General features: G+C 56.5%; 3 protein-coding genes and 4 non-coding genes across 11 annotated transcripts; 2 read left to right on the forward strand and 5 right to left on the reverse strand.

Annotated features, from left to right (window-relative positions):
• Positions 1–37778: 37778 nt before the first annotated feature.
• On the reverse strand, positions 37779–44345 carry RPL3 (ribosomal protein L3). Its single transcript, XM_037068294.1, has 10 exons — positions 44245–44345; positions 43090–43282; positions 42205–42373; positions 41521–41656; positions 40247–40433; positions 39657–39817; positions 39027–39128; positions 38522–38617; positions 38073–38192; positions 37779–37879 (listed from the first exon to the last, which is right to left on the reverse strand). The coding sequence occupies exons 1-10, from the start codon at positions 44245–44247 to the stop codon at positions 37835–37837; spliced, it is 1212 nt and encodes a 403-aa protein (XP_036924189.1). The 5' UTR covers positions 44248–44345; the 3' UTR covers positions 37779–37834.
• LOC119002589 (small nucleolar RNA U83B) lies at positions 38733–38825 on the reverse strand. The gene has a single exon (XR_005069782.1). It is a non-coding gene; the product is annotated as a small nucleolar RNA U83B (small nucleolar RNA).
• Positions 40090–40184, reverse strand: LOC119002588 (small nucleolar RNA U83B). Its single transcript, XR_005069781.1, has one exon. It is a non-coding gene; the product is annotated as a small nucleolar RNA U83B (small nucleolar RNA).
• LOC119002591 (small nucleolar RNA U82P) lies at positions 41657–41712 on the reverse strand. The gene has a single exon (XR_005069784.1). It is a non-coding gene; the product is annotated as a small nucleolar RNA U82P (small nucleolar RNA).
• LOC119002583 (small nucleolar RNA SNORD43) lies at positions 43687–43750 on the reverse strand. The gene has a single exon (XR_005069776.1). It is a non-coding gene; the product is annotated as a small nucleolar RNA SNORD43 (small nucleolar RNA).
• A 9235-nt stretch (positions 44346–53580) lies between the features above and the next one.
• Positions 53581–79502, forward strand: SYNGR1 (synaptogyrin 1). 3 transcript variants are annotated; one of them, XM_037068296.1, is made up of 4 exons: positions 53581–53739; positions 69307–69544; positions 70787–70932; positions 75758–79502. In XM_037068296.1, the coding sequence occupies exons 1-4, from the start codon at positions 53641–53643 to the stop codon at positions 75977–75979; spliced, it is 705 nt and encodes a 234-aa protein (XP_036924191.1). In that variant the 5' UTR covers positions 53581–53640; the 3' UTR covers positions 75980–79502. The 3 variants fall into 3 exon arrangements, with proteins under 3 accessions (XP_036924191.1, XP_036924190.1, XP_036924192.1); XM_037068295.1 differs by having other exon boundaries at positions 75762–79502; XM_037068297.1 differs by lacking the exon at positions 75758–79502 and adding an exon at positions 72661–73402.
• An 18652-nt stretch (positions 79503–98154) lies between these two features.
• Positions 98155–121261, forward strand: TAB1 (TGF-beta activated kinase 1 (MAP3K7) binding protein 1). 3 transcript variants are annotated; one of them, XM_037068292.1, is made up of 11 exons: positions 98155–98229; positions 108936–109072; positions 109426–109579; positions 110542–110628; positions 111129–111267; positions 112210–112323; positions 112873–112984; positions 114736–114880; positions 116371–116662; positions 117690–117852; positions 119478–121261. In XM_037068292.1, the coding sequence occupies exons 1-11, from the start codon at positions 98197–98199 to the stop codon at positions 119683–119685; spliced, it is 1584 nt and encodes a 527-aa protein (XP_036924187.1). In that variant the 5' UTR covers positions 98155–98196; the 3' UTR covers positions 119686–121261. The 3 variants fall into 3 exon arrangements, with proteins under 3 accessions (XP_036924187.1, XP_036924186.1, XP_036924188.1); XM_037068291.1 differs by having other exon boundaries at positions 98185–98229; positions 108924–109072; XM_037068293.1 differs by having other exon boundaries at positions 98185–98229; positions 108924–109072; positions 116440–116662.
• Positions 121262–121896: the final 635 nt, after the last annotated feature.

Consider the following 121896-nt stretch of genomic DNA (forward strand, 5'->3'; position numbering starts at 1 on the left):
GCAGGAGAAGCTGAGGTGCTGGGGATCCTCTGGGGACCCCCCCCCACTCCCAGCTATGCCGGTGGTGGCACTGGGTGAGGCCTCCTCTTGCAGCCAGATGCCCTTCAGCCTGGGGCCCGGCGGCCCCCTCCTCCACTCTGCCAGCAGGGTGCGGGCCAAGATGCCTTTATTTTTAAACCTGAGAACAATGCCTGGCTGCACAGCCTCCCGCAGAGGACGGGAGGATGGAGGACAGGCAGGGAGCTGCACTTCCTGAGCCAGCACGCCTCACCTTCAGACGGGCCGAGGGGACACGGAGCCAGCTCTCCCCCCATCCCCGGGAGTCTGCATTCTAGGGTCCTCCCGGGGCCCTGTCCCCCTGGCTGGGACACACCGCCCCCATCACAGGCGTGGATGAGGCACGCCCGCTGCGCTCAGGCCCCAGCAGCGGCCAGGCCCAGGAGCAGCTTCAGAACCCAGGACACCTGCCCCTCAGACTCTTCCTTCACCCTCACAGCCTCCTAAGACCAGGCCGAACCTCGAGCCTGCTTGGGAAGGCTCCCCGCCCCACCCAGTGCCCGTGATGCGCTATTGCCCACTCACACCTCTCCCGGTTCACAGCTCTCCAGAAGGGGCCTGAGTCTGCAGAGGACGGCACACCTGGCGGAGACCAGCAGCTCAACCCTTCCAAAGGGCGGGCAAGGCGGATGGAGCAGGTGGCAGGGGCATCCGTCTAGTCCCTGTTTGGCTGTCAGCCCCAGCTTGACCTTGAGCAAGGCCCTTACCATCTTTTCTCCCTCAAGTTCCTCTTCTGCAAAATGGAGGTAGCGACCTGCCCTGCTCCCATCTCAGGGCGGGAGAGGACTCCATGATCTCTGGGGTGCTGGGCGCACACAGGGCACAGGGTCTCTGGGTGGGCCAGAGACACTGGAGATGAGTGTCCCCAACACAAGGTGGTGTTTATGGGGAGCCACAGACACCAGACCCCAGGGCCAGACAGCCTGGCTTCAGACCCCGGCTCCCCACTGTCAGGCTCAGACTCTGGGCACCCCCTTCCCCAGCGCCTCAGTTTCCCCATCTGTACCGTGGGACCGTGAGAGCGCCTGCCTTGCAGGGCTGTTGGGCAGATGCCGTAGAATGTGTAAACAGTAAGTGCTCCATAGCCTTAGCTCCTCCCGTGTGTGCAGCAGAGCCGGGGTGAGCCCGTGAGCGTGCGTGTGCACCAGCCCGTATGTGCTTGTGCCCACAGAGAGTGTGGAGGCCATAGGGTGTGTTTGAAAAAGGACGGGCACCAAAACTGGGGTATGGGTGTGTACTCGGGCCAGAGTCCAGTGTTGGTGTGTGTGCCCTGGTGGCCTAGGAGAACCTGTGTGCCCAGGGCACGTTCACAAGGACCTGAACCCACTGGAGTCCCCTCGCCCTGACCTTGAGGTGGGAGCGGAGGAGCACCTGTGGGTCCCCTCCCTCTGGCGTCTCCTCCTGCTGGCACAGGCTGCAGGGGAACCGCTTCGAGGGGACACGTCTGGGAGAAAGCCGGTCACCCGAGACCTTGAAATGAGCTTGGCCTCTGCTGTCTCCCCGGCTGCTTTGATGTTCTGCGTAGCACCCCTGCCTGCTACACGGAGTGATGGTGTCTGCTGCCTCCAGCCGCTCCCGTGAGGACCGGGACTCTGTCCGTTCTGCCTACTGCTGTGCCGGGCGCAGGACGGCTGGGGAGCCCGGGGGTGGGGTTGCTGTTGTCGTCTTTATGGAGGTGCGACGTACACCCAGCGGAAGTCGCCAGTTGTCAAACCTCAGTGCACAGTCGAGTAACCTCCTCCTCAATCAGGACATAGAACATTTTGTCTCTCTAAAAGTGCCTTCATGCCCCTCCAGCCCAGCTGCTGACAGCCACTGGCCTGCCTTCTGATGGGTAGTGTTGCCCTTTAGAAAACTGCACGCCTGTGTCCATGGGGAGGGGGGACAGCTCAGGCCACTGTGTGGGCCCTAGGGAGGAGGACCAGGAGGATGGAGGCCCCTGAAGCCTGGAGGCGGCAGTGACAGGTCTGGCCCAGGGAAGGTAGAAGAGGGCCGCCGGAGGACTGGGCTTGAGAGGAACCCTCGGGGCCAGGTAGACATCCGGTCCTGGAGGATGTGGCCAGGTGTCCTGAACGAGCAGCTGGCTAGTGGCTTGGCTGGGAGAGAGCACATGAGTTCATGGGCGTGCACACACAAGCACCCCTGTTGCACACGCGTGGCTACAGGCATGCACATGCACACACACACACAAAGGAGGGCAGCCCAGGCCCAGCCAGGTGGCGCAGAGGGGGCGGACTCCTCGAGGCACAGCCACCCAACACCTGTTGCCAGTTTCTCTGTGGAAGCGGCCTCTCCCGCTGCTTGGGGGGGAGAGGACACAGGGCTGGTGGGAAGCGGGGAAGGGACGCTCCAGTTCACTGAGCCCACCCCGGTCGGCAGGAGGGTCATGTGAAACCCCTACCTTAGGGTGTAGCTCCCGCTTACAAAGGAGGAAATGGAGGCTTGAGGAGGTGCTGCACTGTGGTCCTGTCCCAGTGACTGCCCTCCAACTGGCGTCCCCAGCCTGTGGCAGGTGGCATTTCCCAGAGGAGACCGCAGCCATGTTTTCCACCCCATGCGTTCTCACAGTGGGACGCTGTTGCTCCCCTCACGGAGACACACTTCGGCAGTTTCCTCTCCTCGAATCTGCGTAGACTTGAACTTGCAAAAGCAATGCCCTGGCTTTTGCGTCTCGTCACAAAATGCAGTGCAGCTTCTTCTGCGTGGTTCTCCTGGGGTGCCAGCCTGGGCAGCTGTGGGCCTCCATGCCGTGTGGAAGCCCCACCAGCCTGCACGGAGAGGCCGGTGGAGAGGCCCTGAGAGTACAGAAGTGGAGAGAGACGCCCCACCAGCACCCACTGCTCCCTGCCCTGCTATTCCAGCTACAGCCACTGACTGCAACTGTGTGAGAGGCCCCGAGCCAGAGCACCCAGCCGAGTCCATCCCAGACCACTGAGACTACAAGAAATAATAAAAAGGTTCTTGTAGTTTAAAGCTACTAAGTTTTGGGTTGGTTTATTACACGTCAGTAGTTAACTGGGACCCGACCCATTACAAACCCTGTCTGGCCAATGTTCAAAACTAACCCAGAGTCCAACTGCTTCTCACGTCCCCCCCACCTCCCCAGTCTGAACTGCCAACACCCCTCGCCGAGACAAATGCAGTGGGCTCCTGACCGCTGTCCCTTCGTCTGCCCTCCACCGGCAGCCAGGGTGAGCCTGCGGAGCAGAGATGCCCCTGCTCAGAGCCCTCCAGGGGTTATCATCTTCCTCGAATCCTGACAGCAACCTGCAGGCCCCACACGGTCTGCACCCACAAACCCTTCGACCTCAGCCCCCTTCACCACACTCCAGCTGTTTCCCCAAACCCATGAAGCCCATCCCTTCCTCGGAGCCATTGACCTTGCCATTCCTTCTGCCTCAGATGTCTTCTCCCACAGATGCCTGCCTGGCTCACAGCTCTCCCCATCAGCTCTCAGGTCAGACATCACCTGTTCAGTGAGGCCTCCCTGACCACCCTGCCCCTGCCAAGCCCCCATTCCCACCTGCTTTGTTTTTCTCTATTGAGTCCCCCTCCCGATGATGAGGACAAGCTGTATCTCAGTTTTTTGTTGTTGCCTTCTCCCCTCATCAAATGAGCTCCCCGCCAGCAGCGACTTTGTCTTTACGGCCTTGCCCTCTGTGCCTAGCGCAGGACCTGGCCCATAGCAGAGCTGCAGATGGCCATCGGACAGGGGTGGGGGGTGTGGGTGGAGGATGACTTCAGAACCCTTCCAGTCAAATGAAACCCCTGAGGGCAACAGGGTGAGAGAGAGGGCGTTGAGACTCTCAAAGTGGGCCGCCCTCCTGCCTGCTCAGGGAGCATCCTCAGGCTCCAAATGAGGAAACTGAGGCCTGAAGAAGGTTAAGTCATTGGCAAAGGCACAGGCCATCGACATACACAGAGGAAAAGGCTGTAGAGCATCCAAACCTCCCGGCGTCTTTGGATTCGGATTTCCTGACCTCAGATACCGAGGCTGCCGCTTGAAAGCCAGGAAGTTACTGACGCTCTCTGTGCCTCAGCTTCCTCACACCCAACGGGGGTAGGCGCCCACTCAAGGCACCGTTCCTAGTTAACAAGTCTATGTGCGCTTTCCTTAAAGATCCAGAGACTGACTCAGCTGCGGGCCCCACCATTCCAGGACTGGGCCCGGCCTGCTGCATTTTCAGAATTAAATGAGTTGGAGGCCAGTGCCTGCTACACGGCGAGTGCTCAGTGCTGTGCCGCGGGGCCCCACGTGAACCGGACGCTGTGCACGGAGCTGGGGGTCAGTGGTGAGCAGATGGGCCAAGCTGCTGTCCCCGTGGGGCTGGTGTCCTGAGAGGGGGCAGGCAATGGAGGAGTGAGCAAAGGGACCTTCAACAGCAGGCAGTGACAAGGGCAATAGTGAATGCTGGGTTCAGGGAAAATGGACGGGAATGGGGCAGTGCAGTTTAGGGGGCCGGGAGACTTTTCCAAGGAGTGACGTTTGAAAAGGTGAATGACTGAAAGGAGGAAGCCATCTCCGACAGTGGGGACACCAGGTGCAAAGGCCCCGAGGTGGGAGTGAGCTGCACACGTCGGAGAACCACTGACCGGGGCAGTGGGAAGCTGAGCGGAAGTGAGCCGTGGGAGATGAGGTCAGAGCAGCCAGTTGCTGGGTCCACTTCCCTCTGCTCCCCCAGCCTCTGAGGGACTAGCCCATGAAGAACTGTCCCTTCCCCACCCCGGCTTGAACGGATCTGCCTGCCATGGCTCCTGCCTTGTGACATCAGCCCCACCCAGCCCCCACTTCCCCTTCCAGTTGTGACCCAGAAAGACAACAACCCTGTCCTTTTCTCAAAGGCACCTTCCCTCTCTCCACTCCTCCCCAGGGGTGGGCTTCACGCAGAGGTTGAAGCAGCTGACCCTCAGCCTGTGGCTAACACCCTCCCATCGTCCGCCTTTCCACCCCTCACCCGCCCGCTGGCCCTGGCAGAGTCAGATCCCGGCAGCCCCTCTCTTCTTCCACCAATGGGGGCTTCCCCAAACGCATCCGCCATTCCCTAGGCCCAGAACACCCTTTCTTCCCCTCCTCTCTCCAACCAAATCTCAGCTGTCACCTCCTCCCGGAAGTCCCTGGGTTATGAGCAAAAGATGTGTCTTGCTCATCTCTGCACTCACAAGGCCAGGCATAGGGCTTGGCATCAAGAAGAATCTTAGTAAATGAATGAATGAATGAATGAATGAATGCACAGGGAAGTTATTCCAGTCCAATCAGCCCATCATCCACTGGCCTGTGTCCCAAGCACAGTGCTGGGCATAGAAGCCAGGATGACTGGGACAAACTCACTGCCACTCATGTTCAAAGAGCCCATTCCCCTAACCCAGGGTGGGGAGCAGGTCTGGGCTCTGCACTACTTCGCTATGTGACCTTAGGAAGTCACTACCCTGTGCTGAGCTTCTCATTGGCCAGACCAGCAGCTGCAAGAGGCTAAATGGCCTGGGAGCAACACAGTCAATAGTGTGGACTCCAGCCAGACAGCCTGGCTCCAAACCCTGGCCCGCTCCCTTGCTGGAGCTATGTGACCTTGGGCAAGTTCCTTGACCTCTCTGAGCCTCCATTTCACCCTCTGTGGGTGCTGAAGAGCATCAGAGCTTGTCCCACAGGTGGTTCAGAAGAATCACTACCATGGCCCCCACAGAAAGCCCAGCCTTGGGGAAGCACTGGGCGTGCACCCACCCTGTGGTGAATCAGACCATGATGAGGCCTGAGACCCTTGATCTGCACCCGCAGGGCTGAGACAGGTTTGTGCACACACATCTACCACATGGCAGAGCAGGAGGCCGGGAGTGTCCCAGGCTGAGTCTAGGGTTCTTGGTGGCACCAAGGACAGGGGCGATCGTCACCCCCAGGCTGCTCAAGCATGTAGGCTGCTTGTATGCACTGCCTGCCCTGAAGCAGCCTCCACCCTTGTCCCCACTGCTGGACCCTTGGAGGGGTCAAAGGGGACAGACAGTGCTGAGAGGAACTGAGGGCAATCCCACCACAGCAGGCTGGGCTTCCAGAGACCTGCTGGGAAATGCACCCCCCAACCCTCTCCCTCTCTCAGGGAATGAGGGACTAGAGATGAGGACACAGGCCAAGGTGAGAGGTTCTGGACACCCCAACCTACAGCTGGGGTGTCTCTGACTGCCTCTCTGACTACTGAGTCCCTGCCTGGAAGAGCCTGGAGGAGGGGCCTCACCAAACTGAGGCCGTTCAGGAATCTTGGTGATCTCCGCGTCCAGAGCCTGTGGCACGGGGGAAGCTGATGCCAGGAAGGCTGAGTAACTCACCCGAGGTCACACAACAGTGAGGGAAGAGCTGGGACCCGGGATTCTAAACCCCCACATGCTCCTCCCCTACAGGGTGATGTACTTCTGGAAATCACCCCAGTCCTACTTTCCAAAGTGAGTCAGTCACATCTGTACCTCCACGGGGCCAAAAATACCCCCGGGCCACCCTAACAAGGATGCTGACACCTTCCTGAGGTGTCTGATACCAGAACTGGCTTTCCTGGGAACTGATAATAACCACACCATCCACTTCATTCCATCAGAGTTCCCGAAGGCCTTACAAAGCCACTTGCTGGTCCTGATCTTGCTACACCCTGTGAAATAGGGAACCAGGCCCTGTTTGACAGGTGATGCCACAGACACCCAAGGGCGAGTGGGGGGGGGTGAGCTGTCCAGGGCCACACAGGCAGCCCTGATTCTGGCACTCCAAACACCCAAGCCCTGGACCCTCTGGCACCCCGGAGGTGAGTCTGACCTTCCTTCTCAGAGACCTAGGCAGATCTTAGACAAGCAACCACTCCCATCCCCTCATTCTAATTCTTTTTTTGTTTCATGGCTTTACCATCCAAGCAACAATACACGTTCACTTATAAAAATCTGAAAAATGCATAAAAGTCAAAATAAGGAAGAAAAATCGCCCTGCAGCCCCGCCACACAGAGACAATCATTGTTAAGGTTTGATGTATTTCCTTCCATAGTTTTTTGTTTGGGGACTTTTTTCAAAAACATGGCTGAGATCATACTGTATATTAAAAGCAAAACACAAACCGGTGGTATCCTGCCTTTCTGACTTGCCGATCTATCCCAGCCGCATTCGAGATACCCGCTCTCCGTAAGCCCATTCCTTTCCTCTTTCCGGAGCCTCGTTTTTATTGGCTGCCTAGTGCTTTGCCAAAGTGGAAGTTCCATGGTTTATTTAGCCACCTCCTCGGTGTCAGACACCTTCCCTGGTTCCAGTTTTTCGACGTTATAAATAATGTGTTTTGGTAGATCTCTGCGTGGAGAGCTTTCCTTTTTCCACATTCAGGGGCAGCTCCAGGGTTGTGATGGAATGACTGGGCGAGTGAGTCATGTGCAGGGCGGGCAGACTCCAGCGCTTTCTGAAGGGCCTGCACCGTTCCACCGGGGAGCAGAGAGGGGCCCCACGAGGCGCCATGAACTGCACTCAGCCAGGCAGCAGCCCCTGCGATCCTTCCTCTGTACCTCACCTATCTCCAGCATCACGTGTCCCTCCGACCATTCATTCATTCATTCATTCGTTCAGAGGACACAGTGCACCTACTACGTGCCAGGTGCTGGTCTAGGCCCTGGAGATACTGCAGTGCACAAAACAGACAAACCCCTTGCCCTCCAGGTGTTCCAATCCCAAAGAGATTGGAGAGAAGGAGCGAACAGGAATAAGGGCGGGTGCACTCTCCCAGGTCTTTGCATTTGGTCATATGCAAATCAAGGTGTTCCTCTGCATACCAGAGTCCTGGGCCTTATGAAGGCACAGCCTGGTCCTATTGGATATCAGAGCTGAAAAGGCAGGGGGTGACATCTGGTAGCCCCACTTCAGAGTCCAGCCCGGGTTTCCTTGACCCCAAATTATCTTCTAAAAATTGGTCTCTCCTTAAAAATTGGGAGACTTCACAGGAGCCTGGATTTATGGCATCTCCCGAACACCACACACCTGGCCTTGCTGGGCCTGATCTCATCTGGTCCCTGGGGACTAATGCCCAGCTGAGGCACCCCCGCTGCCCAGGCCCTGATGGGCCACCCCGACCCTCTGGCCATCTTTCCCACCCACCTTCAGCCCACAGGCCTTTCTTAAGGTGAGCTGGGCTGGAGGGGCTCAGTGACAAGGACAATAGTGATGATAACACTATGACAAGTAACAAGAAGGTGAGTCCCTCAGGCCAGGTGATGGACTGTGACAGGCAGGATTTGACCTGGGCCATGTGGCTCCTGAGTCTGGGCTTTTGAATGCACCAGGCTGGTAGTGCGGCATGGAAGCTGCCAGGTGCCAGGAGCCCCACAGGGGTGCAGACAGCTCGGCCATGGCCAAAGGAAGGCCCGAGGGGTCCCAAGGTCAGTGCAGGTCCAAGGAGCAGCACTGGGAAAATGAGTCTGGCAGCTGGAAGTGACGAGTCAGATCAGAGATTTCCTGTTTTTTGGACCTGGGGTTCCCTGTGCTCAGAATGCCCTCTCCCTCTTCCTTGACCTGCTTAATGCTTCCTCTTGCTCAACTGATATGCCTCCTCCTCCAAGAAGCCCTCCCTCCCAGGGGAGGTTTATAACTAGCTCTGAGTCCAGAGAGGGCACAGGGCCTGGCCGGGTGAGAGAGATGGGGGCACCAGCAACACCCACATTCTCGAGTTCCCACAACCCACCCCCATGGGAGACCCTCACTCCCCGGCCCCCAACCCCTGATTCCGCTCTGTGTGGGTTAGGAGAGAAAGGGAGCGTGAACAGCAGCCCCAGGGCAGTGGGTGGGGCTGGTGGCCTTGAATCCTGGGTGCGCATCCCAGCTCCAGCATCCCTCCGCCACATTCCTTAGCCTCCCTGTGCCTCAGTGTCCTCCCCAGGCTGCAGTGGCGTGTTTCGCTCCCGTCACGGTGAGATGCAGCTGGCACAGGCCTGGCGTGGATGCCCCAGGGAGTGTTCACTCTGTCACAGCGACTGAACAGGGAGCTTGTGCCCGGGGTTCATAGGCTCCCAGACACCAGGGGCTTAAGAGCTGCAGCCCCGTCTCCCACTGTACAGCTGAGGAACTGAGCCCAGAGGGGGAGGTGGCCAGGCCTATACAAGCCCCTGGCCCCCACCCCACTCACTCTCACCCTCTGCCCTGGGTCCTGGGGTCCTGGGTCCTGGGTCCTGGTCCATCCCCTAGAAGGAGTTTCTTAGAAGAAGAGACTTAGTGACCCAGGGGTGCCCAGCCCCCACCGTGGCCCCTCCTTTAAAGGGCAAGTGTGTCTTCTGTCCTCAGCCCCAGCCTGGTCCCTGAGCCTTCGCCTCTGGAAGGCACTTCCCCCCAGAGACCGCCCGCCCACCTCCCCTGGCCCCAGAGGGAGGGGGTGGCTTCCTGGCCTGAACAATGGGGCCGGGATGTCCCTCTGCCTCTGGCATGCAGGGGTGTGGGACATCTGATGAGGATGCCATTACCACTCAGGGAGCACCGGGAATGTGGAGGCGAAGGCAGCAGGCCGGGGCTGGAGGCAGCGGCGCTGCTGGGGAGCATTCCCCAGCCTAGTTCCTGCAAAACAGGCAACGACAGAACATCTCCCCCCACCCCAGGGTAGCACAATTCACCCTGACCTTCCTGTAAAGGGCCTAACCCACCCAGGTGGGAGCGGAATCCCGCACGTGGTGGGCAGGGCAATGAGGGCAGCGGCCACACGCAGCCAACCTGAGTCAGAACCTGGTTCTGCTGCTTCCCGAGGTATGGCCCTGGGCGGGTCCCTTCCCCTCCCTGTGCCTTCGTTTTTCTCATCTGTGAAATGGGAACAAGCACAGAGCCTCTGCAAAGAGGGGAGTTGAAGGTTAACTGAGTTAACCTACAGAAAGTGCTTCCAAGACCCCTGGGCCTGAGCACCCCCTTACCTTCTGTCTGAGCTCCCTGCGGCTGCTGTAACCAGGGAGCACACACAGGGCGACTCGAGAAGACATTTCTTTATCTCACGGTTTTGGAGATCCAGATGTCAGCAGGGCGGTGCCCCTCCTGGAGGCTCCAGGGGCCAGTCGGCTTCCTGGCCTTTTCTGGCTTCTAGAGGCCCCTGCATCCCATCGTCAAAGCCAGCAGCGCAGCCGATCTGTTTCTGTCACACGTGTCTGCTCTGACTTCGACCCTCTCCCCTCCCTCTTTTTTTCTTTTTATTTAGCACTCACTCTCGCTTTCCAGAGTTGTACAGGTGAACCAGCGTTCACGTGAGCTGACCACCCAGACTCCCTCACGTCGGTATCTGACGTAACTGTGCTATGTTGACCCAAATGAACCCATTAACGCTGATACAGACACCCCTGTGACTAGACTCCAGTCAGACGTCACCGGCTGTGCCAGTGGCCCTCTCCCTGTTCCAGACCCTGTCTGGATCCTACGTGGCGTCTGGTCATCATTGCCGCAGTGAAGCTCCTCACTCTGTCCATAGTAGGTGCTCAATGAGGGAGGGCTGAGTGAGGGCCCCTTGCTCCCCGCCCCATGTCGGGTCCACTCAGACTCGATTCTGTCTCCCTCTGTGGCCTTGGCGCTGTAGCAGTGCCCACCCCCCATTTCCTGGGCGGGGGGGGCAGCGGGCACAAGGTGGGCAGAACAAGAGGGCTTTGAAGCAGCTCTGTCTCCGGAGGGAAGTGGAGGAGATAACCCGGCTTCTCACGTTCCCAGCTTGTCCCAGACCAGAGATAACCCAGGGGAGACAGGGTGCCCGGAGCCCTCCTAGCAGTGGGGCCACCCACCTGCCCCTCGGGTCTCCCACGATCCCCCTTCCACAGACTCCAGGCTGAAACCTGAGGAGCCACTCGGAAGGGCCACCTGAGACAGGCAGATGATAAGCGGGGCCAGAGCTGGTGGGGAGCGGGACCAGTCTCCAGTGTCCTCGGAAAATGACCCATAGGGTGTAGTCACCCTCCCCCAGGAAAGTCATCCTGACCCGGCTTAAGACATGGCCCCTACCCAGATCCCTTGGGAAGCACCCAGTCCAGCCCTCTAGGTGACCAGTGAAGAAGCGAGAACCAGAGAGGCTGGGGGTTCTTGTCCATGTCACACAGCATCTCGATAGTGGAGTGAGGGCTTGAACCCAGACCCTCCCAGCGGCTGCAAATTCCTCTTCAGCACACCAGACGTTTGTCCTCAAATACCAGTCACGTACTTCGAGAAGAGGGGAGGGCAGTGCGGAGCACCAGGTCTGGATTCTAGAAGGTGGGGCGCAGAACTGAGAGGAAGGGGCACGTGGTGTGGGAAGGAACCCAAGGCCGGGAGCAAGATGCCAGGTTTCTGGCCCTTGCTCTGCAACGAGCTCACTGGGGCAGCTCGACCCAGTCCCTGGTGCCCCATCTGTAATGGAGATCAGAACGCCCGGCCCTCTCTGTGTCTCTCCTGCTCCGCTGGGGGCTCCACAAGGGCAGGACTGAGTGTATTCGGTTCTCGGTGCGGGTCCCAGGCTCGTGGCGTCCACCCCTCCGGCAAGTTTCCTGAGATGGCGACCATGCTGTGGTCAGTGCTGGTAGCAAGAAGGCACCAGTCTGGGGAAGGGCAGCACCCAGGGCTGGGTGGATGACCAGCGAATGTGAGGTCATTCGTCAAGTGACTAAGTGAATGAATGAATCAATCAATCCATAGACCAGTCAATGAGTAAATCTGCTTAGTGTCTATACCAGAGGAGGGCCTCTCAGCCTAGCTTCCCCCTCAGCCTGACCCAGCCCCCCCCCCTTTTCAGCTTCCTGCCTCACCCCCGGCCCCAGGTGGAAGCAGCAGGTGGACAGTGGGAAGGACGCGCTCGGCAGGAACAAATGTGCTGCTTCCCACAGACAAGCAGCCCAGGCCGACCCACCTGCTCCCCAGCAGCCTGAGTGGCATCTCCCTGCAGGCTCAGCACCTCCCTGTGTTTGGTGCCCCAGACCAAGGCCCCTGCCCGCAGCCCGCCCTGGCAGGCCGTGACTGCAGGGCGAGAGACCCAGGAGTCTGCAACACGCCCTCATCTTGCCTGCAGTGAGTTCACCTGTAGCACCAAATCTGATTCTCACAGCAGAATAAAGGCTTAGGTAGATGGGCAAACTGAGACTGAGGCCTGGAGCAGGAGGGAGGTATCTTGTGCAAGGTCATGGGGTGAAACAGAGGCAGACAGGAATAAGACTCAGAGCTCAGTTCTTCAGGCTACAGCCCCACAGGGGGCTCCTCGTACCTCCTGCCCACCCTGCCTCCCCCAGTCACCCACACGCTCCACTCCCACAGCTTTGTGATGCTCAGGCCCCTCTCCACCGCACCCCCAGATTCGGTGCCCCAGCATGGAGGCCTGGATCTCGCCAGCCATGCCCCTGACACTTCTGGTTAGCTTTGCTGAACCTCAATTTTCTCATCGTCAATGGTGGAGTCGGTGACGCACAAATCTTGCGATGTTTTGAGAATTGAATGAGATGCTGCCGTTTGAAAAGGCATTTCTCCCATATATAGAAATGGGTAATAAGCACATGAAAAAAAGAACGACGTGATTAGTGGGTGGGGAAATCAAAATCAACACCGTGATGAAATATCGGTCCACACCCACCAGGATCACTGTAAACAAAAAGACACAGAGTAACAAGTGTCGGCGGGGGTGTGGAAGCATTGCAACCCTCGCACATGGCTGGTGGGCATGAAAAGTGATTCAGCCATGCTGGAAACAGTTCCTCAGACTGTGAACTAGTTACCAGATGACCCAGTAATTCCCCACCTAAATATAGACCCAAGAAAAATGAAAACTTTGGTCCACACGGAGACTTGAACAGGAGTGCTCAGGGCGGTATTCTTTGTCACAGACAAAAAGTGGGAACAGCCCCATGCCTGTCCCCGGATGAATGGATAAACCGAATGTGGTGTTGCCACGCGGCGGAACATTACTCAACCAGAAAAAGAACGAGGCACCAACACAGCCACAGCCACAGCTCCATGCTGAGGGAAAGGAGACAGTCACGAAAGACCATATGTTGTATGATCCCACGGGTATCTCGTGTTCAGGGGAGGCAAATCCCCGGAGATTAGGTTGGCAGTCCCACAGGCTGGAGAAGGGGAAATGGTGGGGTCTGCCAACGGGCGTTGGGTTTCTGTTGGGGACAATCTAAAATCAGATTGTGAGGATGGCTGTACAACGGTAACTGTGCCCCAAACCATTGAACCCACACTTTAAATGACTTGGCTCCATGGTATGTGAATTATACGTCGATTAATCTGTTCTAACGAATGAGCTGCCCCCAGCCTGCCTGCCAGGGGTCTAGGTGGAGCTCAGGGGGTGGCAGCGGCTGGGACTGAGTACTTGTTATTTGCATCATCGTCTCTTTTGTTCTTTACACCAAACAGCCCTGTGAGGTGGGCACTTGGCAGGTGTGGCAGAGGCTGAGAGAAGTGGGGTGTCCAACACAGGAAATGAAGGAACCCCAACACGCCCTGGCCTTCTGGACAGGGTGGGGCTGCCCTGGCGGCGTTTCTGGGGGAGGTGCCACGGGCACCATGAGCTGGGTTGGCAAGTGCCAGGCTCTGCAGTAACTGGAGGCGAGGGGCGGCTGTCAGAACCCCCAGGGTCTAACTCTCCCACTGTTCCCAGCTCCAGGCCTCTGTTTTCCCACCTGTCTGGAGGGCTCCAGCAGTGGTTTTCAAACTGTGTTCCAAAGCACCCGGGGCCCAAGAAGAGGTTTCAACCACTTCTTGAAAGGGTGCCCCGGAGGCCCGGGACTCCACCCACATCCCTGCCTCCCAGCATGCCTGACCCGCCCCCGAGGGCAGGATGTGGCTGGTAGGTGGGGAAGAGGAAGGCGTGGGGGTTGTGAGCAGGAATCCGCATCCTGGGGACCAGGAGATGGGATCTCCAGGTGTCTGTAGCCCTGCTTCCGGCTCCAGCCTAGAGAAGAAGCCTCAGCCGCCGCTTCCCAAGATGCAGCCACCTGGCTCAGAGCCCAGAGCACGTCCCGGAAACAGTGCCGGCATTTCCGCTTCCCTTCTGCTGGGGAGACACTCCGGAGCCTCTGGGTCTTGCCCTGGGTCTGCATCCCCAGGCCTGGATTCCTTGTGGCTCCCACTGCCGAGTCCCAGACACTTCAGAGGGTGAAGCTGGGCCTACGCTGGCCACTGGGGACTCTGTCCTTGGGGCATTCACAAAGCCCCCGTTAGGCTGGTGTGACTCCAGCATCGAACCCCAGCATCAGAGGCCCTCCTGTGGAGGAGGCTGACAAATTCAGGCAGGAATGGATGCAAGTGAACAGTGGGGAGGGGTGGGGCCAGGGGCCCAGCCCAGCACCTTTGCCCCATGCAAAGGGCTCTCACCAGCTGTTGCCAGAAAAAGCAGAAATATGAATTTTAATGTGACATCTCCAGATATTGGGAAAACTATGGGCGTGAAACACACCCATGAGCAGAACACAGCCCCAGGGGCCACTGGTTAGCAGCATTACCTCATTGATGGCTACAACCAGCATTGCACATCTGAGAAAAGTGAGGCTAAGAGAAGCAAGACGTGCAAGCCGCCCCATGGGGTGCATCACAGCCTGGGCTCAACCCCAGGTCTCCCACAAGTCACCCCCATACGCAGCCCAGTCAGAAAAGTGCCAGAACACCCACAGGCCACAGGCACCGAACAGAACAAGGAGGTGCTGTATGCACTGAGTCAGGAGCCCCCGAGGGGCAAGAGGGCGTCCGCTGCTTACAGGGTGTGTGTTTAAGGAGGAGAAAAGAATATATCTTTGCATGTATCTGCATAGGCTCATATTCAACCGCGTCTCTGGGAAAAGACTCCGGAACTGGACCAGAGAACAGGGTGGGAGGGAAGCTTTCAGTTTTTAAAATACTTCTATGTATTGTGATGGTTGGACATGTGAGTGGGTTAGCTCTTCAATAAACAAATAGTTTTTTTGTTTGTTTTAATTGTTCCCTCTTCTCCACCCCACCCCCCCTTGTCATTCGTTCTCTGAGCCTGGGACATGAAGGGGAATTTGCAGGTGTCCAAGGGGCTGGGGCCAACAGCTCCTTGGGATCAGAGTTGATGGGGAAGGGGAGCCACCCAGAATGAGGCCAGCTGTGGGCCAAGCCCCTGCACATCAGCCTCTCTGTTCTCACAACAAGTCTGTGAGGTGAGGCAGTTATAACCCCATTTTACAGGTGAGGAAACTGAGTCACACAACTGGAGTTGTGGGAGCTGGCTCAGAGCTCAGGGGCCAGGTTCCCAGGGTGTCCCTGCTCCTCGCCTAGGTTCTCCCCTTTCTCCGCCAAAGATTCTCAGCCTGAGGTCTGTCCCTGGCCAACGCCAGGCCACAGACTCCTTCTCCAGGTTCCTTCCTGAGAGCTGGCGTGGCAGTTCCTAGCTCCCCCAGCCAGACCCTCGCACCCCTGTTCGTCCAGCTGGGCTCAGCCAGCTGGATTCCTTCCGGGAATATCTCAGCCCCAGGTCTAGAGACCATCTGCATTCCAGCCAGAAGCTTTTCCACCCCTGAACCTCCGGTCCAGGTGGGGACTGCACAGCCCCCGGCAGAGCCTGTGACTGGGCTCTGCATCCTCACAGTGCATCCTGCCCAAGGTGGGATGTGCACCTCAAGAATTCATGGTGTCTCCATAGTGACAGGCCCATAGACAACACACAGCATCACCAGGATGAGATTAGTGTCCCATTGATTCCTCTGATAAGGAGACCAGAGAGGTTAAGCCATTAGCCTAAAGTCACACAGCAAGTGGGGACTTTGGGCCAGTTCCAACTCAGCAGGGCCTTGGCGTCCTCCCCTGTAGAGGAGGACGCAATCACACCTCCTGGACTGTGACTGTGGGGAATGCAGGAGTGAAGGACCACAGTGCAAACACAAGGAGGAAAAGACAAACTTCCCCGCCCTTAGAAGCTCCGACTCTCCGGACAAGAAACCAACTGGACTTAGAGTGAGCAGCTGCCACACGGGCAGTGGGGAGTTCCGGGGACGCCCAGCTAGACTGGTAAGTGCCTTCTTTGGGGTGGGCATCAACCCTCCAGGGGCCAAGGCTATGGCCAGTCCAGGGCAGGACGTCCTCAGGGGACTCCAAGAGGGGCTTTCTAGGCAGAAGTAGAGGTGGGTTCCTCAGGGTCAAGTACGAGGAGGTCAGGGCATCCGTCACTCAGAGATGACTCCTCCTGGCCAGTTCCTGCCCTGCCCAGAAGGGTGCCCCTACCCCATCACCGGCCTTGTCTGCCGCCAGCCAGGGGTCAGGCTTGGCTGCTCAGTGCCCCCCATGCTGACTCACGTCCGCTCGGCTGGCCCTAGAGGGAGGGGGCGGACCCCAGTTCATGCTTGACCTTATCAGGCCCTGCTTGTGTCCAGTAGCCTGGTCGTGGGCAGGGCCTCAGCAGGTCCCCACCCTCTCCCTGCCCTGGCTAAGCAGGGCCTGCATGAGCTCATGGGAGCCCCCAGCAGGGAGGGGCTGGCAGGGCAGTGGCCTGAGAAGGGAGGAGGTCAGTAGCTTGGCTCAGGCACCCTGTGGGACTGCCTATCGGCCCCCTGCCTGCTGGGGCAGGGCCGGGCACGGCTATTTTTAGTTCTCAGATGAGGAATGGTGGGACCCGGATGCAGCAGCTGCTACAAGGAGTCTTTTCAGTGCAGCGGCCTGCCCCTGGACATGCGCACGCACACACGTGGACACATCCACACCCACAGCACTGGTGCATATACGTGAGCACATGCATATGAATGCATTCATGCACAGAGGCATGTGCATGTGTGTGCCCCACACATGCACAGAGACATGCCACACGGACCTGCAGGCATGTGCACAGTTTTTCATGTGTTCACAGACAGGCCCACCAAAACACACAGAGGCCCAGGCCCACCCTAGTGTTCACGCAGGGCCCACAGGCTGGGTGAGGGTCACTCAGCTATGCAAGCACCCTGGGGCACCTGCACACACAGCTTGTCTGGACATCCCAAGCACTTGCCAGCCCTTCTGAAGATGCCTTCACCGAGCTCCCCTCGTGGGGCTCTAAACAGGCCCTGACCACACAGTGGAACCCACATCGTGGCAGTGGGTGGGGCGGGGGTTGCAGATGCACCGAGAAAGCAGTGCAGCCCAGGAAGGCCACCTAAAGGAGGAGACCCCTGAAGGGATGAACCATAAGAGATCTGCCTGTTTTACTAAAGCCCAGATTGAGCAATTTTCTAGCACCAATGAAAATAACAATAGCCCTGGTTGGTGTAGCTCAGTGGATTGAGCACCAGCCTGTGAACCAAAGGATTGGGGTTCGATTCCCAATCAGGGCACATGCCTGGGTTGTGGGCCAGGTCCTCAGTAGGGGCAGGCAAGAGGCAACCACACACTGATGTTTCTCTCCCTCTTTCTCTCACCCTTCCCCTCTGTCTAAAAATAAATAAATAAAATCTTAAAAAAAATAACAACAGTAGCAGTCCACAGCCATAACAGCTACCATTTGCCCCGTCCCCTCCACGCATCACCTTCTTTCGCCTCCTCCGCCCAGGTGCTGTCACTATATGCAGAGGAAGAAACTGAAACCGAGAGAGGTCCTGGCACAGAGCTGGTCCAGCTGACCCTGAAGCCGGTGTTCGGGCCCTACAGGTGACCTTCCTGGCCATGGGGTGTCCCGATGCTCCATCGAGCTGTGACACGTGGCCCCAAAGTGCAGCAGCTTATAACCAAAGTGAGCGTTTGCGCGGCTTGCTGATCCCCACATTTGGGAGGGCCAAGGAGGAAAGGTGGGTCCCTGGTCTCGGTGGCATCCGCGGGGGGAACCCCCGGGGGCTGGATGGCCCGTTAGTCTGTGGCCGTGAGAGCGGGGGCCCCTGTTGCTCTTCACACGGCCTTCCAGTGGTGACGGAGTTCCCAGAGCGAGGGTCCTACGAGGGGGACACGGCAGCTGCAGTTTCCCACGCCCCGGTCTGGGCTCCGACCCGCCATCACTACGGCCGTGCTGCTCAAGTGCCCACAGAGCTCTGATTCAAGGGACAGAGACGTGGAGCTCCACCTTCAGTCCGAGGAGCATCAGATCATCAAGAGTGCAGCACGGCCCCAAGGTAGGCCACAGCTGTCTGTCTAGCCCAGGGCCCCCTGAACCCCAGACTCCAGACCTCCTGCCCGGGCTAGCAGATGAGCCCTGGAGAAGTGGCCCATTTCCTCTGCCCCTACCTGGCCCTTCCCGTTCCCATCTTCTCCCGAGCCACACACAGAGGGGCCACTGAGGGGGGCTACAGAAGCACAACTGGCCTGGCACCTCAGCTGCAAAGGGACAGCCTTGTGGAACAGAGGGACTGGGTGCCCAGACCGGGGAGGTGCCTCACCCCCTGCCGGAACTCCCTCGGACCCCTGCCCCGGGTCCCAGGGTCCCCTATCTCCTCTGCTTTCTCTTCACCTACCCCAAGGGGACAGGGACCCAGGCAAGGTTTGGGCCCTGCAGTGAGACCCCAGCACAAATGTCCTTTCCAAGGCTTTTTCCCCCTATGCCCTAAATTTTCGTGATTCTGGGATTGGAAGTATAAACCAAGTGTATTTGCGTGCTTCTCTCAAGAGCCTAAGTTTCCAATTCCTTTTGACTCAATTTGACAAAAAGAATTAAATTGTGAAGGATCTTACCCTTGGACCCAGCGACCCTCCTGAAAAAGCTTCTGTGCTCCAGAAGTCACCAGGCGGGTGCAAAAGGGGCAGAGCAAAGCTGTTCCCTCTGGCATTGGGTGTCACTGAGAGAAGCTGGAAACGACCTCACGTCCATCAACGAGGGCTCCTTAAATAAGGGAGGGTGGGGGCCACAATGGATTCTCTGCGGCCACCCGAGAGGACAAGGTCGGCTATAGGGGTAAGACCAGGAACCTTCTCCTAGATGCACAGGGCGGGGCGAGAGCCATCTACGGAACATTCTGTGAGCTGTGCACCTTTTAAGCTATAAAAGCACACACGTTCTGAGTGTATAACACAGTTATTTGCATGTGGGGAGCAGAGGGGAGGGACAGGCAACAGATTGTGAGGGCCCTGGGGGACCGGGGCGTGTGCCGGTCTCCTGAGGCGGCTGGTAACAGCGTCCCGCAGACCGGGGGCCTCAACAACAGACCCCTATTCTCACGGCTCTGGAGGCTGGAGGCTCTGGGGGAGGACCCTTCCTACTTTTCTGCCACAGCTTCTGGTGAGGCCCTGCCACCCTTGGCTGTGGCTGCGTCGCTCTGGTCACTGCCTCTGTCCCACATGGTGTTTCCTGGGTCTTTGCTCCCACATCGCCCCCTCCTTTCTCTTACAAGGACGTTATTGTTGGATTTGGGGCTCCCCCAACCCCAGTATGATCTTATTTGGAGATCCTTGCTCTCTTATTCTGGGTTTCTGGGTAGACCAGAACCTCTGGGGGGAGCTGCTATTTGACCCTACACGTTGGGCAGGCAAACGCAACTGCCAACTAAGAAAGTATGCTTAGGAATGTAGGCGTTACCTACATTATTTCACTGCCAGCTTTAAAAATTCTAAAATCCCAGAAAACCTGATGCTCCCAAAGACCCCTCACCTCCTAGGCTCAGTGTCTCGGGTTTTCCAGGCTGTTTCCTCAGGGACAACATGAAAACGGGCCAGGTGGGCAGGGCAGCGTTTCTCCCGCCCCTGCCCTGGCGGACCAGGTCTTCCACCTCCAGATAATGGGCCTTCTGTGTCCCTGGAGATGACCGACTGACATTCACAGCCGGCACCTCCCTGGGGGTGAGCTGAGCACCTGGGGTGTGGTGGGGATGGGGGACAGCAGAACGGGGGCTCTGCGTGGCACCAAGAACCCGCTCACCCATGAGGGCCCCCCCCCCCAAGGGCTTGGGCTCTCGCTGGTCCCCATCCTTCCTTTCACAGATGGGGAAACCAAGGCGGAAAGCGGGGAAAGGACGTGGCCAAAGTCACCTCCGCTGTTAGGAGCATTCTCCCTGCCTTGCTGCTTCTCAGTAAGAATCCAGTCCCCAGATCTCCCCGCACCCACCAGTTACAGCTGCAGTGTTTCCACGTGGGAGTCATTTTTCCCAGTTCACCCGGGGAGGCGGGCAGGACAGTGAGGCAGATGAGGGAAACTGAGACTCAGACTGTCCAGTCAGTGGTGCTGGGCTCAAGGACACAGAACTCCCAGAGTGCCCCGCGGGTTCCAGCAGACCCCACGTGACTGAAGCTGGGAAGACAGCACCCTGGTCACCGACTCAAGGTGCACTCAACCAAGCCCCCTGGGTCTTGTAACTGATTAACCATCAGGCTGTTTAAAGATTGACGACAGCGGGCCAGGTGGTGGGGGACAGGATAACCCATGATGGGGGCACAGAGGAGGAGCTGACGCTTTCCCTGGTGGCCCCTGGACCGTGTGACGTGGATGGGAGTATAAAAAGCCCCTGACTCTGCGCCCCCATCCCTCCCTGCCTCAGCCCCTCCCCATCTCCCTCGGGCTCCAGGGGGACTGGGGAGCTACGGATACAAGATGGGGTAAGAACGTTTTTCCAAGGACGAGAATCCCGGCCTAGGTCAGACCTCCATCCACAGGCATGTATCTGGGCAGCGTGACCTTGGGTCGGTCACTCCCCACTCTGAGCCTCAGTTTCCTCATCTGCAAATGAGGGCACTGAGAGCAGGTTGGCCTGCGATTCTCCAAGATAATGAGGCCATCAGCCTGGAGCTTCTTAGGCATTCAATGCCTGCCTTCTAGAGACCTAACTCCCTAAGTCCTGTCACCGTGTCCCTCCTCACCCCCATGGTAGAATAACTCTCTTCTGAGGATAACAGTCAAGTTCAAGTTCTATTCCAACCCCAAGAAAAGAGAAAGTGGGAAAAGTGAATCAGCTTCCTCACCTGGGCTGATTCACACCTGTGCTGGGGCGGGGCAGGGAGGAGCCAGACAGGGACATACTCCTTCACCATGGTGCAGCCCTGTCCAACGTCCCTAGCTGGCCCATTCTATCAGATCCATGCTGGAACAAAGGGGAGGGCTCTAGATGAAGCCCCCAGAGGGGGCCATGTGGTCCCTGAGGCTCAGAGAGGGGCTAGCGTGCCCCTCCACCCAGCACGCCAAGGGCAACACCACGGCTATCCTCTCCCTCCCCCCTCTGGCACCGTTAGGTAACAGAGCCCAGCCCTGCCCACCAGCACTCCTGTGGTCTCCCCTCCCTTCAAAGGTGCCCCAGGGGTCAGGGAGTGAGGCACAAGTGACTCACGAGTGGGAAAGGCCCGTGAAGTCACCAGCAGCCCAGGCTACCTCAGGAGTTCGGGAGCCTGTCTGGCCCCTGACCTCGCCAGCTGGGGATTTCCCCCAGAACGGGCCCGTCTGCTGCCCTGGCTGCAGGATGGTGACAGACGGCTGACCCACGGGACCAGCCTCAGAGGCCGCCAGCCCTCCACTCCTGCCCAGACCACTGCCCCCTCGCCCACCTGGACTCCTTCCCCACGGCCCCTGCCGCAGAGAGGAGTGCAGACGCCTCACACAAGCCCTTGGCCCAGGGCCCAGAGCTGTGCCCGAGTGGGCCTGGGACCATGACTGTGGTCGTTTTCATTACTTCCTGGGCATTCCCCTGGAGCACGCTAAGCGTTTAGCACTGTGGTCATCAGAAAAGCTAAAATCAAGTGCTGCCCAGCACCAAAGGCCCCAGACACGGGGGTAAGGAAGTGTGGGTTCAAACCTCGGCATGCCTGGCAGCAAGGCCTAAAGCCATTCACAGTGCTGCTCTGGGCCTCAGGGTTCTTATCTGTGAATGGGGGGATCACGAAAACTCCCTGCCCAGAGGCAAGGTCCTCACCTGGCAAGAGACAGACATCAGGGGCTTTAGGGGAGGAAATCCTCAGGGAGGGACCACTCTGCTTGGTGGGCAGATGGGCGGAAAGCACCTGGCTGGGGAGGAGTGCCTGTGAGGATCCCGGAGCGGAGGGACATGGAGGGGCCGAGGGTCCTGAAAGCCCGGGAGGGAGGAGGTGGGCAGGAGGGCAGCACCCAGAGGGGCTACAGCCATGGAAGCTTAGTATCCGCAGCTGGGACCGAGGAGGGGAGTGGGGGAGAAACACCCCCTTCTGGTCCCAAAGCTCTGGTTCTCCATAAACCAGCCTCTCACCTGTCAGCCAGCCTGAGAAACTGGGGTGCAGGTGTGGACTTAAGGAGACAATGTAAATGAACATTGTCATCAGGGGTGAAAGTCAGACTCAGGCAGTCTTCCTCCCAGGATGGGGGAGTTCAGAACCAGCCTGGTCACAAATGGCAGCAGGAGGACGGAGGCATCCCCCTGGGGACAAGCTGAGGGACCCATGCCATGGCCCCCTGGAGCCCACACAGCGTCAGCATGTCAGGCCCACCGGCATCTCGGGCGTTCTAAAGCAGCACATTGCCGGCCAACTAAGATATAATGTTTTTCATTTTTATTGCCCTTCTGGTTTACCTGAAAAAAGAGAGAAAGAAAGAGATGCCCCCGGCTGTCTCCCCCCACCCTCCCATCTGCCAGGGCCTCTGAGGGCTGAGTCCCACTGGAAGCTGCTGAGGAGAGCCCAGCGCCCCCAGAACCCACTGGTGAAAGCAGCTGACGGGGCGGGATGAGAAGGGCAGCAAGAGCGCCCGAGGGCAGCCGGCAGAAAGCACTCTGAAAGATGGCAAAAAGGCCTTTGTTTGGCAACTGGGTGCTGAGCGCAGGAACTAAGGCCACAACCCGTCTCCACGGGGGGAGGCAGTGAGGGACTGGGCGGAGAGAGACGTTTAACCCAGAGAAGTCTCTCCCTATAGGGTGATCAGAGACCACAGGTGGGGAAACTGAGGCCTAGAGGGAGACAGGGACCCCCCCCCCCGCAAGGTCCCGTAGCAAGTCAGCTGCATGGGGAAGCCTCGTGCACCCACCCCTATCATTTTGTCCCCCAAAGGTCGCTCAGGCTTGCTGGGGTAGGGACTCAGGAATTTCCGGTCTGTGGGCACCTCCCTCGACCATTCCAGGCTCTCGACCACGTGTGACAGGGTGGGCTAGGCCAGTGAGGGAGCCCACTTTGGGGGAGCTGGCCACGAGGGGAGCCATGTGCTCAAATTCCCAGACAGGCCAGCACATTCCAGCAGGGGTGCCACTGTGCCTCCCCCACCCCCACCCTGGGCCCCCACACACTGCGCCCATTGTCTGCCCCAGACACTTTGCATCGCCACGGCCCCCGCCTCCGACATCACTCCACGCCCTCCTGTTCCCAGGTGGGGCTCCACAAACCAAAGCGCCCAGTCCCGGTGCCCAGCCCCCAAAGCAGCTGTGCGTTTATTTTGGAACCAAGCTGGAATCCAAGAGGGGAGGTGACTTGCCCAAGTCACACAGGCCAAAATCCAAATCCCAGAGCCCCCAGTTAATGACTCTTCCCTAAGAACCTCTCCTCTCCCCACCCTCTTCATCCAATGGGCTGCTGGGCACCCCAGCTCACATCGCCTCCCGTGGGCCAGGCCTGTGCTGGCCCTTTCCATCCCCTGCCCATGTGTAACGTCCCCATTCTGCAGCCCAGGAAGCCGACTCAGAGAGGGAAGGAGCTTGCCAAGGCCACCCAGCGAGGAAGTATGGAGCTGAGATTGGGCCCACGCCCCACGCCTCCTGCAAGGAACAGGCTGGCGCAACGCAGGCCTGGTGGGCGGCATGGAGGAGCACCCAGGGGCAGGTGAGGACCTCGCTGTGAGGACATGTGCCCCATTCGCCAAGGCAGGCCGGCCTGTTCCCCTTGGCTCGCTGGTCCGTGACGTGTGTACCAACCCCCCTCCTAGCGAGGCAGGGCCGAAGGCCGAGACTCGGTGAGGAGGACTCGGGGCGGTCAGCTTGGGAAAAGAGAGGCTCGGGTCCAGGCAGATAAGTGTTCTACAGGCAATAAAACCAGCGGCCAGACTGCCAACCGCTAAATACACCAACTTCCAATGTCAGCCCCTAAAATGGCAACTTCTGATTGCCCCACCCCCCGTTTCTCTTCCTCCTTAGTGCGCACCACGACCTGTTCACCAGAATATGCCTGCTCGTATCCCCTCTGTGCCTGTTGTCCCTCCCTGACCCTCATCCTTCACCCGCTGGGCGGTCTGATCTCTGGTTTCGGACAAGTTGACCTGTCTTTCTTACCCACTCACCCCCACTCGCCCCTGCAAAGGTGGAAGGCGTGTGAGGGATGGGATTTCTCTCTCCTGCTGTATGACTTAGAGGGGGGAGGAGAACCTAGGCTGATGATGAGAACATTTTAACCCAGTGCAGCTGCAAAACCGACTCCAAGGTTAAGACACACAGACGCTGTCCGGCCCCCAGAAGTTCCCTCGCCTTCTCTCTGGTCAGTCCCCACCTGCTGTCCAAGAAACGCCCTGCGGTTCTTGACCTTCGCAAACAACTTCGCAAACACGGAGCCGCACGGGTGCTCCTTTNCCTGTTCACCAGAATATGCCTGCTCGTATCCCCTCTGTGCCTGTTGTCCCTCCCTGACCCTCATCCTTCACCCGCTGGGCGGTCTGATCTCTGGTTTCGGACAAGTTGACCTGTCTTTCTTACCCACTCACCCCCACTCGCCCCTGCAAAGGTGGAAGGCGTGTGAGGGATGGGATTTCTCTCTCCTGCTGTATGACTTAGAGGGGGGAGGAGAACCTAGGCTGACGATGAGAACATTTTAACCCAGTGCAGCTGCAAAACCGACTCCAAGGTTAAGACACACAGACGCTGTCCGGCCCCCAGAAGTTCCCTTGCCTTCTCTCTGGTCAGTCCCCACCTGCTGTCCAGGGAAACCATCCTCACGCCCTGCGGTTCTTGACCTTCACAAACAACTTCGCAAACACGGAGCCGCACGGGTGCTCCTTTCACGCCCTGGCTTTTTGTCTGCGTGAGATGCATCCGAGCTGCTGGGCGATGGGGGAGCCTGCTGCTTCGGCAGCTACGTGGGCCATGGTATCATTTACTGGGCTGGGGACAGCCAAACAGGAGAAGAGTTGGGGGGGGGTCCAGAGTTCTATTCTGGGGGCTATAGGTGTGGAGCAGACAGCTGGGCACAGGACTTGGGCTGGTGATGAAAGTCCGGCAACGTAAGTTCCTCAGTGACGTTAAAGCCATGAGAGAAGGGGAGTAGGCAACTTACCTGCCCTACCAGGGAGTCATAGACTCGGGGCTCTTTACCGGGAGGTACCTGATTGGGAAACTTGCCCCTGTTTCAGAAGAGGCATTGAGGCCCTGTGAGGAAGAGTGACTTACCCAAGGTCACATAGCTGGTTAAGGTTGAGTCAGGACCCCTCACTCTGCCCCAAGAAGCTTCCCTGCTCTCTGGGTGCACCAGGTGAGCTTGGAGAGGCCCAACACCCACCCAAAAGAAGATCTAGCCCACAGTGAGGATCTGGGTTAGCTGGGAGGTGGTCAGAGTAGCAGAGTGATCCGCGAGGGCTTCCTGCAGGAAGCAGGCCTGGCACTGGGTCTGGAGCCTGTGGCAAGATAAACCCCACCTGAAGTCACTTTCTCTCCAACAGTGACATCACTGGCAAGTCAGATGGCTCTGGGCCACACAGCTGAAGGACTCGGCATGCTGGGGTGGGGCCATGTGGGCAGATGGAAATACGTTACCCGCCCTGGGGCCAGCCCCCATCAGCAGCCAAAGCCCCTGCTTGGCTTTGGCCTTGGAAAGCAGAGGAAAGGCCATCAAAGGGCCCATCACCTCGGGTTCAAGCCCCTCACTGTACGGACAGGAAAACAGAGGCCCAGTGCCTCTCCCAAGGTCACAGAGCCAGTGAGGGACAGCACAGGGAGGGTCCCAGCCCTCTCATCTGCCAGCAAAGGGCTCCGCCCTCCAAACATGTTCCTTGGGACACAGTGCTCAGCTGCGGGCCCCTTTTCCTGAGTGCCAGAGCACAGGGTGTGTGTTCAAGAGGGGCCCAGAGGCTGCAAGGCCAGGCCGACCGTCCCTGCCCCCAGGAACTCACAGGGTGGGGGGTGCAGCGCAGCCCAGAATCTTACCCACCACTTTCCCCTCCCCAGGGCCCTGAGCAGGTCTGCCTGGGACTCGCAGGTGGTGTGTGGGCTCTTGCCTCCGTGCAGGAAAGATTTCGCAACGGGAGACTTTGAGGGTATGTTTACTAGAGCTGGGGACAGTGAAACGGGGCTGGTTTAGGACAGAGGAAGCATCAGGAGAGCCCGGGTGGGGCTGCGTTAGTTCAGGGGGACGTCAGAAAATGGGGGCAGGTGCAGGAGTGAGCTGCTGCCGCCCGTTGCTCCCCTGGTGGCACGTCTCGGACCCTTAGCGTTGAAGAGATGCTCACTCCCACACGTGCCTGGTCCTTTGTCTTGAGGGTTTTGTCTCTCTCGCAGGCAGGAACCCTAAGGGAGGTCTTCAGAGAGGGTTCAGCAGAATATTCATCAGTTCTCCAAGTGAGCCAGTTCAGGTTCATGGTCTGTTCTGATTGGTCAGTGCCAGATGGGGGGCGTCAGTTATTGCGGCTGGTCCGGAGCTGAACTGCGGCTGAGGCTTGGATGTTATCCATGGGGAGGTGGTCCTCTGTATCCGCCTGCAAACTGCTCGGTTGGTTTGCTCAGCTGTCTCAGCTTTCCCACTCCTCTTGCCAAGGAATTTTCCTAGCTTCCTACTCCCCCGCCTCACACAGAACGTGAGCTCCATGTGAACCACTCTCTCTGTTCCGCTCATGGCTGTGTCCCCAGCACCGAGTGCAATGCCCGGAACGTAGTAGGTGCTCAATAAATACTTGAATCAGTGAGTGAATCCACAGAAGGGTATCGAGGAACTCTGAAACTGTCATCACCTGCGCACGTGATGGGATCGAACACAACGGTTGGGGGACGTGATCAAAACCCACTCTCCACCCTTCCTCTGCCCCCACCAGGCTGTCCTACCATGGGTGTCCCCAGACCCTGGCTCCCTCCCACCCCCAACACAGTCTTGACATCCAGTCTGTTCCCTGCCCCTTCCCACAGCGCCTCCTTTCCCAGGGGCTTTTGGGAGCAATCAGGAGGAATTTCTGGCCCCGAGTCAGGGGAGGTGCCCCGGCAGGCGGGAGGCAGCACGCGCGCATGCCAGGGACCGCTCCAAATTCCAGCTCCCACGAGCCTGCTGGGCGCATGCCAAGCAGGGTCAGGGAGGGGTAGGGAGCCCCTCCTCACGGCCAGAGCACAGGGGAGCCTGGGGAAGGGTTCGGGATGGAAGCAGCAGACAGTCGGAGTGGCCCCGTGAGGCGCCACTCCCGCAGAGCCCGGGAGGCGGTCAGCTCACTGCTTCCCAGAGCCTGATGGGAAGACTGAGGCCCTGGCGTCACACTCTGAGGTTCCGATTCTTCCCCATCGAAGATCCTGGAGAACAGGGGTGTTGTGGGGGCCAGAGGTTGGGGGGAGTCACTCTGTGAACTAGAGACCAAATGCCCGGGAAAAGGGGGTGTCTGAGGCACTAGTTAACATGAGACCCCTGGAAAGAGACCTGAACTGGCAGCAGGCGCAGGAGGGGGTAGGTCTTGAGCGGCCCCTGCCCTTGGTGGGACCTGGAAAGGCCCTCCCCACCTCCGGCTGAGCCTGGAGTCCCCACCGGTTCCCTGGGGGGCCCAGCACCCTCAGCCACTGCTGAGTTCAGTGGGTGACAGGGGAGGGGCCCCAGGGAGAGAAGGAGGTGGCAGACCTTGTGCAGGCCTGTCCGCCTGGCCTCTTCTGGGTCCTCCCCCACTGCCCAGCCACCCCCTCCTGGTCCCGGGTCAGGGCCAAGTGCCAAGAGCTCTGGCAGTGGCCCCTGCTCAGCTGTCAGCACTGGAGCGGCCGCCAACGCCCACACCAGCACACCTGGCCCGCCACTGCGCCACCCCCCGCCACCATGCCCCCCCAGGCCCCCGTCCCAGCCCCCAGCCCCTGTGGCGCCGTGAACCCAAGGCCTGGCATCAGAACTGCGGACGGCTGGATGCAACTTCCCGTGTCACAGTGCCTTTGAAGCAGGAGAGTTTAGAACCATGGGTTCTCACAACCAGAAAATTCCAAGACCATCAAGTATTTGAACATTTATCACACCAGGACCAAGAATGCTTAGAACCGAATAATTTCAGAAATGCAGCGTTTTGGTACAAAAGACCAAAACCATGGAAATGGATTGAGGGAATTCTGGGAGCATGGGCTCCTCGAAGCAGAAAATTCCCAGACAACAATCCCATTGTCCCAGAGGACATGAGCCCTGTGTTCTCCCCCTCTCGAAGGCGGCAGGCATCAAGGGTGGGACCAGCCGGACCCCGGTGGGGGCCAGGCCACGTGGCCCGTGCCTTGGAGCAGCACATGTGGGAAGGGAGTGGGGAAGGGAAGGGGCGCTTCTGAGCTCACAGAAGGAGCTGAAGGCCTCTCTTTGGAACCCTGGGCTGCTACCTTTGCCGAGAGAGGGGAGGAGGAAGAAAAAATGCCATTGATGCCACAGGTTTGGGCGGCGGGTATGTGGTCACAGGGGGTGGCAGGGTCCCCCCTCCCCAGCTGCAGGAGCTTGGAATTTTCTCTTGGCAGGAAGGGCCCACCCTCTCACGCATGGAAACAATCCTTGGCATCCACCCCGGAGGTGTACAGGGCCTTTAACAATCAAGCACTATTATCTTCCCGGTCCCCCTCCCCCGTAGTCCAGGGCAGAGGGGAAACTGAGGCAGGCGGGGGCTCTGTCTAAACGGAGAAGACGAAGTTGCCCTGGTAGATTCCAGTGGTCACCATCCCTGACCGCAGAATGTCAGAGCTGAGGGAGCGACAGGGGAGGGGCCGGGGTTTGCCCTGGAAGGGACCGGATAGGGCAGCAGTCAGCCCCACGTCAGCCAGCACACTGCAGTTGAGTCTCTTTTTGCCTCTGTGAGGACTCACATCCAGGGCCTCTTCCTCCAGGAAGCCTTCATGGATCACGCCCCCCCAAAGGCCCTTTGCCTCTGAAGACTTTACCACTCCCACACAGTGTGCTTTGACTACCCAGGCCTTGCTGTGTATGATATTTTGTGCAAAAATGCCTCATCTGCCCAGCCTAGCTGTCGTGGTGTCTCCCCAGCAGCCTGGGACCAGAAGCCTGGGCTGAAGGCCCCATGCCTCTGTTCAAATACCCACCATGGCTCCCAACTACCCCAGACAAAATCCACACAGCCTGGCACTCAGGTAGGGAGGGTCCTGCGTCTGCACTCCAGCCTCCTCGCTGGACCTCGTGGGGCCTGAGTCTCATGAAGTCCCTTGCACCCCCCACCAGGCCATCTCTCTCTCTCATCACCCACTTCTTGTAGCCCCTTCCCCCCTCCCTCCTGCCTTGGCCAGAACATCCCTAAGACCTCACCCGAGGCCACCTGTGGGGGGGGGGGGCGGTGTTGGCAATGGTGCCTCCTCTGGGCCTCGTTGGACTTCCCTCAGCTGCCCCCACTCCACGGCCATTGGTCTTTGCCTGGGTGCCCATGCCCTGAGGCTGGGCTGGCTCTCACCCAAGCTGGATCTGACACCAACATCGACTGTGCTTCCTGCAGGCCCCCAGCCTCAGCCCCGCACGCCTCCCCTCATCGCGTCCTGGCGGCAACGAGAAGTGGCTTCTTGTCCGATCGCCCTACTTTTTACATTATGGGACTGAAGGGTGTGGTGGCCAAAGCGCTTCCTCCAGGTCACACAGCTGGTCAGTGGCAGAGCTGGGGTCAGGGCCCTGAAAGTCTGGCTCCAGAGCGAGCCCACATGCCACCCCACGAGGCCACACCGTCCAGGGAGCAGAAGGACAGGGCCCCACCGCACCACGGAGTCAGAGCTCCCCAGAGCCAGGGCACGCAGAGCTCAATGCCCCGGTCCTGAGAGGGCATGCCCTCTGCTTCAGAAACCCTCCCCCACACACACCACACACACACACACACACACACACACACGCACAGAGGCCCAGGGACAGACACACGCCCTTGGCCTCTGGGACCGGCTGCAGGAAGCACTTAGCTGCCCAAGCCTTTTTCACTTCAACTTTTCCTAAAAATGCTTTGAGGAAGTTGCTGCTGCCTTGGAGTTTTCCCCGCTCCCTCACGCGCTCCAGACCACATCCCTTCCCTCCCCGATTCTCTGGAAACCTGAAGACCAGTGACGATGAAAGGGGAGTGGGGAAGGGGCAGTAAACAGGTGGAGCAAGGGCATCACACAGATGGTGGGGGGTGGTCCCCATGGTGGAAGAGAGGAGGGGGGCCCAGCGGGTGCCAGCGCCAGGGACGCAGGGCACAGTGGTGAACTCGATGCTTAGGGGAGGCCTCGCAGAGAACGTGGGTCTCTGCACATTTCCAGAGGAGGGACGTTCCAGAAAGAGGGAGAGCCCGTGCGAAGGCCCTGTCGGAGGGACATTTCGGAGAGGAGGACAGGGTGGCTATGGATGAGTGTGGAGAGAGTGAGGGAGGCTGGCCCCCAGCGGGCACACTGGCTCCCTCTCTGCCTCCAGAGGGGACTCGTCATGGTTTAGAGCAGAGGAGAGATGCATTTTTTATTGCTGTGTTATGCATTTCTGCATTTTTGTGTTATGTGTATTTTATTGCTAAAACACGCGTAACACAAAATTTACTGTCTTGCCCTGGCCAGGCAGCTGAGTCAGTTAGAGCATTGTCCGGATGCACCAAGGCTGTGGGTTCAATGCCCAGTCGGGGTACATACAAGAATCAACCAATAAGTGCATCAGTAAGTCAGTTTCTCTCTCTCTGACTCCCTTCCTCTCTCTGTAAAATCAATAAGTTAAAAAATTTTTAAAGTTATCATTTTAACTATTTTTAAGTGTACATTTTAGTGGTGTCAAATCCAACTGTATATACATGCTTATAATTCATCTTGTAAAACCGAAACTCAGTATGGAGGAATGCAAGCTGGCTTGAGTTTGATCAGGATTTCTCTGGTTACAGGCGGAGAACAGACCTGGGCATCCAGAACGGAGGCAGGCGGACCAGACAGAGGTTGGGGGGAGGCACTGCCCCGGAGAAAGGACCCCTGGGTTCCACCAGGGCGGTGCTGCCCCGACCGTCTGGGCGAACTTCAGAAAAATAACTTCATTCATTCTTAAATTCGTTTATGCATGCCCTCAGTCGACTGGTCCTTCAACAAATAGTAGTTGAATACCTACTATGTGCTGGGTGCAGAGGGCACAAAAACAGCACAATGGACACAGACCCCGGCCAGGAAGATAGACATGGAGCCAAAAGCAGCACAAATGACAATGCTGTGACAGTTGTGGTGCAGGCGGTAAGAAACAGAGAGAACAGGTGAGAAGCAGGGTAGGCTTCCAGGAGGAGGTGACATTGGAGCCAAACCCAGAGGGCATGTCGGGGTTACCCACCACAGAGAAGAAGGAAAAGTATTTGGGGCAGGAGGAACATTCTGTGCAGAAGCTCTGAGGCTTCTGTAAATGGCTTCCTCTCCTTCCCCTCCTCCAGGTAAAAGGGCTCAGAGGGGCTGGGGAGTCAAGTCCGGACTCCCCTTTTGCGAGGTGGAGGTCCACTCAGTGCCCACTTCCCTGGGGGAGCAGTGAGTTGGCCAATGCAGGCAAGCACAGGGGCGAAGCCTACCCCCAGAGCACTAACAGGGAGCGGGGGGCACGAGGTCAACCCCCACCCCCATCCCCACCCACCACATCCTGGTCTGGGGATGCAGGTCCCCTGTGATAAAGTGCAAGGGAGGGTCTCAGGGAAGACCTCTCACAACCCACCCTCAACCCCCACACTTGCTTCCTGCCGCACCTGAAATCTCTTGATTACAAACTCATTCCTTTCTATTGTGCTTTACTGCCCTTTCAGAACCATCCATTCCTATTCAGGTTAGCCCCTGTCAGGGTACTGCTCAGCCTTCACAGGTCAGCTCAAGCCCCCCTCTTTCAGGAAGCCTTCTCTGATTGCTGCAGTGCAATCAGTGCACTGAGTCTCTTTCTGTCTCTCCTCACTCTGCACTGGCCTTTGGCCTTCAGAGTCCGCACCTCAGCACTGAAAGGGCCCTGAGAAATTGCCCAACCCATCCCTCCCTGAGCCCTCATCCTTCAATTGAGAAAACAGAGGCCCTTGCACCGAGTTCTCAGGGAAGCTGGGTGGGGGCCAAGCCCACCCCGAAAGCCAAACCAATAGCTGAGGTTTGACAGCTGCTGATCACGGCCTCTGGCTTCGTGGCAGTGGGTACCAGACCAGGCAGAGCCGCCTGCTGGCTGTGTGGGCCTGGGCGAGTCGGCCGCCCTCTCTGAGCCCTGGCCTTGTCATCTGTGACGCGGCAGTAATAGTGCCTTCTCATGCAGCTGCCACCCATTCAGAACTTACTGACGGAGAGTGAGGGCCACACACTGAGTGCGGACCCCAGGCTGGGAGCCTGGCTGGGCACATCCTGTACAGGGGCCCCTTGAACCCCGCCCTGGGTTCAAGCCCCTGCCCTGGGAGTACTGTCACGGCTCTGGAAGCAGACCAAGCTGGGACCCAGCCCCTGCCTGCACTGCCCCCCTCCACATGGCGCCGCCTCGGCTCAGCCATGAGGCCTGGGCAGCACAACTCTGGTAGTCCCAGTGGAGGAGGCATAGTGGCCTGTGATGATGAGCTGCCAGGTATTCGGGGGACAAATTGTGAGAAGCCTTGAATGCCACACCAAGGAGCCTGATGCCTAGTAAGTGCTTAAGCAACATTTTGTGTGCTTGAATCAGTGCATGTGCAATGTGGAGCAGGGAGGGCCTGCCTTTGACTGGGCATTTCTGCAAAGTGCTCGGGACAGTGCCTGGCCCAAGTAGGCAGAGCAAGGTGTGGGGCAAGGCACATGGCCTCAGGGAGAAAGTGGGGCACTGTGTCTCCAGACCCTCAATTCACCCTTCCTCCCCTACTCCGTGCACCCCCAGGATGCCTGCCTCTGGAGACCGCCTCAGCCCACCTACGTTGCCACTGTCTAGTTGGGTTCAGCCAGCAGGTGTGGTGTTACCCGTTTCCCTGATGGAAACACTTCCGCTCAGTGCAGAGGGACACACAGAGGGACTCACAGAGGAATGGGTGATGGCGCAATGTCGTACTGGGCTCCAGTGTTGCTGTGCCGCTGCGTTTAGGGCCCTGGCCGTGATGAGAACAGTGGGTGTGTCCTTGCCGTGCCGAGTCCACAGGCCCTGCTGTGTGAGTGGGCGGGGGTCCCCTTTGCTCAGGCTCCCCACCTCCATAAAGGGAGGTGGTAAGGATGCTCCTGCCCTGGTCAAAGGGATTGCGCTTGCAGGACAAGGCACAGCCTTGCCTGGCCAGGCGCCTGGAGGGTGGTGGGTCTCTACACCATGACCTTCACCTTGGTCCTGGTGTTGTGCCCCTAGGCTGGGTGGCCAGGCTCCATCCTAGAGAAGCCTGACTCGGGGTGGGGGCCTGCTGAAGGAGCCATGGGGACGAGGTGGGGGCCAGCAAGGATGGGGAAGTCGGCGAGCCGGCTATCTTTAGCGCCTTCTCTCACAGCACTTTTCTCTGCCCAGCTCTGTGGGGCTGGGGCTCAGAGGCGCCACTTCTCCAAAGTCACATGAAGGCAGTGACCTGGAGGCCAGCTGTGAGGCCAGGGCGCGAGGAGGGTGGGGCTGGCTGTGGCCCACTCCCCACCCCCACCTGTCTGCTAGCAGCCCCTAGGGCCGCACCCCCTTCCGCCCCATCTATCAAGCAAGTAGGGCCTGTGAGGGACTGGGGCAAAGGAACACAGGGAGGGGCCCTAGTGGCTGCTGTGAAATGGTGTCCCCCCCACTTCACCGGAGCCTCCAGGCCCCCACCGCTGAGGGTGGTGCAGCACAGTCGTTAACGCTGGATTTCCAAGGCGGGGTCTGAATCCCTGCTTCACTGCTCCTGGGAGTCTGGCTGTTGCTCCATGCCTCAGTTTCCTCATTGTGGAGGCAGGGGTGGTTGACAAGGGCACCAGCTCGCAGCCCACAGGGCTGTTCGGACCACTCAGTGAGATGCGGCATCTAAGACGCCTGGCAGGACCTGTTCTGGCTCTGCGGCCTCAGAGGTTCTGTGAATCTCCCTGGGCCCCTCGCTCCCCATCCTCGAGGCAGGACTAGAGCCTGTATGGAGTAGGGACAGGGGCTCTGAAAGGGCTCAGCATACCGTAGGTGCTCGACAAATGAGCACCCTGATCCTTCTCCCTTGTGCTAAAATCTGCTTTTCCGACCCCCAATAGTATCAGGAAGGTCAGAGTGAAGAGATGCCTGGCTCAAAGTCCAGCCCTGCCAGACTGTGCACCCCTGGCAAGCTGCTTACCCTTCCTGAGCCTCAGTTTCTCATCTGTGAAATGGGGCAATAATAAAAGCTGCCTGAAGGGACAGAAGAACAATGTTGCATAGAGGCCAGTACTTAGGACATGCCTGAAAGGGGTAAGGTATTCACCAGCTTGGGCACTGCCCTCCGGGGGCATCAGAGCCATTGGGAGCGCTGGTGATTGTGGGCCGGGGCTGGTGGAGTTGAGCCCTGGGCAGCGTTGTGCTGCTGGGCCCAGGAGGCCGGTGGGTGCCCCGGACATGGTAACAGCCCTGGCATTTTAACAGCTCTGATGGGTTACTAGGCCCTGGAAGTTTCCTGGATGCTGCTTCCCTCACTCCTGGGCTCACGGGCCTTCCTCTCCTGCCTCCAGTGAGGTTTGGGTCAGGCCCCTCTCCGGTCCAGCCAGCCGTCCAGCCCTGCTTCCGAGCCTGCTGCTGACAGGGCGGGAACTCTGTTAGGGCTCCAGGGAGCAGGCCAGCAGTCTGGACCTGGCAGCGGGAGGCATGATTCTGGAGGCCTCGGGTGCTGGCCAGAGCAGGGAGAAGTCGTGTGGAGGCCAGAGGACCCACGGAAGATTCAGACAAGTAGCTGCTTGCTGAGAGCCGATGGGCGGAGGCCAGGCCACTGGGGGTGCGGGGCATGCGGGCAGGACGACAGGGGGCCCAGAGGGCAGCCCGGGCTGTCAAGGCTGTCAGCGGGGATCCAAGGGAAAGCATTTTGGGTGAGCCCACAAGGTGGCAGCCAGCTGCCCAACCCCCCTATGCCCCACGGCCATCCCCAGGTGAGCTCAGCGAAGTCACTGGCTGTCCTGCCTTTTAAGGCGATGGCGGCTCCCACCACCTCCTTGTTCCCACTTGCTCAGACATTCCCAGCAGGTTATTTTTTTCCAGGAGGAATGGAATGAGACTCTTTGTTCAGTCACCACAGGACTCCAGCAGCGAGGTCTGCCTGGGGGTTCCGGTGGCAGGGAGCAGGGAGCGCTCAGAGATGCGCCCTCAGTGACACGCATGGGCACAGGCCCCTGACTGCAGGCCCACAGAAATGCCTGGGGACCCTGGTCTGCGACACCCAGACACCCACACAAGCATGGCTGAGTCCCAGAGACATGGGGAGTAACATTTACTCAGCACCTACTACAGGCCAGCCCCACCTAGGGAGGCAGGAAGGATCCAAGCTCTTCCTTCACTGAGCTGCCTCCCAGGAATCTGAGCCCAGAAGCCTTTTCCCCACCTCAGGGCCTTTGCACCTGCCATTCCTGCTGCTTGGCTTGTTCTCCCCACGGAGCTCCAGCAGACTGGCTCCTTAGCACTCCCAGGTCTCAGAGAGGCCTCCCCTGCCTCTCCACTCTACCCCAGTGGCCTGTTCGATGTCTTCATAGCACTCGTTACTTCTGAAAACGGCCTCTCTTACCAGTGTTTACTGTCTGCCATCCCCAACTGGACTCTAAACTCCCTAGGAGAGCGCTTTGAGAGGGCTTTTGCCCTCACCGCTGCTCCCAGCACCTGGAGGAAGGCTGTGTCCAGGTAGCACTCAGAACGTCTTCAGTGGGCTGCTCTCCCTCTCTCCCTCTCTCTCACACGCACACACACACATGTTGAGCCTTCACACTGCCACCAGTGTTCATCTTAACCACAGTGACTCCAGTCATTCGTGTACCCACTGGGCCTTATTTGGTGCCACAGCCACCACTGAGGTATAACGAGTCACCACCAGATGTGACTGAGGCTTGGAACTGTTCCCGGTGCCCAAGGTCACCCACTGGCCAGGCACAGGGTGGAAATGAGGATGGTGCAAGGGGATGGTCAGCATCCAGGGGCCTAAGCCTCCGGGTCAAGTGAGACTGCCCCTGAAAATGACTCTGTGCATGTGTCCCACGTGGGAACATGAGTGGTGACAGCCCATCCATCACCTGGAGGCGCACCTGCGGTGCTAGATGCATGTACACGCGCCCATGTTCTTGGCTTGGAGCACACACCCTGGGGGTGGAGGGTGGGGGGGTTGTTCTCCGGAACCTGCATCTGCAGAACCACCACCACTATCTATAACTCCAAAGGGACAGAGCCCTGGCTGCCATGTCAGACCAGTAAAGCCCTTCCTACCTGGGCTGGGCTCCAGGACTGGCCTAACTGTGGGAGGCCCACTGGGATGAGCAGGTGGGGCCCGCCCTAGACCTAACCAGGTTAGGTGGGCCCCATGCCTGGCTCTGCCTGTGGACTTCAGTCCCAGGAGTGAGCAGAGGACAGCCTGAGGGGAGGGGACTCTGCCCCCTTTAATGCTGGAAAGCCATCCTACAGGGCACCCACTCTCACCCCCTGGTGGCTCCATCCTGAAGTGCAGCTCCAGCCCCTCCAGGCACTCAGGGTTAGTAGGACACCTTCTGCATTAGCCCAGGGGTCCCAAAGGGGCTTCAGAAACAGACACGTGGGAGTCCCGGGCTGACTGCTGCACACTGCTCTCCAAGCCTCATTCTGCCTCAGGACCCGGATCCAGCTCCTCTGCACCTCACCCTACACTTAGGGCCTTCGTTCACAGGGGTGCCACAATCACTGGGAACCAGAGGGACAACTTGGACCTCCAGTAAATACCTCCAGTACATGGGATCTCGGTCCACCCACCCCCGACTACTCTTTCCAGATTAAAGGTTCAGGGGGAACCAGAACCTACTGGTGACCAGAGGGCAGGGCAGGGCAGCACTGCTCCAGCTGTGGTCTCAGCTTTGCTGGAACAAAACATGCCACAGCCAGGTGTGGGGGCAGCCTCGGGCCACCAGCTGTGCCCCACTGGCTGAGGCCAAACTGACCCCCAACTGAAGTTCTGAGATCATACGCCTGGCTGCTGTGAGCTTAGAGAAGCCGAAACACTCAATTCTGGGGTCAAGCCTGGTTTGTGGCAGGTGCTCAACATGCAAGTCAGCACAACATAGGGTGAGGCCCTTCAGGAGGGGGGTGGGCGGAGCCCAGTCGTGTTCCCCGCCCCCACCCCCACCCCCAGGGCAGACCCAGGCCAGAATGGGTCCAATGACTTCATTCAGCTGGGTGAGCCCATTAAAACCACCAGGCCCTTCCTCTGGGTAAACACCGAGGTGTTGCTTCCCAGTTCCAGGTGCAGCGCAGCCTGTCCCCTCCCAGGGCCAGAACTGGGCTGCAGGTCCCAAGAGAACCCCAACAAGGCTTGACTAGAGCCTGCTCCCTCGTGGGTTAGTGACTGAACAGCGCCAGTGCACACCCAGCAGACCCAGGGTAGGCCCTGCCCCTCAGCTACCAAGAGCATCGGGGACAGCAAGTCCTTGTCACCTCTTCCCCCTCTCCACAGCTGCCACCCAAGCTGTGCAAACACTTCTATAGCCAAGCCCGGCAGCCTCGCCGCAGTGACAACCATTTCGCACAAGGCCTATTTTCCCAGGCTGACCTCCCAAGTCCAGGGGCAGTCCCAGGCTCAGCCTCAGCCTATCCTATGCCCAGCCTGGCTCCAGGTCCAGCAGCTGACAAGGAAAAGGAGACTGAATAGAGCTAAGAAGTCAAGGGCAGCAAGCCTCTGGGTCCACAAGGGCCACGTGGAAGGAACTAAGACAGGGAAAGTCAGCCAAGTCAGAGGCAGGTATCACTGGAAAATAATTTTTATTGAGATCCCACCAGCTGCACAATTTGCTCCTGACATTAGGCTCCTTCTTCCTTTGCAATTCGGTCTTTCTTAAGTGGTCCCTGTGGGAAAAGGTGCAGACAACATGGTTAGTGGAGGAAGGAGGCAGGCTGTCAGTAAGAAAAAGCCACAGCCCCGAGGGATCAGGTTCTGGGCCCGTATCCCCAGCCCCAGAAAAGCAGGAGGGGAGGCTGCCAGGTGACAGCAGCAGGGGGCCGCCCCACCCCAGCCCCAGGCAGCCAGGCAGGTGCTCACCATGAACGCTTTCTTCTCCTCCATCGTCTGGAAGCGGCCGTGGCCAAACTTGGAGGTGGTGTCGATAAACTTCAGATCGATCTTCTCCAGGGCCCGCCGTTTGGTCTGCACCAGCAAGGACTGTGGGCCAAGAGGAAAGGAGAAAAGGTTGGTTCTGAGGAGCAGGGCTTTCTCCCCACCCTGTTATTTCACACTTGAGAAGGCAGAGCATCAGCTCTTATCACCAGTGCCCAAGGAACTGGCCTCCACACGTGAAAACAGAAACAAACAGCCAAGCCAGACTGGAATTTCCTCCTCCGGGACTTCAAAGACCATGCTGAAAGAGCAGCAAGCCCCCTCTCTCCCTTTGAACTCCCCTCGCTCACAACGCTCAGCCCATCTGTGGACCCGTAAACATCTCGCCCCCTCCACAGGTCCCCGGTGCAGCGCCACCCTTGGCCCCATCTCACCTTGCGGAGGGTGAGCACTCGCTTCTTGGTGCCCACCACACAGCCTTTCAGCATGACGAAGTCATTGGTCACCTCGCCGTAGTGGACAAAGCCACCCTGGGAAAAGCAAGGCCATCGGGTCAGGTCAGTGCGGCTCAAGCACAGGGCTGGAAACACGTCAGACATGCAGGACCCCTTCTGGTTCAGGGGTCTGCAGCCGCCCAACCACAGGGCTGTTCTCAGAAGGAAAGCAGCAGGAGCGTTTCTGCAGTCTGACTCCAGTGCTGGACCCAGCGTGCATTCCAGCCCCTCCGTCACCTAACGCTGGGCCAGAGAGCCCACCTCTCACCAGCCAACCCCAACCGGTGGGCGGTGACAGGCCACTACAGAAAGCAGAGAGGGGGCTGCTGGGCACGGACCAGTTAAATGACTGCAAACACAGCCTCACACAGCAGCCAGGACCCAACGGCATGCGGCCCCAGCCCCCTGGCATCAGAGGTTTGAGAAGTCAGCTCCCATTACTTACCAGAGGGTTGATGCTCTTGTCAGACAGGTCGTAATCGGTGGAGGCGTTGTTCTTGATCAGTTTGCCGTCCTTGATGAGGTAGCCCTGGCCGATCTTGTAGATCTGAACAAGGGAACCAGTGTAAACACTTGCAGAAGAGGAAACAGGGCTGGAGACTCACATACATGCTCCTCCCCCTAGACAGAGCAGGCTGGCAAGACCGCCACTAGGGACAAGTAACCCCACTGAGCAGAGGGCTAGCCTGCAAAGGACTCTGGGAGAGCAGCTCTGACCTCAGCCCCAGGCTCAGAAGATACAGCCGAGCTGGCTGGCCCTAAACACGACACTGCTCCCTCAGACAGTGGATGGAGGCCCCTCCAACACTTCGTGGCAAGAAAGGACAAGCTCTTACCACTGGTCACGTCAAGGGTCAGAGGCACCAGAACCACCTTTGAGGGCCACACCCCACCCACCCCGCCACCCAAGAACCAGGGCTATGCCCATCACACCAGCAGCTAAATTCCGGAATGCCCAGAAGCTCCACCTCCAGGAGCGGTGTGACATTGACTGGAACCCCTCAACCCCAGGTACAGGGTCACCTCCCCGGTCCACCAGGGCGGACTCCCGTGGCCCCTCCCCCGAGCACCTCACCTTCTTATTGATCTCAGTGCGGTGGTGGTAGCCCTTCTGCCCAGCCCGTGCCACGGAGAAGGCCACACGGGCAGGATGCCAGGCCCCAATACAGGCCACCTTGCGCAACCCTCGGTGGGTCTTGCGGGGCAGCTTCTTGGTATGCCAGCGACTGGTGACCCCTGGAACAGACACATGTTGTTACTGGGGTGCCCAGCACCTGTGCCACTGGCCCTTTCCTGCTGGGAAGGCCCACTGGAGTACGAGCTACTGGGAAGCTCCATGGACAGAGGTGGGTTCAGTCTGCATGTCACCCTCTAATGGCCACATTATCCCAGGTTGAACACCTGTCTAGATACAAAATCTTCAGTTCTAAATGTCCGAAGGACAGGCCCTGGAGAATTAGCCCTCAACCAGAGGTCACATCCCCAGTCCCTGGCCACCCGACCACAGGGCTGTTCTCAGAAGGAAGGCAGCAAGGAATGTTTCCGCAGTCTGACTCGGGCCGCTGTGCCCAGCGGGCATTCCAGAGCCTCATCACCGAACGAGTGGGTCGGAGAGCCCTGCCCCGAGAGTCGAAGCACAGCGATCGGGGCCACTGCGAAACTCACCTTTGTAGCCTTTGCCCTTGGTCACCCCAATGACATCGATCATCTCGTCCTGTCCAAACACCTGGCTCACAGGGACCTGCTGCTCCAGCCTCTCACGGGCCCAGTCCAGTTTTTCGGCCACCGTGCCTCCATTCACCTGGATCTCCATGAGGTGGGCCTTCTTCTGGCGCAGAGGAAGCAGGCGCATCTAGGAGGAAATGGATGCGCCTTAGGTCCCTGAGCTCCACGCTCTTCCCCGTGTCCTGACTCCCCACTGGGTGCAGTTCCCCTTCCGTCTCTGAGGAGCCAGCCCTGACCAGACGCACAGGGCCCACACCAAGACAGGTCAATTTAGCCAGATCCTGACACCGACTGGCCAAATGCTCCTGTCCTTTGGCCAGCGCTTCTGGGTACTGCCCTCATCCTCCGTGCCCTTCTACTGTGCCCTTCGAGCTGCCCACAAGACACATACTTTGGAAAACAGGATGGCTCTGCAGCCAACAGTATCAACCCCAAGAGTCAGAAAAGGAAGTGAGTTCAAGCCTAAAGCTTTGTTATGAGGTGCCTGGTGTTATCCCACAGAACTTTCTTCAGTGGTGGACAGCTGTAAATCCGGGGTAATGCAGCCATCACCAACTGCACAAGGCCATGAGCACTTAGGAATCAGGGTGTACAGCAGGGCAGTGTTTGCCCAGACCACAAAGGGGCACCCCCTCTACCCAAGCCAGCCGAGGGCTTCTTGGGCCAGGTGTGAAATGCACTTCGCTTTCAGTCAGGCACCTGACAGTGTTCATCGGGAGTCACCAATTCCTTCAACCAGTTCCCCTTAAAATGGGGTGTGGGTTCCTTAATGAAGAGCCAATAGGGATGCAGTGCCCTCTGCTGGCAAGTGAAAGACCAACCCGCCAGTGCAGGGGGCACTGGAGGCCTTGCTCAGACCACCATCCAATGGGCCTTAACCTGGCCCCAGGAACCCAGGCTTTAAGGGCAGACAGTGTCTGGACTGTTTGCTATGTAACTTCACACAACCTCCAGGCTACTCATTGGCCTATCTATCTCCTCCACGAAGAAAGAGTAAGTCTAGGGAACCTGAACCAGTCTAGCCAACCTCTTAAAATCCAAGGCTTGGCGCAGAATCAGCTGGAGCTGAGGGCTGACTCAGAAAATAAGTGAGATTTCCAAATCGATGGCATCTGTCATTCAAAGGCCCACACAATCAAAGGTGCCTCCATGACAAGAGGCAGCAGGGAAGCCGCAGGGAAGCCGAGTACCTGGGCACACCAGCGAGTGCTCACCTGGGTGTGGGCGATGACGCGGATGACCTGGCAGTACTTCTTCATGCTGCTGAAGTCCTTCTCCAGCTGCTTCTTGCCATCGTCGTCCTGCCACTTCTTGCAGTACTTGGTGAAGGCCTTCTTCTTAGATTTATGCCTTCAGGAGCAGAGCAGAGTTGGGGAGGGGGGCCGGGTGCAGGCCTTCATCACCCAAGGGGTGAGAGGAAGGCACACAGGCACCACGTGGGGATGGGGCTCATTGCCGGCTTCTAAGGAGCCTTTTCCACCGGCAAGCGGAGCCTGGATGGAGCTCATCGGGCAAAGCCGAGCGGAGCTGAGCAGAGGTCCACAAGGTTAATGTAAGTCATACACATTAGAACACACACTATTTCTTGCTCTGCCCTAGCCACTGCCCAGGCAGGAGGATGGGGGTGTTTAACACCGCTATCCCTTGGTTCTGCTAGCTCAATACTTTCCAGCAGCCAAGAAAATCCTGAAAACTGAGTCCTTGGCCAGCACCCACTAAGCTGAACCTGAAAAGTCTCGAGGTGCTGCTCTCAGCTTAGTTAACCATGGGTGCTCAAGCTCCATGGGCAACTAACCCGCAGCATCAGAGCACCCTCGAGAACCCTCGAGAACCCCGCACAGGAGAGCCTCTCTCCAGCCCAACCTAGGTAGGATGTGCATGGCATGCCCCTCCCTCACCAGTTCTTATAGAAGCGCCTCTTGCATTCATCACTGATGTGCTCGGCAAAGATGGTTTTGAAGGTGCGGAGGCCTCGAGGGGTCTCCACGTAGCCCACAATGCCCACGATCACCATGGGTGGTGTCTCCACAATGGTCACCGCCTCCACGACTTCCTTCTTGTTCACCTCTGCAAAGAAAGCCTGGGTCAGACTCAAGTGGCTAACCAGGATCCCCAGCCAGGGGTGTTTTGTACAAATGTGAGGTGCTTGTGAGTGAAGAGGGCAACCTGCTTCAGGTGAAAGGGAAGGTCACCGAAGTAGGGTGCCCACCGGCAGCCTGGACTCCCGTGGGCTGCCCTTACTGCACACTTGTCTGCATAGGCTGACATTTTTAACTCAAAAACACAGGACCCTCGAAAAGCAAATTAACATCCTAGCTCCGTTCTTGTCTGTCACTGGGATCTCTGGAGCAGACAGACTCCTCATTACCCAAGTAATACATGAGTACTAAAGCAGCATAATGGAGCGTCATAATAGCCCTGCACTCAGGTAGGTACTAACCACCTAAAGTAACCAGTGCTGTGTCCTCCCACTTGGCGGCTTTTCTACTTTGAACCTCACAAACCAGGGACATGGGCAGTAGTCAAGGTTAGGCTGGCGTATTTCCCCATGCTGTGGCTCCTGACAAATTTACACATGTCGCGCACCTTAACTTCAATACATCCCTCCACCTACAAATAGAAGCCATTTGTAACCAGTCCTCAAATACATTAATCTCCATCCTGCTATCCAAATACCCTGTCAGTCTCTCAGATCTGCCCTCTGACAGCCTGGCCCCAGCTAGTCTGTCCCCACCCTCTAGTCCTCACCCCCGACCAGCTTGGAGGGTACAGCGTGTACGTACTGGATCCTGGCCTATCGACCTCACGAACAATGTGGGTCATGCCAGCCTTGTAACCCAGGAAGGCTGTGAGGTGGACAGGCTTGGAGGAGTCATCCTTGGGGAAGCTCTTCACCTTCCCGCGGTGCCGGCTGCTGCGCTTCCGAGGCAAGAAGCCCAGGGACCCATGCCTGGGAGCGGAGAACTTCCTGTGAGACTAGAAGATCAGCAACGTTAGTACTTGAGCCTGTACCTCACTCCCTGATTCCCAGCTGCCTAGATGGTCCTGAGGAGCCTCAGCAATGCTGAGCCAATCCAGAGACCCAGCAACCCCAGGTAAACGTGGAACTGGGTTTGTTCCATGCAGGGTCACACATCCTGGAGCTGCATTCAGCTCAGTAGGTTGAACTTTCGCGTCAAGTCCTCCTCTTGTAATCCAGCAAGAGGAACCACCCACGTTTTCCCCAAACCAAAAATCCACACCTGATTTTAAAATAGCTTAACAGGTGCCTTTGCGACTGAATCAGGAGTGATCGCAAAAGGGACTTCTGGGACAAATGGCTGGGTAACGAGCACTCCCTTGGCGGCAACGGTACACAGGCCACTAGAACTCGACAGAGCCAAATCAGAACATGACAATCAGCACAGGGCCTCTGTCCGCCCGTCAGTAAGTTCATCATCTGTGGTTTCTGGGAACTCTAGAGGCCTGAGGAGTGGCCTTGCCCACACCGTTCCGGACGATTCGGAATGAGGACTCAACGACCACAGCTGGAAGTCTCCCCTTCTGCCTACTGCTTTGATTTCTGCACCTCCCAGGTTAGCAGGTTAGCACCCCCACTCCGGGGGCTGCGGGCCCAAGTGCTCATGGACTCCAATCTCGACTAGCCCTAAAATGATGAGGTCGAGACCCAGAAATAATCCATTGCTTCCAAACCGTCAGGCCCGGGACCCCGGCCCAGCTTTCTCCGCAAGGCCTTTCGCCGGAGGGCCGGTAGGCCCAAGGCCAAAAACAGGCCTCGGGAACTTCCCGAAAATAGGCCTGACTGCGGGTCGCGCCGAGTACCCTGTGATCGCAGAGCAGGCCCCAGTCGCTGGGCGAGGCGAGATGGCGGCGATACGCCGCAGACTCAGCCACGCCACTACCAGAGAAAAGCAGGAAGGCGCTTTAACACTACGTACCATCCCGCCGCCAAACGCCGCCGGTAGAGGTCGGGCGGTGTGCAAAACGCGATATATAAAGCCCGGCCTGACCCCGCCCCTTCCGGCGTGCGAGCGCGCACCCGCGGCTGACGTAGGGTCGGGGGACGGGCTCCGGGTGCCGTATCCGCGCACGCTCGTCCTCGCCCAACGTTCGTCGCCACCTAGATGGGAGTTTCGCAGGCAGGAGTGAGAGCTCCTTCTGCGAGCGGCTACGATCAAACGTAGTGAAAAGCCCTGGGAAGGCTGGCGAAGGGCCGCACAGTGCAATAAACGTACCGCGGCGGGTGGCGGGTTCTGCAAAACACTCCGTTTGGCTCGAGAAAGATGGCTGCCTCGCTTATTTGCATAGGAATTACAGTCATTTCTGGGATTAACCCAGCCATGGGCTTCGGGCCAAAGCAATTGCACACGTGATACCCATGTCTGTCCCACACAGCAGATCAGCATGGTCGCCATTTTGCAGGCACATCGAGCTGGAACCAGTTGCACTGCTCTCACCTGCTCTAAGTTCGAGAGAAAAGGCTGAACCCCTGGATTTCTGGCTCCCAACCCAGAGCCGCCTCTACCACCCGAACTTGCCCTTAATGTGTCCTGATTTCGGGCACCCCTCTTTCAAACCCCATCTTGCCATTCCGCCCACTGTCCAGCTGCAGTGGCTTGGTTCTGACGGTCTCTGAGGCGGGTCTCTGACCCGGGATCGTGAGTCCAGCTGTCCCTCCCCACGGACCTGGTCTCCCCTGCCTTCCAGAGCCTGTGCAGGAAGGATCCTCTCTGACATCTGCGCCGGCTCCCGGGTGACACGGGAGGCTTCTAACTGCTCTCCCAGGCCCCAGGCTAGACCCTCCAAACCTTTCTAAGAATCACATTTCATCTTGTTACTTTCCTTGACCCCATCCCCACGCCCTCAGGAGGATAAAGGATTAACTCCTGAGGCTGCCTCCCTAACTGGCTACTAGTGTCTCTTTCCGGGGATGAGCGCCGACTCCCTCCTTCATGCCACTTTTTGCCTCCATTGCACCCGGTTGTGCTCTTCGATTCTGGGCCAGGCCTTCGCTCACACTGTTGTTAAAAAACATTCTCTCGTTTAACGCTCCCACCACCCCTGAATGGCAGCACTGACAACAGGTCCTCGGTCCCTTAGTGGAAATCTTTGGGGCCAGATGTGTTTCCAAATTCAGCACTTCTCATGTTTTAGATAATATCATGCAATATGGCGAACATACTGTATATTATGTAATCCTCCCCAAACTCTTTGCTGAAATACACTAATTAATTCTATAAAGAAGCATGAATATTTACATGAAGTGGGATAAATATAAATAGCCTCCCATAAATCAGTTTAAGGCTGACTTAGCTGCCTAAAAAATTCAGGTCAACTTGGTTTTTGTCACCGAATGACTTCCAGAGTTTTTTTTTACATCAGAATTGTGGAAAGGGATGATGACCCATATTGTCCCCTCTTGGCAAGAAAACTAAGCTTTAGGCCAAGAAGAAATAATTTGACAAAAATCACTCAACTGCTGAAAGAGCTCAGGTCTGACTGACTCTAGACTGGCTTTTTCAGGACATTGGACTTGGGGTGCAGTAGCACCCTCACTGGAAAAGGAAGTCTGGGTCCTAAGTCACTCAGTCACTCAACAAGAAATTCTTACTGAACCTGCTCAGCACCAGGCTGAAGGATCACAAAGGGAATCAAGATGGCCGCCATCACAGGCCTAAGAAGACTATTTATAATTGCGATGAGGGTTAAAAAAGAGTACACAAACAGTATCACTGGAGGCCCTGGACAAACTATTCCCAAAAGGAGTTCCCTCTCTGCCATCATGAGAAAGGACAGCCTCAGTTTCCCCATCTGTCAAATAAGGGATTTATTCATTCAGCAAATGTACGCTAAGCCTGTTCTGCCTAAAAATGACACTAAGGGGCCCAGTGGATTAGGAGAGGCCAACTATGAGGTGGGGATAAAGCAGAAGGACTTTCATTACCCCATGCAAGCCATCATGGTGGGTGACCTGAAAAGGGCACTGAAGGTAGACATAAAGAAGCAGAATCAGCCCTGGCTGGTGTAGCTCAGTGGATTGAGCATGGGCCTGTGAAGCAAAGGGTCGCTGGTTCGATTCCCAGTCAGGGCACATGCCTGGGTTGCAGGCCAGGTCCCCAGTAGGGGACCCATGAGAGGCAACCACACTCTCCCACTCTTTGATGCTTCTCTCCCACTCTTTCTCTTCCCTTCCCCTCTCTCTAAAAATAAATAAATAAAAATTTTTTTTTAAAAGAAGAAGAAGCAGAATCAGCCCTGGCTGGTGTGGCTCAATGGATTGAGCAAGGGCCTGCAAAGCAAATGGCTACAGGTTCAGTTCTCAGTCAGGGCACATGCCTGGGTTGCGGGCCAGGTCCCCAGTAGGGGGTTTGCAAGAGGCAACCACACACTGATGTTTCTCTCCCTCTTTTTCTCCTTCTCTTATCCTCTGAAAATAAATAAAATCTTAAAAAAAGAAGAAGAAGAAGCAGAATCAGGAGATTTCTAGGGTGCACAGAAGCTGAAAACTATTTGTATGAGTCGCTGGGGCTGGGGGTGTACAGAGGAAGCAAGTAGGGCCTGAGCCAGGAGATCCATTTTGGAATATTGGGTGGGTAGAGTTCCTTTTAGATGGGAGAGGTTAATTTATATGTGTGGGTTTAGATTCCTCTATGAGGCTAACTGTGTCATTTCTCTTTCCAAGGAAGTGTCTAAGGCTACAAAAAAAGTAAGGAAGTGAGGGAAGGGAAATAAGATGAAACCAGAGAGAAATCACACCCAAACCCACACGGGGAACTCGGATTATGCCAGAGTAGTTGTCCCACGTGAGCCTCTCTGAGCCCAGATAAAAAAGATGAATATGGCCCTGGCTGGTGTAGCTCAGTGGATTGAGCGTGGGCCTGCAAACCAGAGGATCGCGGTTCGATTCCCAGTCAGGGCACATGCCTGGGTTGCAGGCCGGTTCCTTGCAGGCCAACTACCAGCAGGGGATGCACGAAAGGCAACCATACATTGATGTTTCTCTCCCTCTCTCCTTCCCCTCTAAATATAAATAAATAAATAAAATCTAAAAAAAAAAGATGAATATGACTAGCAACATGATTTGTTATATTCACATGATAAAAACCAAACCAGTGGCCAGGAGTTCACTGTGCCTCAAATAAGACTTGAAACAAACTTCTCTGGGGAGACGAGGTTCACCTCAAAGGCCCAGAGTGGAATGCCACCCGCGAGGCCCGGAACGTCAGCCCTCAGTGAGCCGGCGGTGGACATGCACTCTCAGCACCGACCGGTGAATTCCTGGCGCCTCGCCCATCCGATCTGTGCAAGCCATTTACAAGGGGCCAAAACAAGGGGCTTGGGTTACCTGATCCTGGATTGCCAGTTTAATCCCAAGTTAAAACCCAGAGTCTGGAAAGAAATGGATAGATTGTGTTTACAAAAGCAGGAAAGGGTCCAAGGTTTTGCTCAGATACCTGAAGGTCAGATGTTCTCTGTGGCCAGGTAAAACCTGAGGTGCCGTCTAACCACGGTGATGGTTAGGAGGACAGGAGGAGGAGCAGAATGGGGAGGCAGGGGCAAGAGAGGAGCTGACCGAGGCGGCGTTCATCCTGAGGGTATTTCCACATTCATCTCCCTTGTCTGACTGGAAGCTTCCTGTCCTCGGAGGCTGTGCCCCCTTCCATGTGCTCAGCCCCAGTGCAGGTCCTGGCCTAGAGGATGACCAGTCCACACTGGTCAGATGAGGGCATGGACACAGTAGGCCCCAGCTATACCACCACAGTTCCACTTTCAAAGGCTGCCTCCCTTGCCCGGTGAAGCAATAATGGCCCCTCTTCAACGTGAGCTCACATTATGAGCTTCTGGGCTGTCGTTGATTGTTGCAAAACCACCTGGTTCAGATGACAGGACAGGGCATTTGGGCCAGAGGGTCAGATAATATGAGTTTGTGGCATAAGCACAGTCCCATGTCCCTGGGGCAGGAGCCTGGGCACAGAGCTTCTGGGTCATGAAAGACCCCACCCCCTGCTCCTCCACCACCAGCTGGGGGAGAGATGCCCCTCAGAATGGGAGCCGGCTGGCCAAGGGCGCCTGGCGGCTCCTGCTCCTGCTCCTGCTCAGCACCGGGTTGGTGAAATTCTATGCGCCCCTGCTGGGGCTGCAGGCCACCATGGCAAACACGGCCTCTCACAGCCTCTCGGTCTATTTGCTGGGCCTCTCCATCCTGTGGTACAGCAGCCTGAAGCTGGGTGGTGGGCCCGCCCTCATCCTGACCCGGAAGCTGTGCACGGAGGTGCTGATACCCATCCAACAGGCCTTGTGGCAGCCACTGATCATCTCGTGGGCCTGGGGCCTTCAGCAGCTTGCCACCCTGATCCTCGGAGCCCTTCGCAGCGTCCTCAGGCTCCCGTGGTGGGAAGCCAGCCTGGTCGTGCTCTCTGTGGCCCAGTGGGCCTACTACGGCCTGGCCAGCTTCCGCGGTGAGAACAGCAAGGCCTTGGAGAAGTTGCTCTGGGCTGTGCTGCAGCAGGTGACTGTATCTCTATTGGTTCGCTGCCTGGACAAGCTGTGGATGGCCCTGGGGTGGGTGGCCCAGGCTGCTCGGTGCAGTGGCCTTCAACCCCTGAAATGGGCCAGGCTATCTGGGGCAACCTCCAAAGACCTGGATGCAGTTACTGCCATCCTTCCAGCCACCATTGTTCCTTTCAGCCAGCGCTTCCCTGGACCTGACCCAGCCACCCTGAACAGGCTTATGCCAGCCTCCGTCATCCTGTGCCTGGTGGGTGGGGACAAAGATGCCAGCAAGGAGAAAGGAGGCTGTGGCTTTGGGGCCACTAAGGTGCCCATTAGCACCAGGTTCCAGATCAATAGGACAAGCAAGATGGCCTTTAGGTCTCCATCCAAGCAGACACTCGCACAGCAAGTGAAGGTGACCTGTGTTCTCATCATTCTTCTGTATATCTATGCCGCGTCTCTCTTTGTGCAAATCTTAAATTAAATGATCCAGCGTGAACTGGCCTTCAGTATGTCCCTGGGTTACGTAGTCAGTGAGAGATGGAAGGCCATCAGATCTGTCCCCTAGGCCTTTACTGGGCTGGGGGCAAGGGGGGGCAGTATGCAATATGCGAGCCACGTGTATACCAGGAGCTGGGCTGGGGGACCTGGTCTCAGCTCAGTCACTACTATGTGTCCTGGGGGAGGTCCCTTCACCCTTCTCAGCCTCAGTTCCTTTTCTGCAAGTGTAGATCCTAGGACTTCAGGGGAGCACTCACTGGGTCCTTTGTCTTGGCACTTTTAACTCTTTCACGCAGGCGTCTAGGGGAGGCCCGGGGGAGGGGTCGCAGCAGAATATTCATCACTTTTCCAGGTGGGTTTTCTCAGAGTCACGGTCTCCACTGAATGGCAGTGACAGGGCAGGGGGTCGTTATCCACTGCAGTCGGTCCTGGGGTCTCCCACTTGGTTTTGCTGCTTTTCTGGGCCTGGAGCTGAAATGCAACTGAGTCCTAGATGTCATCTCTAGTGGGGGTGACCTTCTGTGTCTGGCTGTAAATTTCCCGCCCAGATTGTCCAGCTGTCTGTCTCAGTTTCCCTGTTCCACTTGCCAGGGAACTTCGCTAGCTGCTTACTATCCCGTCTCAACGCCAAGGTCATTTGGTGTATTCAGCTGGGACATGGGTTGGTCCACAGGGTTCAGGACAGTGGTGGTGGTGGCGGCTTGAATGCTGGGCTCATCTGGGACTCTTGTCCTACATGTGGACATGAGGTCTTGGTGATCTCCACCTAGTCAGACTTCTTCTGTGACAGCTCAGGGCTGAGAATGTTTCAAGAGATGGAAGGTGAAAGTCGATATTTTCTTAAGGCCTGGACCAGGAAAACAGTGCCATGTCATTTTATTGACCAGCCAATCACAAGCTTGCTTATATTCAACAGAAGAAGGTCAAGGATTTGTGAGCATATTTCATTGGCTGGTCACCCTTGTTTGTTTCTTCCCCTGGACCACAGGTGGCAAACACAAGGCCCATGGGTCGAGTCCTGCCCGGCACCTTGTTTCCACCCGGCGGCAGCAACGAGCTCCTTGCCCCTTGTGAAGGAGCAGTTACATTTTTACAGTCCTAAAATTACATTCGGCCCTTTGAAGGCAACCACGAGTCTGATGTGGCCCCCGGTGAAAATGAGTTTGACAGCCCTACCCTGGACTCTAAGATCCTTCAGGGCAGAAACTGTGTGCTCAGTTGCTGTCAGGCCCTCACTGGCCTGGCACAAAATGGGGTCACAGGTACATTGAACGGATGTCTAGATCAGCCATATTCAGCCTTTTTCATCTCACAGCAAACATGAACTAGTTACTACAAGTCTGCGGCACACCAGAAAATGTATTGTATTTTTTGCCAATCTGACAAAAGATAGATATACTTTTGGCTCATTCATACCAACGACTGTTGTTGTGTTGGCTGTTGCCATTTTTTTTCACTTGACAATGTAAGAGAAAAGAGGTCAGTACCCCTGACTAAATGGTCAGGCATTGCGGTTTTAACCGCAGTACACCGGTTGAAACTCACTGGTCTAGATGAGTGTGCAATACCTAGGCTTAGAGCTGAGCATTCACTTAATTTGCTAAATGTTCATTTCCTTGAGAAAAGAATGGGATCGCTTGGTCAGTCAGCACATTCTTTTTTTAAAAATATTTTATTTATTTATTTTTAGAGAGAAGGGATGGGAAGGAGAGAGTGGGAGAGAAACATTAATATGTAGTTGCCTCTCATGTGTCCCCTGCTGGGACCTGGCCTACAACCCAGGCATGTGCCCTGACTGGGAATCGAACCGACAACCCCTCGCTTCACAGGCCCGTGCTCAATCCACCGAGCTACACCAGCCAGGGCAAGTCAGCACATTCTTTAGTCAACCGAAATGCATTGCCAAATAGTTCTCCTGAAAGGTACCAGAGGCAAATTTTTCAGTTTGCACTTGCTGTGGCTCATCTACTCAAATACAGTGAACGCATTTCCCCTCTGCCCAGGCAACTCCACACTCACAGGAAACAGACCTAACACTTCTATACCAAAGCAGCCTCAAGGGGGCAGCAGAGAAGCAAAGGCAAGATGCCGCTTGGCCTGGGCTGGTACTCGAATTACCAGGCAGAATATGACGAGTGGTAGGAAGCTCTAAGTTTGCAAAGGGCTGACCTGCAAAGAACGGCCTGACTTCCTCCTCTAGCCTTGCTCCTGAGCGCGGAACGCACACAGAGACGGTGGGAGAGGAGGGTGTTTCTATAAACTGCACTGATCATGGAGAAGCCTGGGAACCAACTCAAAATTTATAACTTCGTGCTTCTAAGAAGATGCCTATATGCCCTTCTTTTACGTACAGCTGGGATGGGGAGGCTAATAACGTTAATAAGCTCATTATTTGCATCAGACATTATTCTAAACACATTTTGTGCATTGTCTCATTTAATCCTGACAATAATCCTCAGAGGTAGCTACTATGCTTATTTCTATTTTTTTCAAATGAGGAAACAGGCCTAAAGAGGAGAAGCCATTTGCCTATGACTATTAGGGCGGGGTGGGGCAGGTAGGACCTGAGATTGAAGCTCAGGTTCCTAAACACCTCATTTTCTGAGATCCAATTTGTTAGTGTGATGGAACTTAAATGCTGGCAGATTAGGGACAGTATCTAAGCTCTCCAGTCCTTATGCCCCCAAGCCCAGCACCAAGCCTTGAGCAAGGTGGGCTTCAAGTAAATATTTATTGAATGAATAAATGAATGAATATTAGTTAGTTGTCTGAATATTACTCACTGATTTGGCCCATCACACTTGTGCACTTTTTTCTCTTATTTAAAAAATTTTATTTATTTATTTATTTATTTATTTATTTATTAGAGAGAGGGGACAGGAGAAAGAGTGGGAGAGAAATATCAATGTGTGGTTGCCTCTCATGTGTCCTCCACTGGGGACCTGGCCTGCAACCCAGGCATGTGCCCTGACTGGGGATCAAACCAGTGATCCTCTGCTTCACAGGTCCGTGCTCAATCTACTGAGCTACACCAGCCAGGGCCTTTCTCTTATTTTATAATTTAAAAAATTAATTCTAAAAATGAGGTTGCAGTAATAAATGAATTAGTGGATGTAAACCCTAGCACAGGGCCTGGCTCAGAGTTAATACTCAATACAGAGCCTAAGATGGACATTGACTTCTGTCATGTTTATAAGAGGTGTGCCCTCATGTGCCCACCACACATTTCCTCTGTCACCACAGAATGCAGGATGTCCTGTCATCACCACAGCGGCAAAAGCCTCAGCGGATATCCGAGTCCCACCTGCTCCTGGAACCAACGGTGGTACCCGGAGGAGGAGAGGGATGCCCTGAAGACTATGCAGGTCGCCAGGAAGCCAGACCTGGATGGTGGTCCTGCCCATTGCAGCGAGCACTCTGCCATCCAGCCTCCGTTTCCATGAGTCCTGGGGCTCAAGCCTCACCTGTGATAGGGTGATGGGGACTAGGATCTACTTACTGAACACCTACTGTGTGCCATGGTCTTGGCTATCGCAGTGAACAGGATAGACAAAACCCACAGGCTAGCAGAAGAAAAAATGAACAAATAATTACATAATTAACTACTGGATTAAGAAAAGGGTCAGCAAGGCTTGAGGAGATGTCTCTGAAATAGTTTATTGCTCTCCCGCAGCTTCCACCTCTATGCTCAGTGTCTGGCCCATCTAGGCTGGGCGTGGGAGGTGTGAAGACTCGTGGACCCGCATGACGTCAGGGTAAGAGCAAGGTGGGAAGGTCTTGGGGGGGGGGCTGTATTTTGGAGGGCTCTGAGAGAAGGCTTATTCAGGCATAATTCATTCGTTCATTCTCGAAATCTTCCTGGGGTACCTACTGTGTGCCGAGCCCCGAAGAGGAGAACAAACGTCGCCCCTCCCCTCAAGGTAGACAGCGCCAGGAAACAAGCCAGTAAAAAATGAAGACCATTTCAGCCGGAACTTTAGATTCGGAGGGGCCGTGCTGGGGGCCAGGTGGCCAGGTAGACCCACAGCCCGGCGGCGGCTGGGACCCATCCTGCATCTGCGGCCCACACCCTCCTTCCCTAACCCCCAATTTCCCACAGAGGTCACCAAGGTAGCAACAGAGCCCTCCACAGGGTCTGCAGCAGAGGCGCCCAAAGCACGAGGGCGCGCGCGGCCCGCCCACGGCAGTCCACGCCCTCCGCGCACAACGCCCCCTCGCGGGAGCGCTGGGCCACAGCGGCCGTGCCGGCCCCACGAGCAGGGGACGGGGCGGGGGCGCCGCGCACGCGCACGGGTCGGCGGCGCGCGCCGAGCGGGGGGCACCGCGCGGGTGCAGGCACGATGGAAGGGGGTGCGTACGGAGCGGGCAAAGCCGGGGGCGCCTTTGACCCCCACACCCTGGTCCGGCAGCCGCACACCATCCTGCGCGTCGTGTCCTGGGTAAGGACGTCTGGGTTACCGGCCCAGGCCGGGGAAGGGTGGAGGCGCGGGCGAGGGCGGCGGCGCGTCCGGAGGGACCCCTACCCCACCGGACCCTGAGCAGAGCCTCCGCAGTCGAAGGGGAGCCGTCCTGCGGGGTGCCGGTACCGCCCCTCCCCCCTTCCTGGACCCCGAGGGCGGGGGTCTCGACCCTCGCAGGGACGCCCCCTGTTCCTCCCGGGGCCTTTGCGTCCCGTTGCCCCCAGTTCGCGCACTTCCCTCCCCCTCATCGCTGTGACCTCCAAGCCGCGGCCCTGCAGCTCGCGGCTCGGGTTGCGCGCGGCCGCCCGGGTGGACCGGCGACTGTGGAGACGGAGCCCGGGTTTCAGGTGGCCTTTTTTGGGGGGTGGATCCGAGCGTGGAACATCTTGCGGGGGTGCACGCCGCGCCTCCGGTGGACGTTAAAGAGGAGAGGACGGAGAACCCGGTTTTTATGCTTAGTAGGGACGGAGTGGAGCGATGCGTCTGAAGCCAGATACCTGGCGTCCACCCGGGAACTGCCTCTCCTTCGCAGCGTGACCTTGGGCTGGAAACCACCCAGGAAATGTTCACGGGAAACTAGGATTTAAATTCCGAGGTGGGAGCGTCACCTTCTCTCTCCTGCCTCAGTTTCCTGATTTGTAGAGAGGTGGGAGGAGCCTCCTTGAGGCCTCTTTGAGCTCTGACATTTCACGAATCTGTGACAGCGCCCCCCTACCCCACATACACCTGGATCCCTGTGGGGGTTGGGAGACCCGGGAAAAGGTCCCCTCCCCACAGTGAAAAACAAAAAGGCCTGTCCCGGGCTTCCAGCCCGGTCTCGGACAGAATACCCTAGTGCAGAGGGCTGAGTGGGGTCAGACCTGGGGGAAGGGTTTGGTGGCCACAGCAGCTCCCCAGGGAAAGAAGGCCTACTGTTGCCTGGGGAGAAGGTGCCTGGGGCTGGGCCCATGGCCCAGGCACCCTGGCTACCACAGGCCCGGGGCCACTTCCTGGGTGTCCAGACCAGAAGATCTTGTATTGGGGATGGTGGCCAGGGGCACTGTCGGTGACGGCTACACCTAAAGCCAGCTGAGGCCTCCGGGTTCTCAAACTCCCTCATTCCCTGGCTCCTCAGGGCCATATTAGGGTCTGATGGAGCTACTGTGTGTGTGTGTTTATGTGTGTCTAAAACCATTCAAACCTGCTGGTGGCACAAGAAGGGTGCCCACCGTACGGGGAGTTGTTGGAGCACAGGGAAGCCCTGTTCTGTTAGTCTTTGGGCTCCTAGTGCTGGCACAAGGCCTGGCACCCCCAGCACATCCATGACGGTTGGTGGCACTGAATTCCTTCCTCTGTGCCAGCCCCCAGCTCCCCAGAGACCCATCAGGCCCTTGGCAAAGGTAGAGTTCTGGGCGCCACCTGGCCGATCAGGTGGAGCGGCTCTGTGCATTGCTCCCCTTTGCTGGCTTCTGGGCCACTGGCCTGGGAGGATGAAGCCATTGGCTCTGTGAGGGTGTGTGGGCAGTTTGTGGGCATTTGTCCGCTTGGGTCACTTCTGCCTGTGATGGCTTCATTTAGCAAAGCGTTACTGAGTCTGATGGGCCCCGAGGGAAGGCAGCATGAGTCACACGCAGCCCTCAGCCCCACTGCAGAGCGAGCCAGGCACCCCAGGCAGGAGGGTGAGAGCCCGCAGAGTGGTCTCCTGCCTGCCCTGGGAATCAGAGAGACCCCGTGGGGCAAGTGGTGTCAGTCTGGGCCTGGAAGGATGAGGAGGGTTTACATTTGTGCACTTTGGGGGTGCGGGGAAGCCCGTCCTCGCAGGAGGAGGAGGAAGTAACTTTGCCTGAGTGCCCACTGTGGGCAGGGGCACTGTCCCTGCGACCCAGCCAGTTCTCCCAATAGATAGCCTGTGCCACACTTGCAGAAACTGAGGCTCAGAGAAGGCCACCGTGACTGAGCATGTGCGCTGCAGGCAGAGAAATTGAACCCAGATCTTCCTGCCCCCACAGCCTCCCATCCCTGATACCTTTAAAATATAGGGCTTTGTCCTGGTCAGTGTGGTTCAGTTGATTGCTCATCATCCCACAAACCAAAAGGTTGCACGTTCAATTCCCGGTCAGGGCACATGCCTAGGTTGTGGGTTCCATCCCTGGTCCGGGCGCGTACAGAAGGCAGCTAGTTGATGTTTCTCTCTCACATCGATGTTTCTCTACCTCTTTCTCCCTCCCTTCCCCCTTCTCTAAGAAATAAATACATGGATAAGATATAGGAGTTTTTTTGCCTATCATAAAAGTAATAATATCTGTCAGTTATTGGAGATGTAAAAATCACTTGACATGGTTGTGTAACAACACAGATGTACTTAATATCACCGTATCATTGAACTCTGTGCACTTAAAATGGTGAAAGTGGTCAATTTTGTTACGTGTATTTTACCACCAAAAAAAATTGGAAAAAAAATTACGTGAGATCCTGCCACCAGGGAAGGGCTGCTGCCTCCTTGCCGCCTTTCTCAGAAATAAGGGGTGTGCTGAGACGTTTGAACATGTTGGGGAGCGTACCCCTGACCCTTCTGCTGCCTCAGCACACTGGGTGGGAGCCGGCAAGCTGGCCATAAGCTTCGCCTTCGTGTGGAACCTGAGCTCCCGCACTAGGGTGACCGATTCATCCTGGTGTGTAGGCACTTTCCCAGCTCCAGCGCCGGAGTGCCACGTCCTGGGAGCCCCCAGTCTCAGACAGAGCCTGCTGGGCAGTCTCTCTGTCAAGGGCTCCTGTGCAGCCCAGCCCCCATCCTCAGCCCTGGGCGGCCAGCAATGTGTGTGTAGTGGGCCCTGAGTTTGTAAAATTTATTTTTAAAAATTTTTTTCTGTTCTTTTTCTGAACAAGGGTCCCCACACCATGTAAGCTCCAGGGCCTCACCAACCCTGGGCCAGACCTGGAACCTCAGCCCCCTGAGCCCCCAGGTCCTGTTGGGGTAGAAGCAGATTCTAGGACCCCCTTGTCTAGGATCCCTCTTGACTGAGGCTTTCTCAGCTCCCCTCTGCCTTTGCGTCCCCCCCACAACATACACGCACCCCTATGCCTGTCAGGGTAATTAATTATTCACAGCAAGGATTAAGGAATTGACCACGCTGGTTAAAGGTGGCGAGCCCCCTGGCAAATTCTGCCCTGGGCGGGGAGGGGATGGCTGAGTGGGGACAGTGTCCAGAGCTGCTGCCTCTGACCCATGTGGGGGGGTGGGGCTGTGCTGGCAGGGGGCCAGGAGACCCCCCCTGTGCCACTGTGCACGAGGAGGCCCAGACTGGGTCAGAGGTGCCGCTGCTCCATGACCGCAGCCTGTACCTCCTCCTTTCTTGTGCCGGGGCCGAGGGGAGAAAGGGCCTCCCAAAGGGCACTGATTTGGTATAAAGGACCACCTCGTACTTAGAATTTATAGTCTCAACTTTTAGAGGGTCGAAATGACCTATGGCGGGTAAGAAAGCATTGGTGCTGATAGATGAGAGGGTTTTTTTAATTAATGCTCTGTTTTGGCAAAATAAAAGGTTTGAAACTTTGCCACTTTCAGGATTGATCTCTTAAAGGGCACTGGCTGTGACACCCAGGATTCTGTAAGGGGGGTGTCATACCCTCAGAAGGCAGGTCAGGCACAGGGCGGAGGGGACCCATCTCCTGGCCCAGGGCTCTGCTGTCAGAGGTCAGAGCCGCAGTGTGAACCTGGCCTGCAGGGTCCCTACTCAGCGTTATTCCCCGGGACACCAAGCGGTGGCTTGGGGTCTGGGGAGGCTTCACACCCTCTTTTTTTAATCAGCCCCTAAATCATCCCAAGTGAACTCGGTGTAGGAACGGTGACCTCACTTTGCCAACACAGCAGTTTCACGATGAGACCCCCTTGTTCCGGCTCCCAGCCAGATAGCATGCCCTTGTCTTCATGCCTCAGAAGGTGGTAGAAGGGGTCCAGGTGGAGACAGCGCCTCTGGCCTTGGTTCATTCACTCCATCAGTGCCGTGTCCCTGTCAGTGCCAGCCTGTGTGTCCCACCGGAGATGTCTCAGTCCAATGGGAACAGCACTGAGTTGACAAGCACCAGCCAGGAGGCTTGGGATGCTACAGGGAGCCCCAGTGGAGTGTAGCTGCCTCTGCAGGCTGGAGGCATGGAGGGCTTCCGGGGGGAGGTGACTCCTGAGCTAATTCTGATAAAGACTTAGGGAGGGGCATTTTAGGTGGAAGGAACAGAATGTGTACAAGGTCTGAGTAGGTTTTGGAAATATTTCTTAAGGGCCCCAGGAATATAAGCGGAAATGACAAGTCAAAAGGCCAGGGGGGCAGGCAGGGGTGGACAGGACAGGAAGGGCCTCAGGTGACAGATAGACAAGGTGGACTTCACCTGAGGGCCATGGGAGCCGCACAGCGGGGTTTTAGCTGAGGGGAGGTGTGTTTCGACAGCTCCCTGTGGCTGCTGCGCGGAAACGTGGCTTGGAGACGGCTCTGGGGCAGGTGTCCTGGCAGGAATTGTGTGGCCTTATCCAGCCTGTCCTCTCCCAGCACCAGTCCCGCCCCTGTCCCTCACTCTGACAGCGAGGTCCATGAGGATAGGGGTGGCCCTTGGGGTAGGTGTGAAATATGTAGAAGTGAACGTGTGAAAGGCCTGCCACGCAGCCCACTCCTCCTGGGCACGGGACGTCCTGGTCCAAGTGGGCTCCGAGGCCCCCACTTGAGGTGAGAAGCTGAGGCCCAGAGACATTAACGGGTTGCTGCTGGGACCACAGCCCACCCCGGCTTTGAGGGCGGCCCGCTTTCTGCTGCAGGGAGTCCAGGGCCAAAGCCGTTAGGCAGAGTCTGGAGAGAGAGAAAACAGGCTGGGGGAGGGGGGGAGAGGGACCGGAGAGGGCAGGCTGGATGGCAGGACTGGTGAGGGGCTGCACTCAGCACCCAGGGAAGAGCCAGCTGTCTGCCCCGGGGAAGAGGAGGCAGGGCAGGGGGCTGGGAAGCGTCTGGGGCCACCGGCTGCACCACTCGGGCCCTGAGTGGCAGCTGACTTGAGCAAGATGCTGTGCGCTCAGATGGGGCCTGTTTCCCCACCTGTCAGATAGGAAAGGGGAAGTCCCAACGGGGCTGACGGTTCCCAGCCTTTCCACACTCAAAGAACCCACTCTCGCCCCTAGAGGACTGTGCGTTGGGAAACGCTGGACTGGCTGGTCTTGAATAGGTGGTGTCAGGAGCCCGGTCCCCCACCTCCTGGTGCTCAGTGGGCGCCCCAGGCCCACATATGTGAACAGAGCAGAACCCGTGGAGCCCAGCAGGGTGGCCGGCCCGTGTTTCCCCAGCATCTTCCCTCCGGGTGTGGCTTCTGCTCAGCTCCCCTCTGCAGGGGAGGAGAAGGTCAGGGAAGGGGGCTTCCAGGAAGGGGCAGCTGTCTCACTGGGACAGCTCCAGGCTCTGAGACCCAGACTGTTTAGGAATGTCTGGGAGCCCCAACAACCTGGGGCTCCTCAGGTAACTTGGGGGGAGCAAGAGGACATGGCCTGTGCCCCCAGGTCTTCAGCGCTCTCTGAGCGCTCTAATCGTAGATTGCCCTGGAACCTGGCCTTCCACTCCCCCCACCGCCCTGCTCTGGGCAGTGCTCCCTTGGGGGTGGGGTGTCCTTTCCCCCTTGCCCTGCCTTTGCTGGGCCTGGAGGGGGACAGGGTCCTCCAGCAGCTTTGCATCTCAGGCCAGTCCAGGATCTGCCACTCCCTCTGGCAAGCCAGCCCCAGGTCACCCTCCCTCTCCCTCTGCAACGACGTGTAGACTTGGCGCCGCTCTGTCCAGCACCATCCCACCTTCACCTTCCTTCCTGGTCATCGCGAAGTGGCCGCCAGCCCGCTGCCATTCACATCCTTGGCCACCCCTCTCCCGCATCCTTGCCCTCCTCTGTCTTTCCTGGTTCCAGCGGTCCTTGGGCCTGGGACTCGGGGCCAGTGACCCTCCTGCTGTGCACCCTCTCACACGCAGGTGGTCCTCCCTGTCACTAGACCCTGCCCTCTCACCTGCTCATGGGCCCAGACCCAGTGGCCTGCCCGTCTCCCTCTCCACCTCCCTCTCCTCCACCTCAGTTTCGTTCTCCCCCCTCTGGCTCCTTCCATCACCTCACAATGGCTTATTTCCATCCTCTTGCCCCTTCCTGCCCCCCCCCCGCCCCCCACCAGAACAATCTGTCTACGGTCCTCATCTCCAGGGCTTCCTCTTTGGTTTTCTCGCACATGCACCTCCCCGGGCTTTCTCCCCAGCTCTCCCTGGTCCATGACCTTCACGTTGCCAAATCCCATGGGTGATTGTGATTCATGGATCTCTCAGCGCATCTGGCAGGCAGTGAGGGGTGTATGTGTCCTCCCCTCGGACCCTGCGGCCGTAGGACAGACACCCTGGTGTCTTCTGTCTGTGCACAGTGAGCACTGCTGGGCACCTGCTCTTCGGCCAGGGGCCTGTGGTGAACGCACTGACAATGTGGAGGTGAGCCCAAGACACAGAGTGAGGGAACGTTCCCTCCCTTCAGGGGTGGGAGGTGACAGTGGAGTTGAGAGGGGTGGAGCCGGCTGGGGAAGAAGGGCGAAGGAGTGCCAGGCCGATGGAAAGGCACAGTGAAGGCTGAGAGGCGAGGGAGCGCAGTGAGAGGCTGTCCGGGGCTAAGTGTGTGATATCACTGTCGAGTCCCCAGGGCTGGACCGAGCCTGGCATCTCTACCTGTGGGTGGACCACGTAGTGAAGTGCACTGCTCCGCCCTCCTCCTCCAACCTGACATCCCAGGCAAGCGTCCCACCCGCCTTATAGGCCCAACTCAAATATCGCCTCCCCCTTGAAGCCTTCCAGGACTCCTCCACACTCACTTTGTCCTCCCCTTTTCCCTTTGCTCTGCGCTGCTGGCTGTACGAACTCTCACAGCAGAGGGCCTTTCCCCGTGTCTGTCTTCTCTTCTAGAATTCGAGGCAGGGCCTGGACCCAGACTGTCTCTGCGCAGACCTAGAATGTCCACAGAGGCAGAGACGCGCGGGACAGCGGCAGCCATGCAGGGCTGGCAGGGCGGAGGCAGGCACTGAGGTGGTGTGGAGGGGCAGACGGCATTGGGTGGTTTTCTCTGCCCCCCCTTACCAGCTGAGGGACCTGAGAGCCTCAGCTTCCTGACCTGTAAGAGCGGGACTCCCTGAGGTTCTGTCTGGGAAGGGCTCAGCCATGCTCAGTTGACCCTCTCCCAGGGGTGGCATTGCTCACCACAGCCCACCTGCTCCCCACCTGGATGTAGGTTATGAGGTGGGTATCCAGATAATTCTGCCACCCAGCGTGACCCCTGGCCTCTCTCTGGGTCTCAAGTCTCCTTCTTTTTAATGAGGCTACTGGCTCCCTTGTTACACAGCCAAGGAGGCTGAGGATGGGGACAGTGTGAAGAGAAGGGGGAGCCTTCAGATCACCCAAGCCGAGTGTCAGCACTTTGGGGACAGGGGGATGTTCACCAGGCCCCCCGCCCAGCGGAGCCCATTCCCCACCCCCACCACCAAGAACTGGAGGGGACAGCTTATGGGAAGATTACGGCTTAATTCCCAGTAGGTCACACCCAAGGCTGCAGAAGGTGGTGCCCTGGCAGGGGAGGAGAGAGCACGAAGGGACCCCGGGGGCGGGGAGCCGCCCACCCTGTCTCAGCCCTGTGGCGCTGCACGGGGCTCTTCAGGAAGCGAGTGGCCAACCAGTGCCCATCACGCGCCTCTGCCGTGGCTTCAGCCGTTTTACTCACATGACCTCGGGGGAGACAGGGCCGGGTTCCCATGGAGGGGGGCCCTCGGCAGTCTGACTCATCCCTCGAAAGCCTGAGGCTCCCTTCTTCACTCCGTCCCGCCCTGGAGCCCTGGAGGCAGGCTGCAGGACTCCAGCAGGGCCCCTGGCAGGCAGGCAGGTTCAGCTGGGCTCAGCAGCCCCTGGTTGCGGACCCAGAGAGCTCCCCATGGTCACAGGTGTGGGAGTGGGGGCACAGCCAGGGGTGCTGAGGGGAGAAAGTGCCTCTCTGCACCCACCAGGCTTACTGTTTGCCTGCCGCGTGGCCTTTCCTGACTCTAGGGGTGTACACCCAACAAGTGAACCAATAGATAGCAAAAAAATTAGATTTTGATATTAAATACACTGAGTTATTGGAGAATATTGTAGATCCGGGAGCCTGGTCTGGAGGGCTTCTCCGAGGAGGCATTGTGCCCTGAGATTAGGATGTTGAGAAGGGACCAGAGGGGGCCAGCCAGGAAGGTCTGGGGACTCTAGGTGTCCCAGGCCAAGGGAACAGCCTGGGAGAAGAGAATGGCAGGAAAGGAGTCTGAGCCCCCAGTGGGGTGGGCAATTTCACCAGGGGGTGGGGGTGGGTAGGTGGGATGGAGCAGGAGGGGGTGACTTGGTCTGACGTAGGCCTCAGGAGAGTCTTCCAACTGCTGTAAAGGGGACAGTAAGGTGGGCAGAAGCGGACACAGAGAGACTGGGTAGCTTCTGTCATTGCCTAGCAAGAGGTGATGTTGGCAGGGACCGGCGTGGGGACATGGAGTGACCCAGGAGTTCCCTGGGGGAGGATAAAGCAGTAGGCCTGACTGCCACGTCGGGTGGGGTTGGAGGGTGAGCCCCATCTGGGGTCTGGGCAGCTGGGTGGAAGCCAGAATGAGGACAGCCTGAGGTGACTGGGAGGCTGGGAGAGGTTGGGGGTGTGGCCAGGAACCCAAATGGGGGATTGCAGAGCCTGCCTGCCGGAGGGACTTGTCAGAGTTGGGGTTGGTGGGCTGGAGCAGGCTTGCAGGGGGCCAGAGGGGCGGCTGTCCTGGGTCAGGGAGGCAATGATGCCGCCTGGAAGTGGGCACAGCCGGCACTTCGAGGTGGAGAGCCAGTGAGCAGGCCCACCGAGTGCCTGGGGAGTTTTCCTCCCGGCTGCTTGGGCAGGCGAGATAGACGGGCCTCTACAGCTTACCTGGGCAAGCTCAGCGTGTGCTGAAAGACAGTTAAAGCCAGGCCTCTGGGAAGTACCAGGCGAACAGTGGGGGCCTCTGGCCCCGCCCCACCCCACCCCCAACACTGTCAGGGCCCAGCTTGCCCCAGACCCCCGGGTTAGCTCAGTGGCCCCTCGCAGCCTGCCAGCTCTGTGGGATGGGGAGTAAGGTGGGCCTGGCCCCTTCTACACTGTGGGGTGGTGACACAGCATGGGGACAGTGGTGTCCCTTCTAGGTCTCATGATGATCCTAGGGTTTGGGATCTGGAATCTGCTCCTTTGGAGGCTTGGCTCCCACTCAGGGATGGGGCTGAGGGCCAGGCCTGTGCAGGAGGCCTGGCACCCTGCTTGCTCGCTGTGGGCCGGCCGGAGTCTGCGGCTCTCTGAGCCCAGCTTCCCTCTCTGTGAAATGGGCTTATTAAGTCCATTTTGTGGGGGTGTTTTTAGGTTTATTTTATATTTAGAGGGTTGGGTGGGCATTAAATGAGGTGGTTTTTGTCAGGCGCACCCATGGGTGCAAGACCCCTGTGGGGGCTGTGGGCTGTCTCAGGGTGTCATGGAGGAGACAGGCCAGTCAATGGGTCTCAAGCAGGAGTGTGTGCGGGTCAGGGTTGGGGAGAGTGACTGGGAAGGAGGGCGTCCCAGAAGGCGGCAGGGAGTCACCACCTCCCAATAGGGTTTTGGACGGTGAGAAGGAGTTCGCTCCTATAGGAAAGATGAGAAACCTGAGGAAGGACATTTGGGGAGGTGGGACTGGCAGCTGCAAAACCATCAAGCCAGTGCCCACCCCACCCCCTGGGGTGGCTGAGGAGGGGCGGAGAGGGGGCCAGGCCTGGCAGTTCTCTGCTTCTGTTCCTAGCTGAATCCTGAAATTTGAAGATTGTGAAATTCCTTCCAGTTTGTTTTTCTGCGTTTAGCACAGCTCTGCTCCGAGTGCCATCTGGAATCCATTTTTAAAAAGATCCAGGATTGGCGGCTTTATAAAGATGGCAAAAAAAAAAAGAGTGCCTTGGCCCATTTGCCTTGGTAGGTTTTTTTGATTGTTTGGTTTTTTTAGCATTAGTCTGTAGCACGAAGGAAGGAGATTCTTCTTCCCATGCCTGGAGTGACCAGTGGCCTCTCTGGGTGTCCCCAGGCCGCCCTCCCTCCCTCCCTCCCCGCGCCCCCCGCCACCCCGTGCAGACCTTCTTGGTCAGCACAGACCCGGTTGGAACGCGCGGTCCCCAGGCCTCCCCTGCGCAGCATGGAGTTTCATTTCAGCTTAATTTCCGGTTCGCCGCTGGCTGCTGTGTAGCTCCTTGCTGTCCATGCGGGTCTGGAGACCCGGCCTAGCAAGACATCCCAGAGGTCTGAGAGCACCAGCTTGGATTTAGAGACGCAGGTTTGAGACTGGATTCACCCTGACCAGTCGTGTGCCCTGGGCAGGCTCCCAGAAGCAGCTGTAAAATGAGCTGCAAAATGAGAATAAGGACATGGACCTTGTGGAGTTAATTAAGGGTCCTGTAGTAGGTCCCAAGGGAGTGCCCCTTTGTCTTGCCTTGGGCTGGAAGCAGCCGAGGAACAGGGACTGAGGCCCACGCCAGCTCCTGGGGCACCTCCTCCCACACAGGGTGGGGAGCTGGCTGCTCAAGGCCAACATTAAACTGGGGCCTAAGCCCCAGGGAGGGGAGTTTGGGAGACTGCCAAGGGCAGATGGTGTGTCCTTGGCGACATTTCCTCCCTTCTCCAAGCCTGGGTTTCTCTGTTCACAGACCATCAGACCTGGTCCAGGGGAGGCTGCCTGTGCTGGCCCAGCCCTGCAGCCCACAGGTGAGCTGACACGCACACCTGATTGTCAGCCCCTCCCCAACCTGCTGGGCGTTGTTGACTCACTCCCCACAGCAGACCTGTCAGCTGGTGCCAGTGGCTTTACCTTCAAATACATTCCACAAGCCATGGCTTCCCACCTTCATTCACCACCGCCCACTCCGGCCCGGCCCCTCCCCCTCACCTGGCGTTGCTCTCCCCTTTGCCCCTGCAGTCTGTTGCTCCGTTGCAGCCAGGGTGATTCTTTGCAAATCTCAGCCTGAAGTAGCTCCTCAATTCACCCTCGTCCTCCAGGTGCAGGGGCCAGCCCCCGGCTACCTCAACTAGCTCACCTTGCTGGATGTGCACCCCCGGCAGTGGCCTCCCCAGCCCCCCCGTGCCCCGGGCCTTTGCACTTGTGGTTACTTCTCAAGATATTTGGTCTCTGCTCAAAGGTCGAGTCATCGGAGCCCCTCCCCCCGAGTTGCCTCACCCTCTCCTCTCGCCCTGCTTAGTGCTTTCTCAGGACACTCGTCAGGACTGATCTTCATATTTGTCAGCTACTGTCTGTCCCCCTTGGTGAGGACAGGGACCTTGCTGCCTCCTTCGCCTCTCACCCAGAGCCTGGCACACACCAGGTGCTCAGGAAATACTGGGGAATGAATGAACGACTTGGGACAAGCCCTAATTCTCTGGCTCCCAAGATGAGACCTCCCAGGCCCTGGACGCAGGGTGCCCTGTAGGCACAGAGCAGTCGGGGCAGACAGTGCGTACCCAGCAGCAGGGCCACCAGGCAGCTCACTGCACCCCCATGGAACTTAAATGGGAAAGTGTCACAGCTCAGGACCTGTTGCGTGGAAACCATTAGTGACAAGGGCCTGGAGCGTGAGGAGGTGGGGGAGCAGGTGGTTGATGGGAAGTGTAGGGAGGTGAGGCCTTGACGCCCCTGCCCACCCACCCCACCCTACCCCCACCCCTGCCAAGCTTGAATTGTATCCAGAGACAGTGGGGAGCTGCTGAAGTGACTTTGGTGCTGCAGAAAAATCGGGTCCCCAATCCACAAAGCCAGATCTTGTCACTCCCTCACCCCATGACTTCTCACTGCATTTAAATTCAGTGTCCCCACTGTGGCCCCCTAGGCCTTGTCCCTCATCCTGTCCACACTGCTCCAGCCCCAGCTGCCCAGACACCCTGCTGAGCTCCTTCTCCCGCATTTGGCCTTTGCCCTTTCTGTTCTCTGCCCAGAACATGTTGCCCTGGCTGGTGTAGCTCAGTGGATTGAGCGCAGGCCTGCAAATCAGAGGATCGTGGTTCAATTCCTAGTCAGGGCACATGCCTGGGTTGCAGGCCAGTTCCCAGCAGGTATGCACAAGAGGCGACCATACATTGATATTTCTCTCCCTCTCTCCTTCCCTTCCCCTCTAAAGATAAATAAAATCTTTAAAAAAAAACCCACAAGTTTTCCCACCCTTTATCTGGCGGGCTCCTTCTCAGCTCAGCCGGAAACCACTGCTTGGGGTCCCCTCCCTGACCACCTCCCACATGGCGTTTGCCATGGCCAGCCCGTCACCGCCCAGGCACCTACCCCACCTGTCCACCTGTCACCTGTCCCACCTGTCCGGTGCCAACCCAGCACAGGCAGGCACTTGCTCTGCGTGCCTCGACCTCAGTCTTCCCTCATGACCGTCAGTGGTTTAGGTGCTGTTGTCGCCCCGCGTAGCAGACGAGGGAACTGAGGCTGGGGGAAGCTAAGTCACTTGCCCAAGGGCACCCGCTAGACAAGTGGCCCGGCCAGGTTTCAGCCAGCCCAGATGGTGCTCCCTGGACTCCAGCCCCCCCTCACTCGGCCCCTCCAGGCCGTCTGTTCCCCCACAGCAGGGTCACCATGGATGTGGTTGGCCCTGGGCGCCCCTCCCGGGCTAGGGCCAAGCACCGAGAGGCCTCTTACCTTCGACAAATACCTGACCAAGGCCCGAGTGTGCCAGAGGATGTGGGGCAGAGAGGAGGCTGGGGGCCCGGGGGCCTGAGGGCAGGCAGGGGAGCTGATATATGAAGCCTTCTCCCACTCTGCCCTGCCCTGGGTCTTACCTGTCCCTCCGGGGGCAGGGGATGTTTTGATCGTGCTCCCTACCCTCTTGGGGACACAGGGTCTCTAGCACTTTCCTCCGGGTTTCTCCAAGGACTCCCTGCTTTGGTCCCCCAAGCAGGCCCTGTCTTAACGGTGCCTCCTCTGCTGTCCCCAAAGGGACTTCCACCCCACTTGCTTCCCCTCCCACCTCCTCTGCCTGCTTTTGAAAGGGGCCCACCCTTGTCCCCACCTCTGGCAGTGAACCTCAGGGAGCATCGTCTGCTGGGAAGTGCCGTCAGGACTCCCTGTCTGTCCCCTCCTGTGCCCCTGAGCACCAGACCTGGCACTGTATCCCACTGCCTGACCCCACAGGTCTCAGAAAATGCCACTCCTTCTCCAGGACCCAGTGTCAGCTCAGGCAGGGCCAAAAGGGCACAGGGCCGAGTGTCGGGTGACCTGGGTTCCAGTTCAGCCTGGACTGCTAATGACAGTGTCGCCTCTTTCTGAACCTCGGTTTTCACTCTGTGAGTGAGGGGCAGCATAAACCGCCCTCTTGGGCCCCTGGGCAGGAGGACAGAGAACCTGGGCTGGGCGGCGCTGTGAGCCGGCAGCTGCCCCGTTCGGAGGGCTGGGTTTGCAGGCCTCCCGAGTCAGAACTGGCCAACGTGTGGCCAGGCCCGTCTCTGAGCCTTCGGCCGAGCTGAACTCAGCTCCACAATCCTCCCTTTTTCTTTTCTGTTAATTGCAGAAAAATTCACGTAACATACACTAAACCATTTCAAAGTGTGCCGTTGGTGGCATTTAGTGTGTTTACAATGTTGCACATGCACCACTTCTCTCCACTTGTCGCCCCATAAAATACCCTGGACCCACTAAGTAACCCCTGCGCTTCTCCCCTCCCACCCCTGGGAACCCTGAGTCTGCTTTCCATCTCTATTACAGATATAACGCGGGAAAGACACCGCATACCACGGACTTTCTGTGTCTGGCTTCTTTTGCTGTTCCCACTTGTCTTAAGGTTCCTCTGTGGGTGGCACATATCAGAACTGGGGTCCTCCCTGTGGCTGAATAAGGTTCTGCGTGTGGCTCTGCCGGCACCTGCTTCGCCGTCCACCCCTGGACATCGGGTCAGATCCTTCCGAACAGAGAGTGCGGGACCAGGGGTCCCGTGCACTCCTGCGGGAAAGATTTTTTAGTCAATTCTCCTATTAAGTGTAGATTTATTTGCTATATATATTACTAATATAGAGAATGCGTTGTAAACCCCATGTAAAGTGCAGAGATCTTGAAAAGATGAGGTGAAGAAGATGAGATTGCTTCTCGTATTTCCCCCACGTCTTCCCGAGTCACTAGCCGTCTTGGGTGTCAGCCGAATGTGAAAATGTGTCTGGCTTATATTGAAATTATAGTTTTTTTGTAGAATGATTGAGAAGTGGACAATGGATGATGAAAATCCCCTCCCACCGAGGACCCACCTTCGTGCACATGTGTCTGTGGGGCAGGGCCTCCTCGTCCTCACACAGTTCCAGGGCAGGCAAGAGGCAGGAGGGAAAATCTGGAACCTTGGAGTCAGGCCTCTGGGTGTGAAGCCCACTCTGCCACTGACCAGTTGTGTGATGCTGAGCCATTAACCAATACCTGCCCCTTAACCGTCTCACCTGCAAAGTGCCAACGATACTGATTTTGTATTAGTTAGCTATTGCCGTGTAACAAACCACCCCCAAAATGGACCAGCTCCAAACAACACACATTTGTTGTCCCACAGTTCCTGTGGTCAGAATCTGCACAACTGGGTGCCACTGCCTCCAGGTCTGTCACAGGCTGCAGTTGTGGTGGCAGCAGGGCTCTGGGCTCATCTGACAGCTGAGGGTGGACCCATTTTCAAGGTCACTTACACGGTGCTGGCAGGACTCACTTCTCTGTGGGCTGTGGGAGGCAGCCCTCCGCTCCCTGCCAGGTAGGCCTCTCCACGAGGCAGCTCAAAACAAGGCAGCGGCTCCCATCGGAGTGAGCAGTCGAGACGGGCCACGAGCCAGAGGCTCTCTAGCTCCTTCGCAGGAGTGGCTCACCGTCACTTTCCCCCATGTTCTGCAGCAAACCACTAGGCCCAGCCCTCAGTCCGACATGTGGATGGCAGAAGGTGGGGTTGCAGGGCCGTCTTAGCCAGCTGCCTGCCCAACTGATGTGGTTGTGGGCTAACGGAGGCACCACATGTGCCTCACTCAGGTGCAGGGTGGTGTGGGCTGCCCGGTGATTGGCTGGATTGTGCCTGTTGTGATTCTTTCATTCACCACTCAGGGCCTAGACAACAGGAGGGTGGGGCCTGAGTCCCCACAATAGCCCATGGCTCCGTGGAGGGGAGGGGTGCATGAGGAAAGGGTGGAGCTCAGCAGGTCCACGGCCCAGGAGGGCACGAGACCACTGGTTCTGGGAGGCGGCTGCAGTCCGAGAGCAGCCTTGATGTCAGGGCCCAGGGAGACCTCTCAGGACCGTGCTGGTGGGGGCAGGCCACATCTATAGTGGGTGGGTCCTTGGTGCCTGGGCTGCAGATGCAAGCCATTGACCCTACTCTGTGTGACCCCAAGCAAGTTGCCCCCCCTCTCTGGGCCTCCCTTCCAAACTACCTGCTATTTGGGGAGAGGTGTTGGGATGCCCCCTCGCCCCAATGTGGGGCTCGCACTGGGTGGAGAGGGGCTGGGTCTCAGGCCTTCCCCTACCCCCACCCCTCGCAGGTGTTCTCCATCGTGGTGTTCGGCTCCATTGTGAATGAGGGCTACCTCAACACCCCATTGGAGGGCGAGGAGTTCTGTATCTACAATCGCAACCCCAACGCCTGCAGCTACGGCGTGGCCGTGGGCGTGCTCGCCTTCCTCACCTGCCTGCTCTACCTGGCCCTGGACGTGTACTTCCCGCAGATCAGCAGCGTGAAGGACCGCAAGAAAGCCGTCCTGTCAGACATCGGGGTCTCGGGTGAGTTCCCAGCCCCAGAGGGCTGTCCCAGCCCTGGTCCCATTAATCCTCACGCACACCTCCCACAGCCCACAGAGAAGCGAGGCAGGTGAAGGGGCAGGCTCAAGGTCACACGGCTGGCCACAGGGAAGGGTAGGACCAGTGCCAGCCTGTACCTCCAGAACAGCCCCAGCAGCACAGCGGGGAGGGGAGTGCAGTGCCCTGGGGAGCTGTCTCCACTCTCAGTGGCCACCTCCCTGGTGGGCCCCCAGGGGTCAGAACCTGGCACTGGGGAGCTTAGGCAGCCTGCTGTTGTTGATTTCTGAAGTGGCCTTGGCCCAGGTACCCTGACCTCCGTCCCTCGAGTGCAGAGAATCTGATTGGTGGAGGCTGAGGTTAAGAGTGGTAGACTCAGCCGCAGGCTGTGCTGTCCGGCCTGTGGCAGGGACCTCCCCCATTTCCAGGTCTGAGGCTCTCAGGATGGGCCCGACAGCAAGCTCTTGGGTCCCTTACACTTGAAGGAACTAAAACAAAATCAGTAGTTCTCAAACCATGTCCTGCAGAGCCCCAGGGTTCCCCAGCAGTGCCTCTGCAGGGGCCGGGCTCCAGACACCCCACCTCTGGGCACATGCGTGCGCCTCCCGAGCAGCTTCGGTCCTCCTGGGCAGACCCCGGTGCCTCAGAAGGCCTTGCTGCCCTGGGGCTCTCACTGCTGCTCTCCCCAGCCCTGGGCCCTCACGGGGCCTCTCACTGCCCTCGGGGACTTGGGGGGCTGCAAGCACTTGAGAGGTCAAGGCTCAGACCCACAGGTTTTGAGCTACCCTTGCCCTAGCCCCTCACCTTCCCCCGGCCCAGTTCTCTGGGAGGCTGCAGTCGAGAGTGAGTGGGCGCCGGGGCGCTCCCCCCAGAAAGCTGCAGCCTCGGGGTGGACAGTCAGGGATGACTGAGAAATTTGTGTTTGGCTGAAGTAGAGAAACTCTGGCCTTGGCTGATTAACTCTCTCTCTGTCTCTCCCGCCCTCCCTCTCTGCCCCGGCCCCTCCCGGACCGTGGTTGGCTCCTGTGCTTCATCTCTGGCTGTGCTGGACTGGCCTCTCTGTTCTCGCTCACCTTCCCTGTGCTCCCCTCTCTGCCCCCCTTGGGGGCGGGGGAGCATGGGAGATGTGCTCTTGAACCTCTGCCGGTCCTCGGTTTCCCCATTTCCTCCCACTTGCCCCCGGCCCCACGCATGGACCATTCTGCCCGACCCTGGCGGACACCCCAGCCTTCTGGGCCTTCCTCTGGTTCGTGGGCTTCTGCTACCTGGCCAACCAGTGGCAGGTCTCCAAGCCCAAGGACAACCCACTGAACGAAGGGACAGACGCAGCCCGGGCTGCCATTGCCTTCTCCTTCTTCTCCATCTTCACGTGGGTGAGTACATGGCCTGCCAGCCGGGCCCTGGGGCTGGGGCCTCCCAGCGCCACCAGGGCCTCCATTCTGCTTCTGTCCTTGATGGTCATGGCAGGGCTGGCCTCGAGGAAGGCTGTTGCCATTGCCAGAGAAGACAGTCACGTGGTGACAACGGACTCTTGCTTTGAGGCAGAGCACCTGCGTGGAAGCTGGGCAGGGTGTTTACTGTCATCTGCGACAGGAATTTATCCTTGATGAGGAAGTTGAGGCCTACATGGCAAGATGAGGCTTGGAGAGTTTGAGGCTGGGAAGGAGCCCAGGCCCAGGAGTCGGGAGCCCCGGGCCACGCCTCGGGGCTGCCCATCTTCCGAGGGGCTCCGAGCCTCTGTCTTTCCATCTGTAATGTCCAGAGACTGGGTCTGGGGGAAGGCGTCACAAACCTGGCTGCCCACCTGGCAGGCAAGACGGGAGGAGGCGTGGGCAGGCCAGGTGGCATGTCCATCCTGTCCTAAACGGGCACCCTGTCCTCAGCCCCTGGTCAGAAGCAGGAATGGGGACCCACAGAGGCCAGGGCTCCTGTTTGCCAGAGAAGCCAGAAAGCTAAATTTCTGTGTGAAACCCCATCTTGATGTGTTAGCAACACATGGAAATTAAAAACCATCTGTTGTGTGGGGCAAGGGGAACCTGTCTCTGCACTGGGGCGGCCAGAGCACAGCTCCTGTGGGCTCTGAACCCGGGGTCCTGAGCACCCACCAGTGACAGCAAGGCTGCCTGCAGAATTGGGGTCCAAGCCACCTCAATTTATTTATTCTCCCCTCATCTCCCTCCTGCAGATATCTGGGGTCCCATCCACTCTCACCCCAGGGCTCTCCCCCGACCACCTGGCAGGCAAGACGGGAGGAGGCGTGGGCAGGCCAGGTGGCATGTCCATCCTGTCCTAAACGGGCACCCTGTCCTCGGCCCCTGGTCAGAAGCAGGAATGGGGACCCACAGCCCCCCTCCTCCAGGCCCTCAATCCATCCTTNCAGAATTGGGGTCCAAGCCACCTCAATTTATTTATTCTCCCCTCATCTCCCTCCTGCAGATATCTGGGGTCCCATCCACTCTCACCCCAGGGCTCTCCCCCGACCACCTGGCAGGCAAGACGGGAGGAGGCGTGGGCAGGCCAGGTGGCATGTCCATCCTGTCCTAAACGGGCACCCTGTCCTCGGCCCCTGGTCAGAAGCAGGAACGGGGACCCACAGCCCCCCTCCTCCAGGCCCTCAAGCCATCCTTGGCCTAGCCTTCTTCGAGGAGGAGCCCTGTGCCCACACCCTTCTGGGCATGCCCTGGGGCAGCTGCTTTCTCTCTTCAAGGGCCCCTGGATGGCCATCTTCCCATGAGGCCCCTCAGCGCAATATAATATTGGGAGCTGGAGTTGGAAGAGGAGACAGACCTGTGGCTCAGGCCCCAGTGGGCCAGCCACGGTCACTCCAGATCTCTGTGTCCTCAAGGCTGGGAGGGAAAACCAGGTGGCCCCAGGGTATCTCAGACCAGAGAAGACACCCTGGAAGTGGGGACCCAGCCCTCCCAGGAGCAGCAAGCCCAGAGATGGGGCTGGGGCTCACAGGGCCAAGCGGGTCATTGCACACCAGGGCTCTCAGGGCCAAGCGATGGCGTCCCCGTGGCTGGCTGCAGCCTGCCCCCTGCTGGCCCCTCTGCCTTTCCTAGCCCTCCCCAGCAGACCTCACCCCTGCTCTCTCCTGGCAGAGCCTGACCGCAGCCCTGGCCGTGCGGAGATTCAAGGACCTTACCTTCCAGGAGGAGTACAACACGCTGTTTCCCACCACGGCACAGCCGTAGTTGGCCCACCCAGCCTCTGGAGGCTGCTCACCCTATGTCCTGCCCCATGGCCAGGGCGGGGGCGCAGCCTACTGCCTGCACCGGCCCCGAGGCCTGGGCACCCAGGGCAGGGAAGCCTGGCTTGAGAGGCCAGTTAAAACTTGCCACTTATTCATTGCCTCCTTTCTTTATTCTCCATTGTTCATTCATTGAGTAAACATTTATTGAGCAGCTGTTTTGTGCCTAGTGATGAATCAGATGGAGTCCTTGGACCAGGAGCCCATAGTCTGGGGAGGGGAGACAGACAAACCAGAATCTCCCCGAAGGGACCACATGGGCCATTAGAGGGTGGGAGATGGCTCCCTATGTGGGCTGCCAGGGCGCTGAGCTGCGGATGCGGTGTCATGCCTGTGCCTGTGGCACGGAGGCCGATCTTCCAGCCCCAGTGGATGCTGCTGCCAAGGGGTGCCTGGCTGAGGATACTGGGGCACGCCTGGCCTGACTCTGCTCTCATATGCTGTGGAGCCCCAGGCAAACCCCTGCGCCTCTCTGAGCTTCAGTCCGATTCCCTGGTCTGAGGAGTGATGAAAGACCAAGCTCTCAGGGATGCTGCATGGATAAAAAAAGGCTGGCACAGAGATGCTCAATAAATGTAGGCTCTTCTATTGCATTTGTTCACTCCTTCATTTATTCGCTCCTTCATTTAGTCACACATTCATTCATTCATTCACTTATTCACACATTCATTTGTTCACTCATTCTGCCCCAAGAGCCAGGGACACTTCCACAGTCTCGACTTCAGGGTGATTCTTATGTGGTGAGTCCTTGTTCTTCTAAAGGCCTTTGGCCTCCAGGCCTTGGCCCTCAGCTCTTGGGCAGGAACCCACCCATCCCCCCCCTGCAGCTGTTGAGGAGGTAATGAAGCACAAGCAGGCCCCAGAGCCGGGCACACAGAGTGAGCTTTCTGACACTGGAGGTCTGCAAGTGCAGGCTGCTTCTGGTAAGGTGGAGAGGCTCAAGAGAGGGTACTTGATCTGAAGGAGCAAGGCCAGGTGGACCACCAGGTGCCTGGGCTCTGAGCAGAACTCACAGCCTCCCCTCTGCGCCCCAGTCCAGCAGGGGCCCATGTCCCTTCTTTGCTCCGGTCTGTGGCTCCTTGAACAGAATGGCCAGGGAGGCCGTGACTCAGTGTGGGCAGAGGAGTGTCCACAGAGGTAGCACTTGGCGTCTGAGGCAGGGGCCTCTCCCTGAAAGGACCCACAAAGGCCCCCTGCCGCAGCCCTCCCTCCATCTCTGTGCAGGGAACCAGCCTAGGCAGTGGCGCCAGGGACTCGGGGAGCTGCATCTGCAGACATTTCTCTCAGGGATTCATTCATTCATTCATTCATTCATTCATTCATTCATTCCCCATGTGCTCTTGTGGGCTTGCTGATGGCTCCGGGTTCCGAAGACCACTACCCCAGGGGGCTTTTTTCCTCCTGTTTCTCCAGGCACAGCAGCCAGGCAGCCAGGGCAGCAGCCCCGGGCAGCCAGGACCCCACACCAACATAGTGGAAAACACAAGAGGGTCCACCTGGTCTCCTCAGCCCACTCCCTTAGGCCCACCTTCCCCAGGCCCTGACACTTGGCTTCACACTGCCCCTTGCCAGGAAGGGCTGCCCCACTCAGCTTTCTCCAGTGACACAAATCGAAAGTGAACGCCTAGTCACTGTGCTTCTAGGACTTTCTGGACTTAAACACCAAGCACATGCCTCTGACCTGATGACCCTTTGGGGTTCCTGGTTGATTTGGTGCCCTGTCAGGGGCCTGATCAGAGGGAAGGAGGTGGGGAAGGGCCCCGGTCTGGGAAGGTCTGGGTTCAGGTCTGTGTTCTGGAGCCAACTCTGCCTGGAGGCCTCCCTTGTCCAGGCTGCCATCCTCCCAGCTCAAAAACAGGGGTGTGGGGGGCATCCGCGTGTTTCTGTCACGTCATCTGGGCTGGAGAGATCCTCTGGAGGGGCTTTCAATGTAAACCTGTGAACTGCTTTCATAGTGACAGATTTAACCAACTCCCTCGCTTGGTGTGGTTAATGTCCTTGTCCTTAATAACAGTATAACTGCTTTTACTAGGAAAGAATTTACCACCTATGCATGTAGACAAGCTTTTCCAAGCAGAAAAAAGGGGCTTCAGAGGTCAGATAAGGTTAGTGGATGTGGCGTGTGGCCTCCCACTGGGGACCCCAGTGTGTGTTAGATGGTCGAGGCTCTGACAAGTCCTGTGGCCCTGAGACTTGTCTCACTCTGTTTAACTCAGTTTCCCAAACTTGTCAGACCAACTTGTCTCAGTTAGAATTAGTTCAGGAGCAAATGACAGAAATTGCAAAAAGTGTCCACGGCTGAGAACACAGTCCAAGGCTGGCATAGGCTCCAGAAGTCTTCAGTGATCTAGGCCTCTTTCATTCCTACGATTTGGTTCCCGGACCTCATGGTCCATCGTGGCAACTAGAGCTCCAGCTATCACACCTGTGTTCCAGACATCATGTCAAAGGGCAAACAAAGAACTTGGGGTGATCCATCAGCCAGAACTCAGTCATATGGCTGTATCTAGCTGCAAGGGAGACAGAGCGATTTTAGGAGATGGCGACAGTTCTGTCCCACCAAGAAACCTTTTTTCTCCATTCCGCAGTACTTCTGAGAACAGTTTGAAAAGGGAATTGTAGGTTTTTGAGCCATTTTAACACTCCATAGTGCAGACTAGAATTTCTGGTGGCTCAGGGTGACCTCCGGGATGAGGGGGCATGGGGCCGGTGACTTGGGAAGTCCATTCTGGCTGGACAGTATGGTTCTGGGCCTCTCAAGGGCTGGCTGCAAGGACCGCCTCCCTTCCCATCAGTCAAGTTTGGTTGTCTTTGGTGCTTTGAAGATATTTAACCCTCTTTTGTCTGTGTCTGGCGAACTAACCACCACTAACCTAATGCTCTTGTCTGTCTCTCTTCTAACCACTCCCTCCCTCCTGTCCTTGTCCCCCCCCGGCCCTCGTCCCCAGGCAGGCCAGGCTGTGCTGGCCTTCCAGCGGTACCAGATTGGCGCCGACTCAGCCCTCTTCTCCCAGGACTACATGGACCCCAGCCAGGACTCCAGCATGCCTTATGCCCCCTACGTGGAGCCCAGCACCGGGCCAGACCCCACTGGCATGGGCGGCACCTACCAGCAGCCGGCCAACTCCTTCGACCCTGAGCCCCAGGGCTACCAGTCGCAGGGCTACTGAGCCGCAGTGACCGCCGCCTCCTCTCCCCTCCCCACCCCCGCCCCTGCCTGCCCCTGTCCCAACTGGCCCCCACCCTCCTTCCACACCCTGCCCCTTGCTCCCTCCCAGGCTGCCCTGCCCCGCACCTCATCAGCCTCCCAATTGTTCCACTGAGTCCAGGGCTGCTCAGGATTGGAGGAGACAGCAAGGTGTTGGGGGTGTCTGCATTTGTGTGTGTGTTCAGTGGGTGCCTGGGGTGTTTACATTCATTCATTGTCATCGAGCATTCATTGAGCACCTACTGTGTGTTCAGCCTGTGCTTGGCATGGGTGTGGAAGACAAATGGTCTCTGGGAAGAGGGAGACGAGATGTAGAGGAGGCCCTGTTGGTGCCAGAAGTAGGAACAGAGGGAAGGACAGACCGAGGTGATGCTGGGAAGGTGTGGCTGCAGGGTAAGTGTGAACATCTGCCACCCTGGGTGCTGTCACCTGCTAGGAGTGACACAACAGCCCTGCTAGTGGTGTTGGAGCTGTTTCCATTCTATGGTTGTGGAAACTGAGGCCTGGACAAGTCAAGGTCACTTGTCCGGGGTCACTCAGGCAGCCAGCAGTGGAGGTAGGGCCAAGCCCAGGCTGCCTGACTACAGAGCGCCTGCTGTCCCGATTCCGCCTTCCCGCATCCTCCAGCCTGGGCCTCCACTGCTCAGTACTCTGGACTCTGGGAGGCCTTGGGTACCTCAGCCCGTGAGACACCCTAATGCTGCTGCAAGCCTGGGGCCCATTCTGCCCACTGGAACAGTCCTGCCTGCAGCCCCTCTGCCCATACCCCCCCGGCCCCTCCCAGGGTGGCAGTTCCCCTGCATGCCACACTGTGCTGTGTGTGTCCCTCTGGGAGCTCGGCACCCACTTTGTGGCCTCCCAAAGGACTGACTGGTGTCCCTGCCCCTAGGAGAGGCTCGCTAAGACCCTGCCCAGGGCTAGGTGATAAGGTGGCCCACAGGGAGAGCAGCTGGCTCTAGGTCCCAGTGGGTGAGTGGCATGGCAGGGCTGGACTGGCTGCCTGTGTTTCTTGGCCCCAACCACCCAGCAGGTGTCCCGACCCCCTGCTCATGTGACCTCCCAGGAAACAACTGCTCTGGGACACTGTCTCATCTTCCCCTCTCTGGGGTCAGCCAGCGGCCCAGGGGTTTTAGCAGCCAAGGGAATGGAAGGCCCTTCCCCTGGCCTTCCCCAAGGCCCTCGAGGGGCCGGTCTCCCTGTGGGAGGCTGGGTGGAGAGGACAAGGACTCGGACTCTGCAGGGCCAGCCTGAGGGCTGTTGCTGTGGTACAGACCACCCCGAGGCCAGCAGTGAGAGCCCCTGGTGTATGGTAGGCTTGGAGAGGCCACAGGCTATCGAGGAGAGGGTAGCAGGGGTCCTCAAGGTGCAGGGAAGGTTGGGGGGCTGTTGCACAAGGCGGGCTCTTCATTGAGCCATAGGGACGAGGAAGCCTTAAACAATGGGAAGAGGTGCAGGAGGACCTGGGGCCCAGTGCCTCAGGGCCCAGGGCAAGGGGACTGTGGGGCGGCAGGGTGCTGGGCATTCCTACCACCAGCACCCCATGCCCCCACTAAACCCCTGAGAGGCAGGTGATATGCAGCAGGGATGGGGCACTGTGTGGGCCCAGGAGCTGGCAGTCTGTCGGAGATGAGCGCTCAGCCCACAGCGGGACCAGGGGTGCACGCAGGACTGAGGCTCCCCAGGAGGGGGCCGAGATGGCAGCAGTTGGCACAGCAGTGAGGGGAGGAGAAGGAACTTTGTAGGCAGAGAAGGAGCATCACTGTCCCCACTTAACAGAAGGGGACACTGAGGCTCAGAGAGTCTGCACTAGCAGTAGGGTGTGGAACCAAACTCAGGTCTGTTGAAGTCCTCCCGGGACGGGGGGTGGGGGGGGGCAGCAGGGAGGGGATGGGCCCCCAAGAGCGGAGCAACAGCTGGGTGTTGCTGGCTGCTGTTTTGCACATCTGAGGGCGGGTTCTCCCCAGCCCCGGGGCGGTCCAAGTGGTGGTTTCTACCCAGCTGTACCAGACCAGAGGTTGCCGAGCAGGTGAGGGGTGGGTGGGTGGTGGGTGTGTTCCTGCCAGAATTCAGTGTCTGCGCAGGAGGCTGTGAGAAGCGCTTCCCCTCCCCGACTCCTGATGGAAAACCTCCCCTGCTGATGGACACTAGGAGACCCTAGGGGGATGCCGTCTGCTCTGCCCGAGCACCAGCCAGCTCTGATGGTGCTGGGCTGGAGAACGGGGCACGATTAAGCTGCACCCAGTCCCTGGGTGTTTACTGCAGACTCTCCCTGCCACCCCAAACTGGGAAGTTGACTCGCTCCCGGCCAGGAGTCGGAGTTGCTGAACCAGCTCACTCAGCATTCCTCACCCACCCTGGGGGACCACCCAGACATCTCACTGTCAGGCAGAGGCCAGCCTGTGGTGGGACTGAGAAGCAGGGCAAGTGAGGTCAGAGGGCAGGGATGAGACCCAAGGCCCCTGGCTCCCTCCTGGGAAATTGGTGGGAAGCCCTGCTGAGGACACCCTGGAGGGCCCCAGCTGAAAACCTGTGCTCTTGGGCCAACGAATCCCCTTGTCCCTCCCTGCTGCCCACCCTGCTGCCTCTCTCTTGCTTGTGAGCCTTTCCTTGGAGAAGGGCCCCCAGCATCCTGACCTTGCAGAGTTTGGGTCTTCTCCCACCAAGCACCAGGGACAACTCAGGAAAACTGAGTTCCACGCAAGTTTAGAGCCGTAGGACCCTTAGAGACAGAAGAGTGGGCCAGGGAGACAGTGACTCGTCCAAAGTCAAGCACAGACAGAGGTTCAGGATCCAGGTCTCCTGTCCCTGAGTTGAATCATCCTACGTAGTCACAGGCCGCCTGCCTGGGTGTGGCTCTGGGTCTGCCCTGGGTATAGCAGTTGAGGGACTAATACCTGGGAGATTGGCATTTGCTCCCCCTGCAACCTTCCCTGGTCATTCTTGATCTTCAAAGACTCTTTTGGGGTCCCAGGCTTCTCCCATGTAACCAAGAGCCCCCACTTGTTACCCCATGGGGCCCCCCAAACTTGGTCCAAGATCCCTTCTGATTCTCTAAGGAGCACGAAGGGGGAGCATCCCTCCCAAGAGTTTGTGGGAGGATGGGCTGGTCCAGCTGCCTCCTGTGCTGCCCCTCGATGTGATACTCCCCCTCCTCCGGTGCCCACAGCCCTCATCTGGGTGCCCCGGCCCCTCCCGCAGCGTTACTGCCTGTGTATAGTATAAATATATATATATTTTCTATATATAAGATGTATAATATAAGGCTCCACAAATATATATCTGTGTGTGCGTGTGTGCAGTGAATGGTGGTCCCCATCCTGGGCCCCTACTCTGGACTCCCCCCACCACCTGGTTAAGTCCCTCAAGAGTGAATCCAATTGCCCTGTGGCAACTCCCTTTATGACATCCGTCTATTTGTGGTAAACCAAGTGAAGGTGGTGACTTATGGTGACAGTAATAAAGTGAAGACTCCAAACCCACCAGCAGATTGCAGTGCGTGATGGTGTTTTTGCTCTTTGAGAGTGTGCCTTGGGATCGCCGATCCGCCATCTCCACTGACCTGGGAGGCGCTTGTTTAGTAAAATGTTAAAATCGTTTCAGTTGAAGCCAGTGGCCACGCCCCCAACAGTACGTGTGTGCACAGACAGGCATACACCATGCACACACACAACACCATTCCCTATTCTGGTCCCTTCCCCAACCCCTTGAGCCACCGAGATTAGGAGCCCCACCTCATTCCTTCCAGACCATTCCTGTACTTTTGCATGTGCATGTGTGCAGGGTACTTTTTAAAGTTGGTGGCCCCCACCGGGCACGATATTTATCCAGACCCTATAAAGTACCAGGCACTGCACCGGGCCCCGGGAGTTCAACATTGAGCAAGGCAGACAGCCCTGCCCTTGCAGGGACATTTCTAGCAGGGGAGATGGACAGTGAGCCCACGTGCAAGCCCAAACGTAAATCGTGCTAAGTGCGGAGAGACTGTCAGCAGATGTGGCGGTGCAGACCTGGGCACGGATGCAGCCCCTCTGGGCAGGCGACCCGGCACCTGAGCTCTCCAGGACCAGCAGGGCTTCACTGGCAAGGAGGTCAGTGTACCGGAGACAAAAGCAAACACGAGGTCCCTGGCCCCAGGGAAGGCTCAGCGACAGGAGATGAGGGATAGGTCAGAGGGCATTCGGGTCCCACCGCCAGGGCCTTGAGGCCTCCGAAAGAGGTTTGGTTCGTACTCGGTGATGTGGCACCCACAGAAGGGAGAAGGGTGAACCACCATCCGGGTGTGAGCTTTTGAAAGACCACACCTGTGGTCAGATGGCAGTCAAGATGTTGCTGCCCATTACTCAAACAAAGCTCACCATGGCGATGGGAAGAGGGGAAGCCAAGATAGAGTTGAGGAAATGCCCGTGATGGGCTGAGTAAAGGAGAGTGAGGTAGGTGTGAGAACTCCCACGTAGCAGGTGTGGGGGAAGCAGGTGAGCTCTGGCCTCTCAGCGGGCCTGTCAGTCATGGTGCTGGGAGTGTCCGTGTGCCTGTTCATGTGCCAAGTCCCACCTTCAACCCTGCAAGGGAAGGGCCCCCAGGCCTCTGATTGGACAGAGATGAACACCAGAGCCACAGGCTGCCTCGTCATAGGTTGAGGTTGATTAAGCCAATCAAATTGCTCCTCTCCACGATGGGGCGCAAGGATTGGTCAATTGGGGAGCTGGGAAGAGACTCTGGAAGAGGTGAGGGTTGGAGAGAAAGGGGTGAGTGGCAGGTTCTAGCCTCATCAGGCTCGCCCCCTTTGCTTTAAGGTGGACTAAGGACTGCAACTGCTGACGATCAAGAGTCCTGCCACCCTTGGAAGGCCCGCCTCTGCTGCTCACTTGAGGATGTAGACCCCTGGGACACAGCAGGGCTAGGATCCAACACCCGGTCAGGCCCCCCACCCCGCTGGGCCCCGGCCTCGCCTGTAACTGCCCTTCCCCGCAGTCTTCAAGGAGATTATTAGTGGAATTCTTTGTAACACTCATCAGTGATCACTAACACTCACATCGGTCCTCCATTTGCACTTTCTGTCTTCCTCATCATTTCCTCCACTCTTTACCTCCAAAAAGGACTTCACAATGGACCTCAACATCTGAAGGACTGGAATGGGCCACCGGTGGGGGTGGGGTGGGTGGGGCACAGGCCAGAGTCTCAGAAAAGGACTAGGGCATCCCAGCGTAGAGTGGCAGCCTTCTGGGCAGATCAGCCACCCGCACGCAGATGCGGCTTTTTAAAAGTTATAACGTGGTTTTATCATTCATTGGGCTGGAGGGAAGTCAGTGAAAACCGGAAAGGCCTTTGACAGAATCGGGAAAATTTGGGGAAATACAAAAATCCTTTCAAAGAAGTACAGGTTTTCAGAATTGGAGACCCTACAGAATTTGCAGGCCTGGCTCAAAAGGAAAAGGCATGGCCTGTTGTTCAGAAAGCAGTGACAACTAGTGAAGTTATAGGCGCTAAAACATAAAGGTTTTTCCTTCAAAATATTTTATTACTTATAAAATGTAATGAGGTTAATTAATAGTGGCACATGAGTAATATAAAAACCTAAAATGGCAACAATATATTTTGTCATAATTTTGTTTATATAATTTATTAATATGATATCTTATTTTAAAGATTTTATTGATCCATTTTTAGAGAGAGCAGAAAGGAGGGAGGGAGGGAGAAAAGCATCGAAGTGCAAGAGAGACATGGATTGGTTGGCTCTTCCATGCCCTGGGGGCCTGGCCTGCAACCCGGCATGTGCCCCGACCGGGAATCAAACCAGTGACCTTTTGGTTCACAGGATGACACCCAACCCATTGAGCCACACGAGTCAGGGCTATTAATATGATACCTACTTGATCATTAGATTTTCTTGCAAATTCATTTATTTGGTCATCCAAATGTGTACTTTTGCCAACTTCGTTTCAGCTGACATATAAGCATACCTCACTTTGCTTTAGTGAGCTTCCCAGATGTGATTTTTTACAAACTGGAGGCAAGGCCCTCCCCCAGCAAAAAGATGATGACTCGCCTTGTTGCGATGGTCACTTTATTACAGAGCTCTGGACCCAAAGCCACCCCAAAGCTCGGCCGTTATTCAAGCTCCGACTGGACGCCCTGGTTTGTAAATAATGTGCTCACGGTTCACTGCGTGAATGCTGGCAGTCCCTGCCCCAGACCTGGGCTGCAGCACTTACATTTGTGTAGCTGCCGCACCACCAGCTCACCTCGGCCTTGGTGGACCGCAGCCCATCTTCTGCTGCTGCCAGTCTGGGCACAGATCCTGGCCCGGCTGCCCCCTGGCAGCCCCACAGTGTCCCAGACTGCCTGGCCATGTGGGTGCACGCCAGGTGGCCAGGCCAACTGCTCAGCACCCGTGGAACCCACTGCTCCGCCGTGCTCGCTGGCAGGAGCCTGCTTGCTGCCACCTGGTGTATCTTCTCTGCTCACACACATGCTTCATTGCTGAATTGGACTTCTCTTACAAAATACAAGTTCAAAGACGAAATATTAAGAATTTCAAGATGGCAAAGGTAGAAAGATTTAGACCCTGAACTGAGTCTATTCTGAGAGCAGCGCCCTGTGCAGCTGCGCAGGTCACACACCCCTGAGTTCAACCTGACCGAGAACACCACGGATTCCAGTCCCCTCTCTGCTTCCCTTTATCCTACTGTGAGTCTTTCTTTTCTTCTGCTTTTAGTGTCCTTGTCAATAGACAACTACACCTGGTTGTGGGCCTATAATATTGTGCTATAATAAGAAATACACATTTGGTCTTCATCCTGTCTCACTTCCTGGCACAGAACTCTTAAATCTTTGAAATGCCTACATGCTGGGGGTTAAGAGGAGCATCTTCTGTCATTTGGAACCAGGCCCTTTCAACTACACCTGTGTGCATTTTCGTGAGGTGCTTTTGGAGAGGCCCTAAAAATGGGAGGGAGGAGGGGTGGTTGCCAAGAGAACCAGCCTTGTGATTCCACGAGAGTCTGAACATCAGCCCTGCACCCTGGCCTCTGGAGAGGAGAGGGGGGCTGGCGATTGAGTTCAAGCACCAGTGGCCAGAGGTTCGATCAGTGATGCCTGTGTAATGAAGTCTCTACACAATCCTAACCACAGGGGCTCACGGAGCTGCCAGGGTGAACACATTGAGGTGCTGGGAGGGTGGTGCACCCAGAGATGGCAGGGAAGCTCCGCAGACCTTGCCCGATGCATTTCTTCCATCTGGCTGTTCCTGAGCCAAATCCTTTAAATATAAACAGGTACTAGTAAGGGAAGCACTTGCCTAAGTTCTGTGACCCATTCTAGCAAATCATGGAGCCTGGGAAGGGGGCATGGGAACCCCTGATCTACAGGTCACTAAGGACTCGGGATTAGCCTCTGAAGTGAGGACGCTCTGGTGGGCCTGAGCCCTTCCCTGTGCGACGTGGCCCTGACTCCAGGCAGACAGTGCTGGAAGAGGACTGAACCAGAGGACACCCAGCGGGGATCAGAGAATTGGCTGGTGTGGGAAACAACCCTGCACATTTGGTGTCAGATTTGGTGGTTTTTCTTCCAGGGCCAGAGCTCCACTGAGCACTTTGCTAGCATTTTCTACTGTATTTTACTTCTCTCAAAGCCTGCGATAGAGGCACTGAGCTGATCCCTCTGTACAGATGAGGGGTAGGGCCGGAGAGGCGCGGCACAGCCAGGGTCACCCTGGGCAGTGCCTGAAGACCCATAGGGCCTCTGCCTTCAAAGCTCACACTCTTAGCCACTCTGCTGTTATCAAATTATCTTTATACACTCCCGGCAACGCATATATCCTTAAAGCCGGCTTTGTGCAAACGCTCCCTGGCCCCGCATGTGTGGGGATCAACAAAGACTTCAGCTCTGGCTACCTATCCACCCTCCTCGGTGCTCACCCATCTCCATGTCTCCCCAAGCCTGTCCCTCTTAGATGTCCTAAAAACACTACTTCAAATATTTGAGACGGCTCTGACAAGACTCAACGTCCTTCGTCTCAAGCTTTTTCAAAAGTCTGCAGGCTTGTCAAAAGTGACATCCGCTGGGCGGTGGCCATGGCGACGCCCTCCCTGACAGCCGGGCAGGCGCCCAGGCCTAACCTTGCTGAGTCCATCTGGCCTCACGGCTTTAAATATTCACCGTGTGCTGACCCGTCCCAGCCACGTGTCCCAGCTGGGGTCACTTGCGCATCCAACTGCCTTCACACTGAGATATCTAGTTGTCGACTCTGATTTAACACGTACAAAGCTGAACCCCTCACCTCCCTCCCCCAAACTGCTCCTGCCAGCCTCCTCATCTCAGCAAATGGCAACTTCACCTTCCAAGTGCTCAGGACAAAATCCTTGGAGACACTGTGGCTAGTCTAGACCAGGCCACTGCCACCGTTCTCCTGGACCGCTGTAGCAGCTGCTCCAGTGACATCCGGCTCCCACCCTGGCCCCTGCAGTCCATCCTTGACACCAGCAGCCATGGTGTGGCTCAGTTGGTTGGGCAGTGGTTGTCCTACAAACCGAAAAGTAAGTGGTTTGATTCCCGATCAGGGTATGTGTCTAGGTTGTGGGTTCAATCCCCAGTCAGAGCACCTGCAAGGGGCAACGGATTGATGTTTCTTCCTCATGTCAGTGTTTACCTCCTTCCCTCCCCCTTCTATAGAATCAAGAAAATAAAACAATTTTATTACAAATTAACCCTGGCCTGTGTGACTCAGTGGATTGAGTGCTGGCCTGTGAACCAAAGGGTCGCTGGTTCGATTCCCAGTCAGGGCACAAGCCTGGGTTGTAGGCCAGGTCGCCAGTAGGGGATACACGAGAGGCAACCACACATTGACGTTTCTCTCCCTTTCTTTCTCCTTCCCTTCCCCTCTCTCTAAAAATAAGTAAATAAAATCTTTAAAAAATATTCAAGCATCCTCCAGATCTTGTTGACTCAGGTTCCTAAATATTTTTCAAACCATCCACTTCCCGCCGTGGCTTCAGCCACTGCCTCAGTTCTGCCCCTCCATAACAGATGTCTAGAATACATACAATAATACACCGAGTTTTCAGATCTGAATTTTTCAGAGTCCTCTCTATCTGCACCCCACTCTGTTGATCCCCAAGACCTCCCAGCCCAGGCGCATGCCAGCGCCCCTCCTCCAGTGCTCCTTCCTTGGTAACTTGGCCACCATCCCCCTGGCTGCCCGAGCCATGCACCTGAAGTCACCCTCGGCTCCTCTCTCTCCCACTTCCCACCCACTGCCCTCTTCTCTCTTCTCTGCCAGTCTTTCTCTTTACCTACCTGGGTATTTCTGAAAACTGCCCACTTGCTTGCATCCTCATATCCTCATGGCCACAGCCCTAGGCGCGGCCACCACCCACTGTATCTGGGTATCTCAACAACCTCCCATTACTGGGCTCTCTGCCTGCTTCCCAGCTCTGGGTGATCTTCCTAAAACTAGTAAGTATGACCGCATGACTCTCCCACTTCACTGAATCTCTGCCCCTTCCTGGGCACTCGCACGCTCCCTGATGTGTTATCCCCAGCATCCGGCCACACTCAACTTCCACCATTGCCCACACTACTCTTCCCCCACCGCCATTCCCACTGGACATGCGCACTGTGATCAAGCTCTTCCCTTGGCTTAGGATACCCTCTCTCCCTTTTCTGCCTGTCCAATTCCTCCCCGTCCTTAGACCCAGCTTCAAGGTCACCTCCCCTGTGAAGTCTTCCCTGACCTCCTCCCCCACTTCCCCAACAGAGTAATTACCACCTTATTGTGGGGGCAGGCTCATTCAGCAAGGTCACATTGGCTGAAGTGCTAACAGGCCCAACAGCAGTTTGGGGACCCAACGGTGAGGCCTTAGTAAGCACCTTCTGTGTATCTGGATCTGTTCCCAGAATCCTGAGATCAGATCAAATGGTAGAAGCATAACGGCAGAGGGGCAGCAAATGGGTCTGGAAGAGAGAAAGAGAAGGGAAGAGAACCGACATTGTCTGGAGCGGATTCTGTGTCCCCGTGCTAAAGGCTTTGAGAATACTACCTCATCTAATCATCAGAGCGTCCCTGGGAGCTAGGGATTTAAAAAACAAAGGAACTGGTGTGTACGATTTACAAAACTAATAAAGGTAGCATTTCAACACATGGAGGAAAGAAGGGATTATTCAATAAAAGACGTTAATACGAAACTGGCCCTGTGTATGGAAACAGTGGAGTTGGGTCCCTTGCAGCGCATTAGAACGCCACATGGAGTAAACACACCCACTAGTGAATGTTTACACGAATCTGGGGTCAGAAAGGTCTTTCTCTGCTTAACACAGAAAACAGAGACCATGGTGGGAAATACTGAGAAATTTGTCTGCATAAAAACAGAAATGTGTAGCATGTCAAAAATACATGAAAAAAGTTAAAAGAAAGTGGAAAAACTGGTAAAAATATTTCCCACGTGTGAGCAGACAGAAAGAGAGGTTCCCAACCTAAACAGACAATTTGCAGAGGAAGAAAGTTCAATTTTCCTAGTAGCCCTAAAAATACCAAAAATCAAACTGAGGTACCATTTTTCATTGGCCAAATTATCAGACATTCATTTTAATAAAATGGCAGTGTCAGGGAAGCCATGGGAGAACGTATCTTAAAACTGCTGCCCTGGCTGGTGTAGCTCAGTGGATTGAGCATGGGCCTGTAAACCAAACAACCACGGTTCGATTCCCAGTCAGGGCACATGCCTGGGTTGCAGGCCAGTTCCCAGTGGGGGGTGCATGAGAGGCAACCATACATTGTTATTTCTCTCCCTTTCCTCCCCCTCTAAAGATAAATAAAATCTTTTAAACATTTTTTTTAAAAAGAAAAGAGACTCTGGGGAGAAGACCTTCCCTTCCTTCTAGATTGTTCTGGAAGGACCACTGCTGTTGGCCAGGCAGCTGTGAAGGAAGAGCCTCCGGTTGCTCTGGGGGAAGCCCAAAGCCGGCTGCTCTGGACTGAGATGTTGCGTGTTCCATTCAGTTATATAAATGGGGTCTGTGAGTTAAAGAACTTTCTTCCTCTCATCTGGACTTTGGACCGCTCTACGCAGGGAAATTGAGTGCTCATGTGCACGTGTGCGTGTGTGCGTGTGTGTGTGTGTGTGTGTTGGTTCCACCATGTGCAAACGGGGGTGGCTGAAGGAGGCAGGCCACTGGAGGGAGGCTGCCCAGGTTTAACAAAGAGCCACTGGCGTGGGCCATTGGGCTGCAGGCGGTGGAGCCAGCCTGACCTTGGGACACACAGCCATGCCTGTGTGATGATCTGGCCTGAACAGGCTCCAGGAAGGGGGCGGGGTTCCCCCAAGGAAGGGCAAGGTTCCTCCTGCCCTGGGCAGGGAGGGGCTATGGAGGTCTGCACTCTGGGCGATAGGGACCCAGTCAAGGGCATTCTCACTGGGGAAGGCCAGCCAATCCCTGCTCTGAGGCTAAGGGGGACTGGGAAGTGAGCCGCCAGTGCGGCCCAGTGGAGAATCTCAGACTGTGGACTCAGACTCGGGGTGGTAGCAGCGCCCTCCAGTCTAAATCTACCCTCTGTTCTGCCCAAACCTGTGTACTGCTTTCCCGGGCTGGTGGTAGTTGTGTTTCAGGGAATTCGGGGAGGGTGTGGAGCTCAGAGACGCCATCCTGGGAGCTGAAGCCTGGAGATGTCACCAGATGGCAGGATGTGACTCATTTCTGGGGAGCAGGGCAGTTCTCCAGAGGGAGGGAGGTAGCTGGAATGACGAGCGGCAGCCTGGTCAGAACAAGGAACAGGCAACATTGCTTGGAAGTCGCTTGATGAAGGCTTGGTCTCATAGGCTGACACACAAGCTGTGTTCGTGTCAGATTAAAGAATGAGCAGAGTGGCCCAGGAGATGGAGAATTTGTGGACTCCTGGTACAGGTGGGAGGTAGAAAGCACACCGATTCAGACACTGGGTGAGCAGAAATTGCAACTTCAAACTGGACGACAACTTGCCAACTGCTAACAAAACTCTTAAAAATGTGCGTACTCTATGACCTGATAAAAGCATCTTTAATAGCCCTGGCTGGTGTGGCTCAGTGGGTTGCGTGCCAGCCTGCAAATCAAAGGGTCACTGGTTCAAATCCCAATCTAGGGCACATGCCTGGGTTTCAGGGCAGGTCCCCAGTAGGGGGCACTTGAGAGGCAACCACACATTGATGTTTCTCTCCCTCTCTTTCTCCTTCCCTTCTCCTCTCTCTAAAAATAAATCAAATCTTTTTTTTAAGTATTGGTAAGAGTATATCCTAAGGTGGAAGGAAGGTTACTGGATAACAAGGATCTGTGAACCTGGATGGGGAACAAAAACATTACAGCTCTTTCCAGGGACCGCTACATGGAATGTAGCACTGCCTTCACTCACCGAACGCAGGCAACACCCCCTGTAGGAAGAGCAGTGCCTGGGGCGTGGCGGAGACCTGGAGCCCTGGTCACCACTTCACAGTTCTGTCCTACGGGCCCCACTACCGAGACCTTGCTATTAAATGCGTGAAAAAGAAACTCATCTGCAACTATAGCCCTTTTTTTGTTTGTTTGTTCCAAAACAGACTTCATTTTTTAGACCTGTTTTAGGTTTGCATAAAAATTGAGCAGGAAAAACAAATAGTTCCCATTAATTCCTGTCTCCCTGCCCCGAGAGCTTACCCTGTTTATTAACAGGCTGCATTATTAGTGGCATACATTCATTCCCATTGATAAACCAATAACGATACATTATTATTATTAACCAAAGTCCAGAATTCACACCAAGGTTCACTCTTTACGTTTCCAGTCCCCTGGGCTTTGACAAATGCATGTCACGTACCCAATGTCACAGTATCACACAACGTGCTTCCACTGCCCTGAAAATGCCCTGCACTCCACCTCCTTGTCACCTGCCCTGTCTCCCCGGACCCCTGGAGCCACGGATTTCTCACCGTCCCTAGTTCCACCGTTTCAGGAAGGTCATACTGTTGAAGTCAACCGGCATTTAGCCTTTTCAGGTTGTTTTCTTTTGCTAAGCAATATGCATCTAGGGTTCCTCTATGTCTTCGCACGGCTTGCTCACTCGTTTCTTCTTATCTCTGACAATGTTCCAAGGTCTAGCTGTGCCACAGCCGTTCGTCCACTCGCCTGCCGAAGGACATCTTGGCGGCTTCGGTCTCAGCAGCAATAAGCACAGATGCTATGCACATCTCTGTGCATGTTTTCGCGTGGATGTAACTTTCAGCTCATTCAGATAAATGCTAAGGAGCCCAGTGGTGTGTCAGATGGTCAGACTATGTTTAGTTTTTTAAGAAACCAGCAAACTGTCTTCCAAACTGGCTGCACCCTCCGGTGTTCCCACCAGCAACGAAGGGAAATCCCTGCCACTCCACATGGCTCCACATCCTCGCCAGCACCTGACAGTGTCAGTGTTTGGGATTTTAGCCACTGTGACAGGGGTGTGGTGGTGCTGTCTTGTTAAATTGGGAATTCCCTATGGACACAGGGTGTGGAGCATCTTTTCATACGCATCCGCTCTGCATTTAACCACAAGCTTGGGCGAAGCCTTCTGCTGGCAGACCCCCTCCCTCACTGTAGCAGTCGGCCTGGGCTGTGTAACACACTATTCCAAAATGAGGCAGCTTCGAAATGACAACTGCAGACCTGGGGTCGTTGTGGGGTTCAACTGACTGTGTCTGGGTGGGGCTGGGTGCTCCAGCCTCCAGGGGTGGGGCTGCTCTGCTCCCTCTTTGGACCACTGTAGCCCAATTTAAATATGCATTTCGAGGACTTGAACAGACATTTCACCAAGGAGGACATACAGAGGATCCAGAGATACATGAAAAGATGCTCGATATCACTAGCTATCAGAGAGATGCAAATCAAAACCACAATGAGATACCACTTAACACCAGTCAGAATGGCTACTATGAACAAAGAAACAAACAACAGGTGTTGGAGAGGTTGTGGGGAAAAGGGGACTCTAGTTCACTGTTGGTAGGATTGCAGACTGGTACAACCACTATGGAAAGCAGTATGGAATTTTCTAAGAAAACTAAAAATGGACGTGCCTTTTGACCCAGCAATTCCACTATTAGGTATATCCTAAGAACCCTGAAACGCCAATCCAAAAGAACCTATGCACCCCGATGTTCATAGCAGCACAATTTACAATAGCCAAGAGTTGGAAGCAACCTAAATGCCCATCGGTCGATGACTGGATCAAAAAACTATGGTACATTTACACAATGGAATTCTATGCTGCAGAAAGGAAGAAGGAACTACTACCCTTTGCAACATCATGGATGGAACTGGAAAGCATTATGCTGAGCGAAATAAGCCAGGCAGTGAAAGACAAATACCATATGAGATCACCTTTAACAGGAATCTAAACAACAAAACAAACAAGCAAGCAAAATATGACCAATGACACTCAAATACAGAACGTGCTGACAGGGTCTAGAGGGGAGAGTAGAGAGAATCATAGGGGAAAAGGGGAAGGACCCTCATGAACAAGTATAGAGGACACATGGACAATAACTGGGGTGGGGGGCAGAGATGGGAGGGAGGTGGGGAGCACTGGGGGGGCAGGGCTGGGAATACAAGCAAGAAAACTGTACTTGAACAAGAGTTAAATAAAAATAAAAAATAAATATGCATTTTGATAAGTGTGCTTCAATAGAACCGGTTTCTTTGGTAATTTTATGCACATTACTTTATACATTCAGCCTCATACCAGCACTCGTCACACTGCTCTGCCAGGGCCTGGCCTCTCGTGCGTGTGACCCCTTGGGCTGTGGGCTCCCTCAAGGCAGGGACTGTGTCTCTGTTTGTTTTTAATTTTTTATGATGAAAAATGTCAAATAGATGCGTAACAGGAGAGAAGAGCACCGAGAGGGCCCACACACCCGCCATCCCAGCTCACACAGCCTTCATCCCATTGGCTCTCTCTCCCCCCTTCTGATTTGTTTCTTTGCTAAACGAGGGGATAGAGGAGGGGACAGCGAGTCGCTTCCCCCATGCATTGCATTGCGCTCCTCTCACTCAGTCAGTGGTGTGTGAAGTCATGAATCACTGTTTGTAGCAGCCCCAACTGGGAACAGGCGTGTTAGCTAACATCTCGAAGGGAGAGTGTAACCAGCCAACAATGTCATGTGGCCACAGTCACGTGGCCAAGTGCTTGGGACCAAGAGAAATCCAGAAAGGCCAAGAGCTGGGTCCAACGTGCTCTCCGTAGGCTCATTTTGCAACCAAGCCAAAAGACCTGCCTGGGTTCCTGGAGACAATGGAGGAGGCCAAAAAGGAAGGTGAGGATGAGGATGATGAGATGGTGAGCAAACGAGCTATTCTCCCTTCAGAATATTCTTCAATGTACTTGATGTCATCTCTCCTAGCTGGTCTCTACCAACCAGAGTTGCTGCAGCCGCTGGCTGTGAGGCCCCATGAAGGACTGATGGAGTCCGTGGGCTCCATGGGGGAGCCCCAGGGGCACAGAAAGCCTGCTGCAGACCTTCTGACAAGGGGTGGGCCTCCCTCCTCCCCAGCCCCTCAAGGGTCCCGGAAGGAGGCCGAGGAGCTGCACGGCTGTCCATCCTCCCTCCCGAGGTCTGGGGTCTGGGAAGTTCACTGTGGGACGGCAAGGAGTAATCTGATGTTCCGGCCATGTGTGCATGTTCTGACGCCTCAGGGCCCTTGTCTCCCCAGGCAGCCCACCGGCCTGGGCCCCTGTGAGCTTACTCAGGCTGCTTAAACAGTTTTCAGGTCAGTAGCTGTGGTATCTTTGCTCCTCTGGCAGAAGCCATCTTGGATCAAGTGCAAACCAGTGTGACCCACAGGCTCATCCTCGGGAAACAGAGTCCACTTCCCAGCTTGCCTCCCAGGCACACTGTCCTTAGAGGAGAGGGGGCTGGTCCACTGCAGTACCTTTGCAGGGCACTGGGAGCTTACACGTGGCCCTGCAAACAGGAGGTGCCAACTTAATGCTTATTCTTCCCAAGTGCCCTGCTGAGCCCAGTGTCTTCCTGATACCTTGAAAATGAAAACCTGAGAACTTTTGGAAGGAGGACCCACCATAGTGCACTGTTTGGGGAGTCAGGCGTGGAAAGGGGTGGGAGGGTCTGGAAGCCCTAAACTGCAGTCCCAGCTCCCCTCTAAGTCACTTGGGGACCTTGGGACTGCCCCAGTTACCTCATCTACCAAAGTGTGCACTCACCTGTGTCTCACTCTTCAACCAATTTGACACCACACATTTGCTGAGCGGCTTCCCTGGCCTGTGAAGAGAACCAGAGCTGACTGCCAGTTAGTTCCTGCCCTCGGGGAAGACACGGAAAACAATGCCCATGGGGTTTTTTTAAAACTTCATTTATTTTAGAGAGAGGGGAAGGGAGGGAAACATCCATGTGTGGCTGCCTCTTGTGCGCTCCCCACTGGGGACCCAGGTCACAACCCAGGCATGTGCCCTGAGCAGGAATTGAACCAGCAACCCCTCGGTTCACAGGCTGACACTCAATCCACTGAGCCACACCAGCCAGGGCCATAACTATGTTTTTAAACTATCAAAAATGACTGCGGATGTAGGCATCAAGAGAAATTTCTGGGAAGGGCTTATATTTTCTAAGAGCCTTGAAGATGGAGTAGAAATTTACCAGGTGGTCATGTGTGGGAACAGCAGGTGCAAGCCAGAGGCAGGTTGCCGGGTAAGGGGGGTTTTACCTACAACACAGAAAACACCTCTGACACCAAAGGTGCGGGTTGCCCTCAGCAAGCGGTTCTCCAGTTTGCTGCAGACACCAACTGGGTGCCCCGTAATCTAAACCATTTTCGCACTAACTGTTGGTGTGGGAATCAGGCCCTCCCGTGGGAGGGATAAAGCAATCTTGTCCCTGAGGGTGGACAGTGCTCCTGGAGATATTTCCTGTACTCCTAGAATTCACTCTCCTTGGTGGCAGTCCCCTGGAATGTGAGAATGAGTCTGTAAATGTTATAGTTTCTTGGCTAAGCAAGCGGACTTCTGCTCCCCAATTTATTAAGCTCAATATCCAATTCCCTTTGTTCCCTTCCTTCTTAACAATTAGCTAACTATCTACAGTAACATAAGTACCCAGGGTGAGTACAGACCCCACAGGTGAAGGGCAGATGCCTACCTCTTCAGACACCAGCTGCAAGTAGTGGATTCCCAGGTTACCCCCACTGTTCAATTTGGCTACAAATCAGGAGTTGCCACGGCCCCCTCCTCAGATTCCACACTGCGCTGTAAGAGTTCACAGGACCCAGGGAAACACTTCACTTGTTATTGCCAGTTTATTACCAGGGATACAGACAAACCACCAGATGAGGGTAACAGGGTCCTATCTGGTGGGCCCACAGCACACAGGAGCTCTGTGTCCAGAGGGTGTGGGTTGTGCCATGCCCCCCCTCCCCCCACCGCATGTGGATACATTCAACAATGTGGAAACTCTAAACCCCTTCATTGGGTTTTTATGGAGGTTCCATGACATAGGCATGATTGGTAATCACTGGCCCCCAGTGATTAACTGCTTCCCAGTTCCTCTCTTCTCCCCAGAGGTGGGAGTGGGGAGTGGAAAGTTCCAACCCTCTAGTCACACGGCTGATTCCTCTGGCAAACAGCCCCTTCCCCCCAACAACCTGAAGTCACCTAGGGGCTTTTGGCCACCAGTCACCTCATTAACCTAAACTGCAGGATGGTGAAAGGTGCTTGTTATGAAGAACAAACGCTGTTCCTATCATCTCCATGACTCGAGGAGGACAGTGAGTCAATTCTAGTCCAAATGCCTCCCCTTCACCCTTCTAAATCATCAGCTCTTGTCTTTTAAACTTTTCCTTTGGCATTTAAACAGGCTCCCAGCCTTGGAGAAAAAACCACTCCTCAATCCCACGGCGTTCCCTTCTTTCCCTCTTCCCAGTGCACTGGTGGGGAGGAACTGCCTGTTCTCAAGGTCTCCTCTGTGCCTCCATTTCCCAGCCATCCCCAACTCACTGAATCTGGATTTTGATCCTACCATTCTACCTCAATTGCTTGGGCGATTAGCTAGAGACAGCCACGTCTCATGGACTTTCTTCAGTTACCTTCTTTTAAAAAAAAGAAGATTTTATTTATTTATTTTTAGAGAGAGGGAAAAGGAGGGAGAAAGAGAAGGAAAGAAACATCGATGTGCAAGTACCTCTCATGCACCCCCTACTGGGGACCTGGCCAGCAACCCAGGCATGTGCCCTGACTGGGAATCGAACTGGCAACTCTGGTTCGCAGGCTGCACTCAATCCACTGAGCCACACGGGCCAGGGATCTTCTAACTGGACCTCTTGAAAGCACGTCACATTGTTGCCTACACCTTCCTTAGACACGCCTCATACTGGGTTCTATGCTGCCTCTGCTCTGCCTGCCTTTACATCTGCTCGTTCGCTGTCTCCTTGGCCAGTTTAGCCTCTGCTCAGACTCTCGTCCTCCCCACCTAAGGACTTACTGGACTTCTTTTCTTGCAAGTCTCAACGGTCCAAAGTCAAATCCAACATGTCCAAACTAAACTCATATCATTCTTTTCTCCCTCCCCTAAATTTAGCTTTTTTGCCCAAAATCTGATTCTTTTACATAACTCTTCCCATCACCACCCACAACCAATCCTTGTTCAAGCCTTGTCGGTTTCATCTTTTTAAAAAAATATATTGTAGAGAACTTCCACCAAGATGGAGGCGTAGGTGGAAACACTGTGTCTTCTCCCACAACCAAGTTTGAATACAACAAAGGTTTAGTAAACAAAGACGCAGCCAAAGAACAGAAAATTGAACTATGCGGAAGTCCGACAACAACCATTCAACCAGGACCAGTAAGAGGGGCGGAGCCAGCAGCGGAGCAGGGTCGGGCAGGAAAGATCCCCCAACCCAGGCACGCAGGCAGCCGGGGTAGCAGTGCGGACCCAGTGAGGGTGCGGGGCAGGCTGACCGCGGTTGCACATTCACACACACAGATAAGCCAGCAAAGGAGTGAGCAGTGAGATGGACTGCGCAGGCCCCAGCATCGAGAGGAGGCAGAGGGGACCGCCATTGATTTCCTTTGACCCCGCCCCCACGTACAGCGTCACAACCCAGCGACTGAGTTGCCCCGCCCTGGTGAACACCTAGGGCTCCACTCCTCATAGGTAACAGGCATGAACAGTCCAAAATGTGGCTCAAGAAGAACTCAAAGCCCCAGAGCCGCTAAATCTAAGCGACCGAGAAATAGCGAACCTCTCAGATGCACAGTTCAAAACACTGGTGATCAGGATGCTCACAGAACCGGTTGATTATAGTCACAAATTAGAGAAACATATGAAGGCTAAACTAATTGAAATGAAGGGAGATGCACAGGAAACCAATAGTGATGGAAAGGAAACTGGGACTCAAATCAATGGAATGGACCAGAAGGAAGAACAAAACATCCCACCAGAAAGGAATGAAGAAATGAGAATTCAAAAAAATGAGGAGAGGCTTAGGAACCTCCAGGACATCTTTAAACGTTCCAACATCCGGATTATAGGGGTACCAGAAGGGGGAAAGAAACAGCCACGAGTGGAAAACTTATTTGAACAAATAATAAAGGAGAACTTCCCCAGTCTGGCAAAGGAAATAGACTTCCAGGAAATCCAGGAAGCTCAGAGAGTCCCAAAGAAGTTGGACCCAAGAAGGAACACACCAAGGCACATCATAATTACATTAGCCAAGACTAAAATGAAGGAGAGAATCCTAGAAGCAGCAAGAGATAAGGGGACAGTCACCTACAAAGGAGTACCCATCAGACTGTCAGCAGATTTCTCAAAAGAGACCTTACAGGCAAGAAGGGGCTGGAAAGAAGTATTCCAAGTCATGAAATCCAAAGACCTACAGCCAAGATTGCTCTATCCAGCAAAGTTTTCATTGAGAATGGAAGGACAGATAAAGTGCTTCTCAGATAAGGTCAAGTTCAAGGAGTTCATCATCACCAAGCCCTTATTATATGAAATGTTAAAGGGACTTGTATAAGAAAAAGAAGATGAAAAATATGAACAGCGAAAGGACAGCAAACTCACAGTTATCAACAACCACACCTAAAACAAAAGCAAACTACGAGGACAGCTAGATCAGGAGTGGAACCATAGAAATGAAGAACACATAGAGGGTTAGAAACAGGGGAGTGGGAGGAGGAGAAGGGGGGAGAAGGTACAGAAAATAGCATAGATGGTAGGTAGAAAATAGATAGGGGGGAGGGCAAGAATAGTAGGGGAAAATATAGAATCTAAAGAACTTGAGACATGTGGTTATAAACTAAGGGGGGAGAATGGTGGGGGAGGGGTGTGCAGGGTGGAGGAGAATGAAGGGGGGAATAGAACAACTGTAGTGGTATAATCAATAAAATGTATTTAAAATATATATATATTTTATTGATTATGCCACTACAGTTGTCCCATTTCCCCCCTTCATTCCCCTCCTCCCTGCACACCCCTCCCCCACTCCCCCCCTTTAGTTCATGTCTAAGATTCACTTGTGTGTCACAAGTTCTTTAGCTTCTACATTTCCCATACTATTCTCTCGGGTATTGAGGTGCCAGGAGAGGTGCTTTTAGGCTTTAATTCCTGTCACTGGGGCCCTGGGTTGCTCGGTCTGTCTCACTGCTAGTTCTTCTGCCTGGTTTATTGGTCTGGATGAATGGTTCATTGTTGTTGGACTTTGGTACAGTTCAATTTTCTGTCTGTTTTGGTTGTGTTTTTATTTCTAAATCTTTGTTGTTCTTAAACTTGGTTGTGCGAGGAGGTAGTGTTTCCACCTACGCCTCCATCTTGGCCAGAAGTCCGATTTCATCTTCTAAATAAAGCCCATTCACTGCCATCAGCCACTCAAACCAGGGCCATCTCTCCTATAGAACTACTACCTCAGTCCCCAAATTGCTGTTCCTGTCTCTACTCCAATCACCCTAAAAATCTTTTCTGTACACAGTAAGTAGTCAAAGGGATATTTCTACCAATGGGATCATGTCAATTGCTTGCTCAGAAGTCCACAACTTCCTCTCTTTTTAAGATTTCATTTATTTGTAGCTCAGTGGATTGAGCGTGGGCCTGCGAACCAGAGGATCACGGTTCGATTCCCAGTCAGGGCAAATGCCTGGGTTGCAGGCAGGTTCCCTGCAGGCCAACTCCCAGCAGGGGATGCACGAAAGGCAACCATACATTGATGTTTCTCTCCCTCTCTCCTTCCCCTCTAAAGATAAATAAATAAATAAAATAAAATAAAATAAAAGATTTCATTTATTTATTTTTAGAGAGAGGAGAAGGGAAGGAGAAGGGGAAACAACAATGTGTGGTTACCTCCCACGCGCCTCCTACTGGGGACTTGGCCTGCAAGGGAGGCACGTGCCATTGACTGGGAATCCAACCAGTCACCCTTTGGTTTGCAGGCCCAAGCTCAATCCAGTGAGCTACACCAGCCAGGGCCCACAACTTCCCTTTATCTTCAAATAGTCCAACTGCTGCCTGGGACCCACAAGGTCAGAGCCTACCCTTGACACCCTTCATCTCACTCCCCTCCCATGTCTGTTCCAGCCACAGTGGCCTTCTGTAACACGCATGCTTCTAGAACAGGCACACTCCCTTCTCTCAGGCCTCTTGCACTGGCTGTCCCCTCCACCTGGCTTGGCCTTTCCTTCCCTGTTGCCAGTGTACACCGCACTTCAATGCCATACCCATAAACTTCTCCTAGCATTCGGCACCACTTTAAAGACTTACAGGAAATGGAAGTATGGAAATGTCCTCTCCAATTAAAATGCCACCTTTTGGGGGGCCTGTCTTGCTTGCCACTTCACTCCTAAAGGGCCAGACAAGTTCCTCAATGAATACTTATTGAATGAATGAATAATTCACCCTCTGCCCCCATCGTGTTCATAAAGATCCCTAATCTGGCGCTTTGGCAGTCTCACCTGAAAGGCATCCTGGGTAAAGTGCAAGTAGAGATGGGCGGGGTGCGATCACCTAAAGAAGTCGGTAAGTATCGCCCAGGTGGAAGAGCGCGCCTGCGCGCACACGCGCGCCACGGCCCAGTCCCACTTCGGCCGCGGTGGGGCGCTGGGCGAATGCTCCTGGGTAGGGCGATCCTCCTGGCCGGCTACAGGCCGCTCTGGCCACCCTTCTTCTCGCCTGCTCCGTCGGGAGGCCGGAGCGCCCGCCGGGTCCCTCCAAGATGGCTGCGCAGAGGAGGAGCCTGCTGCAGAGTGTGAGGAACCGGCGGCTCTCCGGGCCGGGGGCTGGGAGCCGAGGGGTGGGATGGGGGGCTGTCTGGTGCAGGTGCGGCTCGCTCTTCGCCTTGGGCCGCCTGCCTCTCCCTGGCAGGGTGCGACCGCCGCCCTCCCCTGCCCCGGGCCGGCTCCCCGCCCATTCCCCGGGACCGGGGCGCGTGCGCGTTGCCCGCCGGGCCGTCAGGGGCACGGATTCCAGGTCCGGACTACCCGAGCGTCCGGGGCACGTCGCGGGTGAAAGAGTGCTGGAGCCGGAAGGGCTTGTGGCGTCGGTAGCGGAGAGCGCAGGGGTGGTGAGCCCGACTTGGGATGATGATGATCACAGCAGCACTTGTGCGCCGCTTACTCAGTCGGCTTTGTGCCTTCCATTTGCAACTTTAATTTTCCTGACAGCCCCATGAGATGGGTACTGGGGTTACTCTTGTTTTACACACGAGGAAATTGAGGCACAGAGAAGCATCATTTGCCCGAGACCGCACAGCTGGTGAGTGACAGAGGCAGAGTTAAAAGCAGCCAGTTTGCTCTTTGCTGTTAACGACTGGCTTCCTGGGTTCCCGCCCAGGGTGTCACTTACTGTGCCTCAGTTTCCCTATCTCTAAGGTGAGAGCAGGCAGTGGGAACACTGTCTTGAGACGCATCCCTACCCTCAGTCTGGACTCTCATTGGTTTGTCCCAGCTTCTTCCAGCCCCTACATGCTCGGGACACTTGTGCACGTAGAGGCACACACATGTGTCAGCACCGGCCAGGTCAGGATGCCGGTCCCTTGGGCCCTCCGCAGACATACATGGCAGTCTGTTGTAATTGCCTGTGGACTTGCCTGCCTCCTGTTCTGGAAAGTGAACTCTTTGAAGACAAAGGCTTGTCATTTTCAATGAACAGTGTCACCAGCACCTGTCACCACTAGGTGCCAGGCATTCAACAAATATTTGTAAAATAACGAGTAAAGCATTTGTAGCCAGGTCCAGTGCTCATCGCTCCAGTGTCTCAAAGCATCAGATTTGGGGTGCAGGGGATGAGTTTCACTGCTGCATGTTAGTGGCAGGCTTTGTGTGGACTCTGAAATCACTCTTCCAGGACAGCCGCTCCCAGTTAGGAGGGGAAACATGTAAGATCTCTTTCTCCCCACTTTTGGCTGCCCCCTCTTTTTTTTTACACTGCTTGGTAATGAGTTAGGTGGACCTGGCCCTCTGCTTGGTAAGAGGGTAGGCTCCTGCGTAAAAGTCCCCGTTCTAATAAACATTCCAGAAACACTAGCTGAGTCGCAGCAAATGCTGAAAGTGATAACCATGGCAGGCTGACTTGGCTTGTGGAGGGGACTGGCTGCCAGCTTCCCTCCCCTCTAGGTATGCTGAAGCCCAGGGGTCTCGGGTTAGACAGCAGGCGAGCTTTACCAGCTCCAGAATGTGTTCCTGAGTGGTGGCACATTCTTTGAAAAACCGGATAGTTTGCTATAAGCACATAGCATGAAATGAAAGGCCAAGGGATGCCAGGCACGTCTGCAGCAGGCCCCTTTCACCCTAGTGAGGAGGGAGGCATTTCTGCTCACAGGGTGGTGAGTGGGGCTTGCTGTCCCGAGTCTGGTGAGAGTAGCTCCAACACAATTGTTCCACAATGACTGTGAGGGCTGCTAGCGCAGGCCTGGCGATACAAAGCTGAATGAGGCATTTGCTGCCCTCGCTACATTTGCAGACCGTCTTAGGAGAAGGAGCCACATAGCACTTACACAGGGCGTAAGGCACCCAGCAGTCAGTGTGTTGAGGGGCTGCGGGCTGGCTGGACCAGCCAGTGGAGGCTGGCAGGAAGGGCTGGTGAATCCCAGTATGGTGCTGGAGGGGTGCGCTGGGGCCAGGTGACAGAGCACAGAATGGAATGACGTCCCAATGACTTCCCTTTTATCCCAGGCAGTGTGGTACCTTCAAAGGTCTTCTGAAGAAAAGAAGAGCTTTTGAAGGTAGCTAGATGTGTTCAGAAGAACCTGGGCCCTTTGCCACCTGCTAAAACAGAGTATGAATCTTGTATGGCCTTGGGCAAAAGTCACTTAACACTCCTGAACCTTGGTTTCCCAACCTGAGAGGGCTTCCAGAAGTGTCATTAGTGTTAAGTGAGCGAACACGTTACATGCGGAGCCTGGCAGGTCACACCGCAGCCGTGAAGTTCCGCCTTTAGTTCTGGGGTTCATTCCCTCCAACGTCACTGAGCACCCACTAAGTGCCAGGCACCGGGTAGGTACGGGGGACACAGCCTTCATGAAGCTTATGTTCTAGTCTAGGAAAGGAGACAGGAAACGGGGAACAAATACATATTGTGTATGATGTAATAATATCTGTGATGTAACATCAGGTGGTGCTGTGAGGATTAGTCTGGATTCACACACAAAGGATAGTGGAGGGGCCACTTTAGACCAAAGTAGAGGAAGACCTCTCAAAGAAATGAGCCCTGGGCAGGCAGCTCAGTCAGTTAGAGCGCCGTCCCTATACGCCAGGGTTGTAGGTTCAATCCCCAGTTAGGGCACATGCAAGAAGCAACCAAGGATTTAAAAAATAAAAAATATTTGATGAAATGAGGTCGGGGATGTGGGAGGGAGTATTCCTTCCTAGGGGAACAGGGATGCAAAGGCCTGCTTGTTTGGGGAGCGAGGAGGAGGCCAGCATGCGTGGAATGGAGTACACTGGGGAGCAGGTGTAGCCAAGGCCCAGGCAAGCCTGTGAATCTGTGGACTTCGGATTCGGTCTAAGCGTGATGCAGAACTCTGGTCTGGCTTGAGTGGGGGCGTGATGTGGTCTGATTTGTGATTAGAGAAAGCCCTTTGTTGAGAAGTGCTTGAGTGTCGAGAGCAGAAGCCGGGGACCTGCCGAGTGCGACTCGCTTGTCCAGATGGGAGGTTCCAGAAGCTTGGGCAGCGGGGTGGCAGGGGAGTGGTGAGGAGGACTGGGCTCTGGCTGTATTTCGGAGGAAGATCCGATTGGCTCTGCTGGCAGATCGGATATGGGGGGGCATGACTGAGGAAGACTACAGGGTTTTCGTTGCAGCCTCAGCGGGGCCCTGCGCTGAGGTGGGGAACCCAGGAGCGCACTGCAGGCAGGAAGAGCCGAGAGTTTGGTTTTGCCTGTACTATTTATTTACTAAGTCATTTTAAAAATCAACTTGAGGCCCTGGCTGGTGTAGCTCAGTGGATTGAGCACGGGCCTGCAAACCAGACAATCGCGGTTCGATTCCCAGTCAGGGCACATGCCTGGGTTGCAGGCCAGTTCCCGGCAGGGGCAAGTTCCCAGCAGGGGATGCATGAGAAGCAACCATACATTGATGTTTCTCTTCCTCTCTCCTCCCCTTCCCCTCTAAAGATAAATAAATAAAATATTTTTAAAAATAAAAAAAATAAAAAGCAACTTGAAATCAATTTTTTTAACTTAGACATATCCCAAGCAATTACAGATGCTAGCTATGTATTTTTCTAACGTACGTGAAAATAATCATAGACCCATTAAAATAAAAACCTCCGTTAGGCCCTGGACACCCGCCGTCCCTGAGCGGGCAGCATGTGGTCCACTGCTCCGGCACACAGTGAGTGCTCCTGTCACTGTTTCAGAGGGTGCCGGCCTGTATTTGCGATGAAAACATAGCAACCTTTGACGAAGGCCCTGGTGGGAGAGGTGGGAGCCCCAGTGTGGAGCCGATCCCAGAGGAGCAGGGGAGGAGAAGGGGGTCATTCAGGAAGACAGGTGGCAGCAGGCATCGGCGTCTCAGGCGGTTCAAGCGTTTTGGAGGGAGAACCCGGCCCCCACCCTGCGCCCTCTCCCCGGGAGCAGTATCCTCTCTCTCTGAGCTTCCTCTCGGCCTCCACGGGGCTCAGTGCTTTCAGCACAGAAACACTCGGCCTTTTCATGCTATAATTTGATATTCAAGCTGTGGCCTGAACTCAGAACCGAGCTTTGTCCGCTTCTGCGTCCCAGGAGTTGGAGATGAGCCTCTGTGGGCACTGGAATGAACCCTTTTTATGGGACGTGCCCACGAGGGTATGTGCGGAGCGGATGCTTACATATAGGTATGCGCGGTGTTTGTAACAGCCTTAATGGGTTGAACATAGTTGGAGCACGAAGAAGCTTTTCATTCCAAAATATGAATCTGAGAAACTCCCTCACACGATTGAGTGAAAACTAGGCTTTTTGAAACAGCGTTTTTTTAACCGTATTTTCTGTTAAATCTCTTGTGAGAAATTAATGTGTAAGCCATCACAGAGTTAAAGTATGTCGTGCGTATGTACGCGGCTCTGCGGGGAGGAGGCTGTGTGAGCGGAGGCGCCGGCCCCCTTGTCAGCTTCCCAGCCAGTCCTTGCTCTGGGTGCAGAAGCACCCCTTGCTGCTGGTGCCACTGGGCCTGGCATTTGGGGCGTGGGAGAAAGTATGCATCAGTGTGCACTGGGGTGGAGGGGTGGGCGGTTTGTGTGAATAGAAAATCCGTGACCTTTCCAAAAATTGTTCAGAAATGTGGAGGAAGCAAGCAAGAGACTGGGAGTCTGGTGCGTTGGAGTGGAGTCAGCCATGGCGTCTCCGTGTGGAAAATCCCCGGGCAGGTGGAGGGAAGCGGGAGACCACGGTCACCACACAGCCCGCCCAGCCGCAGCAGTGTGGGAGTGATAGCAGGGCCACCGCTGGAGTCTGGGGGGACCACATAGTGTCCCGCTCCCACTCCCACACGGTAGAACCTCCTCTGACTCTGGCCGCTCGTTACTGAATGTTTGAGGTGCCGGGGGACTGCAGTGTGGGCAGGCCCTTCCACTGAAGGAGGGTCCACGAGTGTCTGAGAAGTTGCCTGTATGTCCCTGGGTCTAAGATGCCATTATTTTACACGCTGCTGAGAAAGAAGACACACAGCTAGTAACTGCAGCAGGCCAGGTTCAGAGACGTTCAAGTGTGGGAAGTACGTGTGTTTGAATCAGCAGAGCAGGGTCGCTGATCAGCGGGACCAGGCCACAGCATGAGAGTTGCCACAAAGCCAGATGGTTAAGGGGCGCTGAGCAGGGTGGCCCGTAGGCACCGTGGGGCCACGGGGATGGGTTTCTCAGGGAAGGGGCCCCGTGGCCTGGGCGGTGTTTTCCCAGAGTCTGGGACACGTACAGGGAGGTGGTTTGGTGTGCCCTGGTGTGGGGCTCATCTTTGCGCATTGTGGAGGGTATTTGCTTTTCGGCTCTTTTGTACACTCCCTGATAACCTAGGAAGGGAAGACTTGGTTGGGTCCTCGCATGCGTCCTAACAGCTTGTTGACCTCTCTGACCTCTCCTTTTTGTTAGCGGAGAGGGCAGGGCTTCGGCTCAGACTCTGCTGCCGGCAGTCAATTCAACTAGAATGTGATAACCTCGCTTTGTTTTAGTTTTTTCATTATCTTCGAGATACAACAAATAACGCTGGGTTTCCACTCAGGATCCTGAAAAGGTGTACGTCCACAATGAAGTCATTTGAGTAAAACAAAGCGTGTCTATATAAAGGAAAGCTATGAAGTGGGTGGTTTCTCAAAGACGGGTGGATGGTTGAAGTTTGGGGAGTGCGGCCTCTGGCCCTGGCTGGGCGGATGGCACCGCTGGGGTGGGGAGGGCCGTGGAGGGGAGGGAGGCCTGGCCTCGCCGTGGACGGGGATGTGTATCTGGCAGGCAGAACCACTTGTTTGTGGTGCTGGTACAAAAATAGTCTCAGCTGCTAACTTTGGTTGTGTGGCTGGTGCCAGTATCACCATGGATACTTTTTAATATGGTCTTTGGGTATTTTTTCTTATTTCTTCCTGATGTTTAAGCAAGCAAAGTCACATTGGCTAGGAACTTAATGTTTAAAGGGCCGACGTGGAGTAAGCAGGGCTTTGCTCAGCAGTGTTGGCGCATGTGGACCGCAGGCGTGTTCGGAAGCACAAGCGTGTCTCTGCTCTCAAGGGTCAGCAGCCCTGTCGTTTGAGGCCCCAAAATGGTACCCGCTCTTCAGGTAGCGCAAACCTCTGGTGCAGGTGTTGCTCCCATGCTGAGTTGGTGCGGACACCTGCCCGAGGCAGGTTAGCTTTGCACACTCTGTCTGGTCACAGGTTTTCAGAAATCATTACAGAAGGCCTCTGCCTGTACAAGCCAGGTAGCTGCGTGAGATTGTTCGTCTGTCAGAGGGTGATATTCAGAACTATGTGAAGGACATTTAATTTTCGACCAAGGTGCAAAGGTAATTTATTGGAGAGAGGGTAGTGTTTTCATCAGACAGTATTGGAACAACTGGACTTTCGTATGTAGGAAAAAAACATTGAATTAAACCTTTTTTGTGCAGAGATTAACCCAAAATGGATCTCAGGTCTAAATGTAAAACTATAAAACTTTCGGGAAAAAGCAGGAGAAGACCCTGTTACTTGCAGCTGGACAGAGAGCCGTCGCCCTGACTCCGAAGCATGAACCGTGAAAGAAGAGATTGATAACATGGGCTGCACCAGGACTTAAAGCCTCCGCTCTACAAAGGTTCTGCGGAGTGAACGAAACGACAAACTGCAGGCTGGGGGAGTATTTGCAAGTCGCCCGTCTGACAGGACACGTATCCACATATGTAGAGAACTCCCGAAACTCACCAGTTAAGCAGACAGCAGCCTAGTTTAAAAATGGACATAAGCCAAATGGATTGAAGCCACAGTGAGACACCACGCATCCTACATCGTCTAAATCAGGTTGGGGGGCACCATGTGGCGGCGGGGACGCGGAGAGTGCCGGAGCGCTCGCAGTGCTGGTGGGAGCGCACAGTGGGGCGGTTTCTGGTGAGGGCGAGCCGCAGTCTCCTCGTTCTTCAGCCTAGAGACACGCAAAGCTGTGTTCACACAAAACCCTGCCCAGCGACCTTGGCGGCAGCTCTCTCCGTGATCGCTAGAGCTGGAGGCAGCGCGCAGGTCATCCTGTAGCGGGTGCCTGGACATGATGTGCTGCATCTGCAGGTCATCTGCATGATGACCCTGCTCTTCAACACGGGACCGACTGCAGAGGCTAAAGGCGAGTGAAAGAAGCCTGTCGCAAAAGGTTATGTAACTAAAGACGCAGGGGGGTTGGTGGTTGCCAGGGGCTGGACCGAGGGGAGGACGAGGAGTCAGCACTTCATGGGCATAGGGTTTCCATCTGGCGGGATGAGAAGTTTGAGGACGGATGGGGGCAACGGCCGCACGCCGTGGAGTCTATTTAACACCACGGAAGTGTTCTCCTACAATGGTGGATTTAACATTATGTGTGTTTCATCCCAACGAAAAGCAACAAGAAAGGTTATGTACTGCATGATTCATTTATGACACTCTCACGGGGACAGTGCATGACAGAGCCGTGGCGCGTGGTCACCGGATGCCCGGGGAGGGTGTTTGGGGCAAAACTGGGCTGTGTCTGGGGTAGTGAGGGGACGTTGAAAGGTGTGGCCGGCTCACCCCAGGCTTCCTTTGCATGTTAATGTAGAGATGAAGCAAACTCCCGCACCCTGCGGAGGCCGCTCCAGGGTGCAGAGCACGGAGTCGAAGCGCCTACGGGTGTCCAGCCTTTTGGCATCTCTGGGCCACACATTAGATACACAAACACTAATGAAAACTGATGAGCAAAAAAGAGATTTTAAGTAAATGTACAGTTTTGTGTGGGGCTGCATTCATAGCCATCCTGTTGGATGTCCCTGCATCATTAAAGTAATTAAAATGAAAAGAGAAGAGGGGACTTCCGCCAAGACGGAGGCATAGGTGGAAACACTGTGCCTTCTCCCACAACGAAGTTTGAATACAACAAAGGTTTGGAGAACAAGGACACAGCCAAAGACCAGAGAACTGAATTATACGGAAGTCCCACAACAATGAACCGATCAACCGGGACCGGTAAGAGGGGCGGAGCCAGCAGTGGAGCTGGGTCGGGCAGGAAATATCCCCCGACCCAGGCACGCAGGCAGCCGGACCCAGTCGGGGTGCGGGGCAGCCTGACCGCAGTGGTCACACATTTGCGCATAGTGAGACAGACCGCGCAGGCCCCAGAGGGCGAACCCAGTGGCAGAGGGCTGATGGCGGTGGCACATTTGCGTGCAGTGGGACGAAACGCCCGGGCCCTGGTGACGGTGGCAGGTGCAGCCGCAGCGGCCGGAGGCCGCAGACAGGACCGCCATTGCTCCTCTTTGACCCCGCCCCCACAACCCAGCGACTGAGTTGCCCTGCTCTGGTGAACACCTAGGGCTCCGATCCTGATATGTAACAGGCACGAACAGTCCAAAAGATGGCCCAAGAAGAACTCAAAGCCCCAGAGCCGCTAAATCTAAGCGACCAGGAAATAGCCAGCCTCTCAGATGCACAGTTCAAAACACTGGTGATCAGGATGCTCACAGAACTGGTTGATTATAGTCACAAATTAGAAGAAAAAAATGAAGGCTAAACTAATTGAAATGAAGGGAAATGCACAGGAAACCAATAGTGATGGAAAGGAAACTGGGACTCAAATCAATAGAATGGACCAGAAAGAAGAACGAAACATCCAACAAAAATGAAGAAACAAGAATTCAAAAAAATGAGGAGAGGCTTAGGAACCTCCAGGACATCTTTAAATGTTCCAACATCCAGATTATAGGGGTACCAGAAGGGGGAAAGGAACAGCCACGAGTGGAAAACGTATTTGAACAAATAATAAAGGAGAACTTCCCCAGTCTGGCAAAGGAAATAGACTTCCGGGAAATCCAGGAAGCTCAGAGAGTCCCAAAGAAGTTGGACCCAAGAAGAAACACACAAAGGCACATCTAATTACATTAGCCAAGATTCAAATGAAGGAGAGAATTCTAGAAGCAGCAAGAGATAAGGGGACAGTCACCTACAAAGGAGTACCCATCAGACTGTCAGCAGATTTCTCAAAAGAGACCTTCCAGGCAAGAAGGGGCTGGAAAGAAGTATTCCAAGTCATGAAATCCAAAGACCTACAGCCAAGATTGCTTTATCCAGCAAAGTTTTCATTGAGAATGGAAGGACAGATAAAGTGCTTNCTAAAACAAAAAGCAAACTAAGAGGACAGCTAGATCAGGAGTGTAACTATAGAAATGAAGATCACATGGAGGGTTAGCAACAGGGGAGTGGGAGAAGGAGAAGTGGGGAGAAGGTACAGAAAATAGCATAGACAGTAGGTAGAAAATAGATAGGGGGGAGGACAAGAATAGTGGGGGAAATATAGAATCTAAAGAACTTGAGACACGTGGTTATAAACTAAGGGGGGAGAATGGTGGGGGAGGGGGTATGCAGGGTGGAGGGAAATGAAGGGGGGGAATAGAACAACTGTAATGGTATAATCAAAATATATATATTAAAAAAAATGAGAAGAGAAGGCCATACAGTTACTCCCTGTCAATACGTAAACAATCAGATGAAATTTGCTGCAAAAGCTAACCACAGGCTTTTTGCATGTCTGATTGCAAAAGCCTGTTGAAGTGGCTCTCACATCCTTTTTGGAAAGTTTACTGCTGACTTGTAAGGAGCCGTGCACAGCGCTCATGCTTACTTAATGTTCCAATAGAGCTTTCAGTCCCGATTTCTCCTTGCAGGTGGACTTTGGTCCCCCCGATCGATCATTAGCTCCTGTTCCCCACAGCAGTCTTGGGAGCACCCTGGGGGCCAGGCTCGGTTCTCTGGTGGGGTTGAGTGGGGAGGCTTTCACCGAGGCAGTGGGTCGCGCATCGAGTCGTTTCTGGGGCAGAAATGGAGGTGCCCAGAGTGCACTCTAAGGAGATTTGGGAAGTGCAGAACCCCTGTCGGGCTGGGGCCTGTGCGTGCATGGTGCACATGCACACTCGTGTGCAGGCTCTGCTGGGATTACACTGGGCAGCCTGGTTTGAGTTCTGTGGGGGAGAAAGGAGTCAGACACAGATGGGCACGCATGAGGGAGACAGAGGTCATAGGAAGACCCAAGAAGGCTGTCAGCGGAGCCTGGGGAGGGACTCTGAAGGATGACTTCCTGGGAGTGGCCCTTCCTGGGATGGGAGTCCCGAGGAACGTGGAGGACTGCTGGAGAAGGATGGGAGGGCGTTCTAGATGGAGGGAAAGAGAGGGGTGTGGGCAGGGCACCGTCAGCATTTGGTATAGGCGAAGAAGGTGTGTCAGGGAGCAGATGGGAGGGGACACACTGGAGCAGGGACCAGGGAGTAGATGCCTCAGTCCTAGGGAGAGTGACTAAGGCTAGCTTGTAAGTCAGTTTCTCAGTCACCTGGCTGGAACTGACTACAGTGCCTATACCCTGGACCCGACCAGGAGCAGACATTGTGGGGGTGGGGCCTGGAAATCTGTGCTTTTATCCAGCACTCAAGGGATTGGAGTCAGAGCCGCTGCAGTGAGAGGTGCAGTGAGAGCCACTGCAGGAGCCGCCCAGGAGTCTTCTCCCAAGAGCTCGCTTCATCGTGTGCGTGTCTCATGCATGTTTGTGACATCGCTCGCTCCTGCAGTGCACTGCTGAGCCTTGCCTTGGGGACTGGGGCCTTTGTCAGGGAACAGGTTTGTGGGCTAGCCATAAAAAATGCCAGCCCTCATGAGTGTCTGTTCATGCAAGCAGCATCATTTTGCAAAAGGAAGTAGAACCCTCTGTGCAGGCTCTGGGCCCGCTGGGTTTTCGTTGGGGAAGAAAAGGAAGGTGCGGTGGGGCCTGCCTGGAGGAGAAGGTGACACTTCCTAATTCCTTAGTGTCCCTCCCAGGAGCAGCAGCCAAGTTGGACAGATGACCTGCCGCTCTGCCACCTCTCTGGGGTGGGCTCGGCCTCCAACCGAAGCTACTCTGCTGATGGCAAGGGAACAGAGAGCCACCCGCCAGAGGATAGCTGGCTCAAGTTCAGGTGAGAGTGGCGGGAGTGCACTCCTGGGCATCGGAAGTGGGTTTGCCAGCAAGAAAAAGCAGCATGTAACTGTCTCACGTGGGGCTTGCCAGGGAGATGAGGCCTGTGGGGGGTGGCATCTGCTGCTGTCCCTCCACACCTAGGCCTCAGACCAGCCTAGCAGCCTAGAGCTTGCTGCAGTGGGGAGCATGGCCAGGGTAAAACGATGGTCACAGTGGTCCAGGCAGGCACCTGAAGCCACAGCTCCTGTGCCTTTGGTGTCCCCCAGTTGTCCCCCCTCCCCCTCCACTCTGGAGCTCGCATCAATCCCCCGTGAGCCTCTAGTCTCAGGCCGCCTCCTGCCTCTCCATCAGGAGCGAGAACAACTGCTTTCTGTACGGGGTCTTCAACGGCTACGACGGCAACCGGGTGACCAGCTTTGTGGCCCAGCGGCTGTCTGCAGAGCTTCTGCTGGGCCAGCTCAACGCAGAGCACGCAGAGGCCGACGTGCGCCGTGTGCTGCTGCAGGTACAGTGCTCGGGCCGGCTGCCCGCCACCGGGTGGGTCCTGTCCCCTGGGAATGTGGAATGTGGCCCTGCAACTGTGAAGTGTGGGCTTAGCCAGGGATGGTCTGCAGGCCCTGCCCGCTCCTTCTCTGCTGCAGAGGACCCCGCTTTGGGAGCCTCCCTCAGCAGCAGGGGCCGCCCACTCCTGGGCGTCCACGAGCAGGCAGCCAGCAGCAGTCCTTACCCTCAGCTGGCTGGGCTGGCCCTGAAGGAGATAGTCCTGGGGAGCGAGGAAGTAGGGATGGAACCTTGGACAGAGGGGTGTAGTGGGGTGCTGATTCAGGGCGATTCAGGATGGCCCCTTTCCTTTGGGCGTGGCTCAGGTGCTCAGCCTCTGGGGGCTGCCTGCTCCCTGGGCCTCACCTCCTCACTCCGGTCTCCTGGTGCTCCCTGGCCAGTCCTGCATTTCTGCCTGTTGCTGTTGGGGCGATTTTCTTCCTGGCATCTCCCTCTGGAAGCACATCTGGAGGCACTTAGTTTGGGCGAGGAGGACGGACTCCTGTTCCTGGAAAGCAGTGTTCCCAGCTGTTCTCCCTCCCCCACACCTGGGGCCAGGCTCCCTCCCCGGCCTCGGGCCCTGTGCCTGTGATTCCCAGCCGGTCGCCCAGGACAGGCAGCAGCGTGACTGATGCAGTGAAGGCATCAGCTGTCACTGATGCAGACTTACCCTGATCCCGGCGCCAAGTGCTCAGCCACCCTCAGAACAGTCCTCACCTTTTCACAGGTGGTTCCAGGCCTGTGCTCAGCCTCCATGTCCTTCGCCTTTACTCTCTGGTCGCTCCACAGCGCTGCATGTGAAGCCCCACCACCTGGTGACCTGCTGTCAATACAGTGTGTTGCCATTAGTTGGGGCGTTTCAGCATCAGGTGGCAGCAGCGTTCCGAACTGGCAGCTGAGCCCTGCGCTGTCCCCTCTGTGCTCTAGGCCTTTGACGTGGTTGAGAGGAGCTTCCTGGAGTCCATCGATGATGCTCTGGCCGAGAAGGCAAGCCTGCAGTCCCAGCTGCCCGAGGTAACCTCCCTGGCCTGCTCCCCGGGAGAGGCGTGTCCACACTGGCTCAGCAAGGAACACGTACCCATCTGCTATGTCACTCCCAAGCCATTGACACCACTGGGCCAGGGCGGCAGGAGTTGGGGGACATTCCCGACTGGGGCACCTAGGGGATGGTGGGTTTAACCTCCAAGGGGCGTCCTGCGCTGCTATGGGCAGCTTTATTCAGGCTCAGCATGGGGTGGACAGTGAAGGGTGTGAGGCAAGTCCCTTTTGGGTCAGACTTCAACTTAGATCTGTCCACAGCCTTGTCACCCACCTACCCACTCGCATTACCCACCAGCATTTTTGGAGCCCAAAGAACAAGTACGGGCACCTCTGGCATTTCAGAAGAGCTTGCCTGGAAGGGTGGCTTCCACCATGGCTGGGCCCCCAGTGCCTGCCCTTTAAGGGGATCAGGTGGTTGGTGAAGTGGTCTCCAGGGGACCAGGACTGCGCTGACCCTCGGCGGTGGCTTGTAGGGTGTTGCCCAGCACCAGCTGCCACCTCAGTATCAGAAGATCCTCGAAAGACTCAAGGTGCTGGAGAGGGAGATTTCGGGAGGGGCCATGGCTGTCGTGGCCGTCCTGCTCAACCGCAAGCTCTACGTCGCCAACGTTGGTGAGCCACCCATGTGTCCCAGGGTGGGGAGGGCCCAGAGGGGCAGCTTCAGGGTTGGTGTGTTCTTCGGGCAAGGAGGACCTCCCGCCATCCTGAGCCTGCCAAGGCTGTTGAGTGCGTCTCCCTGTTACTCTCCGAGAGTGTCTCGTCGCAGTGGGGGAGCTGGAGTACCAGCTGGGACGCAGGCGTCTTCTGCCTGTAATCCCCTTGCCACATCTAACCGGCTTGTGGCCTTGTGGGAGGTGTGCCCCTGCCTGGGTCATCTCAGTGGCTTCCTCTTCTGGAAGAGACTGTTGTCTGTAGAAGACTCACTTGGCATCCCACGGAGGGGCCGTAGGGCAAGGGGTCACAGGGATGTCCTGTGGGCGAAGAAGAGGCCATCTGGGACCCTGAGAAGGCCATGAGGCCATCTGGGACCCTGAGAAGGCCATGCCCCCGAGTGCCCATTACTGCAGGAGCCCTGGAGACCACACCGATAGTGTCCCTCTTCTCTTCCTCCCTTTGTTATGATTTTGTTCTAGAAAAAAAATTACAAGTGAGAAAAAAATGGAGTGACTAGCCTGATGACCCCTCTTGTGCCTGTCCCCAGTGCCGACAGGCATGTCCTCGTGGCCAGTCTCTTTTCACCTGCAGCCTTTGTTGCTGCAAAGCAAACGCCAGGCACCATGGCCTGGTGCCTGTAAATACTGCAGTGCTCTCCCTAGACAGAAGATGTCGTGTGAAAACCATCATCATAGTCATCCTGGGGTGGCAGTGGGAAAGTTTGGCCTGGTTCCCGCTGCTGTTGGTGCTCCCTGGCTGGTGGCTCTCCTGGGGGCCGCTTTCGCTGCTACTTTCAAGGCTTCCCACATGTGAGACGCCTGCTTCGAGGCTCTGTCCCCTCTGAACATGGCCTTTCCTCCCACGCCTGGTCTTTGCTCAGCTGCTCAAATTCCGTTGCAGGTACGAACCGTGCACTTCTCTGCAAGTCCACAGTGGACGGGCTGCAGGTGACACAGCTGAACATGGACCACACCACGGAGAACGAGGATGAGCTCTTCCGCCTCTCACAGCTGGGTGAGCCGGGGTCAGTGGCGGGGCCCTTGGTGGTCACGCAGAGAGATGTGTGAAGTAGGTGGGCTGTGCCTTGGGCTTGGGACCAGCCTGCCTGGGGTTGAACCGCAGCTCTGTGGCTTACTAGTTGGTGATGTGTGGGATTGACTCGGGTTTTCTGTACCTGTTTCCCCATCGACATATTGAGATAGCAGTCACACTTCCCTCGGGGTGTGGTGAGAATGGGAAGAGCAAGTGTGTGTGAAGTGCTCCCTCTGGGAGCTGCTGGCACACTCACCGCTGTTGCTGGGGTCCGAGGCCGAAGAGGCCCTGAGATTTCAGGCACCGCTATAGCACTCCCCCTTCCCAGGCAGGAAGGGCTCTCGGTCAGCAGGTGTTCTGATGGGGATGGGGACAGAGGACCCTGGGTGACATTGGCTTGGCGGCTCTCCAAGGCACCTGATGTGGCTTCATTTCCTTGGGCCCCTGGTGCCTTGTTTCGTGGCTGTGTCTGTCCCTTCTTTTTGTCCGTCATTATGAGCAGGGTCTGGTTTGTCCTGTTCTCCCCGGTAGGTTTGGACGCGGGAAAAATCAAGCAAGTGGGGGTCATCTGTGGGCAGGAGAGCACCAGGCGCATCGGGGATTACAAGGTCAAATACGGCTACACTGACATCGACCTACTCAGGTAGGTGGCTGGCCCAGCGCGCACTCCAACCCCACCTCGGTTAGGCTCTCAGGACAGAAGGTGCAGTTGAGGTGCAGTTGAGGTGCAGAAGGTGCAGTTGAGGTGCAGCTCAGGGCCCAGAGGGACTCTTCTTTCCTCCCTGTCAGAGAGGCTGTTGTGGGGCCATAAGTCAGGGGCCGATAGAGCGAGGTTAGCAAGGGGTCAAAGCCGAGGGACAGCATCCCGTGCCACGGGGCCTGGAAGGAGAGGCCAGGGTTAGCCCAAGATGCTGGTGTGGACAAGGACAGACCAGGGACCTGCTGGCCAGTGCTGTGTATGTCCTGGGCAGAGGTGCACGACAGGCTGCAGGCTCCCCCAGCGAGCATTGCCCTTCTGGCTGCCGCCCAGTGCTCGTAGCAATGCACGGGCAGTGAAAGCCCCTGAGAGCCTGGACCGTGCCGGCCGCACACAGCCCTGCACATGCTGTCTCCTACTCAGGCCTTGCCCGGGCCCTAGGACGTAGGTGCAGTTACTGCCCAGAGACGTTATCACAGGAGGAAACTGATTGGCCAGCTATCGGCTGAGGCAGGACTTGAACCCTGAAATCTGAGCGTACATCCTTAAATAGGCGTGTGCGTGTCTCATCACGGCGTTTAGTGTCACAACCAGAGCCGTGGAGGAATCACACCAAAGCCCCACCATCAGAGGCCAGACCACGCCCTGCCTCAGAGGCACAAGTTAGAAATCTCTCACGGGGTAGGCAGTTGCGTTCGGAACTGTGTGTTTCTTATTCGAGTGGTTCTTTTGCTTTGTTGGAAAGTACGCCTGTGGTTTAAAATAATTAAAACAGTGCCAAGGGGCACTGTATTCTGGGGCCACAGCCCACTCAGGGGGCCGAGCAATGTGCCGAGCAAAGTGTATTTTCCTCCTACCCCAAGCCAGGGCTCCTCCCCCAGAAGTGGTTGGTGTCTTGTGCCCCCGCCTGAAGTTCCTGTGTGCGTGCACATGAATGCGCGTGTGTGCGCGTATGTACGTGTGTGTGTGTGTGTGTGTGTGTGGTGGGAGCAGGGCTGGGGTGGGCATCCTTTCCAAACACACACTAAGTGCTGGCTTCCCCTCGTGGGTGTGCTGCACCTCGCTTTTTCCATCAGGTGCCCACCCCCCCGTTTCTGCACACCGGCAGGTGGCGCTGGCGGCGTTCCTCGTAACAGCTGGGGTGTGGCTGCATCAGCACTTGCCCACTGGCCCCACTGATGGACCCCCGGGTGTTTCCAGACTCTGCTCTTCCAGAAACACCTGGGAGTTCCCGTGTGCGCATACACACGCAAGAACAGGACTCTTGCCGGCCCTGACAGCGCGTCAGAAGGGGCCTCTGTGCAGACCAAGTGTCCGTGGGGTCCCGTCCACTCGACACTTGCTCTGGAGGAGCCCAGGGGGAGTGGGCTTTACAGCGAGAACCCCACTCTCGCTGCCCCACCCTCCCCCTGCCACTGCCCAGGCTCCGTGGACAGGAGATGCCATGTGGGGCCAGGATTGGGCATTTGACCTTTGCTACCCCGACCCCAGCTGCCTTCCAGCCTTTCTGACCCACAGAACTTGATTTTAGCCCTCAGAAGACAGGTCTGTTTTTCTGCTTTTCTCGTTTCTCTCTTTTCCTCTTGTCAGATGTGTGTTTTGTTGTGTGTCTGGGCAGATTCTGCCCCTCGGCAGAATAGATGTGCCCTGGGGGCCATTCCAAGCACAGCGGTCCCCTCCACTCTCTCTTCCCCCAGTGCCGCCAAGTCCAAGCCGATCATTGCTGAGCCTGAAATCCACGGTGCACAGTCCCTGGATGCGGTGACCGGCTTCCTGGTGCTGATGTCCGAGGGGCTGTACAAGGCCCTGGAGGCAGCCCACGGGCCTGGCCAGGCCAACCAGGTGAGCTGGGCCTGAGCAGAGCACGGCTGGCCAGCTGCAGGGTGGTGTGCTGCCCTGGAGACCCGGCCAGCCCTCCTGCACAGCACCAGAGTGCCCAGGGGCCTGTGGCCCTGGTTCTGAAATGCCTTTGCCAGGCATCCCCAGGTTCAGAGCTGGGGAAGAAAAAGCCCAGAGCTTCACGAACACCCATCCCGCCCAAAACTTTGCTCATTCTGGGCTTGAAGAAGTGTCAGCTCCCTGAGCCCCAAGCAAAGCCTGAAGGGAAGAGGGTGAGACGGACATGGACCTGTGGAAAAGGTCCTGGCCGAGGAGGAGAGCTCCGAAGTGGGGCAACCTGGCACGCAGAGCACTGGCCCAGGAGAAGTGCCTGCTGCGTCCGAGTCCCACTCTGCTGTTTCTCTGTTGCCTTCTAAGCTACAGATAATTTCCAGTTTGTTCTTATCTCGGCAATGGGGAAGATAACAGCATGGGATTGTGGTGAAGGCCGGGTGTGACTGGTGCAGGTCCCCTGCTGGTGGGAACCGCTGCTTTCCCTGCTCCTTGGAGTACACGCACCTCTGACAGTCGCCACTAACCGGTCACTTCATGGGTGACTTGGAAGCAAGGACTCCTCCTCCTAACCTCGGGGTGCTGGGTTGTTCAGATAAGTTCAGGTTGGATTTCTCCTTCCGTCTGTGAGTCTTGTAGGAAAGGAACCTTTTCTGCTTTGTCCTTTCTGATGAAAACCTGTGAGGGAGTCTTTGGTGCCAGTCTGTTGAGAGCTGCGTTCAAAGCTCTCCACCTGTTTTATCTCACTCCTTCTAGTAGCTTGTGCCTGGAGGGGCAGTGCTCACCGTCACACCCAGTTAGGGAACGGGTGCAGGAGTTCAGGGTCTGGCCTGAGGCCGCAGCTGGCCAGTGGGGGGGCCGTGCCTGCCCTGGCCGGCCCCAGGTCCCTTCCTATTACCTGTGCCTGCCCTCTGCCTCCAAGAGACTCTGGCCAGCCACCCCCTAGAAGGTTTTGTGTGTTTGACTATCAATACGATTCTTCTCTTTTCTTTTCTTTGGTCTTCGCAATAGAATTACTCAGTGGCTTCTACTGGGTTCTAGAATTCACCGGACAGTGGACTCCCCTCTGAGCAGAGACCCTGTCCTTATTCATTCTGCATCCCCATTTCCCAATGGAATTGGCTTACGCAGCCTGTAGTAAGTCTGTTCCAGGAAGGAAAGCTTAGTAATGACCACAGTCTACACGGGGCCTTTCGGCAGTCCCCAGGGCTCCCTCACATCCATTACGTCATTTAAGCCTTGCAACAATCCAGTGAGGTGGGTCGTGTCCCTGTGTCATTGGTGAGAAAGCCAACAATAAGAGGGATCACAAGGTCACGCCATTTCTAACAAGAAAGTTCCAGAAGGATTATCCTGAACACCTTGGGGAGTTTGATTGTAGCTGTGGCTGGTGGGGACTTCCTTTACCTGCTCAACCAGTGACCCCTAAGTGTCCTGATCAGGCTCTGGAGTCACGGCCCACAGTCCCTGGGCCTCTGTGCTTCTTACCAGATGTGTGCCCCCGCCCCCAGGAGATCGCCGCCATGATCGACACGGAGTTTGCCAAGCAGACGTCCCTGGATGCAGTGGCCCAGGCCGTGGTGGACCGGGTGAGGCGGATCCACAGCGACACCTTTGCCAGTGGTGGGGAGCGGGCCCAGTTCTGCTCGAGGCACGAGGACATGACCCTGCTGGTGAGGAACTTCGGCTACCCGCTGGGCGAGATGAGCCAGCCCACAGCGTCCCCCGCCCCAGGTAAGCGTGCGGTGTGGGCAGGGAGCCCCTCAGGGGGGCCATCGGGGCTGGATGGGGCGCAGAGTGGCCGAGGCGCTGGGCCGCGCAGCCTGGAACATGGGAGGGAGAGGGAGGCCTGGCTCTGAGCCATCCTGATCCACACGCTCCGACTTCCGGCCACTCTGACTGCCTTTGTTTGTTTGTCCTTTTTACCTGAGCAATGAGGAAGGACCATCTGCCCTGCTCCCTCCTGGTGACCTGCCCGCAAAGTGCTTACAGAGACGACAGGCCCTGTGACAGGGATGATGGCTCACACCGACTGCCTATAGTCCTCATTAACAACCCTCAAGAAGAAAGTACCCCCTTTTGCAGAAAGGGAAACTGAGGTCTGAGAAGGAAGAGACTTAAGTGAGGCTAGGCATCCAGACAGAAGGCCCCCGAAGCTGAGCTCTGTCCCTGGGCTGAGTCGGGGTGGGAGCGATGCACCTGACTTTCCCCTTTTTTTGTTCTGGAATCGAGTTGCTTAGGAGCAAGGCGATTGTTCTCTCTGCACTTCCGGCCCACGCTGCTTAGTTCTTGGGACCTCACTTCTTTTTTCTTTTTTCAAACAAGCCTTAAGGCTCAGGCATACCCAGATGGATTTGTTCTTCCGTGGACACCAGGGTTATTGGAGTTTCTCTAGCTTGTTGCTATTGTGACCATATTTTTGCTTGGCCAGCCTCTGCTAGGAGCCTGTGTCTCCCCTCAGAGTAAAGCATCGTCATGGGAGCAGGCAGTAACCCTTCTAAGGAGCAGCTCAGCACTGGGTTCCCCTCCTGCTCTGAGCACCAGCGGTGCCATGCAGCTGAGCGCAGGCCCCTGCCGGCCCTGCAAGTCCCTGCTGCGGGACAATCCTGTCCCAAGGGGCACAAGGCCAAGCTGCAGCTTGGGGAGCCTGGTTGGGTCACCCCCTCCGAGCCCTCAGACACTGCCCCGTCAGGCCCTGGAGCAGCCCCCTTCACACCACCCCAGCCGGTCCCTGTGGCCCACCCCTCTTTTCCCCACGAAGCTGCAGGAGGACGTGTGTACCCCGTGTCCGTGCCTTACTCCAGCGCCCAGAGCACCAGCAAGACCAGCGTGACCCTCTCCCTCGTCATGCCCTCGCAGGGCCAGCTGGTCAACGGGGCCCACAGCGCTTCCACCCTGGATGAAGCCACCCCCACCCTCACCAAGTAAGCCCCCCCGCACTCCTGGCCGCTCTCAGGCCTGCCTCCAGGGACGGCCCTTCGTGTCTGAGCGGGAATGCGATGGGGCCAAGCCCTACAGCTGAGTGACCTTGGGCGAGAGGCCCTGCGGTCCCCTACTACTCTCATGCCCCGTCCCCCTTCCTGGGAGGCAGGGACTGGCAGTGCTGCGGGTCCCTGCAGCTTGCTGAAGCGGGCCGGGATGGGGCAGGTTTCCAGGGGCGGAGCGGCTGGGCCACCGGGAGGGAGCAGGGAGGAAGCAGGCAGCTGATGCCGACAGCCTGCCCGTCACATTTCCTTGTGGGTCCTGTGCGTGCCCTTCGAATTGGAAGGCTGTCCTCCTGTTCTCTTCTCCCGCCTCGAAGTGTGTGTTGTAGGGTGGCCTCCCCGTGGCACCCTTGCGTGGAGGGTGTTGTTTGGCCAGTTCTGGCTCGTCAGAGCTGGTGCTCTCTGACTCAGATGTCTGATTCTGCTTTGAAGTGAGTTCTCCAGGTTAAGGCGGGGGAGGAGAAGAGGCCGCAGGAGATCTGGAGCCTGCGGTGGGGTGGGCGGGCCTCTTCCCAGCTGCGGACCTGCCTACAGGTCTGGTGTCCAGCCCACCCCCTTCACTTCCGTGGAATGTGTGCCCCCCACCCCAGAGACCAGGATCTGGTTTCCACATTCCAGTCCTGCCCGGAATAATAGAGACGCCACACCCAGCCCACTCAGGGCGCAGCAATGGGAGGGGCCAGCAGGACGGGAGTGGTGTAGGAGTGGTGTTGGGATGGCAGGGTGCTGAGTCCCTCTGCCTGGAGCGTCCTTCCCTCCTCCCTGCCCCCATGCTGCTGCCAGTGCCTTCACTGAGGGCTGAGGAGCTTGCCACGCAGCTGAGCAAGGCACCCTGAGTGCAGTTGGGGTGGCTTCCCTGCCCAGCAGGCTGCCCAGAGGAAGCCACTGGCTGTGTCCACAAAGGCAGAGCATTTTCGACCAGGCAGGAGAAACAGCCATCTCTCTGCACCTCCAGCTCCCTGGGCCCGAGGCAGCCCCTTTCCCCAGCTTTGCATCTGAGCGTTAGTCGGGCCCCACTGTGGGCTGACCTGGAGCCAGGCGCCGGGTGCTGGACAGTGCTGGGAGTTCACAGGACAGTGTGCTAGCCGGTGCTGCCCAGCTGTGTGGTCCGGGACAGAGAGTGGGGGTCCAGGGAGCTCTGAGTACGTGGGGGACCCATCTTGCCAGCCTGTGAGAGGAGTAAGGAGAGAGTAGGGCAGGTTTACTTGGAGAAGAGCCTCTGCCAGCCTGTGGTCAGTGGTATTTGGGTCGGGACGGGTTGGAGAAACCGGTGTGGACGACCTCCAGCTCAGCGCTGCCCGGAGGGTCGCGAGGCATGTACAGTAGCCACTAGCCATGCATGGTTATTGAGCCCGGAACTGAGGGATCTGCTTTAATTCTGGTTCATTTAAATGGCCACATGCAACTAGAGCTTAGAAGACACATCGGGCTTTTCATCTGCTCCTAAGAACACGTGGTTGGATGGCGTTTCGTTAGAGAGACCTTTGGCCTAAGGCAGGGGCCTCTCCGTCCCCTGGCCAAGAGCCGAGGCCCCTGACTGGCCCTCTCCCCTGTCGTCCTCACAGCCAGAGCCCGACCCTGACCCTGCAGTCCACTAACACGCACACCCAGAGCAGCAGCTCCAGCTCGGACGGGGGGCTCTTCCGCTCCAGGCCCGCCCACTCACTGCCACCTGGCGAGGATGGCCGTGTTGAGCCCTACGTGGACTTTGCTGAGTTTTACCGCCTCTGGAGCGTGGACCACGGCGAGCAGAGCGTGATGACGGCACCCTAGCCCTGCCCAGGGAGTGCAGCCCGAGCAGGGTCTCGCCTGAGGACCAGGGGGCCACCACTGGGGCAGGGTGGGTTTCATCCTGTTGCATCTTGTGCCATTGGGGCTAGTGGGTGCCCGGTCCTCAGCCTGCACCCCTGAACTCTCAGTGCGGGAGAGAACTTCCTCTCGGGAGTGCCAGTGCAGGCAGACCCTCCAATGGGCCTCGTCACTGCACAGGGGGCAGCAATGCCCTTGGGCAGCCTCAGCCAGGACTGTGCCCATTTCCCAGAACAAAGGGTGCAAGTGCAGGAGCTGGGCTGGCCTGCAAGCCCACCACGTGGGGCAGAGTGTGAGGAGGTTCTCCTGTGACCCCACAGCTTTCCGCCACTGCCCACCCCTCCGGGGAGCCTATGGCAGTACTAGTGCCCCTCACCACTAGGTGGGGCTCCCCTTTCTTCTCCAGCCTCCAGAGTGAACCCCAATAGGCAGCTGCACTCCAAAGCCTGCACCTGACCCTGGGCCCCTTGCCCGGGCCAGCCCGGTTGTTCTTGGTGGTAAATGTTTGGGGAGACCAGGGGTGTTGGGGGCCTGGGATGGCTGCAGAGGGGCCAGGTCAGGGATAGAGGAGCTGGAGGTAACTGGCCCTAGAGCCCCCCAGAGAGGGTGGGCTGGGCTGGTGGGCTTCCCCAGAGATGGGGGTGTGGGAGAGGTGAGGATGTGTCTGACCCTAGTGCGGGGCTGTGGCCACCCTTGTCAGGCCCCTCCCAGGGACAGAGGCTCCGGATCGGGTTGAACAGACTCTGCTGGGCTGTTCCCGCCCTGCAGGTGGGGAAGGCCGCGGGCTGGGGAGCCACGAAGATGAGTGCTTGTCAGCACTAACAGTGATGATCTCTGCAGGCCCCAGAGCAACAAACAGGCCTCGAGTTGGGCCTGGCTGGTGTTGTGTGAGAGACGGAACAGTGGGAAGTGGCTGCAAAAGGGGGCAGCTTCTCTGGTACCTGCTGCTTTGTCCTCAGGCTTGGGCTTGAGATGTGCACCGTTTTTACCGACGCCAGGGGCAGGCTTGGGCCACTAGGCCCCGAGTGAGACCATCACAGTACTCCCTGCCTGCTGTGGGGAGGGGCTGCTCCTGCGCACAGGGGAAGCGAACCCCAGAGACTCAGCATGCCCGAGGCACGTGTCCGAGGCTGGGCAGAACTCAGCCCTCCTGCCGGGTCCTGAGTGCCCTGGCTTCTGCCAGCCCCTCCCCCCACTGTCCCCCAGGCACCGCTCACCGGGGACTGGCCACTGTGGGTAGTCTCCAGGGGCCTGGACTCTGAAACATTAAAGGCCCATTCCAAGGCCCTGCGTGGGCTGCGACCCCAGAATACGGTTCCCGAGGGGAGCCTGGCCGGAACAGGGGAGCTGCTGCGCCTCCACTGGGAGGCCATCTCTGATGTTCGGGGGAGCGGGGGAGTGATTTTAAGTCAGTCACAAAAGCTTGGAAACAAGGGGAATTCCCTTCCAGGAATGTCTCGGTGGTGCTCTCTGGTCCCGAGAAACAGAATCACTTTTTTACCACAGCAAAGAAGTAATAAACGGTGTTGTCGTGCATCATTGTGACCGTGGTAGCATTGCTTTTGCTCCTATCTCCTGGAATGCAAGTGGCCCGGGGTCCGGGTGGGCTGGGTGCCTCCTGTCCTCCAGCTCCCCAGGCTGGGGCTGGCCCCTGGGCTGCTGCCTCACAGCCCCTGGGAAGAGTGCTAGAGCGTGGTGTCCTCCAGGCCCCCCTCACCCCGCAGGGCTGCGGAAGGTGGCAGTTCCCCCTCTGCGGGCCAGGCCCTCTGGGCCCCTCGGGCTGTGCAGGGCTGTGGTGCGGCCCCCGCTGTTCCTGGCCGCCAGAGGATGCAGCTGTCAGAGCTTCAGGTCACCAGGGCAGTGGGTGTTAGTGGGTGATCGAGGGGTTCCTTTGCATTATTTTGGTTTTGTTTGGGTGGAGGATATTCTATAAATACCAACCCATAAAGTGCCTCTTCCTGCCTTTGGAGACTTAAAAACTCATCCACTCACAGTAACAGAGCATCCGCAGCTCAAACTGAACCCGTGGCTCAAGAACAAGGCAAACTCGGTGGGCAGTGGGCTCCCAGGCACCTCCCTCCCCTGGGCCCCCTCAGCCGAGCCCCAGGGGGCCTGACCACCCGGAGGGCGTGTGGGCCCAGCACCCTGGGGGAAGGTGGCAGGTGTGTCGTGGAG

Source organism: Sturnira hondurensis, unplaced genomic scaffold, assembly GCF_014824575.4.
Source record: "Sturnira hondurensis isolate 20B ecotype Veracruz unplaced genomic scaffold, ASM1482457v3 Scaffold0017436, whole genome shotgun sequence".
Classification (NCBI taxonomy): domain Eukaryota; kingdom Metazoa; phylum Chordata; class Mammalia; order Chiroptera; family Phyllostomidae; genus Sturnira; species Sturnira hondurensis.

Excerpts from the sequence above, each read along its gene's own strand:
- RPL3 (XM_037068294.1), bottom strand. Across the intron at positions 39,129-39,656 it reads GCACTGAGATCAATAAGAAG|ATCTACAAGATCGGCCAGGG; the intron begins GTGAGGTGCTCG and ends TCCCTTGTTCAG. Across the intron at positions 38,618-39,026 it reads ACAAGAGCATCAACCCTCTG|GGTGGCTTTGTCCACTACGG; the intron begins GTAAGTAATGGG and ends TGCTTTTCCCAG.
- SYNGR1 (XM_037068295.1), top strand. The coding sequence starts at position 53,641 with ATGGAAGGGGGTGCGTACGGAGCGGGCAAAGCCGGGGGCGCCTTTGAC. Across the intron at positions 53,740-69,306 it reads TCCTGCGCGTCGTGTCCTGG|GTGTTCTCCATCGTGGTGTT; the intron begins GTAAGGACGTCT and ends CACCCCTCGCAG. Across the intron at positions 69,545-70,786 it reads GTCAGACATCGGGGTCTCGG|CCTTCTGGGCCTTCCTCTGG; the intron begins GTGAGTTCCCAG and ends CGGACACCCCAG.
- TAB1 (XM_037068291.1), top strand. The coding sequence starts at position 98,197 with ATGGCTGCGCAGAGGAGGAGCCTGCTGCAGAGT. Across the intron at positions 98,230-108,923 it reads GGAGGAGCCTGCTGCAGAGT|TGTCCCTCCCAGGAGCAGCA; the intron begins GTGAGGAACCGG and ends CTAATTCCTTAG. Across the intron at positions 109,580-110,541 it reads TGCGCCGTGTGCTGCTGCAG|GCCTTTGACGTGGTTGAGAG; the intron begins GTACAGTGCTCG and ends TCTGTGCTCTAG.